Source organism: Macaca nemestrina, chromosome 6 (genome assembly GCF_043159975.1).
Source record: "Macaca nemestrina isolate mMacNem1 chromosome 6, mMacNem.hap1, whole genome shotgun sequence".
NCBI lineage: Eukaryota > Metazoa > Chordata > Mammalia > Primates > Cercopithecidae > Macaca > Macaca nemestrina.
The window spans coordinates 78,234,729-78,378,907 of NC_092130.1; the positions used below are offsets into that span (position 1 = coordinate 78,234,729).

Sequence of the window (144,179 nt, forward strand, 5' to 3'; positions counted from 1 at the left end):
AGATCCTTAAATGGCAGTTCACTTATTAGCTATGTGACTTTGGGACAGTTACTAATCTTTGTGGGATGTGGTTTCCTCAACGTGCAAACTATACATAACAGTGCAGCTGCTTTTGTAAAGATTTTAATAATGGGGCATATAGCAGACATTTAAAATGTTAGCTCCTACTTCTACTCTTTCCCCATGTTTTAGGCCAATATAGAATTTATTTTTATTTTTATTTTTTATTCTTATTTTTTTGAGAAAAGGTCTGGCTCTATGGCGCAGCTAGAGTGCTCATTGCAACCTCAGTCTCCCCAGTTGTAAGTGACCCTCCCACCTCAGCCTCCCTCCCATCTGGGACTACAGGCATGCACCACCAGGCCAGGCTAATCTTTGTATTTTTGGTAGAGACAGGGTTTTGTGTTGCCCAGGCTGGTCTCAAACTTCTGGACTCAAGGCACCTGCCCTGGCCTCCCAAAGTGCTGGGATTACAGGCCTGCACCTCCGTGCCCGGCTGGCCAGTCTAGAGTTTTTTTGATTGTGAGGGAACAGGCAACAGAATGTACCTCTGTCCAAAGTAAGATACATATTTTATATCTGTCTCTCGACCCAGTAAACACAGCATATATAATTGAAACTAAAGTTTCACAAAATAGTATTTATCATATTATGTGCCATGTACTATGTATTATTACTGTCTGTTTCCTATTAAAACATAAGCACCATAAGGGTAGGGCTATTTGCCAGTTTTTGTTCACTTGTGTACCCCTAGAACCTAGAACAATGTTTGGCACCCAGGACACAAGAATTTTTTGTGTCTGTGTTAAGTGAAAGAATGAATGACTAAATTGTAACTACCATGACACAATGGTGTTAAGCTCTTCAAAGTGTTTTTCTTATTCCACGAGTGGAAATGTATTATTTTATTATTATTATTATTATTATTATGAGACAGAGTTTCACTCTTTCGCCCAGACTGGAGTGCAGTGGCACGATCTCGGCTCACTGTAACCTCTGCCTCCCAGGTTCAAGTGATTCTCCTGCCTCATCCTCCTAAGTAGATGGTATTACAGGCACGCACCACCACACCTCGCTAATTTCTGTATTTTTAGTAGAGACAGCGTTTCACCATGTTGGCCAGGCTGATCCTGAACTCCTGACCTCAGGTGATCCACCCGCCTCAGCCTCCCAAAGTGCTAGGATTACAGGCGTGAGTCACCGCGCCTGGCCCGGTAGAAATTATTTACATAATTGTCATCACTGTGTATCTTAGATATGCAATATACAGCAGAGAGACAATTTCTGGTCCTTCAGTTTCGGAGAAGTAAAAGCAAAGCGGTGGTTATACTGTGATGTTCATCCTGGTGGTGATGGGGGTGGGGTGGATTTCTTTTTCTAAGGAGGACTGAGGCAGGAAAATAGGATCTGGAGGCAGGAAACACAAGGCCTATTCACACTTCAGCTATAACAGGAAATATCCTCTCCATAGGGCGTAGGCCATAAATGACTTTGTAACTTTACTTCATCTCCATTTACATAGGGCATACCCAAAGTAACCAATGGAATCCTCTAGGGGGTATTTAAACTCCCCAAAATTCTGTAACCGGGCCCTTGAGTCCCTATGCTCGCCTGCTCCCACACTGTGGAGTGTACTTTCATTTTCAATAAATCCCTTCATTCCTTCCTTGCTTTGTTTGTGTATTTTCTTCAATTCTTTGTTCAAGATGCCAAGAACCTGGACACCTTCTACAAGTAACAGGATGACAGGCAAAAGTCTTATCAAGATGCTCATGAACCAAAGTATACCTCTGAAGTCTTGATTCTTGGAGTCTAAGCCTAGCCTGGTTTGGTAAGCAGCGAAGGAAGAAAAACGCAAGATATTTTCTTGAACGATCTCCTGATGCAACTGTGTTCACAGGTGTCATGTCAGCACCCAGGGGGGGCTTTTGGCCAGTGACTCCCACAATCTCTGTGTGTTCCCAGTGCTTGGGCTCAAGGGAGGCGCGCTGCGGGCTGGAGACTCAGGTCAGAACCGCAGGTACTCGGGTGGAGGCGGACTCCGGTCGAAGGCTGTGGGGTGAGAACTCTGGCTCCCTCCACTCGGCTGCCGCCGGGTGGCACGCCCACGCCGCGCCTTCCGGTTGGCCCCTGCGGCGCGGGTGAGGCACAGCTGAGCGCCAAAGCCACAGGCTGGGGTACTAACGCCCCCACTCCGCGCTCTGCTCTCTGCGCTCCAGGCAGCCGCGAGCTGGAGTAGGAAGGTCCGGGCGGTAGCAGAGAGCGCGCTGGAGGCTGGAGGGCCAGGAGGCGGGAAGCTTCCCGCACGGGGGCGCTGTCACCTGCCCGTGGGAGGAGCCAGAGAGGGACCTGGCTCTGCAGCTCTGAAGCACAGGAGTCGGGAGAACCCATCCAGACATGAAGAGCGCCAAAGGTATCGATAACTTGGCTTTCGTACCCTCCAGCCCAGACATCCTGCGCCGCTTGTCTGCGTCGCCCTCCGAGATCGAGATCTCTGCCTTTTCCTCTGATCCCCAGAAAGAGAATTCGCAGCCACAGGAGCTTCACAAGCCCCAGGAGCCCCAGAAGTCACCGGAGCCATCTCTGCCTTCAGCCCCTCCCAATGTCTCCGAAGAGGAGCTCCGGTCACTGTCGCTGTCCGAGTTTGAGGAGGGGCCTTGCGGGTGGAGGAACTTCCATCCTCAATGTCTCCAGCGCTTCAACACACCTCGAGGCTTTCTGCTTCACTACTGCCTCTTGGCCGTCACACAAGGTAAAGTCCAGTGCCCGCTCGAGGATCGGGCCAGTGGAGAGCGAGGTGGGCACGGCGAGTCAGCCGAGGAAGAGGGCAGGTGCGCGGGGTCCGCGGGGAGATGGACGTGCCCTGCAAGGTGTCCCCGGGTTTGGAACTTGCGTGCGCTCTCACCAATGTTAACCTACTGGCTCCAGCCAGCCTTCCAAAGTTCAGCTTCTCCTTTATCGCTACAGTTCAAAGTTGCCATACAAGCCTTTTTCTCTTTTGTGTTTTACCTCAGTTTAGCGGATTCAAGACTTCCAGGGAAGATTACAAGAACCTTCTTTTGGGAAAGGTATACCCTGGGGGAGTTTATTTTACATTATAAAGACAAAAATTTACCGAGTCCCTCCTTAAAGATATTTTACGTTTGTTTCATTGCCTCAAGGGAAGGAGTAATACATTTGCAGGTCAAAGTGGGATGCCTTGCAAAGAAGAAAGCTGTGTAAAATCTATCGTATAAATTAGATACAGACATTCATGTTTTGTGAGTGTATTTAGTTTGAGAGTATGTGGGCACCAGAGGAGCCCAGTGAGTAAATTAGCAAAGCCTCCCGACGTTGCTGAAGGGTGAGGCTTAATCTTCATTGTGTTACATTAGTTATCCAGTATCTGTTTTGTTCTAGGATCTCTTTTAGGTTCTCCTGGGAGTTACAGATTCAGTTCAGATTTATACCCTCAGGGGTTTGCAATCTAAGCTCAGTTCGGAGGAGTGATATTCTGAAGGGAGAACAACTCCCTTGAAAGAAAGCATGGAGAAGGTTAAGCTGCTATGGTGTGTTTAATATAGAGGTTGAAAGAAAATAGGAAGTTACTCTGAGGTGACTTTGAGGAAGGGTGGAGATGAGGTGGAGAGTCACGAAGGACATGCCGAAGCTTAGTTGAATTGGCACCTAGATATATTTTGGTCACTTGAGTCATAGTCTGATAATATTTTCTGTATAACCAGTCAAGGATTAATTGGAAGAAATACAACCTTAGAAATATATTTTTTAGAGGGTTGGAAACAACTCATTTTTTTTTTAAGTTAATAAAAAACTAAGTCAAAGCATACTTTTTGTTCTTATTCTCCCTCTTCAAGTAACCCAGGGCCCCTTGCTTTGCGCATTAGATGCTAAGTACTATTTATTGATTGCAAGTCAGCTGCAGCTTTTCTACTGAAGGTAGATTTGTGTTGAAGAATTATTTCCCTGTCCACTTTTCTTGTCCCTACCAAAGTTCCCCTCCATTAATGTCTTGATAATAGTTTTACAAAACTGGTAATTGTGAAGCATCTCAGTGTCAAAGGAATGTGAAGGTAAAAAAGTTGGACACAAGTAAAAAAATGTCTTGTGTGTTATATTAAAAGTCCTCTGAAATTTCTATATTATTCCAGAATATGTCATTTTACATTTAACATAAAATATTGCCTAAAATTGTTATCAAATATAATTGTCACTCCTAGAAAATTGTGTCAGGTTTAGTCTGGAGCAGCATCTACCCATAAATCCCCAATTTAAGAAGCTTAATCTGAGATTAAAATGACCCAGTAGGCCGGGCGTGGTGGTTCACGCCTGTAATCCCAGCACTTTGGGAGGCTGAGGTAGGCAAATCACCTGAGGTAAGGAGTTTGAGACCAACCTGGCCAACATGGTGAAACCCTGTCTCTACCAAACATACAAAAACTAGTTGGGCATGGTGACGCATGCCTCCAATCCCAGCTACTTGGAGGGCTGAGGTAGGAAAATCACTTGAACCTGGGAAGCGAAGTTTGAAGTATGCCGAGATCCTATCATTGCACTCTAGCCTGGGCAACAGAGTAAAACTCTGTCTCAAAACAAAACAAAACAAAACACCACAAAAATTAGCCGGGTGCGGTGGCACACGCCTGTAGTCCCAGCTACTCAGGTGGCTGAGAGGCAGGAGAATCGCTTGAACCCAGGAGGTGGAGGTTGCAGTGAGCCGAGATGGCGCCACTGCACGCCAGCCTGGTGACAGAGCGAGGCAAGAACATAAATAAAAAAGAAAAAAAAAATTATGATAATAAAAAGTGTGACCCAATAAATTATTAGTTTACTTTTCAGTTTAAGTTTGAATGCCTGAAAACTTTATTGCCATGTTTCTCAAACATGATCTTTAAGATTATTTCCATGGTATATGTAAATATACATTTAATGGGAAAGAAAAACAAAATTTGTCAAATGAGTTTATTTAACCCAGCATTTCTCAAAGACAAACAGGGGTTCTCTAAGTACTTAATTTTCTAATGTGCTTCCTACTGTCATTCATTTACAATAGAGAGATGTAGTATGGAGTGCTTCCAGATTGTTTTTGTCTTTTTAAGTAGTGTTCCTGGAACTTGTGTAGCATATAATTCACTTTAAGAGTCATTGGATTAATGTGCTATCCTTCCTGAGGAGTTTACGAATTTTTTTTTCAAAGAGAAGTTTTACCATAAAGACAACGCTTTCTATTAACTAATTTTTAGTCAGTATGGCAGGTAATAGGGAAGTTGATTTTATTTGATGGGGAAAATTTTGTATTACTAGATAATGCATAAAAATGTCATCCTAAGGTACTTTAGGTACTTTATCTTGAAATCCCAAGAATTGTAAATTGGCTTATAGTCTTATGAAACTGGTATAAAAGTAAAAAAGTTATGAGTTTTGAAACTTATTAAATTCGTTGAATTTATTTATTTATTTTTTGAAATATATTTTCAGCTACGGTCTTGATAAATCAAAATTTAAAGAGATTTGTGGAGATCATGACTTGTATGTATATACTCATTCTGTTATTGAATGAAAACAATTTATCATACCTAAATAATAAAAGTAGTTAATTCAATCACATGTTTTTTATTTTCAATTTGTAGTAATGTTTAAACTCCTATAAGTTTAATATATATCTGGACTGTTAATGAAAAAAATTTATCAAACCTAGGTAAAAAGGAATCTCTAGTTAATTCAATCAGATTTTTAAAATTTTCAATTTATAGTTATGTTTAAAACTCCTGTAAATTTAATCTATATCTGGACAGGACATTTTTAAGCAAGTCAAAATTTTCAGATTTTCAGTCTTATCTTGTTTACTTTCTGTTATTCCTTCACTATAGTTAGAATAAATGTATGTTTTTTTCTTTTACTTTGCATACAATTTAGAATGCAAGCGGTTGAAAGACTTATGTTTACTTTTGCTCTAGAATTCTTTACATGGTAACTTTAATATCTGTAAGAATGTTAGAAAAAAATAAGGGTTTGAGAGCTCAATTTCTTCTTCCTAAGACTAAATCAAGGTTATCTCTTTTTTTGGAGTTGGGGAGAGGAGGGAAGAGACAAAGTAATAGTCAAAGTTATCTTTTGTCATAGATAAGCATGTTTAAGGATTGAATAATTTGGGAAGCAATTGAGCCTAACTGTAATGGCCTAAGGGGTCTCTTGTACCTTTTGTAGTCTTCTGAGTGAGGGCCATGGGAGTATGATATATTAATACTTGGAAACTCTAGCAAACTGACTTTCTGGGTCTTTACCAGTTTGACTTTGCCATTTAAAGAAAAATGAATTAAAGCAAGTTAACTATAATTTTGTATGTAGCAAGCATCAGGTTTGCTGGACACCTAAAAATTCACAAGTGTACAATTTAAAAAGCAAACTGGGACGGGCACATTGGCTCACACCTGTAATCCCAGCACTTTGGTAGGCCAAGGCGGGTGGATCACCCGAGGTCAGGATTTCAAGACCAGCCTGGCCAACATGGTGAAAATCCATCTCTACTAACAAGATACAAAAAATTAGCCGGGTGTGGTGGCGTGTGCCTGTAATCCCAGCTACTCTGGAGCCTGAGGCAGGAGAATCACTTGAACCTGGGAGGCAGTGAGCCGAGATCGCGCCTTTGCACTCCATCCTGGGCAACCAGAGTGAAACTCTGTCTCAAAATAATAATAATAATAATAATAATAATAATAATAAATAAAATAAATAAAAATAAAAAGCAAACTGATTTTCAAGGAAATATGTTTTGGTTGCCTAACTTTGAAACTTTGAGACTTTGAAAACTGGTACATTTAAAAAAACAAAAGAAACGAATAATCAAACTCTACTGCATTGTGTTAATAATCTTAATCATATGGTAACATTTTAATGATGCACATCAATTTTTCTCTTTTTTAGGTATTGTAGTTAATGGCCTAGTAAATATTAGCATTTCCACTATTGAGAAGCGTTATGAAATGAAGAGTTCCCTGACTGGCCTGATTTCATCAAGCTACGATATTTCCTTCTGTTTGTTGTCTTTATTTGTATCATTCTTTGGTGAAAGAGGACATAAGCCGAGGTGGCTTGCATTTGCAGCCTTTATGATTGGACTGGGAGCACTTGTATTCTCATTGCCACAATTTTTCAGTGGAAAATATAAGTTGGGGTCTCTTTTTAAAGGTAAGTTTCTGTTGTGTTTATGTTTGTTTTAATTTACAGAAGTGGATAAAACTAGGTCATTAACTTTATATTGCAATTCACTTATACAGTATGTTAAGGGTTTATATCTCTTCCACGGCTCACTGGTTTGTTCATTGTGTGAACTCTATGAGGTAGGAGATTAGAGAGACTGTACATCATTCATCGTTTCAGTGGTTCTCCAAGTTTTTAAGCCTCTGATTCTTATTCCCCATATTATATACACGATCCTCCTCAAAAAGAGATGACTTGTTTTCCTTTGCAGGTTGTGACCTCATTGGAGTTCTGAGATTGTTAGCTTTTCCCTTTGTACTTTTATTTGCTGTGTTTACAGCTCTGCACCCTGGACGTGTTGATTCCTGATTTGAGACAAAGAGAGGTGACATTTAGAAAAGTGGAACTTTTCCTGAGAAATGAAACTAGCTCTACCTTTGTACCTAAATAAGAAACACAGAACTTTAGAGCAACCTACATCATAGGTTGCTCTGGTTAGATGGATAAATGTGTTATTCAAAGGCTCAGAAAGGAAATTTAATTATATACGTATTTTTTCCAAATGACATTTTTAATTAAAAAACTATGTAGTAGAGCCAGAAGGGTGGACAAATGAAAGTAGACCTTAACATTTTAATGTCCTTCCTGGGACTTCTAATAGCAGATATTGAAATAATTAGGAATAAAATCAGATGGTTATAAATTCAAAGGCTTTATTCACTTACTTAGCCCCTGAAAATAAAAGGCAAAGGATAATTGGAGCCTGTTATGCTATAGATATTATTTTTAAAAAGTTAAGATTGTTAGATTTGTGTGTTAATACTGAAAATTAATATTTGCTATAGTGTGGATGTTTGTTCCCCTAAACCTCATATTGATCCTCATGTTGGAGGGAGGTGTTTGGGTCATGGGGGTGGATCATTCATGAATACATTAGTGCCCTGGAGATGAGGGTCAGTGAGTTCTCTGTTTGTTTCCCCAAAAACCGTTTGTTAAAGAGAGTTTGAGCTAGGCATGGGGGCTGAGCCCTAAAACCACAGCACTTTGGAAGGCTGAGGCAGAAGAATCCCTCGAGCTGAGGAGTTAGAGACCAGCCTGGGCAATATAGTCAGACTTTCTACAAACAAAAAAAAGATTCTGGCCCCTCCCCTCTAGCTCTCTTGCTTCGTCTCTCCCCATGTGATCTCTGTGATCTCTGGCTAGTTGCCCTCTGCCTTCTGCCCTGAGTGGAAGCAGCTAGAGGCCCTCATATAGAAACAAGTGCTGGCACTGTGTTCTTGTACAGTAGAACTGTGAGCCAAATCAATTTCTTTTCCATATGAATGCCTCAGGTGTTCCTTTTTAGCAACACAAATGGACTAAGACAGTATTAAAGTATTAATCTTTCCCAAGATAAATTTTCCAATTCTAGAATGATAACAAACAGGAAAATATTCTCAGTAACAAACATGGTTTTAGAAGTGCACCATTTTAGAAGTAAAAATAGAATATGTAAGCGGATGAATGGAGAGTATTTTTAAAATATGGTAGAGTTTGGAATGAATAAGATAAGGAGAGTATGTTATCAGCAGAAAGAGCACGTACATAGATTCTAGCACATTATCCAAGATTGGACAAGACTGCACAAGGCAACTGACATATTTCACTGGGAGTAGTTTTAGGAACAAGCCACATATTTCAGCGTAGGCTTTAGTATAACACTATTGAAATCTAAATTGTAAGGGAATATCTAAATTTTAATCTGCCACACAAGAAAACATGATACTGATTCTATGACAGTTATTTGTTCATAGCGTTTAGATGGTAATCTTTGTGCTGTTTCTAGGCCCTTACCCTTTCAGTTGCTCAGATGCCTTTCTTGTTCTTAAGTAAACAAACCTGGCTCAAAAATCTATGACTCTCTAAACTGAAACATAAATACTTCTTCGAGTACAAAGCCTGATCTCTCTTCCACAATCTTTTCAGCTTCATCACTGGCCATTTATACCTTGAGTTATGGCCATTCTGAAGAACTTATTTTCCTAAAGGAAAATTGCCACAAATTAAGGTGTTTGTGTGTGACCAGAGATGAAGCTAAGATTACTGAAGCCAGATCATAAACTTTTAGTAGTGTACTGTGCAGGTTTTCACCAAGTTCTTGTTGATCTAATTTACATTTTTCATTATTTTGGTAGATGATTGAAATAGGTTAGATAGAGGAATTGGCTGATCTAAGATTTTTACTGTAAATTGACTCATAATTTAAATAATAGCTTAGATGTGGCAAATGAAAGCAAAAACTCAGCTTGCCCTCCTGTTATTCTGCCATTCACACAACATATATTTATTGATATGGACTACACATGGTGTTGAGATAACACCAGTAAAACAGTTCCATGCCATCTGATTTTATGTACTGGTGGGAAGAAATATGCAATTAATAAACAAATGAACAAGATAATTGAAAATTGAGGTGAGTGAGTAAAGAGACAAATAGAATGAAGTAATACTGTGTTAAAGGCTAAGTGTGTTTGCCAGGAAAGGCTACAATGATAATATCTGGATAATGAAGAGCTAACCTTGAAAGATACTTTCCAGGCTGGAGAAAAACATGGTTAAGGGCTCTGGAGCAGAGGAAGGCTCGGTAGGTTTTAGGAATTGTCAGTTTTAGCCAGCATCATCGAAGCAAGAGAGGCTGTTTTGGGGAGGCAGGTAGACACTAGGGAGGCATTTAGATTGTGCTTGAAGTGCAATGCAAAGTTGTGGAAGAGTTTTACACAGGGAATTGCATGATCTTACTGGAGTTCAAGAGACAAGAGTAAATGGGAGCCAGTCACTCTAGATATTTTTATTGTAGTCCAGGTGAGAGATAAATGCAGCTGAGACTGGGGTGGTAGCAGTAGAGATCCAGAAGATGACTGATTCTCAGTGTGTTTTAGAGGAAAAAGAAATAGGACTCTGTTGGATTTATTGTGAAGGAGGAATGAAGAGCTCCTTGGTATTTGGCTTGATCAGCTGGGGCCATTTTTACTAGAAGATGGAATATGAGGTAGAACAGAATTGAATGAAATTAAGAATTCGGGTTTGATTTTTTTTTTTTTTTTTTTTTTTTGAGACGGAGTCTCGCTCTGTTGACCGGGCTGGAGTGCAGTGGCTGGATCCCAGCTCACTGCAAGCTCCGCCTCCCGGGTTTACGCCATTCTTCTCCTGCCTCAGCCTCCCGAGTAGCTGGGACTACAGGTGCCTGCCACCTCACCCGGCTAGTTTTTTGTATGTTTTTTAGTAGAGGTGGGATTTCACCATGTTAGCCAGGATGGTCTCGATCTCCTGACCTTGTGATCCGCCCGTCTCGGCCTCCCAAAGTGCTGGGATTACAGACTTGAGCCACCGCGCCCGGCCTGAAGTTTTTTAGTATGAACTGCATATTATATGTCCAGTGTTGCAGTGTGTATCGTCAAACATATGTGTTTACATAAATGTGCAAGTCATTCATTTGGTTTGATTCCTAGAAGTGCAAATACTGGATTTGAAGGCCTTCTTCATTCTAGTTTTTGATAGATAATGTCTCACTGACTTTCAGGAAGGGGTATGTTAGTTACTCCCCCATTGTCGGTGAATGAAAATGCATCACTGTTGTGTTGAATTTTTGCATTTTTTTGCCCTGTGATTTTTCTTAACAGAAGTGTCATTGTGGATTGTGGTGTGTGTAGGTGTTTATAATATGACAGACACAAAATTCAGGATTGAAATTGCATTACACATTTAAAGGAGTACAGACATTTAGAAATGGAAGGGATGTTAGAAATAATAAATCCCGGCCGGGCGCGGTGGCTCATGCCTGTAATTCCTGCACTTTTGGAGGCCAAGGTGGGCGGATCATGAGGTCAGGAGTTCGAGATCAGCCTGGCTAACACAGTGAAACCCCATCTCTACTAAAAACAAAAAACAAAAAATTAGCCAGATGTGGTAGCATGCACCTGTAGTCCCAGCTACTCGGGAGGCTGAGGAAGGAGAATTGCTTGAACCTGGAAGGTGAAAGTTGCAGTGAGCTGAAAATTGTACCATTGCGCTCCAGCCTGAGTGACAGAGCAGAGATTCCATCTCAAAAAAAAAAAAAAAAAAAGAAATGAAAAACCTCTTCTTTTTACAGTGTAAGCCTTAGGGCAAGAGGTGAACAGATAGTTAACAACAACTAAAGCTAATCCTAATTTTTATGGTTTGTTTATTGTTTTTCAAATGTGTATGCTTATTACTCATACTAAGTTATTAATGATATTGAATGATTTTAATATTTTTTATGAATGTCAACCATTTATTCTCCAATTTCTAGTAGTCCAGTACAGTGGTGCGTATTAATCTACTTTTGCAAGTATGGGAATCTGTAATGAAAAATCTGAATTATTTGTCAAACTTTAGGGAGAGTAGAGAAGAAAACTTAGGAAAAGGAAACTGCAAAAGGAAAACAGATTAGTTGAAAGCTTCCTGTAAATTAATTACAGGCAAAGGGATGTGTAATTTTCTTAAGTAACTTAACATAGAGCATAATGTTAATAAATGATTTTATTAATTGAAATTATACATATGATTTAATTTAAAATGGACAGTGAGGAAAGTAACATACCCTTGTGTGCTTTTTCTGTTGTTCTTGTGGGAAATCAAAGTCAGGACTCACTTTGGTTGGGATAATCTCTATAAGAGGAGACTAAAGTTATAAATAATGTAGCTAGTAAGTAGTAAGAAAGAAAAGAAAATATGATAAGCGTGTATAATTTCTACAGGTGTGAGAATAACACAAAAGGATGTTAAGAACAAAAGTTAGGAAGATATATTTGGAAACAGCTTGGACTTTCTATTGTGTTGTAAACAATAAATTTAAGTAGGTTGGAGAGAAAGTTTCTCTTTAAGGGAAGCTTTTAGAAAGACATAAGCATTAGAGGTGATTAACTTTGAATGGAGATGATCAAAGGGAAGTTGTGGTTGTTATTGGATTAAAAAAAGAGGAAGTATTAAAACTAAGCAGAACAAATACATACTATTAAGGGCTAATTTTTTGTACAAGTTAACCCAAACATAGAATAGTGTCAAAACACTTTCAAATAAGTCATATTTGACATTCATTTTTGACTTACTTCAACTTAATATTAATATGACACAACATATTGCAATATGACTTTAAAATATTTAAAATGCAATAAATCTTTACTACATAATGTTTTCATGTAAGCAATTTTAATTTCTTTAAATGAGTGTTATTTTAATGTTCTTAGGCAAAATAATCTTTATATCTCCTTGAGACTTTGGGAGAGGCATTATTAAATACTGAGGAATTGTAGAAAAGTAGTTACTTAACCTAGTAAAGTTCTTTTTATTTATTGACCAATAATTGGATAATTTTTCCTATATTGCACTATATCTTTGTTTCTCTTTTCCATCCCCTTTCCCTCAAAGGAACCTTAAATGATAAAAATTCACATTAGCTGTAGCACTAAATTTCTAATTTTTTTTTTTTTTTTTTGATTGGCATTTCAGAGAGAATGCTTCATCAAAGGACTTTGGTTATACTTGGTAACTACTCACAAAAGCTGTGCTAGGAAAATGATTAGAGTAGGACTCAAAGTGGACTTTATTTCTACTTACTATTTTATCTTTTGTTCTTGTTTTTTTTCTTTAATGGAATGCTTGCCTAGATTTGAGAAGACCTAGGGCAAAGAATCTTAGTGCTTTTCAAGCACAAATTCAATACAGGAAGCTTTAATTTTGCTTGGCCTCTGAGTGTTTTTCCTTTTTTGATATTATTTTTTCCTTTACAGAAATCACTTATTTTTCTTACATTTTACTTCTTTGTAACTGAAATGAATAAAGGAATAATGAGGAGAGGGGATTTCTTTTAGATTAGAAGCTACAATGGTGTAATAAAACAAATGATTCAAATTAAATATAATACATACAATAAAAGGCCTAGAGCTACCTTTTAGCAATAGTCAATGCTCTAGATAAAACTATCACAATTTTTTTATATCAGAGGCTTTTCGGTCTTTCTCATATTTCCTAGATAATGTGAATTACCCTGAGACAGGCTCAATGGCTCACACCTGTAATCCCAACACTTTGGGAGGCTGAGGTGGGTGGATCACTTGACGCCAGGAGTTTGAGACCAGCCTGGCCAACGTGGGAAACTCCGTCCCTACTAAAAATACAAAAATTAGCTGGGGGTGGTGGCAGGCACCTGTAATGCCAGCTACTTGGGAGGCTGAGGCAGGAGAATCGCTTGAACCCCAGGAGGCGGAGGTTGCAGTGAGCTGAGATTGGGCCACCGCACTCCAGCCTAGGCGACAGAGCAAGACTCCATCTCAACAACAACAACAACAACAACAACAACAAAAATATATATATATATATATATAAATATATATATATAAAATATATATATATATATATATATATATATATATATATATAAATAAAATATTGGAGATCCTGATTCAGTAAGTTTGGAGTAGGACTCAAGAATCAATATTTTAAAAAAATTATCCAGGTTATCTTAGTCTAACTTAGGACCTACATGTCCATTTTAATGTCTGATTACTTTGTAAAGCTTTTAACTGTGGATATAGAGAGAAAGGTTTCTTTTCCTTTCTGGATTCTTGCTTTATGTCTTCCTTTAAAATAGGAGTTTCACAATCATCATGAAATGCTAGGTGCTCTAATGCAGCCAGTTTTGTTAAAATGCAAATGACCAAACTTCTGAAATAGAGGAAACTTACAGAGAAAAATAAGTAGGAAAAAAATATGTCAATGAAATTTTAGCACAAGCTCAATTCTCCTTGCAAGCTGTAGTTTGCTGATAGGTAGAGGTTTAAAAAATCCGTGGCCTTCTGAAAGAGAAAAACATGTCCAAACATTTCTGAAAGCGTGATCTACAGAGAACAGTTTCTAGAGGTATTAGGAATATGTTAAAAATGTGTTCAATGGTTGAATGAGTTTGGGAAAAAAACAAAAAAGAAGACAGCTAAGCAGGTGTCTTTATTGCAGCACTATAAAGCAAATGCATTTTGTGAATCTTTAGTTAGGGGTATGATATGTAGAGTTGATGAAGAGGCTCCATTGTTACACTTGTCCCCTTCATCCGGCTTTCACCCTTTATTTTGTCTTCCTCTAGGTAAAGGAGGCAGTGAACACACTGGTAAAATCTGCTCTATCTTGCTTTACATTTAATTATGTGTATTTGAAAGCCCTTGTTGAGTTTAGAAACTTTATTATGATCAGCACCTAGAACAGCATGTGATATAGACTAGGTGCTTAAGAACTATTTGTTGAGTTGTCACATATATTAATTAATGGAGTCCTTTGATGAGGTATATTAAGAGCCCAATGCCTTGTCCTTCTACAGAAGACAGTAAGAGTAGGTAATGGCAGATAAAGGCAATTTGGGATTCTCTGTCCACATTTTCCATAAACTTGGTCTAAAAAATAACGGAACATTTAAAGAGAATTTTCTCTTTCTCTCTCTTATTCATTTTTTTTTTTCTGGTGACCGAATTGGGACAAATTACATTGTTATAGGTAAAAATTATTTTCCATAATCTTTTTGAGTAAGATTTGGGATCTGAAAAATTTGCAGTGTGAAAAAGTAAGCTAAAATGAGAAGCATATTCAGAAATAGCAGCAGAATGCTTCGATATTCTACTTTTGGTTTTTGTCTTAATGACTTGCTAAGATGTTGATTTCACTTCAGTGCTTCTAAGAAAATTCTCTTTTAATGTTCCATTGTTTTTTAGCCCAAGTTTATGGAAAATGTGAACAGATAATCCCAAATTGCCTTTATCTGCCATTACCTACTCTTACCGTCTTTTGTGGAAGGACAAGACATTAGGCTCTTAATGTTAAAATGTTAGCAATTCTCTTTTCATGGACTTTTTTAAAAAAAATCTTCATATATAAAATGAAATGCTCTGATAGGACATTGAAGTGGCCATAGACATAGTTGTGTCTAACCAGATATATTGTGTGGAAGGTCTTTCAGCAATGTCTTTTTTTTTTTTTTTTTTTTTTTGTAGCTTCTTTAGAAAGGTTGGAAGTTTGTGGCAGGAAACAAATGAGGAAATTCTAGTTTCTTAGTCACTGTTCTTAAAAATGCACAAATTTGCCAGTGTGTGTTTTAATGTATTTTTTTGTGTGTGTGTTTCATTTTAATGCTGTTAGCTCATCCTATTTAATGAAAGTATTCAGCACTTTAGCAGAGATGTAAGAGTCAGAAATAAGTGAGTTTAAGTTTTTGCTCACACACTGTGATAGAACTATAGTGATCCTGGAGATAAGTTTCTTTGACTATAAATTATGTTAATAATAATCAATGCCACCTGGAAGAGTATACATATTTGGGGATAAGGTAGTGCCTGGTGTGTGATAAGTGCTCATTAAATAGTAGCAATGAACAATAAAGCCCTTTTCTTTTTGTGGATGTCATTTGGTGTTGACATATCCCCAAAGTCTGACCAAACACTTTTGAACTAGTACATTAGAAAGGGTTTTAATTAGCTATATTTCTAAGATCATATTGCTATGAGATAAGAAAATAATTCATTTGGTGTAGCTCAGTTTAATTGGGTCCGCTTAGAATAACACATTGAAATATTGCCTTTTAAATAGCCGAGTTGCCTTTTGAAAATGTCTTGAATTTTTTGGCTTTGAACATGATATATACTTTGTAAAATGTTCAGAAAATAGGAACATACAAACAAAAATGGAATAAAGAATTTTCATGATAATACACCTCGATTATTCACTGTTAACACTCTTCAGTCTTCTTAAAATGTATATACACATTCACACATATATTATCACACATAAACTACACTACACAGTCATTAACACATGTTCATGCACACATTCACACTCACATAATTTTATTAACATTCACACATCTTTACCTCACATTTGCACAAACACATTCAAAATCCTTGTTTGAAGGAAACAAGATTTTTAATCTATGGATGTTGACTTCTTTTTACTTGGAAGATGTATTGGACACATTTTATATTAGTAAAGATGAGACTGCAGAATCTTTTTGCTTTTCTATTATTTCATTTTATAAATAACTTCTTTAATCAACCCTCCTTTGTTATATTTTTTATTAATACATTTAATTTTTCTGGTTAGAGAGGTTCTATGGGTCATGCAGACAATTTGGGTAATACTAAGAAGTAGAAAGAGAGAAAAACCCAATTCACTGTTTTTCTTTTCTCAAGGAAAACAACTTCAGAATTGTCTTACTGTTTTTCTGTGCCTATTTTTAATACAGTTAATAAAATATGTTGCAACCTGTGAGCATTTTTATTCTTACATAGCATTCTGTTTTACATTTTAAACATTCTCATAGAGCTCAGTTTTTACATATAAAAAGTTTTTAATTATAAATTAACTCATGATGAACATTTTTATGTTTAAAGGTTTTACTATATTTCAGTAATTATACAGTATATAATATTTTGGAATTGACTTTTTTTAGTCTGAGTGATTTTCTGAATACTCATCAGGTTGTTGTATATATCAGTTGTTCTGTTATTTCTACTGCTGATTAGTAATCCATGGTATGGATGTACCATAGTTTGTTTAACCATTTGCCTGTTAAAGAACATCTGGTTTGTTCCCAGATTTTGGTTATTACAAATAAAGCTACAAACATTAGTGTGCACATTTTCATGTGAACATAGTTTTCATCTTTCTGGAATAGATGCCCAGGAGTGAAACTGCTTTACAAATAAAGCTACAAACATTAGTGTGCAGATTTTCATGTGAACATAGTTTTCCTTTTTCTGGAGTAGATGCCCAGGAGTAAAACTGCTGGGTCATATGAAAATTCTGTGTTTAGTTTTTTGAAAAACTGACAAACCTTTTTCCAGATTCACTGTAGCACCTTATATTCCCATCAGCAATGTATGAGTGACTCAGTTTATTTGAATCTTTGCCAGCATTTGCTATAGCCATTCTGATAGGTGTACAGTGAAATCTCATTGTATTTTAATTTGTATTTCTTTAACGGCTGTTAACATTGAGCATCTTTGCTTGTGCGAATTTGCTATCTGCATGTCATCCTTGGTGAAATGTCTTTTCATGTCTTTGGATATTTGTTTCTTTACCGTTGAGTTTTGAGAACTATTTATGTTAAGTACTAGGTCTTGTCACAAGCTAGTTTGCAAATATTTTCTTCCAGTCTGTAGCATGTCTTTTCATCCTCTTAACAGGGCTTTTCACAGAGTGAAAGTTTTCAATTTAAATAAAGTTGAATTTATCAATTTTTTCCTTTTATAGATTATGCTTTTATTGTCAAGACTACAAACCCTTTGCCTAGCTCTGATCTCTAAGATTTTCTATTTTTAAAAAAAGTTTTATAATTTTCTATTTTACATTTAAGTCTGTGATATATTTTGAGTTAATTTGTATAAAAGATGTGAAGTTTAGATCAAGTTTTATTTTTTGTCTATAAATGTCCAATTGCTGTAGCTCCATTTGAAAAAGCTGTCCTTTGGCCATTGAATTACTTTTGCAACTTTTCAAAAATCAGTCGGGCATATTTGTATAGCTATATTTCTGGGATCTCTGCTCTGCTCCACTAATTTATGTATCTCTCCACCAATATCACATTCTTGACTATTATACTTATATAAGTCTTGAAATCCTATAGATATTCCTCTCACTTCATTGTTATTTTTCCATATTGGTTTGCCTCATTCCTTTTTATTTCCCTATAAATTTTAGAATAATCTTTTCTATATCTACAAAACATCTTAATAGGATTTTGAGAGGAATTGTATTGAACCTTGATATGGTTTGGTTTTGTGTCCTCACTCAAATCTCATCTCAAATTGTAATCCCCATAATGCCCACATGTCAAGGGAGGGACCTGGTGGGAGGTTATTTGATCACAGGGGTGGTTTCCCCCGTGCTGTTCTCTTGATAGTGAGTGAGTTTTCATGAGAGCTGATGGTTTTGTAAGTGTTTGACAGTTCTTCCTTCACATGCTCTCTTGCTTGCCACCGTATAAGATGTACCTGCTTCCCCTTCAGCCATGATTGTAAGTTTCCTGAGGCCTTCCCAGCCATGTGGAACTGTGAGTCAATTAAATTTTTTTCTTTATTTACATTTACCCAGTTTCAGGTAGTATCTTTACAGCAGTGTGAAAATGAACTAATACAACCTGCATATTAATTGGGATTACATTGATGTAGTTACTATGTTGGGTCTTCCAATCCATGAATATATATGGATTTATACTCCATTTGTTTAGATTTTCTTTAATTTTTTATCAGTATTTTGTATTTTTAGCATGCAAGTTATGTATATGTTTTGCTAGATTAACATCCAAGTATTTCTTTTTGCTTTTTTTTGAATGATTGTAAATAGTACTGTATTTTAAATTTTGGTTTCTGTATGTTCATTGCCGGTATATGGAAATACAATAGATTTTTGTATGTTTTATTGTGTGTTCTGTAACCTTACTGAACTAATTGGTTCTTGATATTATTTTGTGGATTCCTTGGTGTTTTCTATGTAGATAGTCATGTCTTCTGCAAATAGGAACAGTTTTATTACTTCCTTTACCTTCTGTATGGCATTAATTTTCTTTTTTTTCTTTTTTTCTTTTTTTTTTTTTTTGCCTTATTGCGCTGGTTAGAACTTCCAGTACTATTATGAGTAAGAATGGTGAGAGTGATTGTTCTTACCTCTTCCCTACATTCGGGAAAAAAGCTTCAGTCTTTCACCACTGTTTCATGTTTTTAGAAATACTCTTTATCAAGTTGGGAAAGTTCTACTTTATTACTCTTTTTCTGAGAATTTTTATCAGGAATCATTGTTGAATATTGTCAAATACTTGTTCTGCATCAATTGTTCATGTGATTTCTGATCATATGATCATGATCATGTGATTTTTTCTTCTTCAATGTGTTAATACAGTCACTAACATTTTTTAATTTTTTGATTTTTTTGATGCCAGCCTTGCATCCCAGAATAAATATCACTTGGCAATGGTGTACAATTCTTTTTTTTTTTTTTCTTCTTTTTTTTTGAGACGGAGTCTCGCTTTGTCGCCCAGCCTGGAGTGCAGTGGCATGATCTGTCTTACTGCAAACTCCGCCTCCAGGGCTCACGCCATTCTCCTGCCTGAGCTTCTCGAGTAGCTGGGACTACAGGCTCCCGCCACAATGCCCGACTAATTATTTTGTATTTTTAGTAGAGACGGGATTTCACCGTATTGGCCAGGATGGTCTCAATCTCCTGACCTTGTGATCCGCCTGCTTCGGCCTCACGAAGTGCTGGGATTACAGGCGTGAGCCACCACGTCTGGCCAATGGTGTACAATTCTTTCAATATATTTGTGAATTCCGTTTGGTACTATTTTGTTAAGCATTTTTGTGTCTATATTCATAAGGGATTTTAGTTTTAATTTTCTTTTATGTAATGTCTCTATTTGGCTTTGAAGTTTTTGTGGATTTCAGGGGATTATAAACTTCATACAATAAATTGAGAAATATTCCTCCTCTACTATTTTCTGAAATTGATTTTAATTTTTCTTTATATGTTTGTTAGAATTCTGCAAGTGAAACTATTTCAGCCTATAGATTCCTTTTTGGGGAGTTTCTCAATTAAAAAGTTAATATTCTTAATAGTTATATTTAATAGTAATTCAAATCTATTAGGTTGGTGCAAAAGTAGTTGTGATTTTTGTCATTACTTTTAATGGCAAAAACTGCAGTTACTTTTGCACCAACCTTATACTTCATTTTGGGTGAGTAGATGTAATTTATGCTTTTAATGGAATTGGCCCATTTCATCTGAGTTGTCAAATTTATGTATATAGAGCTAACTGTTCCTGGTATTTATTATATTTTCTTTGTCTGCTGTATCTGTTGTGAAATCCTTTGCTTGATTTCTGGTATTGATAGTATTTGTCTACTTATTCTTTGTCAGTCTTGCTAGATGTAGCCAGTTAAATTCATCTTTTCAAAAAATGAACTTTTAGTTGCATTGATTTTTCTCTGTAGTTTTCTCTTTTCCAATTTATTGATTTCTGCTCTTTATTTTCCTCCTTCTGCTTGTTTTAAATTTATTTTATTATTATTTTTCTCTAGGTGGCTGGCATGGAAGCTTAGATTATTGATTTTATTTTTATTTTTTCTAAGATATGCATTTTAGTGCTATAAAATTTTCTTTCAGTATTGCTTGAGTTGTATTTCACAATTGTTATATATTGTGTTTTCATTTTTACTTAATTCAGTGAATGTTTTCATTTCCTTAGAGACTTCTTTTTTGACCCATAGATTATTTGAAAGTGTGAAAGCATGTTGTTTAGTTTCCAATGATTGGAGATATTCTTGTTATCATTTTGTTAATGATGTTTAGATTCCATTGTAGTCAGAAAATGTGCTATGTAGGATTTCAATTTTTAAAAATGTATTAAGGTTTGCTCTGTGAAGCAGGGTGTGGTCTGTCTTGGCATATGTTCTGTGGGCATTTGAAAAGAAAATGTATTTTGCTGTTGTTTGACAAAATGTTTAAAAAATGTTGGTTAGATCCTGTTGGTAGATGTGGTCAATAAGTTAGTTTATACCCTTGCTGATTTTTTGTTCTATCAGTTGCTCAGAGAGGGATTTTGAAATCTTTGATTGTAATTGTGGATTTGTCTGTTCCTCCTTTCATTCTATAAATTTCCGCTTTATGTTTTACAGCTCTATGATGGTGAATACATGTTACTCTTCTTGGTAAATTGACTGTTTTTTCAATACGTAATGTCTCTCTGTGTCTAGTAAGTTTTTTTGCTCTAAAGTCAGTTTCAACTGATATTAATATGGCTACTCCTACATTATTTTGATTAATGCTTGGATGATATTTTTTCCCCCAATCTTTAAATTTCAGCCTGCCCACATTACTGCATTTGAAGTGAATTTCTTGTAGATGGCACAGTTGGGTTGTTTTTTTTTTTCACTATGTCAATATCCTTTAATTGTAATATTCAGACCATTTACATGTAATGTAAATACTAGTACGTTAAGGTTTAAACCCGTACTTTTAATATTTTGTTTTGTGTTTGTTCTTTGTTTTTTGTTTCTCTATTATCTGCTTCCTGCTTTCCTGAATGTGGGTTGGTTGAACATTTTTACAATTCCATTTTGATTTATCTATAGTGTTTTGAGTGTATTTCTTTGTATAGCTTTTTGAGTGTTTTTTTTCCAGCTATTGTATTAAATGTATAGAAGTATATTCTTGGTATTATATTATTAGACTCTGGTTCTTATTTAAATCTTCTGTCTTAACTACTTGGAACTGCTCTGATGGCTTTGAAGTGGGGTGGGTGTTATTTGCCGAGTGGCATCGAAATCCAAGTTTACCTCTTGGCCTCAGTTGACAACTACTAGGAAGACAGGCTCCTTGTTATTGTTGGGTGGTGGTGGCAATCCTGGATCTCCACTAGAACTCCACTGATATCACTCTGTCTGGGAAGGGTAGGAGTGACTTGCTACTCTTCTACTGACACCACAGAGGAGAAGTATGACCTAATTCCAACTCGACTACAGTGTAAATTTGGACTCTTCACTAGGCTTCCTCTTGTACTAGCAGAGAGGGAGGAGGGGTGCTTCTGTTGCTACATAGAGCTGGAAACCCAGGCTACCAATGTAGATGTCACTGGCACCAGGGGTGGGGATCGTTACCTCTTGATGGGGGTAGAAGTGCCGGGTCCCTTCTCAGCCTTCTCTGATACCACCCTGGAAGGGGGATGGGCAACCTTATTACACTATATATTGCGGGAGTGAGTGTGGGTGAGATTGCAGTCTTTCTCCGTGGTGTTTGAGTAGAGTAGCATGGTTACTGTATAATATTTCTGCCTTGCCAAGCTGCTGCTTTCATGATCTTTTGGCTAGAATGATGATAATTTTCTTGTGGCTTTTTGTTTGTTTGTTTGTTTTGTATGCAGCCTTTGGCATTTGTGGGTTGCTGACTTATTCATCTGCAAATCTGGGATAGATAAGCAAAAATAAAACCCAGGAAAAACTCACCACTATGTTCGTTGGGTACTGTCTAGGGAACTAAGGAGCGGCAATGAATTGGTGCCTCTCACTACTGTAGCTAATAATCCACTTAGTGGAATTCTTATACCCTGCCTTGTTGAATTCTAGTACCCAAGGGATGCAAGTTTCCATCAAAGCACACAGTCATTATTCCCTTAAGTCCAAAGCTTAACTATAATGTTTGCTAATCCTTTTTGATCGCTTCATAGTAAATATTCAACAGGGAGAGAAGTTCACTAAATTGACAGAGCTAATGGATCCTAGTTACGGAGGGAAAATTGAGTTGTTCCTTTCCAGTTGCAAGGAACAGCATATTTTTGGACTGCAAGATTCACTTAGATGCCTCTTAACACTCCCATACCCAACAGTACTTGTTGAGAGAAAACTTCAGTAGCTCAATAGGGAAAGAACAGCTGGAGACTTGTAAAAGACTGTAAAATACCTGATCAGTTAAGGTATGGGCAGTGGTAAAGGGAACAAGAACTGCGTGATAGAAGGAAGCTATGCTTATTAGTCGGGCCCTCTGATCAACTATAGAAAGAGAACTATGGAGCTGGTTAATTGTCGCCTTGCTCTTGTTTTCCTCTGCCACCTTTGATGCAGACCACAGCTGGGGCTAACACTTCAGTGTTGCTTTCAGGTGGGAGAATAACTGAATGGATGTTACCTCACGATGATATTTTGCTGATAGCTTTTTGTGGGTTTTTTAATGTGGGAGACATACAGATTTTTTAATTCAGACAAATAAGTTAATATTTAAATATATATTTTAATATTTAAAAGTATAGATTTTTAAATTCAGACAGATAAAAGCGGATGCTAAAGAAGGAGGGCAGGGCCGGGCGCGGTGGCTCAAGCCTGTAATCCCAGCACTTTGGGAGGCCGAGACGGGCGGATCACGAGGTCAGGAGATCGAGACCATCCTGGCTGACACGGTGAAACCCCGTCTCTACTTTAAAAATACAAAAAACTAGCCGGGCGAGGTGGCGGGCGCCTGTAGTCCCAGCTACTCGGGAGGCTGAGGCAGGAGAATGGCATGAACCAGGGAGGCGGAGCTTGCAGTGAGCTGAGATCCGGCCACTGCACTCCAGCCTGGGCGGCAGAGCAAGACTCCGTCTCAAAAAAAAAAAAAAAAAAAAAAAAAAAAAAAAAAAAAAAGAAGGAGGGGGAGCTGTGTTGGATATTCTGTGTCCTTCCGGAGCCAATATTCACGATTTATCACTTTCGCTTTGTGTTTTAGTAGAAAAACCCAACAGACTCTGTCAATCTGGCACTTTTCTCTGCCCTGGATTGTAGTTGGGTTAGCTAACAGGAGTGTGCATGTTGGGAAGAAAGAGGTCCTAAGTGTGTATTTTCCTGGTGTCCTCCCCACTGGTGTGGTTTGGAGTGGCTGTGTGCCACTGTAACCCTCTAGGATTTAAGTCTGTTTGTATAAGGGCTAAATTTAAGTATTTTTAATGACCTAGGACTGTTTTGTTTCTTTTGACACTTTTGTCATGCTTCTAAACAGTCTTTTACCAAAGTGATTTATAGAGCACTAGTTCTGGGAGATGTTAGACATTAATGAAGAAAAAACTAGCTTGAATATATGGTAGATGATTTTTAAAGTTAACATTCTTTATCATGTTACATATAAATAAGTGATTAGTCCACTTGTTATTCTCCAAGAAGGAAAGATAGAAAGCACACAAAGCCTTTGTTTGGCTGTGCATTCTGAAATTATTCAGAAGTGCTTGTGACACGTAATATACAGTATACTGCTGGTGTTCTCTACAAAGAAGATTCTCAATAGTCCAAGTGTGTCTGCAACTTGGAGTCTCTCTTCGAAGTCTACTCTAAGCTATGTCCTGGTGATGACCATTCATGTCATAGTTTCCTGGCCTCCAATTATGCAGGTTGACCTATAGAGATTTACATACACACTTTTAAAGTATAGTGATATTTCTTTAAATTATATGTTTAAGTATTTTGTTCTATGATTTTAGTTTTCTTAGGTACATCAACTACTTCAACTATGTGTATATATGATCTTCTTTGGCCTCCTTATATTAACATTTCTTCCTTTTTTATCATTAATTTTGCTCACTTTTCTCATTTGTATTCTATATGCCCATAACTGTTTTCTCAGTCAGTTTACCCGTGTGCCCCTTTCTATTGTGTCTTCTTTTCTATGAGGTTTTAGTTTTTTCCTTTTACTCTTTTCTGCCAACATTTGATCTCCTCTTTCTTTCCTTCATCATTTCTTTTCTGTTATTTCATTTCTTTGTATAAATAATTGCCTCATCTCATGATGAACTGTGTGTTCACATTTCTAATTTGCTCCCTGAAAATATTTTTGTGGTCAGTGCCCTAATCTTAACTGTAATAAAATTATGCTGCTTTTTTTTTCTTATGACATCTTTCTGTAAATGCTGTGGTAGCTCTGTTTGAAAATCACTTTATTGACTCCGTTGGGCTCCCATAGGGTGGGAGTGACTTATTTGGCATCCCAGGCGTTGGTTGCAGGGATAAAGGCTCTTGGCTTTTCAGTTCCCACAGAGAAGGCTGAATTGTCTGTGAGATTCTTTGTGCAACCTCTTCTTACCCTACCCTCTGTTTTTATGAGTCATAGCAGCCCAGAAGGTCCCTACTGACACCTATTACAGGCAAGAGATATAAATTTGGACTTTAGAGTGTTTCTTGTCACCTTTAGGAAGAGTATTTCTCTTGCTGCCTTCTTGGATCTTCTGCCACCAGCTGACATGAGGCCTGGATAAGAAGGGTCCTGCCCTGAGCCCTGTGCTTAGCGGGACCCACATTATCACAAACATTGAAACTTGAAGATACTTTACTTTTCTTTCTCGAGTTTTATAAGGGGAGGTTTTGAAAGATTGGTAACAGGATAAGTGAACAGAGATGATAGGAGAGGAATGTAGGATTGGGCTAAATTCTCCAGGCCAGAAGATACTGTTTAGACTAGGAGGTGGTCAACTATAAACAAAAGCAGCAACTCTTTCTCCTTCCTCAGGGCAGTGGTTAGGAGGTTAGGAGATGAGGAGTGAGACTGAGGGAAGAAAAGTACAGCTACCCCCTGGGAAAGGAGAAAGAGAGACTATTTGTTTAAAGTTAGTCACCTCAAAGCACCTGATGCAGGTAATTGGGGAGACTTGGTTCCCTAAAACTATGCTTCTTTACTCCCCTCTCCAGGATGCATAGATAGGCATCTCCTGGGAATCTTATCAAATATGTGGCTGGGGAAGAGGAATCACATCACAGCGGAGTCCATTCTGCTCTACCCCTGGCAGCAGGATAGGCCCAGAAGAAAAGACGTACCTTTAGCCTCTAGGTCTTTAGGGCAAATGCCTGGAGAGCAGCAGGCCGTGGGTCTTTAAGCATTTGGCTGAGCTTGGTATTTATCTTCTAAATGTTTTGACATATGGTATGTGGATTTCCTTTTGTCCTTTTGTCACAGCCCTGCCAATGTTAATGGGTAAGACTGGACACTTCTTTGTTCATTAGGTAAAGTTCTAATTCTTAATTTTATTGGCAATGTTCCTCCAAATTTATAAAGAACATAGGACCTTCCTCTTGTGGTGTATTGTCAAATCACATACTTTTTAATTAATGTTGAAAGTACAATATCCATGGGGGATTGGTTCCAGGACCCCCATGGATAACAAAATTTGTGTATGCTCATGTTCCTTCTATAAAATGGTGTGTTATTTGTATACAACCTACCTACATTGTCCTATAAACTTTAAATCATCTCTAGATTACAAATAATAGCTACGCAGTGTAAATGCTATGTAAATAATTGTAGTATATTTTTATTTATATTTTTTAATACATTTTATTTATTTTTTTAAATAAAATTTTATTTTTTATAAAATTTATATAAATTTTATTTATATTTTATAAATATATATTTATTTATTTATATTTTATAAATATATATTTATTTATATATATTTTATATATAATATTTATTTATATTATTTATATTATATTTTATTGATGTGTTATTATTTTTCTTCCCTGAACATTTTTGATCTGTGGTTGGTTGAATCCACAGATATGGAACCTGTGGATATGAAGGGCTAACTGTATTTGGTCAGAAATTGTTTGATTTTTCATTAGAAGTTGAAATTCTGGGTTCAAATGATTTCCTCAACTAATAATCTCACAAAATTACTTGAATAGGTAAATCTAGCTATTTTATGAACTATATTATAAAATATATTTTATGTATTTTATATAAATTTGCTTCTGATTATCTTGAGGTACACATGGCATCTCTGAATGAAATATTTCTCTATAGGCTAAAATGTACCCTTTAGTAGTGTTTATCAGGGCAAGTTCATTTTATGAGATTTAATAGGTTTAAATAATATAGGTTTAAATATTTTTCTTTGTCTTTTGACATGACAGTTTGACTAAGCATAAAATATGAGGGTCGCATTATCTTGCAGTGGTTACTTTTTTGGCATTCCTTTACTCTATGGGATTAATGTTGCTTTAGAGAAGTCTGAATGTAAGCTTATGTTTTTTATTTCCTTCTGCCTAAGTGGCTTTACCTTCTTGTTTAGCTGTTCAAAAAAGTCTTTTCATCTTTAAAATTCACAAACTTTACCAGGGAATATTTTGGTGTTGAAAGTCCTGCAGCAAATTTTCCTGGGATGCTCTATATCTTTTTAAATTATAGATCAATCGTTATTTCAGAAAATTTTCCATAATTTTACCTTTAAACATATTCATTTTTCTATTTTGGTTGATTAGACATATGTTTGATTGCCTTTGTCTGAATTCTATATCCGTAATTTTCTCTGTAACCTTTTAAATCTTGGTGTCTTATTTTTCCTTTATTTAATTTTGTTCTTATTTCTCAAGTCTATTCTCTCTGTCATAATTCTTACAGTCTCTATTCTTTTTTTGACCATTCCAGGGTGACTTCCACTTCTGATAGTTTTGTTCTTTTATGTTTTATAGAACAAAATTTGATATTGAGTTATTTTAGCCCATGTTTGAGTTTTTTTCTTTTTCTCCTTCCTTCCTTCCTTCCTTCCTTCCTTCCTTCCTTCCTTCCTTCCTTCCTTCCTTCCTTCCTTCCTTCCTTCCTTCCTTCCTTCCTTCCTTCCTTCCTTCCTTCCTTCCTTCCTTCCTTCCCTGTCCTTCCTTCCTTCCTCCCTCCCTCCCTCTCTCTCTCTCTTTCTTTCTTTCTTTCTTTTTCTTTTCTTTCGATGGAGCCTTGCTTTTCTGCCCAGGCAGAAGTGCAGTGGCTCACTGAAACCTCCTCCTCCTGGGTTACAGCAATTCTCCTGCCCTTAGCCTCCCAAGTAGCTGGGACTACAGGGGTGTGCCACCAGATTTAGCTAATTTTTGTATTTTTAATAGAGACGGGGTTTCACCATGTTGGCCATGATAGTCTCAAACTCCTGACCTCAAGTGATCCGCCCACCTTGTCCTTCCAAAGTAGTGGAATTACAGGTGTAAGCCACCACTCCCTGCCTCAACATATTTCTATGAGCTTATTAAATCCCTGTTTTGAGCTCTGGATTTTAAGAGGCAATTGTTTCAATTCCTTTTTTAAGTATGGCAATATAGTACTTTTAAAATCTACGTTAATAACAGCATTTTTCTGGAGACTGTTCTCCCTTACTAGTCATTTGTTTTTCTTTTTTGGTTATTATTTAACTTTTAATGAGGTGAATTATTCCTTGTCAGCAGTATTATGAAAATGGATCAATTAAATAGAACTTTTCATGAAGCACTGTAAAATAAGTTGTAGCTGGGTTGACATATTGATGCCTTTAAACCTTAGAAAGCTGCAGTAATAACAAGAGATTTGTGCTGGAGTAGGATTGCAGAGATTAGTGACACAAGATCAAGCGGCCATAAATAAATTCACAAATAGTCAAGTTAGTAAAAGATGTGCTTTTTGGTTAATGCAATAGAATGCTAGATCTCTGTCTTCTCCCACTTAAAGATATTACATATGAATTAGCACATCACAGCCCTGCTTCCTTTCTCAATGTAGGCCTGTATTATCAACATTTTCTACTGGGGGCCTGCTTATATGCCTCTACTTTCTCAAGTTAACTAATTGACTGATTATATTCACCAGTGCTGATCTAATTGGCTTATTGCAATCACCTGGGCTGAGCTAATTGGCTTAAGGTATTTACCCTAGTTGCAGAAGATGACCTCTGACCTACTTTTCTTCTGAGGCTTTTTTTTGCAACATATACACACACATTACATAGACATAGCCATGTGATCCCTTCTGTGTGTATATGTTTATCCACCTATCTTATATCTAAATCAAATAGTAAAAATGTTAGGATAAAGCCATTGTTTGTGTAATTATGGAACAAGGAACAGTCATGTATCAAACTCTGAACCTAGGAAAATTGAACTAATTGAAAAATTAGAAGAAATGTAAGTGACAATAAATATATGGAAAAATGCTTAATGTCACTGAGGATTTTTAAAATGAAATTAAAAAATTATATATATTTTTTAACCAATGAGCTTGGTAGTCATTTAAGTCTTATTATGTAAAGTGTTAATGAATTGTTGGTGGGACTGCATATTTGTATGACTTTTTGATAAAGTGGTTTGGCAGTATCAAAATACAAATATTTATTCACTTTGACCTAGCAGTTTCACTCATTGTAACCTGTCCTATAGACAGGATTACCCAAAATGTGCCAGGGTAAACTTAAAAAAAAATGTACCTCATAACATTCTAATGGAAATAACAAAATGGTCTAAACCTATGTATAATACAATATAATATTAACAATATTTATCATTAAATACATGTACTGGACTAGGCAATAAAATTACAGGACATTTATGCTGTAGAATATTATGACAGTGCCAATAAAATAAATTTATAGCTTTAAGTGCCCATATCAGAGATGTCTAGGACATAATAAGTGAAAACTGGACATTGTTGAATATAAAGATAGTATGTTTTATTATGCCTATAATTGTGTGGAAAATTAAGTGGGTATACAACATGTAACTATATGAGTAAATGTCTGAAAAATTGAAAAGAACTGTTAACAGTGGTTACCCTCATCTAAGTGACCTAGGTGAATAGGGGTTACCTTCATAAAGTGAGGGCAGGCTGGGGTAAGAAAGTATAATTTTCTCTTGATTTATTTTTAAATAGTTTAAATCAAAGTAAAATGATTGGAAGAAATAAATAAGGTTATATCATATTAGGCAAATATAATTTATATGATATAAATTTAAATTTTTAGTTAAATTTCTGTTAATTCACAATTTTGTTGTTTTTTTTCCCCCAAGACACTTGTGTAACAGCAAGTAATAGCACCAGTTGTACCTCTTCAACTTCTTCACTTTCTAACTACTTGTATGTCTTCATCTTGGGACAACTATTGCTGGGGGCAGGAGGAACTCCTCTTTATACTCTGGGAACAGCCTTTCTTGATGATTCTGTGCCCACACACAAATCTTCTCTCTATATAGGTAAGTTTACTCTCTAAACTGTCTCAGTATCAGTTTATCTTATTATATGTTTACTTTAGAAGTAAAGTATAACATAGGCTTATTAAAAAGTTAGTTGTAATGCCATAGGTATTCCCAATAAATACATGCAGTATTACTTTTATTTTCTGCCATATAATGTCAGTGAATATAAATTGTCATCATTTTTGTTGATCCTCTGCTGTATTTCTTGGTATTGGCAGGCCAGCTTTGCAGGATAAGAAGAGCCATTTAAGCAGCATTCTCTCTAGATTGCTTGAATTGACATAGAGGCAGATCTCTGCAAGGTGTTGAGATTGAGCTCTGCCATTCTGTGTGATTTATTACATCCTATATTGACATACAGTCCACAAAACAAACCATTGTTTCTCCTTTGTGATCTAATTCCTGGTAGCATAAGTTTCTCTTAAATTCCTTCTCTTATGTTCCTGAAAGGTAAAACTAACTAGACAATGCACAGCCCTACATCTAATTATTGAGTACTTTATTTGCATATGAGTTTTCTCTTTATCAGTCTGTTAATCTAACATAGGAGATTCATTGCCATAGGGTTAGTAAGATAGTATGTTCAGTGCAGCCTAAGCTACTGAGGAACTCACAGATACCATTGGCCTTGATTACAGCCAGAGGATTCAAATGGAGACTACACTGCCGCACCCACCCAGAATCAAACCCAAAGGGTACCTACCCAACCAACACCATAGATATATCTATAGGAATATGTCTTATCCTATGAAAACTACTCATTAAAATTGCAAGAGTTACTGTTGCTCCAGCTGTGCAGACATCAATATAGTAACAAGCAAAAACAAAAACATGAAAAATCAAGGAAACATGGCACCTTGAAAGAAATACAATAATTATACAGTAACAGAACCAAAAGAAAATAAAAATCTATGAAATGCCTAAAAAGGAATTTGAGCTAATGGTCTTAAAGAAACTCAGTATGATATCAAGGGAACTCAGATAAACAATATAAGGAAATCAAGGAAACAACTTATGATCTGAATGAGAAATTCAAGAGAGATAGATATCATTAAAAATAATCAAATATAAATCATGCAACTGATGAGTTAAATGAATGAAATTACAAGTGTAGTTGAATGAAAAATTGTATTTGAGAGGTTTAACAATAGACTAGATCAAACAAAGAATTTCTGACCTAGAAGAGAGGTCTTTTGAAATAACCCAGTCAAACAAAACAGCAAACAATATGAAAAAAAATAAAGAAAGCTTATGTGCCATATGGGCACTATTAAGTAAACAAATATTTGAATTTTAGGAATTTCAGAAGGAGAAGAAATGTGAAAAGGTATAGAAAATCCATATAATGATATAATGCTGAAAACATCCCAAGTTGTGGGTGAGAAATTAGACATCCAGATACAGGAAACTCAGTGATTCCCAAATAGATTCAACCCAAAAGGGTCCTCTTCAAGGTATATTATATTCAAACCAGCAAAAATCAAAGATAATTCTAAAAATAATAAGAGAAGAGCATCAAATCACCTATGGAGTAATTCCCATCAGAAAGATTTCTCAGCAAAAACCTTACAGGTCAGGAAAGAATTGGATGATATATTTAAGAATGCTCAAAGGCAGGAGTCTGGGGGTCAGAGGGGGGACACAGCTGTCAGTCAGGAATACTACATCCAGCAAAGCTATTCTTCAGAAATAAAGGTGAAATAAAGTCTTTCCCAGGCAAGCAAAAACTGACGGAGTACATCATCACTAGACCAGCCCTATAAAAAATGCTTAAGGGAGTCCTACATCTGGAAGCAAAAGGACAATAATTACCACCCTGAACACAAGTGAAAGTATAAAACTCAGTGCAAAGCAGATACTTAAGAAAAAGAAGGGAATCAAATGTTATCACTACAGAAAACTGCCAAAATACTAAGATGAACAAGAGAGGAAGAAATGGACAAAAGATATATAAAACAATCAGAAAACAATTAACAAAGTGACGGAAGTCCTCACCTATCAATGATAACAACCTTGAATGTAAATAGTTTAAATTCCCTAATTAAAAATATAGATAGGCTGAATGGATTAAGAAAGTATATCTAACCATGTGCTGCCTAGAAGAAACTCATTTCAACTGTAAAGATACACTTAGACTGCAAGTGAAGGGATAAACAATATATTTAGTGTAATTGTAAACCAAAAGTGTGTAGAAGTAGCTATACTTAAATTAGACAAAAGAGTGTAAGTCAAAAAGTACAAGGGGCAAAGAATATCGTTTTACTCTTATGAGTACACCAAGAATACAAAAATAAATTCACCAAGAAGATACAGCAGTTATAATCGAATACACACCCAACACTAGAGCATACATGTATATAAATCAAATATTATTAGAGTTAAAGAAATGGACCCCAATATAATAACAGTTGGAAACTTTAATACTCCACTTCCAGCACTGGAAAGATTATCTAGGCAGAAAATCAGCAAATAGTACTGGACTTAAACTTCAGTATAGACCAAATTGACCTAACAGGTATTTACAGAACATTTTATTCAGCAGCTACAGGATACATGTTCTCTTCAGCACATGGAACATTCTCTAGGATAGGCCATATGAAACCACAAAATAAGTCTCAATAAACTTTAAAATATTAATAATATATTAGGTATATTCTCAGACTAGAGTGAAATAAAACTAGAAATTAATAATGAGCAACTTTTGGAACTGTACAAATACATGAAAATTAAACATCATGCTCCTGAGCAACCAATATGCCAATGAAGAAATTAAGAAGGAATTACATGAAAATAGAAATACAATAAACCAAATCTTATGAGGTACCGCAAAAGCAATGCTAACAGGGAATTTTGTACCAAGAAACACCTACATCATAAAAATAGATTTCAAATAAACCGCCTAATGATGTACCTTAAGAAAATGGAAAAGCATGAACAAACAAACCCAAAATTAGTAGAAGGGAAGAAGTAATAAAGACTATCTCAGAACTAAACAAGAGTAAAAAAAAAAAAAAAAAAAAAAGAAAAAAACTACAGAAGATCAATGAAATGAAAATTGGTTTTTGGAAAAGATAAAATAAAGCCATTTGCTAGACTAAAAAAAAGAGAGAAGACCTAAGTGAAATCAGAAACAAAATAGAAGGCATCACAGCTGATACCACAGAAAAACAAAGGATTATTAGTCTTACGAACAAATATATCCAACAAATTGAAAAACCTATAGAAAATGGATACATTCCCAGGCACATAAAACCTACCAAGATTGAACCAGGAGGAAATAGAAAACTTGGTCAGACAAATAACATGTAATGAGATTGAATCAATAATAAAAAGTCTCTCATGAAACAAAAGCCCAGGGCTGGATGGCTTCACTGCTGAATTCTATAAAACTTGTAAAGAAGAACTTAGTACCAGTTCTTTTCAAACTATTCCAAATAGTTGAAGAGGAGAGAATTCTTCCTAACTTGTTCTGAGACCAGTATTACCCTGATGCCAAAACCAGAGAAAAACAGAATGTAAAGAGGAGCTACAAGCCAATATCCCGAATGAACATAGATACAAAAATCCTCAACAAAATTATAGTTGGCTGAATTTAATAGCACATCAATAAATGATATACCATGATCAAGTGGAATTGATCTCAGTGATGCAAGAATTAGTTCGTCATATGGAAATCAATGAATGTGATACGTCACATAAACAGATAGAAGGACAAATATCACATGATCTTCTCAATAGATGTAGAAATGTATTTCATAAAACTCAACATCCCTTCATGATAAAAACTCCTAAGAAATTAGGTATAAAAGGAACATACATCAACACGATAAAGGCCATGTATGGCAAACCCACAGCTAACATTATACTGAATGAGAAAAAGCTGAAAGCCTTTCTTAGAACTGAAACACAAGAAAGCCCACTTTCTTTTTTCTTTTCTTTTCTTTTTTTTTTTTTTTTGAGATGGAGTCTCATTCTTGTCGCCCAGGCTGAAGTGCAGTGGTGTGATCTCTGCTCACTGAAACCTCTGCCTCCCGGGTTTAAGCAATTCTCCTGCTTCAGCCTCCCAAGTAGCTGGGATTACAGGTGCCCACATCATGCCCCGCTAATTTTTGTATTTTTAGTAGAGGCCGGGGTTTCACCATGTTGGCCAGACTGGTCTTGAATTCTTGACCTCAGGTAATCCACCTGCCTCGGCCTCCCAAAGTGCTGGGATTACAGGTGTGAGACACCAGGCCTGGCTGAAGGCCCATTTTCATCATTCTTATTCAACATGGTACTGGAAGTCCTATTCAGAGCACTTAGGCAAGAGAAAGAAATAAGGGACATCCAAATTGGAGAAGAGGAAGCCAAATTGTCTGTCTCCACAGATGACATAATCTTATATAAAAACATCTAAAGACTTCACCATAAAACTCTTAGAACTACTAAATAAATTCAGTGATGTTTCAGGGTAAAAAATCATATTAAAAAATCAGTAATGTTTCTTTACACCTTTGATGAACTAGCTGAAAAAGATATCGAGAAAGTAATATCATGTATAATGGTTACAAAGAAATACATAGGAATAAATTTAACCCAGGAGGTGAGAATCTTTAAAGGAAAACTACAAAACACTAATGACAGAAACTGAAGACAGAATAAAAATGGAAAGGCATCCCATGCTCATGGATTCAAAGAGTTAATATTGTTAAAATGACTGACTATACTACCCAAAGCAATTTACAGATTCAATGCAATCCCTATCAAAATTCCAATGTTACTTTTCAGACATGGAAAAGCAGTCCTCAAATTTATATGGAACTGGAAAAGATGCCAAAACAATCCTGAGCACAAAGAACAAAACTGAAAACATCACACTATCTGATTTCAAATTATACAACAAAGCTTTAGTAATCAAAAAAGAATGGTGTTGATATTAAACCAGACACATTGATCAATGGAACACAATAGAGAACTCAGAAATGACCAACTAATTTTTGCTAAAGATACCAAGGATATACACTGGGGACTCTTTAATAAATGGTGCTGTAATAACTGGATATTGATATGCAGAAGAATACAACTAGACCCCTATCTCACACCATATACAAAAATTAACTCAAAATGGATTAGACACTTAAATGTAATACTCAAAGCTATAAAATTGCTGGAGGAAAACACAGGGGAAACACTTTATTACGTTGGTCCTGGGAAAGATTATATGGCCAAGACTGCAAAAGCATAGGCAACAAAAACAAAATTAGACAAATGGGACTATATCAAGCTAAAAAGTTGCTGCACAGCACACGAAACAATCATCAGATTGTAGAGACAACCTATAAAACAGGAGGAATTATTTGCAGACTGTTCATCCAACAGAGGACTAATGTCTAGAATATATAAAGAGCTTTAACAACTCAACAGCAAAAAGTCGAAATAATCTAATTAAAAATAAGCAAAGAATCTATATAGCCATTTTTCAAAATAAGATATACAGATGACCACCAAGTATATGAAAAACTGCTCAACATCAATTATCAGGGAAATGCAAATCAAAGCCACAATGACATATTATCTCACTTCAATTAGAATGGCTATTATCACAAAGACAAAATGTCAAATGCTGGTGAAGATGCAGAGAAAAGATAACTTTTTAATAGAATGTTGGTGGGAATGTAAATTAGTACAGCCATTATGGAAAATAGTATAGACATTTCTCAAAAACGGAAAGTATAATTACCATATGATCCAGTAATGCTACTATTGGGTATTTATCCAAGGGAAAGGAAATCAGTGTATTGAAGAGATAGTTGTGTCCTCATGCTTATTGTAGCACTTCTCACAATAGCTAAGAGATGGAATCAAGCTAAACATTCGTCAACAGATGCATAGATAAAGAAAACGTGAAATGTACATACAACAGGATACTATTCAGCCATGAAAAAAAAAAAAATCCTGTCCTTCATAGTAACGTGGGTGAGCCTAGAGGACATCCTGTTAAATGAAACAAGGATACAACAGGATACTATTCAGCCATTAAAAAAAAAAAAAAAAAAAAAAAAAAAAAGAATCCTGTCGTTCATGGTAACGTGGGTGAGCCTAGAGGACATCCTGTTAAATGAAACAAGTCAGGCACAAAAAGTAAATACTACGTGTTCTCACTGATGTGTGAGAGCTAAAAAGAAAAAATACCAGCTCCTAGAATTCAGGAACAGAATTATGGTTATTAAAGACTGGGGAAGATATGGGAAGGGGAGGATATAGAGAGATTTGTTAATGGATAGAAAACTACAGTTAGGAGAAATAAATTCTGGTGTTCTATATAGCACTGTAGATTGAATATAGCTAACCATTACTCATTGTATATGTTCAAAAAGCTAGAAGAGGGGATGTTAAATGTTCCCAACACAAACAAATCTTAAATGTATGAGGTGATGTGTGTGCTAATTAATCTGATTTGATCATTACACATTGTATAGATGTATTGACCCATAACCATGTATCCTCTAAATGTGTACAATGGTTATGTGTCAACTAAAAAAAGGAAAAAAAAATGAAACTATATTCAACTAACTCCCCCAAATACTTGCGAGCTTAAATAAACAGCAACAACAACAATAAAAAGACATGAGTGGTCAAATAAGTTTTGTTTTATGAAAATTCAGAGTTATATATGGCAACATTTTAAATATCTCACAGATAGAAATAAGCTCAATTTAATTCCACTGCAAGTAAAAATAGGGAGAGTCCCTAAGAGGAAGAAGTTTAATGACTTACTTTTAAGAAGTTTAATGACTTACTTTTAAGAAGTAGACTTCTCAGCAGATCCAGATTTGAAGTCAGCTGCTGTAGTGCAAAATATAAAATTCTTTCTGAGTTGCACAGAGTAGAAAAGGCTTCTTGTTTCACGTTGCTCGCATTATTTTCTTCCGTGATATTGTAAACAGTAACTATGATCACTATCAGTAAAGGATAAATAGTAGATATACTACCTCTACTGCCAGTTAACAACACTTTCCATGGATTTATAATTTTTGGTTTTGTTCTAATTATTACTACAAATAGCTTTTACATTGAATTACATGTTTTAGACTCCTTGACTGTCTATTCAAATGTTATTGTTTTAATGAAAATATGTGTGATTTTGGTATGTTTAATTGTTTAGATTTTTCTATAGTAAGACATTTGTTTTCACTGTTAGATAGGCAAAGTGAAGTTGTACATATGACTATTCAATGTCTCTGTTCTTCTTCTAGGAACTGGTTATGCTATGTCAATCTTAGGCCCTGCTATTGGCTATGTATTGGGAGGACAACTGCTAACCATGTACATTGATGTTGCTGTGGGAGAAAGGCAAGGCAGTATCTAGTTTTTTTTATTTAAAGTCATTTTATTTTAATTATGCCAATATCATAGACAAAACATTTTCACAGTACTTCCCTCAGTATAGCATGAAGAATTATTCAGGAAAAAAAAATTGAATACAAAAGATTCTTATATAATATCTAATTTGGCTGCATTACCTTTTGGGTTAATGCTATACCATCTTTTATTATAATAACATATTTTCATAAATAATGACATTTAATAAAGTCATCTGGTGAAATTTTTAAAAATACATATGTAGGACCCCATGCATTGTTCAAAAATAAGAATTCAATAAAAATTAGCAATATTTTCCGTGGATTTAGTTGGGACTAGATAGTCTGAAGAGTCTCAAGAGTCTATGATTCTCAGAAAATGTTCCAGAGTAACTCTGATAATGTCACAGAGATCACAATTATGCCATTTTAACAATGATGACAATGAAGGATAGTAATAGATAATATTTATTTGTCCTATACTGTATACCAGACACCATATGTTTTGTGTGTTAACTTATTTTACATGCTATCTTATTTAATAATCTCAAGTATTCAACAAAGTAGTTGATACGCACAGGTTGGTAAGTGTCTAAGACATGAATTAAAATAGATCTCTTTGACCAAAATTCAACACTGAGTTAGTTACCTTCTCTATTTCCTGGTTAGAGAAATTTGTGCCTTTGCTGAGGTCATATGTTTTTTCATTTTGCCACTGGGAATTATAACTGCACAATCCTCTACATGACCATGAGCAGTGAATACAAAAATAGGGTCATAGGTATGTGATTTGTTCTCTAAACTGTTAGTCCTAGGTTACTCTTTCACAGACTGTAAAAAGGCATGCAGAAGAACTCTTGAAGTAGTGACCCCGAGATTTAAGAAAGGACACTTTAATTTCAGTGGAAAATTACGTGAGTTGTAGGAGTAGTGTATTTTTGGAAAGGGTCAAAGTGTATTAAAATACGAGATCCCTGGCTGGGCACGGTGACTTATATCTGTAATCCTAGCACTTTGGGAGGTCAAAGTATAAAGATCACTTGAGGCCAGGAGTGACTTGTGCCTGTAGTCCCAGCTACTTGGGAAGCTAAGATGGGAGAATCGTTTGAGCCCAGGAGTTCAAGGCTGCAGTGAACTATGATCATGCAATTGCACTCCAGCCTGGGTGATAGACTGAGACCCTGTTTCAAGGAAATAAATAGACAAGTAGTCACTTTAAGAATAATTTTACATTAAAGAAGTGCTCTAATTGAAGCACACTCTATGGGCTTTTAACACAGATCAGTGATTTGCTGTGATATATATATATATATATATATATATATATATATATATTTTTTTTTTTTTTTGAGGCGGAGTCTCACTCTGTCGCCCGGGCTGGAGTGTAGTGGCCGGATCTCAGCTCACTGCAAGCTCCACCTCCCGGGTTTACGCCATTCTCCTGCCTCAGCCTCCTGTGTAGCTGGGACTACAGGCGCCCGCCACCTCACCCGGCTAGTTTTTTTTTTGTATTTTTTAGTAGAGACGGGGTTTCACTGTGTTAGCCAGGATGGTCTTCATCTCCTGACCTCGTGATCCGCCCGTCTCGGCCTCCCAAAGTGCTGGGATTACAGGCTTGAGCCACCGCGCCCGGCCTGCTGTGATATATATTTAATACAGTAGAGAAGAAAATTTAGCCAAAGTTAAAAGAATGTTGAGAAATTCTATGTATCTTTTCAAATATTTGTTATATTTACTATTAGATATTTTAAACTTTCATGTCATATTTGCCATTGTTAAACATTTTGTAAACCATTATTCTCATAACTCTCAATTATGTCTGCTACCTGTTTTCTGATTCTTTGCAATGGCACCATTAAACTGTTGGATATTATAATCGTATTCTACTATATGCACTTGAAGTATAAAGTGTATAATTATCTTAACTGAGTTTTAATTAATAAGGTAGAGTTGACTTTTACCTCTTGTTTTTCTATTGTATAGCACTGATGTCACTGAGGATGATCCACGATGGTTGGGAGCTTGGTGGATTGGATTTCTTCTATCATGGATCTTTGCTTGGTCTTTAATAATACCTTTTTCTTGCTTTCCAAAACATTTACCAGGTAAGCATGCTTTCTTTAAAACCAGAGAGGTTTATTTTAATTGTAGGCCAGTTGTTCTTTTCTATATGATTAATAAGAACTGTAGATTCACCCTGTTTGTTTTATAGAATCTCAACTGTCTGCCTATGTAAATTTTGAATATTCTTCATTCTAGAAATTATTGGGTAACAATCAATATTCATGGTTTTTCTTTCAATTTCCAATTAATGATAGAACTATGAATATTTACTTCTTTAGTACTTAATAAATTTGTTTCTTATGTTTTATCTGGAATTCTGCTTTATGTGTATACAAGGTACAGTATCTTTTAATCTATTAGTTTGTATTCAGTTAGTCATTAATTTCAGTCTGTCTTAAATCATTCATATCAATTATTTGTAGTTAAAAGTGCAAGTACTTATTTTTTTTTAATTATCACTGAAGTCATCCTGTAGTGTACTTTTTTAATTTTTTTACTGTATGTGAATATTAAACATGCTTTTCTTTCTTTTTTTTTTTGAGACAGAGTCTCCCTCTGTTGCCCAGACTGGAGTGCAGTAGTGCGATCTCCGCTCACTGCACCCTCTGCCTCACGAATTCAAGCAATTCTCCTAACTTAGCCTCCCAAGTAGCTAGCACTACAGGCATGTGCCACCACACTCGGCTAATTTTTGTATTTTTATTAGAGATGGGGTTTTGCCATGTTGGTCAGGCTACTCTCGAACTCCTGACCTCAGGTGATCTGTCTGCCTCAGCCTCTCAAAGTGCTGGGATTACAGGCGTGAGCCACCACTCCCAGCTTGAATATTAAACATTCTATACCAAAAGAAAAGGTTAATTAGAAGTAATATTTATTTTTCTCTATGAGCTCTTGCTTCTGTATAATCATGTAGTTAAAAAACATATCTGTAGAAGTATTTTTCTTTAGGTTGGAGGTATTTAGTAGTTTACTTTGCTATTTTCAGCAGGATAGATGATTAACTTTTGGAAATGGGCAAGAGAAAATCTGACAGACTGGGAGTAGATAGACTCATTAATTTCTTTCTACCCTGAGCCATTCATTTATAGTTCCATATGTTAACTGTTTTCTCAAATTTGTTGGCAGTACCATTATTAAAAATCAAAAGGACATGGTAATAAGATGGTAAATATTTCATTTGTCAAGCATGTTAGGATTAATAGAGCAGAGGAAAAAAGCCGCAAAAGTACTTTAATATGTAAAGGATCAAAAAGAGAACCATTTGAAAGGAAGAAAAAATGTTAAGAGATTTTAAATGAAAAGCATAGATATGTGATTGGAGCAAAATTGTCTCATTTGAATGTTTAGACTAGTTGGAACTTCCTTAGCTAGTACTAATGAATACTGGTTCTTGGGGCATCCTGATTACAGACATAGATATTTGAACAATTTTCTTAACAGAACAACTAGCCTCTTATAGAATTTATATACTAGCGGAAGTATGTGTCAATTAGAAAGTAAGCACATTTTTATATGAAGAATAAAGTGATAGAGCAAGTTTAATTACTACTTTTTTTTTCTTTTTAGGTACAGCAGAAATTCAAGCTGGAAAAACTTCCCAGGCTCATCAGAGTAATGGTAATGCAGATGTGAAATTTGGGAAAACTATTAAAGATTTTCCAGCTGCTCTAAAGGTAAAATAAAACTCTTCTCTGTCTCTCTCTGTCTCATACACACATATGTATACACACACACAACTCACATGTACATATGTATAGATGTGTGTGTATATTATATATAGTATGTATAATATGTGTATAATATATATTATATATAACAGGTGTATAAATATATAATATATATTATATATTTTATATATAATTATATATAGTTATATATAAATATAACATATATTATATGTACTATACATAATATATAGTATATAATATTTATTATATAGTATATAATATTTATTATATACTATATATTATGGATATTAATATACATATATTATGTATATTATATACTATACATAATATATATGTATAGTATATTATATATTATGTATAGTACATTATATATATAAATACATATAAACATGCACATAAACCCACACACACCAACACATACCCACACGTACACACACGCGCGCCATCTTTTCAGAGTACAATTTTGTTTGCTTGTTTACTACAATTGGAGCTCTTATAAACAACTCTTTGGATTCAGTTTTATTGTCCTTTGACTAAATGAAAACTATTCTAGGGTAGAATGGTTGAAAGAGCATGAGTTGTCTTATTGGCAATATCACATTCAGTGGTTCCTTGTTAACGCTAGCAGCCCATTATTCCATGACATTTTCCTTATGAAATTGATTAGTCACTTGTCACTGAATTGTAAATGTATTTGAGAATTCTGAACCAATATTTTTCTTTTGTGAAAGAAGTAGTTAGTGGTAACTTGGTTTGAATTTGAGGAGAAAGAACAAAAATGTTATGGTCCATTCAGTTGTACTCAGCAGAAAAGTATTCTATTTAGTGTTATTAAAGTTTTATTCATAAAGGACTTTATAATTTTACCTTTTCAAGATGTGAAATTGTTTGCTTTTCATTGTTTTTTGTTTCTTGTCAAATAAAAGCCTTAGAATGTTTTTACTTCTCCACACCATACATGCACATTCTTGTGTTTTGCTGATATTGTTCATGCTTTAATTACAACTACTAATATTTTCTCTTACAGTAGTTCTATTTCATTATCCCTGTTTAATTTATCTTATACATTTTAATTTACATTATCATCTAGAGTCATTACTGACCATTACTTTTTTTTAATCCTTGTGTCCTCCTGCTTAGTGATCTCTATTCTGATTTCAATCTCTATGAATTCAACATTTTCTTGTTGGTTTTCCTTAGATAGGATACCACCTAGATATCCTTGAATGTTTGAATAATGTATTTTACTAGGTGAATACTTTTAGATTATTCCTTTTTAATTTCTGTAGCCTGTGAATATTGCTTGCTCTTCTCTACTTAATTGTGTTGTATTTGAGAAGTTTTATGTTAGTGTGATTCTGGCTTATTCTTTTCATCTGTATGTTGGTAAGTTTTTTCATTTATCTTTGATTACAGGAAATTTACTTAGTTATTCTGAAGTATATGTCTTTTCTCATTAATTCTTCTCAAGAATTGATTGTTTTCAATCTGAAGGCAATTTTTTAAAATACCGCTATTTATTATTATTATGAATTATTTTAAATTATTGCATGTTTTTAGGTACGTTTTCCTTCCTTTATCAGTCTATGTGGCTCTGACTTCTAAAGCTGCCATCTTGCTCCTTTGTGATTCTGTGTGTGTGTGTGTTTGTGTTTTGCTTCGTTTTATGAAAAATTTTTTGACATTTAATATTTGAGAACTATAATTTGGTTTTCATTTCGTGGTTAAATATATTAACACAATTAACCTCCATACTCCCCTCTGTCAATAAATAAGATTCTGAGAGGTCTAGCCATATAGACACCTATCTAAAGTTGCTTAACTGTGTTTCTAAAGTTTTTAATTGCTGAGTCTAATCATGGAACAATACTATGAATTTGATACTTACAGACTATTCTCATCTGTGCTCATAGTCTCAAACTCTTTCTTTACTGGACATAGGAATTCAAACACAATAAAATACCAAATAGGTGGTAGATTTGTAGTGTGTAGATTTACAGTAACACTTGGGAAGAGAACTTTTCCAAGAAGGCTTTTACTTTCTTTCCGTGGCCCTTGGAATGCAATAAAAGCATAACCACCATATTGAGGAATCATCTATCAATTTTCTAGGTATTCCACATATAAATTTTCTTATCATGTATATGTAAATCTATTAATTATCCCTAGCTACATTTTTGTTTTGGAGGAAATGCTGAAATTTTACAGACGATTGTAAAATTTTGTTATTTCATCATGCTAACCTTCTAACCCTATACTTTGCAGTATAATCATAGCTATTCATTTGAGGAACTGTATTTTTTCTTTAGAATTTGATGAAGAATGCTGTCTTTATGTGTTTAGTTCTATCAACTTCTTCAGAAGCCTTAATTACTACTGGATTTGCTACATTTTTACCTAAATTTATAGAAAATCAATTCGGATTGACATCCAGCTTTGCAGCTACTCTTGGAGGTAAAACATTTTCTTTATTTTAACTTAATCTAAAAATTTCACTTTGCCATATTAAATTTTTATTAGGATAATGTATAATTTGAGATAGCCCCTCCTTGAAATTTAAACTGAAACCAGCCTGGCCAACATGGTGAAACCCTGTCTCTACCAAAAAACATAAAAATTAGCCGAGTGTAGTGGCATGTGCCTGTAGTCCCAGCTCCTTTGGAGGCTGAGGTGGGAGAATCACTTGAATCTGGGAGGTGGAGGCTGCAGTGAGCCGAGATTGCACTGTTGTCCTCCAGCCTGGGTGACAGAATGAGACCCTGTCTAAAAAAAAAAAAAAAAAAAAAAAGACATTTAAACTTAATTTTGGTACAAAGTTCTGATTTTCTGAACATTAGGCAGTCTATTGTATAAACTAGAGAAAGACAAAAGCTAAAATGGCTAAAGAGAATATCTATTAATCTTAATTCTTAATGTTCAATACATTAATTTGACTAATTCCCTACTTAGTGGACCTGTTAAGTCATTTGTACACATATTTCTATATCAGGTGAATAAATATAAGTTAAAACCATATTGGCATTTGTTTTTGATGTTTTTCAGTTGTCAGTATGAGTGAGTATATGTATATGATTTCTCACAATCCACATTCTTCTTTCTTATTAGGGGCTGTTTTAATTCCTGGAGCTGCTCTCGGTCAAATTTTAGGTGGCTTCCTCGTCTCAAAATTCAAAATGACATGTAAAAACACAATGAAGTTTGCATTGTTTACATCTGGAGTTGCATTTATGCTGAGTTTTGTATTTATTTATGCTAATTGTGAAAATGAGCCGTTTGCTGGTGTATCCGAATCGTATAATGGGTAAATACATCTCAGTGCTTTTTGATATTAATACCAGAATAATAGACTAAGCATTTCCAAGCATATGTTTTCTTAAATAAAATGGTGAGAAATTGGCGTTTTAAAAATTTGGAAGGCCTTTTTTCCTATGTAAGAACATGTGGTTTTGTTTTTAGTTTAGATAATTGATGTCTTCTTAAAAGTTGGGGATATTTATACAAAGAACATTTAAGGAGCAACTTTCATATACTGGGCACTATGCTTCCTCAGGGATACAAAGATTAATACAGTAGGATTTTTGCCTCTAAGCGATTCATATCCTAGGGAGAATTTCACATTATATGTTTTTATTGATTCAAATTTTTAAAAATACAAATAACTCCCTATGATAAAAATTACCTTATTAGGTTGGTTGCAAATAGACAAGAAGAGAAATTAGAATAAAGCTAGTCCTAGCTAATACTAATCATTATTGTATCTACTTAAAAGTTTGTTTATTGTAGATAAATAAATAACTTGTTCTCACCTGTAGACATGCTTCTAGCTATAACTGATTTGACCATTTATATTTCTTTGTTTTCCTTTGGAATTTTAAGCCCTAAGTAAGTGGTCAGGCAAGAGGATATTGCACAGCAGTACATTTTATACCTCACAGTGCTGCTTTGTTTCATTACATGTGTTTGAGGCTGTCAAGGGAGGTGGTACGTTAGGTCAAGGACTCCATAATTTTGTGTAATATGACCTACAGATGATATAAATATAATCTACTTGGGAAAAGTTTGCCAATGACAATTACCATGATTTGTAGTTGCTGCTAATATATCTGTGATTCTTTTACATTAATGCTGAGCATTCTAAAGCAATATTTAGTTAAGCTCCATTACATTTTTTTTTTTTTTTTTTTGAGACAGAGTCTTGCTGTGTCACCCAGGCTGGAGTGCAGTGGCACAATCTTAGTTCCCTGCAACATCCGCCTCCCGGATTCAAACAATTCTCGTCTCAGCCTCTGGAGTAGCTGGGACTACAGGCGTATGCCACCATGACCAGCTAATTTTTGTATTTTTAGTAGAGACGGGGTTTCACCCTGTTGGCCAGGTTGGTCTCAAACTTCTGACCTCAAGTGATCCGCCCGGCTCGGCCACCCAAAGTACTGGGATTACAGGTGTGAGCCACCACGCCTGGCCAAGCTCCATTACATTTATTCGATGTTTGTTGAATGCTTCCTCTGGCAGACCTTCATGGCAAAATCCCTGTTCTAAAGGAGAGATTGCGGAAGAAAACAGTGAATGAATAGTCAATTAGATAATGGGGGATAAACAAATTGCTATGGAATTGAAAAGAAGGTGAGCTTTTCAATTTTATTTGATTAGAATTTGGAAGGGCTTCATAGCATAATAGTGAAATGGGGTTTAAAAATCCTTCAAGGATACAAAGAATTTTGAGAAATAAAGATTTGAGAAGAGAGAAAGGGAGAGGGAATATGCTAAACCAAAGTTATAAATGCTATTAAGTGTGAAGGCTAGTTTCAGAGACCAAGTTGAATGGAACTTAGATTAAATGTCTAGAGATAGTATAAATATGTTTTGGAATGTTGAAAGGTAGGTAGAGGTTAAGTTGCGGAGACCTGACTTTCACCCCTGTAAACTTCACGCAAACTTATCCCACTAAACTTTTTCTGTATGTTCCTTTTAGGAAAAAAAAAAAAGGAAGTTCTGGATAGTTTAACACATAGTTTTATCACCTTGAGTAACAAGGTACATGTGAATCCATTTAATATTGTCTACATTAAATGATAGTTACTACCAGGTGTGCTGTCCTTCATGTAATCAGAAAGGAAGGCATGTGTGATGGGGTAATTCTGAGGTTCGTGTAGGAGTTGGCCATTAAGATATATTAAGATCTGGGACATAGTGTTTAATACACATACACATTTCTTAGTGATGAGAAAAACTGAAAGTAAATATACACATACACACACATAAATGTCACTAAATGTATGTGTTTTTACTCACATTTATGTATGTGTATGTATATAGATAGAAATAGGGACACAATTTAATGTCACCAAGTAGGTGTGACATTTCAGATCATATTTTTCTCATCGCCCCAAATTCTTAGTTTTAGCTTCTGTACCCTGAGTATTAAAATGTGTATATTACAAACTAGTCAGTCAAACTAGTCTCATCTAAGAAACATGTGTAGAAGAAAAGGTACAGGCATATGTTGAGGATATGTGGGTTTGGTTCCAGACCACCAAAATAAAGCATATATTGCAATAAACAACTCAAATGGATATTTTGGTTTTCCAGTGCTTATAAAGGTTATATTTACTCTATACTGTAGTCTATTACATATGCAATAACTTTATGTCTACAAAAGAAATGTCCAATGTACATACCTCAATTAAAAAATTATTTATTGCTGAAATGTACTGACAATCATCTGAGCCTTCAGCAAGTTGTAATTTTTTTTGCTGGTAGAGAGTCTTGCCTCAGTGTTGATGGCTGCTGACTGACCAGGGTGGTGGTTGCCAAAGGTTGGGGTAGTTGTGGCAACTTCTTAAAATAAGACAATAATGAGCAGTCAGAACACACACATCATTTATTGATTAAATTTTACTTCTTAAAGGGGCATGGTTCACGGTGTCCCGAAACAATTATTTTAGTAACATCAGAAATCACTGATCACCATAACAGAAATGATAATGAAAAAATTTGAAATCTTGCAAGGTTACCAAAATATGAAATAGACATAAAATGATTGTGCACTCTGGGAAAAATTGCACTTGATAGACTTACTGAATACTATCACTATCACTACATTGCCACTAACCTTCAATTTGTACAAAACACAAGATTTGCCAAGTGCAATAAAACAAAGTGAAGTAAAGCTAGGTAAGCCTATCTATGGAAAGAACAGACTAAGAAGCTCAGGAAATACCTTTTCAGGGAGTGAGAGACAGAAGAGGTTCTGAGGATGCAGGGTTTCTAGTAGAGGGATGCAAAGAATCTTTGACCTTTACCATGGTAAGCACAGATGAGTAAAAATAGGTTTTGCATCTATGAATTAATGAATTAGGTTCATTGATATATTCTTTGAAAGCTCCTGTTTAATATAACAGCATATCCAAAAAATGTAAGATCAGGGGATATATATATATATAAAATTTCAACTTTTAGATTCAGGGGGTACATGTGCAGATTTGTTACCTGCATATATTATATGATGCTGAGGTTTGGGGTACAATTGATTCTGTTACCCAGGTACCAAGCATAGTACCCAATAGTTAATTTTTTTTTCTTTCCTTTTTTTTTTTTTTTTTTTTTTTTTGTGAGATAGAGTCTCCTTTGGTCAGCCAGGCTAGAGTGTAGTGGCATGATCTCAGCTCGCTGCAACCTCTGCCTCCTGGGTTCAAGCGATTCTCCTGCCTCAGCCTCCCGAGTAGCTGGGATTACAGGTGTGCCATCACACCCACCTAAATTTTGTATTTTTAGTAGAGAAAGGGTTTCACCATGTTGACCAGGCTGATCTTGAACTCCTGACCTCAGGTGATCCACCTGTCTCGGCCTCCCAAAGTGCTGGGATTACAGGTGTGAGCCACTGCGCCTGGCTAATAGTTTTTCCACCCTTGCCCCACTTCTTCTCTTCTCCCTCTTGTAGTCTGCAGTGTCTATTGTTGCCATCTTTATTCCGTAAGTACTCAGTGATTAGCTCCCACTTTTAAGTGAAAGCATGTGGTATTTGGTTTTTTGTGCCTGTGTTAATTTGCTTGAGATAATGGTCAGGATATTTTTCAATAATATTTTAAAGTAATTTATTATTAAATCTTCAATTGGGCACAATACTAAATTCGATTGCATGAATACTGTTTATTTTCCCACTGTTTCCCACTGCTGTTTTGTTGCCTTGACAATCTATAGGAACTTTGAGTCTTATTTTGGTGATCAGGGGTGGTAATGATGATTTGTGTTTTACTTAATACTTAAAAACCTCATAGAATATAGAAATACCATAGTGTATACACACAGTATTTTTTTCTGTATCTGGCCTTTAGCTAGAATTTTACTGATTATATGAAATAGCATCTTAAAGAGGCATATTAATATTTTGCAATGGTTTTAGGGAAATTTTAGCCTGTTATGGAGACGTAATTATAGAATAATACTTTGTATTTAAGAAACTAATGTTTGAATTCTACTTGTGACAAATGTATATATGCACGTTTATTTTATTATATCTTAAAAACTAGTAAACATTTCAAAATAGGATATTTTTATATTTTTAAAATAATATGTATACACTAAGAAAATTTAATAAACTTCACAAGCATCCGCTGTTTTTCTAATAGTTTTCTAGTTACCTCAAGAAGTAAACCTTTGTAAAATATGTAGACAAGTGTGACCAACCCTTGATATTAAGGAATATAAGCTAACTTCTTTGTTTCTACTATAATTTGCATCATGCTGTCTTATACTTTGTATGATCTCAGTAATTATTTATCAATAATATGAGAATTATTTATTGGGAACTTTAAAAGTTGCTGTGTAAAGGCTATTTCTAAAGTTGCAGCAATGGTTTTTCTCTGATTATCTTATTTCTGCTTCTGTGTTTTGAGCTCTGTGAGCAGACACTCGTGATTGTTTTTGTGAACGTGACCAACCCTTGATATCATCATACTTGATAAAGATAAATCTGGCAGCATCCTGTGGAATAGATTTGAGTAAGATGAGACTGCAGGCAGAGTGGAGATTACTATCTTGATCACTCTTTCCTTCAGACTCTCTACTGATTTAGTCATTTTTTTTTCTCTTTAATCTGTTTTCTTCATGACTTTCTTGTTCTCCACCTACTTTGTATGTCATCATTTTCCAACATAGTGTCGATTATCTTCTAATATTTCCAGAAATCACTCATTTACTGTGTTTGACCCCTGATGCAAAAAAGTTAGCTTCATGGGGGCAGGGGTTTCCTTCTTTTCCTCCCTCCCTTCTTCCCTTCCCCTTTCCTTCTTTCCCTTTCCTTTTCTCTTTCCCTTCCCTTCCTCCCTTCTTCCCTTCCTTCTTTCCCCCTCTCTCCCTTCCTTCTCTGTTTTCTCCCTTCCTTCTTCCCTCTCCCTCCCTCTGTCTCCTTTTCTTCTTCACTCCCTCATTCCCTTCCTTCCATCCATTTCTCTCTCTCCCTCTGTCTGTCATTTTTAGTTCTAGCTCTAGCTCCTTCTTCTTTTAAATATAATTCTACCACTTTGAGTAGTCTAGCACATAATTGGTGTTCATTGTGTGTTTATTAAATAAGTGGACTCCCAAGACCTCAGTACTCTCCTCATTCCACACACTATATGACTGATCTTATAAATGCTCGTGGTTTCAGCTACATCTATGTCCAAATGGTTATTAAGAAATTTAGCTCCATTCAAGAATTCTTCACTAAATTTGAGATACTCTTAATCTCAATAGGTACAATACCATACTCATCATCTTTTCTCCAAAACTTGTTCTCCTATACCTAAACATCAACATCAAGTTAGATATTATGAGTCATCTTTGACTCTTGCATTCTTTTTTTATTTAGAGATGGGATCTCACTGTGTTGCCCAGGCTAGAGTGCAGCACAGTCCTAACGCATTGCAGTCTCAAACTCCTGGGCTCAAGTGATCTTTCTGCCTAACCCTCTTGAGTAGCCTCTTCCATTTTTAACAGGAAGAGTCATCTTCAACCAATCCATCACCTAATCTTACTGATTCTACATCCAAAAGTTTTCTTTAGTCTGCTTCCTATCATCGTATGTTCTATCTTAGTTCTCCTTTATATTGTCATCACCTACTGCCTAGGGTATTGTAACTGGTCCCCTTTCTTCAAATTCATACTCTGTACAACTCCTAGAATTATTTCTTTAAAATGAACTTTTGACAGTGTCACTTTCCAGTCTAAAACTACCTTAATGATTACCTTTTGTCAGGCCCATGTGGTTCTCAATTAAACTGGTCCTTTACTCCTCTCCAGCTACATTTCCTATCACTCTGTGCCTCAGCCAACATTCATATTTCTCCACAGAGGATGCTGTTTCTCTACTCTATGCCTTTGTACCATCTTTTTCTGAAATACGTTTCACCTTCCCCATTTGACTGGCTTACTTGTACTCTTTCTTTATATATTTTTTATTTTATTTGGAGTCTCACTCTGTTGCCCAGGCTGGAGTGCAGTGGCATGATCTTGGCTTACTGAAACCTCTGCCTCGTGGGTTCAAGAGATTCCCCTGCCTCAGCCTTCTGAGAACTGGGACTACAAGTGCCTGCCACCATGCCCAGCTAATTTTTGTATTTTTAGTAGAGACAAGGTTTCACCATGTTGGCCAGGCTGGTCTGGAATTCCTGACCTCAAGTGATCCACCCGCTTTGGCATCCCAAAGTGCTGGGATTACAGGTGTGAGCCACTGCACCAACCTCTTACTCATTCTTTAAATTGCATCTCAGGCAGTAGCTCCTCCAGCCCCTTTTCTCCAAACTGTGGCTTGTGATAGATGTCCTTCCTTGGTGCTTCTAAAATGCACTTTGCAGATATCTGTAACCACACTTAGCATATTAGTAAATAATTATCTATGTCCCTTTCTACCTCTAAACTGTGAAATCCTTGAGGACAGAGACTGTCTTATTCTACTTTGTATTCCTGTTACCTAGCATAGGGCCTAGCAGTTGCTCAATATATGTTGTTTGAAAGAATAAATAAACAAATGAGGTATGAGGGATGCATTTTTGATTAGTGTAACCCTTTATATTAGGGAAGATATTTTCTGTAAGAGGCAGCTTGAAATGACACTGATCCTGGAGACTGGGAAAATTATATTTGGTAAGGGAAGAAAAGTAACTTAATCTCCCTGGACCTCAGTTTTCCCACTGATGAGATGATTATGTTCAACAGCATGATTTTGTTCATCCTTCCAAGTTTGAAATATTGTCTGCATCCTGGAGATATTTGGCACTGTATGGAGATATTTTGGTTGCTGTAATGAAGGAGAGTGCTACTGGTATCTGGTGGAGGTCACGGATGCTGCTAAACATTCTACAGTCCACAGAACCAACCCCACAAGAGAATTATCTGGTGCCAGATGAGAAATTCTTGTTTTCTTCACTTATTCTGCCTTATATTTTTAATTACTGACAGATACTATACTATATGACTATTGTTTTTATTGCCTCTCTCTGACAAGAAGTTAAACTTTATGTGCAAAGGAAGACTTCTTATTTGTTTAGTAATTATGTGTTGAGTGAGTGAATAAATGTTCTAATGGTAAGATATAACAGTGCTTCGAAACTGTTAGTTAAAAGTTATGACATAGATCATTTACCCTTCTTTCATTTCTTATTTACAGGACTGGAGAATTGGGAAGCTTGATAGCCCCTTGTAATGCCAATTGTAACTGTTTGCGATCATATTATTATCCTGTCTGTGGAGATGGAGTCCAATATTTTTCTCCCTGCTTTGCAGGCTGTTCAAACACAGTCTCACACAGGAAACCAAAGGTAGCTTATGTCTCCTACTTTTCCCTTAGTGAGGCAATGTGTTTGTGGGTTTCTATCTTGACTTCGCTAATGGGGTTATGCAATGCCTATTCTTGCCTCCCTGCTCCACTGCCTCCATTAAGCAGCCCATGATGTCTCCAACTGAAATGGATTCTTGTTCCTTCATGCCTCTTGCAGTTATTGTTGAAAAATCAATTTGGAAGTTACAAACATTTTAGCAATATCACTTTGTTGCAGTTGTGAAATATCTTTTACCTTTTCAAATTGTTTTATGGTCATCCCTCAGAATACATGAGGAATGGGTTCCAGGACCCCTGCATATACCCAAATATGCCATACTTAAGTCCCGCCGATGGCCTTAAAGAACTTGCTTTAAGTCAGTGCCTCAGTATATATGGGTTTTGCATCCTGCGAATACATATTTTTGATCCATGTTTGACTGAAAAAAAAATCCGCATATAAGTGGACCAGTGCAGTTCAAACCTGTGTTGTTCAAGGGTCAATTTTATTTTTCCTTAAATATACTTTAAGATCTTTGACGGCAAGAGAGTTTTCCTATTTTCACTAGGTACAGTTTATATAATAGAAACTTAGTATTTATTTGATGTACCATGAATACATTTAAAATATTCAAATCAATTTATTTTTAAATACAAATTCATATTTAATTCTGGATCTGAATACTAATCAATGTGCCTGGATGTTATTTCTTTTTTGTATGGTTAAATAGTTTAAAAGAACTCAATGCAATTTTATTGTACTATATCTTAGAAACTAAATATTTCTAAACTTAGCTAAACTTAAGAGCCTTGGAAATAAATAATATTCAGATTATGAGTAGTACACAGTATATTATGCATTAGTAGATAATGTGATAACTTTAAAAGGATCTGAGGGAAATATATACTGTGGTATAAACAAAAACAATGAATAAGATGTGTAAGAGTTATATGACAATTTTGAATATTTGAATTTTTTTCTGTATATATAACCAATAAACGCTATTGGCTAACTTTGATTAGAAGCGGATTATGACAAGGAGTTATTAGGAAGGGTTTTAGTTACGTAACTAAATATATATAGACACAAATACCATCCTGCACAGGGAAACAACACAGAAAATCTAATACCCAGAGCATACTTAAAATAGTTTTGGTTATTTTGATATGGTTAATTTAATATTTATATTTTTCACCAAATGCTAAGATAATTACTGTCTTACACAGCAAGTTGTCTTCTAGAATTTTTTGGGAAGAGAAAATGATTTTGACTTGCAAATTTTCTATTTGTCCTGACTTTTTTATGTCCAATCAGTCTGTGAAATAATCAATTGATTCACAATATTTTTTTCTTATGAAATATTTCAGATAGGCAATATACATTTATAATACTTTTAATAAACACCCATATACATTTGTTCACAGCAATACAGTTTTAATCTTATATTTCACACCAGTGACCCAAACTACAAAATCTGACCTTGACTAACTGCTATATTGCAGGTGAATGAGAGTTGTAAAGTTTCATTAGGATAGAAAATACTGTTCTCAGTTTCTCTCCTTAAAATTTTAAAGGCTGAATTACCTCATTATTTGATATATCTGATTGCTGAATATGTAATAGTCAATTTTGGAGGTGTCATCTGCATATTTGGTTTTCCTGAATCGGTACCAGAGGTCTTAGAATGGCTTTAGCACCAAAAAAAAAAAAAAAAAGTTTCTGGCCTTTCGAACAATGAAAGCACTGCTTCTCTTTGATATCTCTGGCTGTGCTCTGATTTCGTTAAGGCCTTCATGTCTAAAAAAGATTTACAGTAAGGATAAAGGATATGGAATGATGGAGTTGAGATGTAAAATGCCTTTAAGAAATAATTACTGTTGTAAGAAGCCTAGAATGTGCAAGATCACGTAACTTATATTCCCATTAAATTGTTCTGTAAGTCAGTAATTACTATAGCAGGGTACAAGCTGAAGTAATGGCCACAAAAGTCAAATACAAGTAATTCCACATCATACATATGGTTTGTTTCCACTTGTTTAATTTCTTAAGGGTTAAATATTCTCTCAGCATAATTTGTTGTATATGGATTAAGACAGTATGAGAGTGTTTGCCATGTCTAGAGAATACCTAATTTACAATAATTTATTTTCTAAATAATCACTTTCATTGTTTTTGTGTCTAATATTTTTAGGTATATTACAACTGTTCTTGTATTGAAAGGAAAACAGAAATAACATCCACTGCAGAAACTTTGGGTTTTGAAGCTAAAGCTGGAAAATGTGAAACTCATTGTGCGAACCTGCCCATATTCCTTTGCATTTTCTTTATTATAATTATTTTTACCTTTATGGCCAGTACTCCTATAACTGTGTCTATCCTAAGGTATGTAGTATGTTGAGAAAGTTTCATTCCCAAGGCAACATGATGATGGAAAGCAAATGGACTTGGGGTTCATTTGGGGTTCATATTGACCATTGATTCAATAACAATCAACCCTTACAAGATCATTAGTTCTGTGGCATTGGATAAGCGCCTCCATAGAACCCCAGATGTAGAAGATTTAAGTGATATGCACGTGAAAGTGTCTTCACATTGCCTGCCTGGCTTGTGCTTGGTGTTTTCTCTGCTTCTTTCATGAAACTTCAGCTGTGAGCTGGAGAAATGTTCAATTTTGAGTATCACAGAAATAAAATGCATTCCAATATGCCAGAATCAGAATGGCAGGCATTCTACCTTATGCATTAGGCACTGTGTCATTAAATCTTCCTTAAGCAGTGCTAATCAATAAGAAACTGGCTGTTACCTGTGTTGTTCACCTATTTTATGTTTCCAGTTGCTCTTCTTCCTTCTATCCCACTGTACAAACACATTTCATACCTGTACATTTCATACCTGTCCTTCCATAGAGTCATCAGTCTTTGTATATCTTTCCTAATGAATTCTAGCTTTTTTTCTTTTTTTGTTCCTCAATATTTACTCATTACCTTTCTTTTTTTTTTACTGTTTGATTTTTATTTTAAGCTCATGGGCACATGTGCAGTTTTGTTCTCTTTGCTTAGGATAGCTTTGGCTTTTCTGCACTGAAGCCATTGGGTCCTGGACTTTTCTTTACTGGCAGACGTTTCATTACAGCTTCAATCTTGCTGCTTGTTATTGGTCTGTTCAGGCTTTGGATTTTTCTTGATTCTGTCTTGATAGGTTGTATGTATCTTGGAATTTGTCCATTTCTTCTAGATTTTCCAGTTATTGGCATGTTGTTGCTGATAGTGGCCACTCATGATCCTTTGAATTTCCACAGTATCACTTGTAATGTGTCCTTTTTTATTTCTGATTTTATTACTTTGAATCTTCTCCTTTTATTCTTAGTCAGGCTAAGGTTTGTCAATTTTGTTTAATTTTTCATTGATCTTTTGTATTGTTTTCTTCATTTCAATTTCATTTATTTCTCCTCAGATCATTATTTCCTTTCTTCTACTAATTTTAGGTTTGGTTTCCTCTTGTTTTTCTAATTCTTTAAGATGTATCATTAGATTATTTGTTTGAAATTTTTCCTCTTTTTTTGATGTATAGCTATAAACTTCCCTATTAGTACTTCTTTTGCTATATCCCATAGATTTTGGCATGTTGTTTTCATTATCATTTGTTTCAATAAATTGTTCTATTTTCTTCTTAATTTCTTTATTGACCCACTGGTCATTCAGGAGTATATTGTTTAATTTCTATGTGTTTGCATAGTTTACAAAATTCCTCTTGTTATTAATTTCTTGTTTTATTCCATTGTGGTCAGGGAAGATGACTGATATTATTTCGGTTTGTTTGAATGTTTTAAGACTTGTTTTGTAACCTAACATATGGTCAATCTTTGAGAATGATCCATGTGCTGACAAAAAGAGTATGTATTCTGCAGCCATTGGATGCAATGTTTTATAAATCTCTATTAGATCCATTTCATCTATAGTACAGATTAAGTCTGATGTTTCTTTCTTGATATTCTATCTGGAAGATCCGTCCAGTGCAAAACATGGGGTGTTGAAGTCTCCAGCTATTATTGTATCAGGGTCTGTCTCTCTCTTTAGCTCTAGTAATACTTGCTTTGTATATCTGGGTGCTCCAGTGTTGGCTACATATATATTTAAAATTGTTATATCCTCTTGCTGAATTCACCCCTTTATCATTATATAGTGACCTTCTTTGTCTCTTCTTATAGCTTTTGTTTTGAAATCTATTTTTTTCTAGGTATAGTGACTCCTATTCTCTTTCAATTTCCATTGGCATGGAATATGTTTTTCCATTTCTTTATTTTCAGTCTGTGTGTGTCTTTATAGGTGAAGTGTCTTGCTTGTCGGTAACAGGTCAATGGGTCTTGTTTTATCATCCATTCAGCCAGGCTGTGTTTTTTCACTGGAGAGTTTAGTCCTTTTAGATTCAGTGTTATTGATAAAACAAACAAGTAAAAAGAAAACTAATAAAAACTCTACACCTTAACTTTGTCCCCTGGCTTTTTATCCTTTTGTTGTTTCTATGTATATCTTATTGTACTATGTCTTAAAAATTTGTTGGAATTATTATTTTTTATTGGTTCATCATTTAGCCTTTCTACTTAGGATAAGGGTGGTTTACACACCACAGTTACAGTGTTATAATAGTCTGTGTTTTTCTTTGTACTTATCATTACCAGTGAGTTTTGTACCTTCAGGTGATTACTTACTGCTCATTAATGTTCATTTTCTGATGGAAGTACACCCTTTAGCATTGCTTATAGGACAGGCCTGGCATTGATGAAATCCCTTGACTTTTGTCTGGGAAAGTTTTTACTTCTCCTTCATGTTTGAAGGATATTTTAACCAGATATACTATTCTAAGGTAAGAGTTTGGTTCCTTCAGCACTTTAAATATGTCTTGCCACTCTCTTCTGGCCTGTAAGGTTTCCACTGAAAAGTCTGCTGCCAGATGTACTGAGGCTCCACTGCATGTTATTTGTTTCTTTTCTCTTGCTGCTTTTATGATCCTTTGTTTATCCTTGATGTTTGAGAGTTTGATTATTAAGTGCCTTGAGGTAGTCTTCTTTGGTTTAAATCTGCTTAGTGTTCTACAACCTTCTCGTACTTGGATATTGACATCTTTCTCTAGATTTGGAAAGTTCTCTGTTATTATCCTTTCGAATAGACTTTCTTACCCATCTTTTTCTCTACCTCTTCTTTATGACCAATAACTCTTAGATTTTCCCTTTCGAGGCTATTTTCTAGATGCTGTAGGCATGCTTCATTGTTTTTTATTCTTTTTTTTTTTATCTTCTATGACTATATATTTTCAAAAAGCTTGTTTTCAGTCTCACTAATTCTTTATTCTGTTTTATCGGTTCTGCTACTAAAGGACTCTGATGCATTATTCAATATGCCAATTGCATTTTTCAGCTCCAGAATTTCCACTTGATTCTTTTTTTTTTTTTTTGAGATGGGGTCTTGCTCTGTTGCCCAGGCTGGAGAGCAGTGGCCATGATCTTGGTTCACTGCAACCTCTGCCTCCCAAATTCAAGTGATTCTCCTTCCTCAGCCTCCCGAGTAGCTGGGATGACAGGCGTGCACCACCATGCCCAACTAATTTTTGTATTTTTAGTAGAGACAGGGTTTCACCGTGTTGGCCAGGCTGGGTCTCAAACTCCTGACCTCAAGTGATACATCTGCCTCAGCCTCTCAGAGTGCTGGGATTGCAGTGTGAACCACCATGCCCGGCCAATATCATTTCGTCTTTTTGTAAAATATATCTGACAGAATTCTGAATTCCTCCTCTGTGTTTTTTGAATTTATTTGAGTTTCCTCAGCACAGCTATTTTAAATTCTCTGTGTGAAAGGTCATATATTTCTGTTTTTCAGATTGGTCTTTGATGGCATGAGCTCATTTGGTGAGTTCATGTTTTCCTAGATGGTGTTGATTCTAGTAGATGTTCTTCAGCATCTGGGTATTTAAGAGTTAAGTATTTACTGTAGTCTTCATTGTCTGGGTTTATTTGTAGCCGTCCTTCTTGGGATGGCTTTCCATATATTTGAAAGGACTTGGGTGTTGTGATTTTACTTGGATCTGCTTTAAGGGGCACCCTAAGGTCAGTAATGCTGTGGTTTTTGCAGAGTCTCTCTCTCTGTGTTCTGAGCCACCTAAAGCTGAAAGTGGAGTGATGCAAACACCTCTGTGGCCACCACCACTATGATTGCACTGGGTCAAACCTGAAACCAGCACAGTGTTGGCTCTTTCCCAAGACCTTCTGTAACCACTCCCTGGTTACTGGCTCTGCTTGCTTAAGGGCCTGGGGCTCTACAATCAGCAAGTGGGAGAGCCAGCCACGCCTGTGTCCTTCCCTTCAGGGTGGGGAGGTCCTACAGGCACTGGTGGGTCTAGAAGTGCCACCCAGAAGTCAGGGACTAGAGTCAAAAACCTTAGAAGTGTACCTGGTCTATTGTATTACGGCTAAGCTAGCATGAAAACCACACAATGTAGTCCTTTCCACTCTTCTTTCCCCTTTGCAAAGACAGACAAGCATCACCCTATAGGCACCTCCAACCCAGGCCACGAGGAGCACTGCCAGACTACCACCAGTGTTCCCTTATGGCCCACTGCCTCTTTAAGTCAGCTTGTTGTGAATGCTGCCTGGCCTGGGACTCACCCTTCAGGGCAGAGGGCTCCCCACTGGCCCAGGACAGGTCCAGAAGTCAAGTTCTGGAGTCAAAGAGTCAAGTTCTGGAATTGGGAACTCCAATAACCTGTTTGGTGCTCTACCCGCCTGTGGCAGTGATGGTACCTAAAGTGTAAGACAAAGTCCCCTTTACTTTTCCCTCTGCTTTTCTGAAGCAGAGCGAGTTTTTCACCATAGCCACCAAGCTGGTAATGTGCTGAGTCTTATCGGAAGCCAGCAAGTCTCAAGAGTTCTCACCCAAGGCCCTCAATGTAGTACCTGGGTACTGGTGCTGGCTGTTCAGGCCCAAGGGCTCTTCACTTAAAAGGAGATGAATGTGGTCAGAACTGGTGTCTTTCCTTCAAGGCAGTGAGCTCCATTCTGGCCCAAAGTGTGTCTAGAAATGTTGTCTGGGACCTAAGGCCTCAAATGGGAGGGACTCACGACTCTGACTGGTGCTCTGTCTTCTTGTAGCTGAGTTGGCATCCTAGATGCAAGACAAAAATCCTCCCCACTCTTCCCTCTCTTCTCCTCAAAGTGGCAGGAAAGGGTTTCTTTTGGAACCTGCAGCTGTGCAGCCTGGGATTAGTGGAGGATTAACACCAGGACTCCATTGTCTGTCCCAGCTGGCGTCTCAGTATGTCACGTGTGCCTCCAGTCCACTGTCTATGAGCCTAATTCAGCACTAAGACTTGCCCAAGAGTTGCAGTCCCTATGGTCTAGACTGCCTTTCAAGTTAACTTGGAGACACAGTGCTGTAGCCCTTGGTGGTGAGTTGTTTTGTAAGCACTCAAGTTTGGACTGCTGCCTAGGAGATTACCCTCTGTCTAGGGCTGGTTTAAATGCTCCCTCTGTGGGCAGGTGTCAGGTGAGTTGGTCCTTTCCTTTCTGCTCTAACAGGACAGCACTGATTTTATTGCCTCACAGTTGCTATATTCTCCCTCCCCACCCCTGAGAGTCTCTCTCTACTAAACTGCCACTGCCTGAGTTGGGGAGGGGTGGTGTCTGAGATTCAGGACTGTTTTGTTCAATCTCTTCAGTGCCTCTTTCAGAAATATAAAGGTCAAACCACATTTTATAAGTGCTCACCTGACTTTTGATTCTTGTTAAAGTGTTTTTCTTTTTTCTTTCTATGTAGATAATTATTAACTTGGAGCTTTTCAGTCCTCATCTTGTGCTACCCTCTGGCTGTTTTAGCTATTCTGAATTTTTTTTTGTTGTTGCATATGAATTTTAGCATTGCTTTTTCAATTTCTGTGAAAGATGCTATTGGAATTTATTGGAAATTACACTGCATTCTGTAGACCACTTGATGCAGGATAAATATTTTAAAATATTTATTCCTCCAATTCATAAACAAGGGATATCTTTCCATTTATTTGTGGCTTCTTCAATTTCTTTCATCATTGTTTTATAGCTTTCAGTGTACAAGTATTTTACCTCTTTGGTTAACTTTATTCCTAAGTATTTTATTTTTCAATGCTATTGTAAATTTTGTTGTTTACTTGATTTCTTTTGTTCATTGTTGGTGTATAGAAGTGCAACTGATTTTTGTATTATGATTTTGTATACTGAAACTTTACTAAATACATCTGCTAGTTGTAGTGCTTTTTTGGCAGGATCTTTAGTGTTTTCTACATACATGACCATGTCATCTTCACAGAGATATCTTACTTTTACTTTCCAATTTGGATACCTTTTATTTTTCTTGCCTACTTGCTCTGGATAGGACTTGTAGTACAATGCTGAATAGAATTCGTGAGAGTGGGCATCCTTGTCCTGTTCATCTTAGAGGAAAAGCTTTCAGGTATTCACCATTGAGTATGATGTTAGCTGTGGATTTGTTATATCTGGGCTCTGTTATATTGAGGCACACTCCTATACATAATGTATTGATGACTTTCATGGAAAATATGTCTTGTGAATGAATACCCTTTCTCCTTTACATTTATTAAAATTAATAAAGACTAGTGACTCTTTGGTGTTATTTGCAATATTTTAGGTCAGATAACATTTTTCTTCTTTTATAATTCTGGGAAGATTAAACCATTTATAAGCTCTTACAAATACATTGTTTATATTGTGTTTACAACATTTACTTTTAATATAGGAATGCTAACCTCTTATAAATGTGAACTTGCTCAAAGAGTGAATATACTATTCCACGTTTTTTGGTCTCATATGTATTTAATATTTCCAGGTGTGTTAATCACAGACAACGGTCCCTAGCCTTGGGAATACAATTTATGTTCCTTCGATTATTAGGTATGCCATTTCTCTTTATTCATTGCTAAGTGTCGGCTATTGTGGTTCAATAGTGTTATTGATTTTTTAATTTATGGCCTGTGACAAAAAAAATTATAGTGGAAGACTAGGCTACATCATACTTGTTGAAGGAAGCCATTTTCCAATGTTTCAGATATAGGATTATTTACATATTGCATACTTTTAACCTACCTGCCTGGTTACCTGTTCTAACTCTATTGCAAATAAAACCTTAAAAGGTGTATCATGTCTGTTTCAAATATAAAATATGATCATCAACATGTAATTCGTTTTCTCTCTGCTTTTGTCTCTATTTGTGACACTATTGTGTTACATTAGCAATTAAAAATAATGTTAAAATGTTTCAATAGCAACTGTGGTATGGATATTGTGACTAGTTAAGAATTATTGGAAGAAAGAATTTATACCAGAGAATTTTATAAAGTTCCAGATACAGGACAAATTACAAGAAAGGCAGACATAGTAAACATAATATTAAGATTATTTATTAAAACAAAAACAAAAAGTGAGCACGTTAGAGATCACCTAGTGCAACTTGCCGATTTTTTCAGATGAGTAAATTAAGGTCCTGAAAAGTGCAGGGTTTTGCCCATAGTTACACAACTAGTAATATAAATGAAACTAGGAAAACGATTCCTAACTGTGAGTCTAGTATTCTGACTGTATCATGCTATAGGTCATGAAATAACTGACTGGATGTAACTGAAATCTTTGCCTAAAAATTACTACCTCAAATAATTGGAAATTCCTTAGCTATATGGAAGTTGAGTACCTCATGGCTTCTTGGAGATGGTGGCGGGTATATAAGATAGTGATATTCCTAGATATGGTATTATAAGACTATATATCTGTGTATACATACACTAATACATACAGAGGTCCATGTTAATTATGCACACCCACATAGATATAACATATACTGTAGTTCAACAGATTTATTTGTGCATCATGAATAATTTATTTTGATTTTTAAAAAGTATAATAGCTAATTTCAAAGGCACATTTATTCATTATATTAGAAAAGTGGTGAAATGAAATATTAACTGTTAGCCCAATATAGATTGGATATTTCTATTAAAATAAATACTTTTTTGAATTGATTAGAAATACATAGTAATTACATATAATTATTTTAGAATATTATATCTGTGCTTTATATTCCTTTGACTCATACATGAATTAATTTGCATGTGGACAGATGAATATCTATTTTTATTTCTATAAAATATATGTATGATCATGTATAAAAAGATCTGTAATTCTAAACTGTAATCTTTACCCTTGTGTATTTCACCCATAATTCTTTTAGGAACAATACCTGGACCAATTATATTTGGTTTCACAATAGACAGCACATGTATTCTTTGGGATATAAATGATTGTGGAATTAAAGGAGCTTGCTGGATTTACGATAACATCAAGATGGCCCATATGCTAGTAGCCATAAGTAAGTGGTGACTTCTTGATAATTTTAGAGTAAACTAAGAACTTAAAATAAAAAATCTCATTGTTGGTTACTTAGGTCACAGTTATTTTCAATTGTTCCATCCACATTGTTGAACCATCCAGTAGTTTTCCTGAAGCAGAGAACTCTTATCACAGCATGTTATGAGAGGCTTTGAATGGATGGAGTCTGCAACGCTCAGTATTAAATACAAGAAAATAAAATTCTTGCTGTCATTATATCATACAGTATATACTTTTAATAACTTATCTCAAACATTTTTGAAAAGTATACTTGAAAGGTAAAAGAGAATTCTGAGAAACTCCCTGGAATGATTGTCATCTAGGTATCTAGGTGTTGCAAACACGGACAGCTCAGGCAGGGAAGTACCTTTTGTCTCTAAGGCACATTGTGAGGAAGGTTTTTATAGCTTAGAAGGTTAGCTGTGATGTTTAATTCTTTTTTGCCTTTTGCAGTTTGTAATGTCTTGGTTAAACAATGAATGAAATTTAAGGCAAGATTAAGGAAGTAGAACAATGTATCTAGTTTATACTAGTAAAATAAAAGTTGAAATTTAAAATTTGAAAAATAACCTAAGAAACTAAAATATCTTAGAGAAATCCTGAACGTATGTATACATATGTATCTAATATAATGTGTGATTTTCATTGTGATTATTTTGACACAAGTATCAAGATAGGCTTATGATTACTCTTTACATGCATGTAAATCCAGAGTATACTTTCTGAGTTGATAGAGATAGAGTAATAGAATATTTCCTGAAGAAATATGTATAAATTCATATAGCACTTGGGGAGTAAGTATTGACAAGTATAAGCAAAATGAATCATCCCATTACTTTACTTGTTTTTAAAAACCATTTTTTATTCAATTTTTTAAACTATATATTTTTACCACAATCATGACTATATACGATGTTTTTATGTTTAAAATTTATTTAATTCATTTTGTTTATACTTTTTGGTCAAAGATATAGATAGATAACAAATTGTTCATTTTCCTACTCAGTGATGAATGTGGGAATTCCCCCACAAAATACATAAAAATCTTAAAATTTTCAGAATGAAACAAATAAAAAAATATTGTAAGTTGTACCTATGTAACTAATCATTCTATAAATCTAGTAATGTCTAGATGAATGAGCATTCCTGTTTTTAAACAAAATATTAATAATCAACACAAAGAAACCAGCTACTGCAAGAACTATGCTGTGAGACCACATTGAATTTATCAGGCTGGCAATTATTAAATGCTTATACTGTGGTTGGAACTAGTTTAAGTTCATATAACTTCATATTAAAATCAGATTTACTTGAAAATAAATCAAAGTTTGTGAAGTGAATCTTAATGTTTCATATTTTTAGCTGATAAGAAGAGTAGATTGGTTAAGTATTGAGTGTGATATTCTCCCACAGAGGCTTTCTCTTAAGAACTCCAAAACCTTTTTAATTTTTAGAATTATTTTCTATCCTGGACCAGAATGTTCTGTAATTTATTCAGGTTCAAGAATGTTACATACTACTTTCCCTCATTATTGACTTTTGGTTGCTTGCAATTTTTTATAGATATGATATTGTGTTAACAAATTTATTTATTTATTTTTGAGACAAGATTTCTGTCTGTCACCCAGGCTGGAGAGCAGTGGTGTGATCTCAGCTCACTGCAACCTCCACCTCTAGGGGTCAAGTTATCCTCTCACATCAGCCTCCCAAGTAGCTGGGACTACAGGCTCATACCATCATACCTGGATATATTTTGTACTTTTTTTGGTAGAGACAGGGTTTCCTATGGTGCCCAGCCTGTTCTCAAATTCTTGGACTCAAGACATCCACCTCTCTCAGCTTCCCAAATTACTGGGATTATGGGCTTGTGTTAACAAATCTAGATTGTGGCCCAATTCCTATTTAGTTCTATACAACACTTATTTTACCAGAATGCACAAGCATAACCAAGAATAAGTTAATTATTGTACTCTATTACTGCTTAGAAAGAAAATAAATACTACTGCCTTGAATTGTATACAAATATTTTTTCTTTCCCCTTAAAGTTTCAAAAATTTTAAACATAGAACTCTAATGGTTATGTAATTATTCTCTTTGAAAATGTTCTATTCATGAAGATTTTTCTCAGTGATAATTTTTATCATAATTAAAAACAAAAACCATGACTAATTTTTTTTTTACTTAGGTGTTACTTGTAAAGTTATCACCATGTTCTTCAATGGATTTGCAATCCTTTTGTATAGACCACCTCCACCAGCCACAGATGTGTCATTTCATAATGAGAATTCAGTTGTGACTAATGTTTTAGCAGAACAGGATCTCAACAAAGTAGTAAAAGAAGGGTGAAATGAGAAAAGAGAAGACTGTTTTACACCTGGAAAATTTACCTCGATTTTTAAGAACAGACGTTGCCGTGACATTATCTATCCAATATGGACAATCATATTTACAAAATTGATGTTTTCATAATCAAATGTATTTTTTTTACATATGTAGTTTTTGTTTTATGCAAGAAACAGACCTGTGCCTTCAAAGCCCTCCAAAAGCCTCAAAACACAGCACACACACACACACACACACACACACACACACACACGAACACACACACACACACTTATTTCCCATTCCCATTGTCTAGATATGAAATCCTCAAGCAATAACAAGAAAAAAGGCCCACAATTAGAAAAGTTTACATTTAAAAAACAATGATGTTTCTATCCCCATTACAACTTGTTTAATTTTAAGTTTCATTGCCAATATTTTGAGCTTAGAACATTTATGGTATAAAAATTTAAACTAATCAAAGTTGTGTGATGATTTCCAGGAATTATTATTGAAAGCCTATGAACTTAAAACCAGGTTTGTCACATAATTTGTTTTTAAATTTATGTATACTAGTCTGGCCTTTCTCAAATTATTGAACTATTAGAATATGTTAGTTATCATCCTTGTGTCTTGGTATATAGTGAATACAGAAACATCAGCATTGTATACACATAGTTTCACTTTAACTCAAGAATTCCAAGAGGTAATTTGTTGATATTACAATGTTTAACACATCTATGATTCTGTGATAGTATTATTCAATTACATATATTTCAGAGGAAAGTACCAGTCAGTAAAGAAAAATGCCAAATAAACATGAAACTATTGATCAATACTTATAATTTTTCTTACTTGAAAAGCCAATCACTTAACACATTACTTATAGTGCCTAAAACAGTGCCTTGCATAGTGTAGTCATCTATTATTGTTGTTTAATTAAAACATTAAACCCTACCCTTTAACTCAGCAGTCCCCAACCTTTTTTGCATCAGGGACCAATTTTGTGGAAGACAATTTTCCCATGGGGGAAGAGGGTATGGTTTTGAGATGAAAGTGCTCCACCTCAGACCATCAGGCATTAGTTAGATTCTCGTAAGGAGAGTGCAACCTAGATCCCTTGCATGTGCAGTTCCCAGTGGGGTTTGCACTCCTATGAGAATCTAATGCTACTACTGATCTGACAGGAGGCTGAGCTCAGGCAGTAATGCTCACTCACCTGCCTCTCAGCTCACCTACTGTGTGGCCTGATTCCTAACAGGCCACACACAGCTCAGAGTTGGGGACCCCTGCTTTAACTGATGCATTGATTTAATAAAGTATTTTACAAGCCTGATAATATTATAACCCTATTTATACAGGTGCTATTTATGCCAACTTTGCTGAGAATATGGAGGGTATAGATGAGTGAACATCAACAAACATAACTTCTACCATGGTTAAGAATTTTACTTAAGAAAAGTATTGAAGTTTAAATCCAGATATTATTACATTTGAAATTTTTATAAGGGTTATTAATTTAATAAAATTCATTATCAGGTTTCCCCTACAAGCTTTCTCCTAGGTTAGTTTTCCACAAGCATTGTTTTATATACACTGTAATAAGGATAACACAAGCCTAGTGTTAGATCTTGTAGGAAACCAATATTAGAAACATTAGAAATTTGCAGAATTTAAGAAATTTGCAGAATTTAAGAAATTATGTTTTGTGGTAATCCGTGGCCAAGGATGATAGAATGTAGTGCAATTGTAAAGTGAAATTCAAGGAGAAGGAATGAGAAGTTAGTCAAGCAAGCACACTTGAATATTAGAGAAGGAGAGGAGCTGTGGATCAGGAATCAGAGAGACCTGCTAAAACCAGACAGATACAAACACCAAAGACGGAAGCCAAATAGGTAGCCAAAAATCCAGATATTTGAGAAGCAGGAAATTTATAGCAGCCAAAGAAACAGGGCAAGATGGGCAGGTGAACACACGTGATACCTCAGTTGACAATCTCCCGCCCACCAAGCTAGACACAGTGTAAATGCTGCTTCCTGTTGGAGCCCAGAAAAAAGGAAAGTTTAGGCTTTCTGTGTCCCATGTGTGGAAGCAGGAAATTGGATTGAAGACTTTCATAGTTGTAAAATAAAGGCAAATCCTGAGGAACTCACTGATAGAGATGTGAAATGACAGTAAGGAAGAAAACAGAATAACTATACAAATATGTTAGTCTAGGGCCACTTAATTTAGAGGAAGAAAAAAAATCACCTCATCCATAGAAATAGTTTGATAAACAGGTGACTAAATAATTGGCATTTATAAAGATTCTTAGTTATCAAGGGCTGCATCGTATTTTATATATTCAGTTTTATAAGGTGATACTTTTTAAATAAGCTTTTTATGAAAATGGTTAAACTGAACATAATTTTGGTTCTTAAAAGGAGTCCAGAGCTTTTATATATAATGTACATATTTTAAAAGAATACCTCCTTTACAACAGGGTTTTATAGACACTACCATAATTTATGATCATTGTTTTTTACTTTTGGGTTCACCTAGATCATATGAGTTGTTATGATACTTCTAGAACAAAATTATTCAAAATGTGTTTTTTGTAATTTATGATTTTTAAGTAAGATTGACTTATAAATTGACATTGTAATTTTGTACATAATTGGATGTATGTGTTAAAATTTAACATTTAGATTTATTTAATTGTAGAAAATATATGTGGAAAGAACTGTATGCATTTGACTTTACTATGTAAATTGGAGGGAAACAAAGTTTTAGATCCATTTTCTTTCAAAATTGTCTTTATTGTAAAGTATGCAAAATATATATTCATACCATTTATTAAATCAGAGTGTTTATTACAAAATTGTCATGTTTGAGCTTATTAAATGACACAGGTTTGAAAATTGGCTTATCTCTGTGAATATAAGCATATTTTATGGATGGGAAAGGGAAATTAGTATTACTTTTGAACTTGGTGAATGTATTAATAATTTGATCCAGAGATTTCTTGTATCTCAACAGATGTTTTTAATTCAATACAAACCACATTTATTATGAAATATATATTAGGAAAATTCTCTTACACAAGTTTCTATATATGACAGATTAATATATATGATTTATATGAGTAGGATACATTTTACAGATGGTTTATTTTTAAAATATCTGATAAAAAAGTGTGGGATGTATTTATCTCAATTTATTATAATAGTAAAATATTTTAAGGAAATACTATTAGATATTAATTTGAAATATAATGTTCTTTTCTCCCTAGGCTCCTTCAGCTTTTTTTTCAGTAAAGTCCAATAAACACTAACTTTTACAGCACATATGAGTAATCAAAAATAGGTGAAAGACAATCCACTTTGAAAAACTCAGTAGGTAAATTGTACTATAACATTTTAGTGCTTCAGCTAAAATTAATTTAGCTTTTAAAAATTACCAAGAATTTATCATTTTTTTCTTTTCAAATTTAGTGTGTCTGACTTTCCATTTAAAAATTTATTTTGTGACTTTGTAAAATAGTACACATAAAATTCCTCTATAAGCTTTCCCTAGTGTTAACATTTTAAAAATCCATAGAACAATTACCTAAAACTAGAAACAATTACAAATAAACTAGCATTGACATGATGCTATTAACTAATCTACAGATTTTATTATAATTTTGCCAATCATAACACTAGTGGTGACAAGGACAGGAGACTGAGAAATTCTAGGCAGAAGAGAGAGGGTCCTGGTAAAGGCCCCACCCTCAAGTCTGGAACCACAGCCCAAAGTGAGAACATGCATTCCTGTTTTCCTACTCAAATGTTACCTTTTCCAGAACTACCCATGGCCCACTCCACCCCGCATCCTGTGCCATCCCAGGCTCTGCCAGTAGAGTAGGAGAGGAGAAGATGAAAAGCAGCTGGACATTGGAAACTATGGTTTGGGGTTGGAGAGAAGAAGTCCAGGCTGCTGGACTTCGGGAAAAGATCACCTTCCTGCTCCATCCGTTTTCTAGCTCCCCTTCCGGCTGAGAGCCACTTTCATAGGCAATGAAGTCCTTCACATTCACCACCCTTCAATTTTTTCATGCAACCTGATTTTTCCTGGATGTTGAACAACAGCTCAGGTGCCACAGGTGTGAATGCTAAAGGCTATCACTCTGACCCTCTGCCCTCACTGGTGGAGAGCAACTGCCTCAAGCCAAAAGACAGAGGACCTACTGAGCTGTTTCACACTTAAGCCGTCAGCAGATAGCAAAGCTAAAAGAACACTGTAAAGCATGCAACTGGGGCTTCGGGGGTCGCGGGTACTCCCCATTAGATGCTTCCATGGGGCCTGCATGGAGTTTCCCTTTGGTGCCCAGAAGCACTCACCCTAGCTCCTGCATCCACTCACTTATGTGCTCTCTTCCACAAGGGGTTGAGCACAACAGGTTCTACTGAGTGGAGTTTACACCTGCTGGCACCAAAGCAACCAGCTAGCTCCAGTGCCCACACTCTAGTTCCTGCCTGCAAAGGGATCAGGGAAATTTCCTGCTTCAGTGGTCTTTATCTGATCTGAACCCAGTCAAGGATCCCACGTTAAATTTATTTATTACTGCTTCTTAATCTCTTCCAATATGGAATGGTTCCCCAGTCTTTTTTCTTCATGATATATTTCCTCTCTATTTCTATGTGTCCAATAACTCTAAACTTCAGTGGCTTAAAACAGGAAACATTTCTTATCCTACCATTTCTGTGTGTCAGGATTTCAGGAACAGCTGTGCTGAGTGGCTCTGGTTTGAAGTTTCTCAAGAGGTCTCAATAAAGATATTGGCTGGGGCCGTAATCATCTGAAGGGTTCTCTGGGATTGAATAATCTGCTTGTAAGAAAGTGTGCTCACATGTTTGTTTGAAAAAGAACTTCATTCCTCAACATGTGAGCCTCTTCACAGGACTGGTGACATGGCAGCTGACTGCCCCCAGGGTGAGTGAGAGCAACCAAAACTGAAATCACAGTGTCTTATATGATTTAATTTTAGAAGTGACATATCTTTTCTACCACAGTCTACTGGTCATACAGGTGACCTTAGTAATCTTAATTCCAGCTGCAAAGTCCTTAAAAGGATTTAAAAGAACTTTGCAGTAAACTACAACGCCTTGATTCATATACTTGGTTGAATACTCCAGGGAGGAGAAGATGTCTTTACAATTCTGCCTACCATGCCTGGTATAGTGTGGGAAGAAAAGACAAAAGGTGAGTACCAAGAGGCATGAATATTGTGATTATCATTGGGATGATATTGGGGGCTGGCTACCATATATTACTTTGACAATTTTGAAAAGGATTGGCCAATTATTTTGTAGAGTATCAGTTTGGATTAGTCTGATGTTTTCTCATGATCATATTAACATTATATATTTTTTTTCAAAAATGATATATTCTTCTCAGAGCACATATTAGAGAGTACGTGTTGTCTAAATATGATAGAACTTTGATCACTTGGTTAAGGTATGTATCTGCCAGCAATAACCACTCTAATTTTATTTTCTCCTGCGTTATTAATAACTAGCTCTTGAAGGGATACTTTGAGAGCATGCAAATATCCTGTTTCTCAGCAAACTTTCCACTAATTTTAGCATCCATTTTTTATTCTTGCATGCTTAATGTGGTTTTTGCTAATAGTGATTTTCTGTATTCATCACTTCTTTAACATGTATTAATTGGTATTGTAATCTAAGAAAGAACCGTCCCTTTTTGTTTATTTAAAGTTACTTCATTATTTGAATAAATATAAATTAATTGACTAGGTTATTATCCACTAGTTTTTTTTTTTTTTTTTTTTTTTTTTTTGTCAATTTGTTTTATATGTAGACATTGGAGCCCCATTATGTTGGCTCCTGTGTCTTTTGGACATATTTACATCATTATTTGAGGACATCCTTACTGTTTAGCACCACAAGATACTCCAGGCTCCTCTTATACTTTCCATTATTTAAGGATCAAATAATTGAAAACCAAAATGTGCATGCATAACATCTATTTCTATATTAATTTATGTGTGTATGAATATGGATACCTCCAATTGCAATCCAACACCATAGAGTTCATGTTAATCTTCCTTTTCCTCATTTGTAAATACTTTCTTAAAGAGTGAGAAAACTGACTTTTGTTATTCACAACACATCATTTGTCCAACACTAGATGGAGTATTAGTTTCTATTGCTGACATGACAGATTACTACAAATTTTATGTCATAAAATAATACCCATTTACATCTCACAGTTTTGTAGGTGAGAAGCCCATGAATAGTGTGGTTCAGGTAGTTCTCTGTTCCAGGATTCACAAGTTGAAATCAAGTTGTTGTCCAAGGCTGTATTCATTTCTGGAGGCTCTGGGGATGAATTAAATCCCAAGCTCATTCAGGTTGTTGGGCAAATTGATTTGCATGATGATATGGTTTGGCTGTGTCCCCACTGAAATCTCATGTCAAATTGTAATCCCCACATGTTGAAGGAGGGGTTTGGTGGCAAGTGATTGGCTCATGGAGGCAGTTTCTAATTGCTTACCATCATCCCCCTAGTGCTGTCTTATAAGTGAGTTCTCACGAGATCTGGTAGTTTAAAAGTATTTAGCACTTACTTCCACCCTTCTGTTCCACCACGGTAAAACATGCTTGCTTGCTCTTCACCTTCTGCCATGATTGTAAGTATTCTGAGACCTCCCAGTCTTGGTTTCTGTGAAGCCTGTCAAACTGTGTGTCAATTAAAGCTCTTTTCTTCATAAATTACTCAGTCTCAGGTAGTGCTTTATAGCAGTGTGAAAACAGACTAATACACATAGCAATGTAGGACTTAGGTCCCTGTTTTTTGTGTGTTTTTTTTGTTTTTGCAATAGTGTTTGGAGATTGTTCTTGGGCCCTAGAGAACATCCACATTTCCTGGTTTATGCACCTCCCCCGACTTCCTCCATCTTCAAAACCAGCAATGACGTGTGGACTCCTTCTCAAGATTTGAATCTCTCTGACTTCCCCTGTGTCTCATCTTTTCTGCTCTCTTTTGCTGCTGCTTTTATGACTCTAGTTGGATAAAATGATCTGCTTTTAAGAGCTCAAGTAATTAGATTGGGCCAACCTGGACAACTCGTGATAAACTCTCTGCTTTAAGATTCACCATCTTAATTACATTTACAAAGTCTCTTGACCACAGTATCCAGTTAAGAGCTTCTTTGAATAGCCCAAGGTATAGAATGTTGGGGAAGAAGCAGCTTTAGAATTCTGTCTAATACACCTTATAAGTGTACAAATTAGTTTCAGTATTTCTGCACATACACTGTAAAAACATGATCTACTGGAATGATGGAATGAGAGGTTCATCAAATCCTCTCCTAAAATGCAGCAATACAACAAAACTGTACAAAATTGTCAAAAACAACCACTTAAGGTCCTGGAAATCAAGCACAGGCATATGACAGACTGGGAAATATTTATTTACCGAAAAAACCTACTAAATCTTGTATAAGAAAAGCGGACCATGCATGGTGGCTCGTGTCTGTAATCCCACCAGCCTGGGTGGCCGAGACGGGAAGATCACTTGAGCCCAAGAGTCTGAGACCAGCCTGGGCAACATAGGGAGACCTTGTCTCTACAAATACTATGAAAAATTAGTCGAGGATATTGCCCATGTCTGTGGTCCCAGCTACTTGGGAGGCTGAGGTAGAAGGATCACTTGAGTCTAGGTAGTCCAGGCTGCAGAGAGCTGTGGTTACCACTGCACTCTAGACTGGATGACAGAGTGAGACCCTGTCTTGAGGGGGAAATAAAAGATAGGAGTTTCTGATGTATTTTAGCCTGGGGATGCTCTTGTTCCTTCACCAGCTTCATCATCGTGGTGGTACTATAAGGGTGCCAGACTGTGAAAACCAGCAGTTTTGCAGGTAGAGGAGCCTGTCTTGGCTTGGAGTGGAATACAGTGAAATTCAAGGTCCATGGGCATTTTCTCAGTCACTGACAATCTAAGTGGCCAGTGTTGCAGCTAGTCTGAGGTTGAGATGCTGGTTAAAACATGCAGTGCTATCAGAGTATCAAGAAATTTAACAGGGATCTCTGGACTCACCCAGAGGGGAAAACAAATTCAAAGTTTGCTACAGTATATTTTCTTCAGTGTCTGGATTCAAAGAAAAAATTGTGAAACATCGAAAGCAGAAGATCATCACCCATACTCATCACACTACCCGTCTCGGCCACCCAAGCTGGTGGGATTACAGACATGAGCCACCATGCATGGTCCGCTTTTCTTATACAAGATTTAGCAGGTTTTTTTGGTGAGTAAATATTTCCCAGTCTGTCATATGCCTGTGCTTGATTTCCAGAACCTTAAGTGGTAGTTTTTGACAATTTTGTATAGTATTGTTGTATTGCTGCATTTTAGGAGAGGATTTGATGAACCTCTCATTCCATCATTCAGGTTCTTACAGTGTATGTGCAGAAATACTGAAAATAATTTGTACTCAGGGAAAATAATGAAACCTGTCTTGAAAGGGAGCAGATACTAGCCTTAGCATGCCAAGACTTCAATACAATTATTACAAAATGCCCAAATAACTGAAGAAACCATGTTTAAAGAGTTATATGAAATTATGATAAAAATACCTCAAAGAGAATGTTAATAAGGAATAATTTTAGAAAAGAAAAGGGAATTTTGGAATTGAAAAGTATAATAACTGTAATGAATGAGAAATTCACTGGGGAAACAACATCAGATTAGAAATGTCAGATGAAATAATCAGCAAGCTTGAAGATCTCCCAATTATTCTATCTGAGGACTAGAAAATAAGACGAATAAGTAAAAATAAGAGCCTCAGCAACTATGGGAAACCATCACACATACCAATATACAAGGTAATAGGAATCATAGAGGGAAATAAAGCTACAGAAAATATTTTAAGAAGTAATGGCTAAAAGCTTCCCAATTTGCTGAAAATTTTAAATTACATAGCCAAGAAGATCATCAAAGTCCAATGTAGGGTGAACACAGAGAGATTCATAGCTACACACACCTTATTCAAACTATTGAAAGAGAACATTTTGAAAACAGCAAATGGAAACCCAGTCAACATGCACGGGAGGAAAACAATGCAACTAATGGCTGACTTCTCTCCAAAAATAATCAAGGCTAGAAGGTAGGGGGGAATGACAGAATCAAAGTATTGAAAGAAAAAAAATCATTATAAAATATATATTTAGCAACTATATGCTTCAAAAGTGAGGGTGAAATGACATTCCTAGATAAACTAAGAATGAAAGAATTTCCTCCTATCAAACCTGCCTTACAAGAAACACTCAAGTAAGTTCTGAAAGAAATAGAATGACGTGCTGAAAAGGCTAAAAAGAAATGACGCTAGATTGTAACTAATTCACATTAACAAATAAAAAGCACTAGAAAAGGTAAGTACATGGGTGAATATGAAAGATTATATATATATTTTCTCATATTTATTTTAACTGATTTAAATGATAATTTATCCATATGCAAAAATGCAGTTAGACCCCTACTTCACATCTATATGAAACTAAATTCAAAATAGAACATAAGTTTAAATGTAAGAGCTAAAGTTTGTAAATATTTCTTCTAAAATATTTAGAAGGAAAAAAAGGTAAATCTTGGTGATCTTGGGTTAGACAATGGTTTCTTAGATATGACACCAAAAGCACAGTGACAAAATTAAAAATGGAAACATTTGACTTAACATTAAACACTTTATAAAAACTGTAAAAAATATCATAAAAAGTAAAAAGGTAACCCAAAAATAGGAGAAAATATTTTCAAATAATATATCTGATAAGGGACTCATTTGCATCCAGAATATATAAAGAACTGTTACAACTCAACAATAAAAAGATAAATGGGCCAATGAATACACGGGCAAAGCATCTGAATAGACATTTATCCAAAGAAGAGACACACATGGCAAATAAGCACATGAAGAGATGGAATAGATTCTGTTTGTCAAAAAGTTTGGAGATACTGGTAATCCAGCAGTAATGAGCACATGTAAGCAGACAGATATTGCTTTCCAAAAACTATTTTTTATAAAAACAAACAAACAAACAAACAAAAAAGCTAGAGCTCTCTGGCGATATGGCTAACGCTTGATTGGAGAAGGGCACAGCAGTGATGGCAATGTTAGTGTCTTTTTTTAAATCATTGAACTGTGTACTTAAAAATGGTGCATTTTGTGATATGTATTTTTTCCCTAATAACACTGATTTGAAAATTTTAGAACATAATATTAGAAACAATGATTTTAAAAAACTAAGCTATTTAAAAAACAAACAGCTGTTGATCGGTTCCACCAAGTTGAATGAGAAAGTCCTAGTGATGAAAGTGTAAGAGAGGAGACTGATAAAATATTTGTAGTTGGATGCTTGTTGAACTGCAGTCCAACCAGAATGGAGTATGAACCTCAATATGTTGAGGTGTAAAGGAACTTGGAAATGGGTTACTGTTTTAAGCCTAGGGCCCCCAATGCAAAGAGAGGGAGTCTTACAGGAATAGCTGCATTCCTAACATCTGAGGATGAGAATTTCCCATGCAATAAGATGCCATGAGGCATTACTATACTTGATGGAACTCTGCCTCAGGGGCTCCTTGCTGTGAGGTCCTTCCTACTAAAGTAAGGAACAAGGGAGGATAGTTCTGTAAGAAGTCAACTCAAGGGAGCGTCAATCTGTCTGGGAATTGATCAGTTCAGAGGTAAACATGGACCTAATATTGCACCTTATAAATGAAGCAGTCTTTGAAGCCATGCTGTAATGGAGGGCATGGAAGTCAGCCAGTGTCAGCCAAGAGAAGATGGTGTAGGCCCTGGTCATGTAAGGATTTTGCCCCTCTTCCTGTATTTCTTTCATCCCTTCCCTGGTGCAAAGAGCACAGAGAACAAAGTGGACTAATGAAGAACTACCCTCTCTTCCCTTTTTGGTACCTTTTACATGAGTGAGTTCTAATTTGGGGGTATAAGAGAAATGAGTCTTTTCTATTGCCTAAAATTGCCATATGGCGATGAAATTTTAGACTGTTGTCAAGAAAGTGGGGAAGGCAGATCCTACAAAATATATTTGAAGATAGCAATGGGATAAAAATAAGGCCCTTTATAGATTGAATCCTATCAGTTCCACCTCTTTCAGTTACTTTACTATCTTTGTATTCTTGCTTTACTTATACAGAGAAAACAAACATAATTTTAGTACAATTTTCCCTTCCAAACCTATGAAAAAACCTATTCCTTACCTCGTGAAATTTATTAACTAGGGTTTAGGTCGAGGGTTGGCAACAATGGCTACAATTGAAGTCACTCGTGGAATTTTTAAAATTAACAATGTTCAAGCTCCATCCAGAACAAATTAAATTAACTTGTTAAAAATTTACCAGATGATTCTAAAGTTAAGTTAGGGTTGGAAACCGCTGAATATAAGCTATCTCATTGAAGAAGATGCAGTGAGGGAGGGAGACATGACTCACTCTTTGTTGTCAGTGATTTAATCAAGATTTCTTATTTCTGACTTTAGTCTCAGAGAATAAACATTTAGTTTTGAAAGTAAAAGAGACATGAAAAATAATGGGGTAATTTGAGGTTGAGACATTACTCAGCCTTCATCTGAAAATATGGAAGCATGTGTTCTTTGGGTTGGATGAGGTTAATTGGGGAAGAAAGGGTGTCAGAAAATTGGGAAGCAGGGAAGAGAAATTTTTGTTTTTAAATTTTGCCCAGAGTTCTTCCTTTCAGAAATAACCACAACAACAAATTAGAGAATATCGCTTGGTAAATTCCCTCTTTCTCTGCATTCGTGAGCTACTTCAGTAATAGTATGAACACAACACTACTGGATATTTCATGAATAGATCCAGAAGTGATTTGGCAGAGTACAGGCAACATATGGTGATAGTAATATGAGAAATTCTGATAAGGAAAATGGGGCAGATTTGGCATAACTAAGGTACAGGTGCATGCTCTGCAGCTATATTCTTGAAATCTTTCTAATAATATGGAAACAACTGATCCTTCTGGCTGCACAATGACACAATATTTTGATTGGTCTCTTGACTGTTGTCAGCAAAGCTTACCCAAGGAAGTGGAACATAAATCACAATATCAGATATTTTCAAATTTTTTCCTTCTTCCCTCTCTTTTCCTTGTCCTATATACATCCTGTTTGGGGCCTGGTAAGATTAAATAAATCTGTTATTGGCTTTCCTTTTATGTAAGTAAATAACATATTGATAATTACCATGTGTCTTTATTTATGGAGACATGGTCTCACTTTAAAACCCAATCTGGAGTGCAGTGGCACCCTCGTAGTTCACTGCAGACTAGAACTCCTGGGCTCAAGCAATCCACCTACCTATGCCTCACCAATAGCTAGGACTACAGGTATGCTCCACCACACCCAGCTACCAGGTATCTTTGACAGATGATTTGAAGGTCTGAAAATTAATTAATTATAAGCAGCAAAACCATGTTGAATAACATTATCCATGAAAACACTTTCAAAAAAAGCATAGCAGAAATCAGGTAATTCTAATGAAAATGAGGTAGTTATCAGTTATTGCTTATCTACTCGGTATGACAAAATGTACTAGATGTATCACACATTTTATGCTCACGACACCACTATTGTTTTGCATGTGAAACAACTGAAACCCGGGGGAATTAATTTGTCAAGGCCACAAAGGTAGAATCAGAGGTAAAACTTGAATCCAGGTATCTGCGGTTCCAAAGTTCAGGCTTTCTCTTTTCACTAGTATATGCTGAAGTTCACTTTGTAGGTTAAAAGGAACATAACCCGCAACTTTTAGTCATGGGTATCATACAGTATCTCTTTTAATCCTAAAAATCACATTTAATTAAGCAATTGAACAAATTTGAGGCCCTAGACATAAAAATGTGATATTTTCAAGAAAAGAAAATCTTCACTAAGTTTTGGACCTTCAACAAATAAAAAAAAAGAAGCAAGAAAAAAGAAAAAAAAATGTGTTATAATGTCCTTTCAGTCTTTCTGGGATTGCAATTTCTATTTTTACCAGAAGGTGGCGGTGTTGCTTTTTATAATACTAAGAAAATGAAGTGCTTTGTTTGCTGAACTTTTTTCTTGTTCCTGGAGTAAAAACTGCATTTGCATTTGCATTTGTTCATTTTCTTTGTTCCCATACTCCTACTAATTTTGCAAGAATTCTTTTCTCATTGCAGCTTATTAGAAAGATTTGCAGCTAAAAGAAAAACTAGTAACGAATGAGAATTATTTTGTGGATGCCGCTTTCACTATTTTCAGTTCCTTTCTAGGTTGGAAATAGAATAGCACATTTCTCATTTCACAAGTTTCACTGCAGATATCGACCAAAAGCAAATTTTTGTACTATTCTGTAGTTTATTTTAAGATACCGAATAGCTATTTATATTGTCATCCGTAGTACATTTGGAAAAATGTACTAACAAATAAAAAACTTCAAAATTTTTACAAGATTGTCTTCTCACTGATGAGCATGAATTCTGTATATACTAAAAATATTAACATGTTCTACTATTAATACTAGCATTTTCTCCCATGAATATCAGTAAGACTGCTTCAACATAAAATTTAAAAATCAAATCTGAACAAATTGATATGTTCTTATACTTATATAATTTCTGTTAAAATATTTCAATTGTGCTTATAAGTCTCAAACCATTTTTGGCTAGCCATGGGATGAATTATGTAATGTGACTTTCTTACAAAATGCCTCTCCCAAAGTTTTCTTTTTAAGTCAATTCAGGCTTTATTTAATATGGGATGTTGTAACTAGAGTTACTCTCCTCAAAAACTTAAAATCTAATTGGGAAAATAAAGCATAAATATGTGAAAAGTTTAAAAGTAAAGCAATACAAGATATAAACAAAAAGTCAAAGACAATATAGTCATCTTCCAAAAACATTTACTGACCCTTTACTTAATGCAAAGAACTATTGTGAGCTCCAAAAATGAGCAAAGGGAGATAGATAAAGAGAGGTACTCTGTCAATATTTATTCTCAGAGGCCCATGGATTTCTGTAAATACAGGCATACCTCAGAGATACTGTGGGTCTGGTTCCAGATCACTGCAACAAAGCAAATACTGTGATAAAGCAAGGCACACAAGTGTTTTTGGTTTCCCAGTGCCTATAAAAGTTAATGTTTACACTACACCGTAGTCTACTAAAAGTGCAGTATTATTTCTAAAAGTTGGTAAACTTAATTAAAAATAGTTTATTGTTAAAATAATAGTAAGAACCATCTGAGCCCTCAGCGACTTGCAGTCTTTTTGATAGGTTCTTGCCTTAGTGTTGATGGCTGCTGAATAATTAAGGTGGTGGTTAGTTGCTGAAGGCGGGGGTTGCTGTGACACTTTCATAAAACAAGACAACAATCAAGTTTGCTACATTGACTGACTGTTTCAGGAAATATTTCTCTGCAGCATGTGATGCTGTTTGATAAGCGTTTCACACATGGTAGGACTACTTTCAAAATTAAAGTCAATCCTCTGACTCCCTGCTGCTGCTATTTTACCAACCACATTTATGAAATATTCTAAATCCTTTGTTATCATCTCAACAAGTGTTGAAAGCATCTTCACCAGGAGTAGATCCATCTCAAGAAACCGCTTTCTTTGCTTGTCTGTAAGAAGCAACTCCTATTCCTTCAAGTTTAATCATGAGATTATAGAAATTCAGTCACATCTTCAGGCTCCATTCCTAATTCTAATTCTTTTGCTCTTTCTACCACATCTGTAGTTGCTTCCTTCACTGAAATCTTGAACCTCTCAAAATCATTCATGGGGGTGACTCCATTAGAGCCCTTGGGTAACTTGGTGCATTGTCAATGAGTAGTAACATTTTGAAAGGAAATTTTTTTTTCTGAACAGTAGGTTTCAACAATGGACTTAAAATATTCAGTAAACCAAGAACTTTTTCTGTTTATGTGTTGTCATCCAGGCTTTGTTGTGCCATTTGTAGAGCACAAGCAGAGTAGATTTAGCATAATTCTTTAGGACCCTAAGATGTTCAGAAAGGTAAATGAGCATTGGCTTCAATTTAAAGATGCCGGCTACCTCTAAGAAGAGGGTCAGCCTTCCCTTTGAAATTTTGAAGCTAGGCATTGACTTCTTTATAGCTAGCACAGTCTTAGATGACATCTTTTTCAATAGAAGGCTGTTTTGTCTACACTGAAAATCTGTTGTTTATCTTAATGTGATAAAAGCCAGCTATGACAAACCTACAGCCAACATTACATTGAATAGGGAAAAGTTGAAAGCATTCCTCCTGAGAACTGGAACAAGATGAGGATGCCCACTCTCACCACTTCTATTCAATATGGTACTGGAAATCCTAGCCAGAGCAATCAGACAAGAGAAAGAAATAAAGGGTACAAAAATCGGTAAAGAGGAAGTCAAACTGTTACTGTTTGCTGATGATAGAATTGTAAACATAGAAAATCCTAAAGACTCCTCCATAAAGCTCCTGGAACTGATAAATTAATTCAGCAAAGTTTCAGGATACAAAATAAATGTTCACAAATCCGTAGCTCAGCTATGTATCAACAGCAATCAAGCTAAGAATCAAATCAAGAACTCAACCCCTTCTGCAATAGCTGCAAAAAAAAAAAAAAAACTCCAAAATACTTAGGAGTGTAACTAACAAAGGAGGTGAAAGACCTCTCCAAGGAAAGCTACAAAACATTGCTGAAAGAAGTCACAGATGACACTAACAAATGGAGACACATCCTATGCTCATGGATGAGTAGAATAAATATTGTGAAAATGACCACACTGCCAAAAGCAATCTACAAATCCAAAGCAATTTCCATTAAAATACCACCATTATTCTTCACATAACTAGAAAACACAATCTTAAAATTCATATGGAACCAAAAAAGATCCTGCATAGACAAAGCAAGACTAAGCAAAAATAACAAATCTGGAGGCATCCCATTACCTGACTTCAAATTATACTATAAGGCCATAGTCACCAAAACTACATGGTATTGTAATAAAAATAGACACATAGACCAATGAAACAGAATAGAGAACCCATAAAGCCAAATAACAGTCAACTGATCTTCAACGAAGCCAACAGGAACATAAAGTGGGGAAAGGACAACCTATTCAACAAATGGTGTTGAGATAATTGGCAAGCCAGATGTAGAAGACTGAACTGGATCCTCATCTCTCTAAAAAAAATCAACTCAAATGGATCAAGAACTTACATCGAAGACCTGAAACTGTAAAAATTCTAGAAGATAACATTGGGAAAACCCTTCCAGACATTGACTTAGGCAAAGACCTTATGACCAAGAACCCAAAATCAAAATGCAACAATAACAAAGATAAATAAATAGGATTTAAGTAAACTAAAAATCTTCTGCACACCAAAAGAAACAATCAGCAGAGTAAACAGACAACCCACAGAGTGGGAAAAATTTCTGCGATCTATACCTTTGACAAATGAATAATATCCAGAATCTGCAAAGAACTCAAACAAATCAGCAAGATAAAACAAACAATTCCATTAAAAAGTGGGCCAAAGACATGAACAGACAATTCTTAAAAGAAGATATAGAAATGGCCAATAAGCATATGAAAAAATGCTCGACATCATTCATTATCAGGGAAATGCAAATAACATTCACCTTACTCTGGCGAGAGTGGCCATAATCAAAAAATAAAAAATAATAGATGTTGGCATAGATACGGTGAAAAGGGATCATTTTTACACTGCTGGTGGGAAGGTAAACTAGTACAACCACTATGGAAAACAGTGTAGATATTTCTTAAAGAACTAAAATTAGAACTACTGTTTGATCCAGCAATCCCATTTCTGGATATCTACCCAGAAGAAAAGAAGTCATTATACAAAAAAGATAATTGTAGATACATGTTTATAGCAGCACAGTTCTCAGTTGCAAAATCATGAAACCAGCCCAAATGCCCATAAATCAATGAGTGGTTAAGGAAATTGTGGTATATACATACCATGGAATATACTTAGCCATAACGAGGAATAAAATAATGGCATTTGCAGCAACCTGAATGGAATTGGAGACCATTGTTCTAAGTGAAGTAACTCAGGAATGGAAAAACCAAACATTATATGTTCTTACTCATAAGTGGGAGCTAAGCTATAAGGACGCAAAGGCATAAGAATGATACAATGGACTTTGCAGACCTGGGGGAAAGAGTAGGAGAGGGGTGAGGGATAAAAGACTACACATTGGGTACAGTGTAGTTTGTTCGGGTGATGGATGTACAAAATCTCCAAAACCACCACTAAGGAACTTATTCATGTAACCAAACACCATCTGATTCCAAAAAACCTATTGGAATAAAAAATGAATTATTAGATGTTAAACAAAGAAAAAGAAAATCTGTTGTTTAGTTTAGCCACCTTCATCAATGATCTTAGCTAGATGTGAGTAGCTTGCTGCAGCTTCTACACACTTGCTGCTTCATATTGCATTATTATGTAGGAAGATGGCTTATTTCTTTAAACCTCATTAAACAATATCTGTTACCTTCAAACATTTCTTCTGTAGTTTCCTCACCTCTCTTAACCTTCACAGAATTAAAGAGGGTTTGAGCCTTGCCCTGGATTAGGGTTTGGCTTAAGGGACTGTTGTGGCTGGTTTGATCTTCTATCTAGAACACTCAAACTTTCTCCATATCATTAATAAGTCTGTTTTGCTTTCTTATCATTTGTGTGTTCACTGGAGTAGCACTTTTAATTTCTTTCAAAAGTTATTTCTTTTTGCACTGACTACTTGGCTGTTTGGTGCAGGAGGCTTAGCTTTCAGCTTATCTCACTTGTTGACATGCATTTTTCATTAAGCTCAAACATTTCTAGCTCTTGACTTAAAGTGAGAGATGTGTGACTTCTTTTCACCTGAACACATAGAGGCCATTGTAGGGTTATTAATTGGCCTATTTTCAATATTGTTGTGTCTCAGAGAATAGAGAGACCTAAGGAGAGGGAGAGAGATGGGGGAACGCCCTGTCATGGAGCAGTCAGAACACACACAGTATTTGTTTATTGTTAGCCATCTTAAAGTTGTATGGTTCTTGGCACATCAAAACAATTTTAATAGTCATGTCAAAGAGCACTGACTACAGATCACCAGAACAGATAATAATTAAGAATTTTGAAATATGGTGAGAATTACCAAAATGTGACACAGAGACACAAAGGGAACCTATGCTGTTGGAAAAATGGCACTGACAGAGGTGTGCAACACAGATTTGTCACAAACCTTCAATCTGTAAAAACTGCAAAACTTGCAAAGCATGATAAAGTGAAGCACAGTAAAGAAGATATGTCTGTAGACATGGAATTAATCAATTTTATTAAAACAATTCGATTTTTCACAAGGTACTTTATTGAGGAGGTGTTTAGAGAGTCAAGTTTAACACCAGTTTTATAGAGATATACTCCACCCCTGCCACCAGTGCTTACATACAGTCAATAAAGCAGTGAAGACATACAATATAGAGTGTTCAAATTGTCACCACAACACACAATGAAAGTGACTCACCAACTCTGAGATTGTTATGCAGGACAGTGACAGCTGTGTTAGTGATTTAGAAAGTGATGAATTGACATAATGTTACAAAGCAATGCCTGATCACAAATGACTTGCACAGCTCTACACTGAAAATGGTTTAGTTAGAGCTATCTCCATAATGGAGGAGACATCCAGAAACTTCTATCGTGCTTTGCATCCTAATATTATTTGCCATGGATGGTATTACTTCTTACTTCAGAGAGAAAAGACAGACTGTTAAATAGGATCATTCTCATCTTTCATTTACATCACTTTACCTCCCATTTACAAATTAACATATATCTATTATTTCATCTCATCTCAATGGCAAAGAGGTCCCTTCTTTTTCGGGGTCACCTACTAACCTAGTCCTTTCATTCTATTATGAATCTTCCCGATCATCTTATTTGGGGCCTTGATCAATTAATTTTTCTCTGCTCTCTAGAGTATATTAATTGCTTCTCTCTTTCATCTTTTTCCCATCTGAAGACCAAGTTCTCTCTTCTGTAGAATATTCTCTCCCTCCCCTCATGCTTACCAAATGCCCAATTCCAAGCCTAATCTGTCTTCTCATATCTTTGCTCATAGCAGACATCTCTTTTGGGGTAAATCATAAGCATCATAAACTCAATTTGTCAGCAACTGAACTCAACATCTAACTTCCCTTCCCAGGAGTCTACCTTTCTTGCTTTCTTCTTTTTGAGTAATGGCAGTACCTTACCTGTTGCCTTTGCATTCTAAACCCATCAGCAGTCCCTATGTCAACAGTGAACTATAAACTAGCATCAAATATTGCATGTAGTGACTATAATTTCACAGAAAGGATAATGTACAAACGTCATTTAAAATTTCTTCATTGAATAGATATTGGATTACACCATGTAAAAGCAGAATAATTGAATGCCATATGTAGATATAGACTAAACATTTTCCTATATTACCTATATATATTCTCAAGAAATAATTAGAGAAAAATCAAGAGTGACAAAATATTTAATTTAATTTCTTGGCTTAATTTTTATTTTCAAGCATTATTTCTCTCATGAATATATATGACAATTTAATAATCTTCAATATGAATCACTTTCTGATGTAAATTGGAAATGGAAATTCTTGTTCTTTTTGAATTCTTATTTTCCAGCTTAATAATACCTGGCTGATAGCCCAGAAGCAGTCCCAGAAAAAGCTACAAAGTAAAACTGGTAGTTTTAAAAATTTTTATAATTTTGTCCAGCCTTGGGGTGTCAAAGCCAAAACTGTATCAGGCAAAGGTAAATAGACAAGAAAGCCTTTATTCAAGGTTATTAGCAATAGAAGAGGAAGACCAGAACTCAACTCTGCTCAAACAAAAGCAGGTAAGGTGTTTAGGAGGTAGGTTAAGAGAAAGATCATAAGCCATCTGTGTTTACCAGCTGGCTTTAATCCAAGAAAAAGTAAATTTTTTTTTTTTTTTTCAAGACAGGAGGTAGTTTTACAACTTAGAGTGAGGGGCCCACTGAAGTTAGGCTCCTATTCTGCAAAAACTCGGAAATAGGGGCACTACCTTCCTTGATGATTGAATTTTCATGGGATGGCCCCTAGCTATTTGAGAAAGACATTCTCATTATTTACATCTCAGAGGGGCAGGGAAGGTATGAATTACAAGTTTTTCAGAGTAAGTGCTCTACAAAAAGAGATGTCAGGTGCCTAGAATCAGGAAAAAGCAAGTCTAAAGTTTAGTCAAACTGAGGGAAATGTGAAATCTGTCAGAGTTAAGGGGGATGCAAATTCTTTGACTTGGTTTCAATTTGTTTAAAGTTTCTCTAAGTAAGTTTTATGTAGCTTATCCTGTGGTTGCTAGGTATTTGATTTGGGATTCAGGTACTCACTAACATAGAAGCCCTTCTTAAATTTCAGTCAGGCTTAGCCTATTGTTTTTTCATTAAACAGCATATCTGTCAATGGATTTGTGGTTTTAATCAAATGAGTATAACAGAGCAATTAGTTGCTAGAAACTGAAAAACTAAGCCACAGTGTCCTCGACAGACATTGATCCTATTTTTCTGCTTTGAATTCTGATATAGGAAGAGTACTCATAAAAGACTGCTGTGAACAGAGCAGGCTGAGATAACACAGGCTCAGACAGACTAAAGCTAATTACCTACAGTAAATGGTTTGAATGTGGGCCAATAAAAGACTGGGGAGTAAGCATATTGAAACCACTATAATAGAAGACATGAAATGAGACAAAAGAAATGAGGGATGGAAATGTGATGCACAAAAGGAAACTCATACAGGAGATTAAGAAAATTACTTCGCTATTGTGTTTTATTCCAGTTAAAGTGAATGACCTTCTCTGGAAATGGTTCATGAATCTAGTATTTATAAAAGAGCACAGAGTCATTCAATAGTTGATGGCATACAGGTTAATTCCTTTTTGCTTTTCCTTGTTTCTTTCCTTACCATTTTCCCTTTATGGGTTGGATAATTAGCTGCATTGCAGATACACAATGTATACACATAAAATCACCAAGAATGGAGATGCAATGGGCTATACTTAGAAGATTGGACTGAAGATTGGACTTTTCCAATGTCACACCCTCTTCACCAGTCACAAAACTGCTGTACTTAGACATTAATAACTATTTGGTTTATGAAGGGATGTGTTTTGAGAGCATTTTCCCAATTTTCAGTGAGTTACTAGGCCCAGGTAGTCTGGTGCTCTGTTGGATGGATGTTTCTATTTTGGTGGAAAGTTATTTTTTTCATAAAATCACTCTCAGGCACATATAAATGTGAATAACAAGCCTTGTTATTGCCATGACAATAGAGCAGCGGACCCCTGCTGGGAGCGGGCGGGGTAAACAAAGCATTAGTTAGGCGCCGTCTTGGATTTGTGTTTTTTTCCTGCTAGGTAAAAAGATCGTCTTCGAATTATTCCCATTCTAATGAATATAACCTTAGCTCTCAGAGGATGGGAGGGAGCAAATATCGTTCTGCCATTAATATGAAGAAAAGGGCCAGGCGCGGCAGCTCACGCCTGTAATCCCAGCACTTTGGGAGGCCGAAGTCAGGAGTTCAAGACCAACCTGGCCAACATGGTGAAACCCGGTCTCTACAAAAATACAAAAATTAGCCGGGCATGATGGCGGGTGCCTGTAATCCCAGCTGCTCAAGAGGCTGAGGCAGGAGACTTGCTTGAACCTGGAAGCGGAGGTTGCAGTGAGCCGACATCACGCCATTGCATAACAGCGTGGGTGACAGAGGAGATTCCGTCTGAAAGAAAAAAAAAAGAAAAATGAAGAAAAGGCGTACACACTGAGGTGAGTTTACTGTAACCCTATAAATTAGTACAGCAGTTTTTCAGACATTAGATACTAGTCCAGGGGTTCCGACATTTTCTCTGTTCACAGCAAACTTAATGTTTCCGTAATTCTTTTTTTGTTTTTTACCTAGAATACCTAGACCCTAAGAAATGGCTAACATTTTTTTAAATTAACTAAATAGGTCCAAAAATTAGTAAATATTTATTTCCTAATTAATTAATTTGATCATTATAGGAAAACAATACTCATAAAGTATATGTATTAATATATTTTTATTTCATTATTAAATAGTCACAATTACTAATGTGTGTACCTTGCCGGAGACTGCATAACTTAAACCTCGTAACTGGTTTGGATATTGACTTCCTTTTTTTTTTTTTTTTTTTTTTTTTTTTGAGACGGACTCTTGCTCTGTCGCCCAGGCTGGAGTGCAGTGGCGCGATCTCGGCTCACTGCAAGCTCCGCCTCCCGGGTTCCCGCCATTCTCCTGCCTCAGCCTCCCCTAGTAGCTGGGACTACAGGCGCCTGCCACCACACCTGGCTAATTTTTTTGTATTTTTGGTAGAGACGGGGTTTCACAGTGTTAACCAGGATGGTCTCGATCTCCTGACCTCGTGATCCGCCGGTCTCGGTCTCCCAAAGTGCTGGGATTACAGGCGACTTCCTCATTTTATATCTCACATTGATTTTCACCAGTAATTTCTTTTTATCATAGCGATTGTTGAAGACCCAGCTTTGCAAAGATACGACGTCGCCTAAGAAATACAGTACAATTAAATGTTAAGACTCTGAATTCCTCAATCTAGCAGTTTGTACCAAGTTCAACAGATATGAAGTATTCCTTTACTTTTCTAAAAATTTTAAAAATATTCCGCAGGGCTTTTGTGAGTTTGCTACCACACGATGGGGTGTGTAAGTAAATGCAAATTAAAAATGAAAGGTTTAATTCTCCCTGTTGAAAATAAGGAAAGAGACTTCTCTCCCCTCCCTTTGCTTAGAGCATTTATTTTACAAAACCTGTAATTGTAACTTATTTCTGTATCTTTGAAATGTATGTAAATCTTTTCAAAAGCTAAAAGAGCCTCTTGCCCACTTAATGACCCAGGAATGTTTTTTTCTTCAAAACCTGGGGACCATCTCTTTGAAATGTAATCATCAAGGAAGATAGAACCCCTATCTCCCAGGTTGTGTGGGAGGGAAGGAACTTAAGGTAGTCAGGTCTTTGGTCTCAAGCTACCTCCTGTTACCAAGATAGGAGAAGTTTATTTTTCCTTTGAATAAACCAATTCAGTTACTAAGTAAATTTACAAATCTTAATTCTACGTATGGCAGATGGTGCTGATAGGTCCGTTTACTGAGGAACTAGTTATTGTTTACTCTGAGAATGTGCATGTGAGTTATATCTATTTGGCTGTGCAACAGTGCCATAACCCTTTCTGCTCTTGGAATCTCTTTAGTGGATCATGCTATGATGTACATCACATTCTGGTTTTATTGCTTGTTAGATAATAAAATTGCTTTATTTCTCTTTTACCTTTGTGAAGAAGTTTTCAGGACGAGGACGAGATTTTATTTTAATTACATTTTTCCAAGAAGTGCTTTTAGCTTATTATGGAAAAAATGGTCCTGTTTCAGGAAAAACTGCCCATTGTTCAAAAATAAGTACCATGAAAAAAAAAAAAATTGCCAGGCAAACACTACCACAAGGGTTGACAGGAAAAGACACATAATTGTAATATGCTTACTTGGTGAAGAAATATGTGGTAATACACACAATACATGAATAAATAGAGTTTAGGCAAAAATTATAGTATGGTGGATAGATGAGTGGAGGGCAAGACAGATTGTAATGGACCTGATATTTTCACTTACTATAATGGGAAGCAAAAGGATAATTGCTAGATTTGATGAACAAAGATCTGACTACAAATATATTATTTAGTAATAGAAAAGTAAATAAATAACAAGAAATGGGCGATAAACATGAAAATGGTTGCCTATGGTCAGTAGGATGATGTTTGTGTATGGGAGAGGTGAAGAGGTAGGGATATGTGAAAACTTGTTTTTGTTAAGCTTTCAGAACTATTTGACATTTCAAACGCTTTGAATATTTTTTGATAAAGACTAAATTAAAGTTAAATAACCTCTTGATTCTTAGAGCAGAAGTGATTATTTTAAAGGGAAAAATGACTTAGGAGAGTTTAGTGAATTTTTTAGTGCAATATCTAGAATGTTCCTTCAGTTATGATTGCTGAAACTTTGAGACACCTTTCATAGGATATCCTCTTTCACTCTACTTTTCCCGTGTACTTAAGAAGAGATTGCCCCAAAATTGATGGATCTCAAAGTGAAACATGGAGTTTGAAGACATTGTCCAAGTGCCAATTTGTGAGATCTGTGATTTGTCAGGAAATTTAGAATAGACAGAATACTAATATTCTGTCTACAGTATACATGATGCCAGGATAATCAGCTCCAAAGTGAAGAATTTAGGCAATCAAGGGAATGCAAAAAGTCTTTTGTCTCATTGCCATTTTTTTTTTCAGTCTTTTACAGACATGCATTTAGTCATTTCTAGCATCTAGGGAAGTTTTTGAAAGTAAATCTGCTTTGTAATTGACTAAATTTTGTAATTTCTAGCTTTTGTACATACACACAAAACCCTATAGGAGTAAACATTTTTAAACAAAGTAATAAAAATATGTGGAGACAGAATACTTATGTTTATGGTCAGAAGCATGACCTTAAATTTATTTGATTGAAAACTAAATATTGTCAGCTTGTGGCATGAAAATAATCAGGAATTGGTCAGAAAGGCAAGTTCTGTGATTTTTTTAATGTGAGATAAATTTTGGCTCAATATGGCCTTTAAGAACTATGTGCTTCACATGGCTTTGTTAATCTAATATCTGTGGATAAGTTACCATAAAACACTCTGAAGAAAGTAATCATTATTTTTCCATTACTGATAAGCAGGCTTAAACTAAAAGGCTGAAAAAATGAGAACTAATCTACTAAAATTATCACTGAGTTCATTTAATATCTGGATATTAGAAGCTTTAACATTAAACAGAAAAAGAAAACCAGTTATTTATGCTGCTGAGATACTACAATGAGAGATAGTGAGCCTGAAGAATCTCTCAAAAAGGACTTCATTGTCTTTTCCCTCTTTCTTCCTGCTAGCACATTTCTGGCATGCTTTTATTACCTTATATTTTTTCTAGTCACAAAACTGCTAGGCACCTGGACCTGAAGTATGATATTGATTAGGAGAACAACATTTGCAATCCCAACAATAGCTAACTTTGCAGTGGCAGTGCCATTTTAATTTCTTTCTGAATTAGGAAAAAATGGAAACAAAAATGGAAAAGAAACAAAATAATTGTTTCTTATTAGACAAAGGCAAAAGTTGTTTGGACCAAATGACTATGTTAGGGGTATGTAATAATGAATACAATAGCTAGGATTATAAACTAGCTTTTCACAAAATATGTTGTCTTTAATTTAAATAATTTCCTAATCATTGATTTGTGTGTGTGTGTGTGCGCATGTGTGTGTAATGAGAACATTTAAGGTCTACTCTCTTAGCAAATTTTAAGTGTACAATACAGTGCTGTTAACAATATTCACATTGCTATATGGAAGGTCTCCAGAACCTGCATAACTGAGACCTACATAACTGAAATTTCAGACCTATCACTCACATTTCCTCATTTTCCCCTTCCACTACCAGTCCCTGGAAATCACCATTCTACTTTGTATTTCTGTGAGTTTGATTGTTTCAGAATCCATATATAAGTGAGATCATGCAGTATTTGTCTTTTTCTGTCTGGTTTATTTCAGTTAGCACGGTGACTTCTGGATTCATCCATATTGTCACAAATGTCAGGATTTTTTCCTTTTTAAAGACTGTATAAGATTCCATTGTGTATATATACCACACTTTCTTTATCCATTCATTCACAGATGGACACTTAGGTTGATTCCATATCTTGGTTATTTTGAATAATGCTGCAATGAACATGGAGTAGAGATCTCTCTTAAAGATGCTGATTTCATTTTCCTTATATTTATACCCAGAAGTAGGATTCCTGGGTCATAAGGTAGTTGTACTTTTTAATTTTGTGTGGAACCTTTGTGCTGTTCTTTTAATAATGGCTGTACCAATTTACATTTCCACCAACAGTGTACAAGGGTTCCCTATTCTCTACATCCTTGGAACACATCTTTTCTTTTCTTTTTGATAATAATCACTTTAACAGGTGTAAGATGATATCTCACTTCCATTTGACGTGCATTTCCCTGATGATTGGTGATGATGAGCCCCTTCTCATTATCTGTTGGCCATTGGTATATCTTTGGAGAAATGTCTGTTCTAGTTCTTTGCCCATTTTAAGATTAGATATTTGTTTTCTTGCTACTGAGCTGTGTGAACTCCTTTTATTTATGTATATACACACACACACACATATATATACACACATATGTATATATTTCAATAAAATATGTATATATTTTAATAAAAATATGTATATATTTAATAAAAATATGTGCATATATGTATATTTTAATAAAAAACACACATATATGTATTTTTGAGACAGAGTCTTGCTCTGTTACCCAGGCTGGAGTACAGTGGTGCAATCTTGTCTCATTGCAACCTCGGATTCCCGAGTTCAAGCAATTCTCGTGCCTCACTCTCCTGAGTAGTTGGGATTACAGGTGTGTACCAGCACACTCAGCTAATCTTTGTATTTTTAGTAGACTTGGAATTTCACCATGTTGGCCAGGCTGGTCTTGGTCTCCTGGCCTCAAGTGATCCACCACCTTGGCCTCTTAAAGTACTAGGTTTATAAGCATGAGCCACTGTGCATAGCCCTCTTTATATATTTTGGATATTAAACTCTTATCAGAGGTATGGCTTGCAAATATATTCTCCCATTCATAGGCTACCTTTAATTTTGTTAATTGTTTCCTTTGCTCTACAGAAGCTTTTTAGTTTGATGCAATCCCATTTGTCTATTTTTGCTTTAGATGCTCATACTTTTGGTGTTATAATTTAAAAATCATTGCCCAAACCAATGTCAAGAATTTTTTCTCCTCTCATTTCTTCTAATAGTTTTATGGCTTCCTGTCTTCCTTTTAAGCCTTTAATACATTTTGAATAAATTTTTGTATATTTTCTGGGATAAGGGTCTAATTTCATTATTTTGCATGTGGCTGTCTAATTTTCCAAACAGCATTTATTAAAGAGACTATTCTTTTCCCCTTGTGTGTTCTTGGCATCCTTGTCAAAGATCAGTTGATTGTAACTAAGTGGATTTATTTCTAAGCTTTCTATTCTGTTCTCTTATTCTATATGTCTGTTTTTATGCCATCACCATAGTGTTTTGATTACTTTACTGTAGCTTTGTAACATATTTTGAAGTCAAAAAGTTTGATGCCTCCAGGTTTGTTTTCTTTACTCAGGACTGCTTTGATTATTCAGGTCTCTATAGTATAATTTCCTCTGAATTTTATATGTATTTTTTCTATTTCTATAGAAAATGGTATTGCGATATTGATGGGGAGTGCATTGAATCTGTAGAACACTTTGGGTGGTGTGGAAATTTTGACAATACTAATTCTAATCCATGAACATTGGATGCCTTTCTATTCATCTATGTCTTCTTTAATTTCCTTCATTAATGAAATTTATAATTTTCATTGTACGAGTATTTCACTTCTTTTGTTAAGTTTATTCCTAAGTATTTTATTATTTGTGTTGCTATAGTGAATTATTTTCTTAATATCTGTAGTTTGTTATTATTGTATAGAAATGCTATTGATTGGCTGGGCATGGCAGCTCACACCTATAATCCCAGCTCTTTGGGAGGCCAAGGTGGGTGGATCACTTGAACCCAGGAGTTCGAGACCAGCCTGGCCAACATGGTGAAACTCCATCGCTACCAAAATTACAAAAATTACCTGGGCATGTTGGCACATGCTTGGAATCCTAGCTACTTGGGAGGCTGAGGGAAGAGAATTGTTTGAATCCGGGAGGCAGAGGTTGCATTGAGCTGTGATCGTTCCACTGAACTACTGTACTCCAGCTTGAGTGACAGAGTGAGACTGTTTCAAAAAGAAAAAGAAAGAAATGCTACTGATTTTTGTATCCTGATTTTGTACCCTGGAACTTTACTGAATTTCTCTTAGTTCTAATAAAATTTCTGTTGAGTTTTTAAGGTTTTCTGCATATATTATTATGTCAACTGCAAACAAAGATAATTTTACTTGTTCTTTTCTGATTTAGATAACTTTTGTTTCTTTTGTTTTCTGTCTAATTGCTCTGCTTGGGACTTCCAGTACCATGTTGAACAGAAGTGGTGAGAGTGGGCATACTTGTCTTGTATCGAATCTTAGATAGAAGCTTTCAGTTTTTCTCCACTGATTATACTAGCAGGCCTTGGTTGTGTTAAGCTTAAGTTCTTCCTACGTCAATTTTGTTAAAGGTTTTAATCATGAATGAGTATTGAACTTTTCACATGCTTTTTCTTCATTTACTGAGGTGATTTTTCCCCCTTTTGTTTTGTTAGTGTAATGTATCACTTGATGGATTTGTGTAGTTGAACCATACTTGTATCCCAGGAATAGGTACCACTTGGTCATGATGTATGATCCTTTTAATGTGCTGTTGAATTTGATTTGTTAGTATTTTATTGAGAATTTTTGCATCTATGTTTATCAGGGATATTGGCCTTTAGCTTTATTTACTTGTGCTGTCTTTTTCTAGTTTTGGTATAAAGGTGATGCTAGCTTCATAAAAAAGTTTTTTTAAAAAATTTATTTTATTTTAAGTTCCAGGATACATGTGCAGGATGGGCAGGTTTGTTACATAGGTAAATATGTGCCATGGTGGTTTGCTGCACCTATCAACTTATCACCTAGCTATTAAGCCCCACATGCATTAGCTATTTATCCTGATGGTCTCCCTTCTCCCACCCCTCTGTTCAGGCCCCAGTGTGTGTTGTTCCCTTCCCTGTGTCCACGTGTTCTCATTGTACAGCTCCCACTTATGAGTGAGAATGTGCAGTGTTTGGTTTTCTTTTCCTGTGTTAGTTTGCTGAGGATTATGACTTCCAGCTGTATATACCATGTCCCTCTAAAAGGCATAATTTTTTTTTCCTTTTTATGGCTGCATAGTATTCCATGGTGTATATGTACCACATTTTCTTATCCAGTCTATCATTGATGGGCATTTGGGCTGATTCCATGTCTTTGCTATTGTGAATAGTGCTTTAATGAACATACTCGTCCATTCATCCTTATAATAGAATGATGTATATTCCTTTGGGTATATACCCAGTAATGGGATTGCTGGCTTGAATGGTATTTCTGGTTCTAGGTCCTTGAGGAATTACCACACTGTCTTCCACAAAGGATGAACTAATTTACATTCCTACCAACAGTCTAAAAGTGTTCCTATTTCTCCACAACCTTGCCAGCATCTGTTGTTTCTTGACTTTTTAATAATCGCCATTCTGACTGGTGTGAGATGGTATCTAACTGTGGTTTTGATTTGCATTTTTCTAATGATCAGTGATGTTGAGCTTTTTTTTCGTATATTCATTGGCCACATAAATGTCTTCTTTTGAGAAGTGTCTGTTCATGCCCTTTTGCCCACTTTTTGATGTTTTTTTTTTCTTGTAAATTTCTTTACGTTTTCTACAGATTCTAGATGTTAGATCTTTGTCAGATGGATAGATTATAAAAATGTTCTCCCATTCATAGGTTTTCTGTTCACTCTAATAATAGTTTCTTTTGCTGTGCAGAAGCTTTTTAGTTAAGTCCTATTTGTCAATTTTTGCTTTTGTCGCAATTGCTTTTGATTTTTTCATCATGAAATCTTTGCCCATGCCTATATCCTAAATGGTATTGCCTAGATTTTCTTCTAGGGCTTTTATAGCTTGGGGTTTTACATTTAAGTCTTTAATCCATCCTGAGTTAATTTTTGTATAAGGTGTAACGAAGGGGTCCAGTTTCAATTTTCTGCATATGGCTAGCCAATTTTTCCAGCATAATTTATTAAATAGGGAATCCTTTCCTCATTCCTTGTTTTGGTCAGGTTTGTTGAAGATCAGATAGTTGTAGATGTGTGGTCTTATTTCTGAGATCTCTATTCTGTTCCATTGGTCTATGTGTCTGTTTTGGTACCAGTATCATGCTATTTTGGTTACTGCAGCCATGTAGTATAGTTTGAAGTTGAGTAGCATGATGTCTCCAGCTTTGTTCTTTTTGCTTAGGATTGTCTTGGCTATTCAGGCTCCTTTTGGGTTCCATATTTTAAAGTAGCTACTTCTAATTCTATGAATAACATCAATGGTGGTTTAATGGGAATAGGATTGAATCTGTAAATTACTTTGGGCAGTATGGCCATTTTCACAATATTGACTCCTCCTATCCATAAGCATGGAGCATATTTCCATGTTTATATCCTGTCTTATTCCCTTGAGCAGTGGTTTGTAGTTCTCCTTGAAGAGGTCCTTTACATCCCTTGCTAGCTGTATTCCTAGGTATTTTATTCTCTTTGTAGCAATTGTGAATGGGAGTTCATTCATGATTTGGCTCTCTGCTTTTCTGTTGTTGGTGTATAGGAATGTTTTTGATTTTTACACATTGATTTTGTATCCTGAAACTTTGCTGAAGTTGCTTATCAGTTTAAGGAGATTTGGGGCTCAGATGATGTGATTTTCTGAATATAGGATCATGTTGTCTGCAAACAGAGACAATTTGACTTCCTCTCTTCCTATTCGAATACCTTTATTTCTTTCTGCCCTGGCCAGAACTTCCAATATTATGTTGAATAAGAGTGGTGAGAGAGGGCATCCTTGTCTTATGCCAGTTTCCAAAGGGAATGCTTCCAGCTTTTGCCCATTCAGTATGATATTGACTGTGGGTTGGTCATAAATGGCTCTTATTATTTTGAGATATGCTCCATCAATACCTAGTTGATTGAGAGTTTTTAACATGAAGTGATGTTTAATTTTATCAAAGGCCTTTTCTTCATTTATTGAGACAATCGTGTGGTTTTTGTCATTAGTTCTGCTTATGTGATGAATTACATTTATTGATTTGTATATGCTGAATCAGCTTTGTATCCCAGGGATGAAGCTGACTTAGTTGTGGTGGATACGCTCATAAATAAGTTTTGAAGTGTTCCTTTTTTTATTTTTTGAAAGAATTTAAGAAGGGTTAGTACTAATTTTTCAATGTTTGATAGAATTCAGCTGTGAAGCCATCTGGTGCTATGCTTTTCTTTTTTGGAAAATTTTTAATTACTAATTCAATCTCCTTCTTTGTTATTGGTCTGTTCAACTTTATTTTTCTTCTTGATTCAGTTTTGGTAGGTTGTGTGTTTCTACGAATTTACCTGTTTCTTCCAGTTTATCTAATTTGTTGGTATGTGTTAATAATGGTCTCTTATGATTCTTCGTATTTCTCAGGCATCTGTTGTAATGTTGCCTCTTTTATATCTGATTCTATGAATTTGAGTCCTCTTTCTTAGTCTAACTAAAGTTATGGCGATTTTATTTATCTTTTAAAAAAGTATTCAGTTTTATTGAGTTTTCTTTTTTTAAATTCTCTATTTGATTAATTTGTGCTCTAACACTTATTATTTCTTTCCCTCTGCTAACTTTGGGCTTAGTTTGTTCTTCTGGTGCCTTAAGCTATACATTTAGATTATTTGAGGCTTTCTTTTTTTATGTAGGCATTTATACAAACTTCTCTCTTTTTAGTTAATTTCAAGTGATCTAAAATAATGCATTTAAGGTGGTATTTAAAATTAGGTTTGATTTTAGTTAATTCTAAGTGGTTAAAACCTTGTTTAAGTAAAATAAAATCAAGTTAAAATCTAGTTGTAAGTTTTTGACATTTGTTCTATGGCTCTCCTGAGGATAATGTTTCTGAAAGTGGAAGAATATTGAGCAGTACTAGAAAACTGAATCTCCGGAAACAATGTCTACTTTTGTAAATATTAATCTGTATATTTTATCTTATTGCCATTCTTAAATCAGCAATAGATGCAACTTAATATCCTAACACTTAATATTCCATAAACTTTGGTACATCTCTGAATTATTATTGGTCCAAATGTAATTATGGCTTTTGCTATTACTTTCAATGGCAAAAGTCACAAGTACTTTGCCCCAATCTAATAATATTCACGGAAAATTAATTTGAATAAAAATTCTATGCTATAAAATTAGCATAATGCTATTAGTTCAATGCCACTAAAGTCTGGCTCTCTTTCAATCTTTATGCTTACTTTTTAGGGGGTCCCTTTTCTTCTTGCTTCCTAGATGTCAATTTTTCTACTGTTACGAATCTCAGTCTTGTTCATGCTGTGTAAGTATTACTCGCATCAGTTCTCAGGTTTCAGACACATGTTTCTGATTGTTCCAGTAGCCTCACTTGCCTAGTGCTACCAAGACTAGATTTAGAGTCCAAACAGTGCTGTTCTTTTTGACTGTACTTATTCCATTACTTGCGTCTCAGTCACACAGATTCAAACAATCTTAAATGTTTTTGACTCGTTAGCATTGACAGAGCAGGAACATTGCCATGAATGTTGCTTCTATGTCATCCAGTTGGGCCAATTAAGAAACGCTGCTGAAAAACTTAAAGAAAGGGCTAAAATGCCAAAAGCATACCAAAACAACCAAATAGATTCTTGGTTTTGGAACAAAATCATACCATGGGTCATCCCATTCCTGGGCCATCTCCTAATAATATGCCTAACACTAATGTTTTCACCCTGCCTAATTAACCTTTTTCAAAGATTTTTAACCAACCATGAGATCATGACCATCTCACAGACAACTACCCCAAAACATCTACAGACAACGTTACTCCTACAGTCAATCTGAGATCAAAGAATTCTCTGTCCCCACCTCAGCAGGAAGTTGCCAGAAAGAACATACTGCCCCTTGTCCTTTTATAACTATAGGATCTGGATTGATAGAGCAGGAGCATCACCATTGTGGAGAAACACCACCATTTTAAGTTCCCCCTTGATTAAAAACCACCTAAATCTAGTCCCAAAACAGCCTAATGGCTAATGTCAGTATGACCAGAAACATTCCAGCCCTGAGATAAACCCCCTTCTGACCAGAAACATGCCAATCCTGAGATAACCTGCCCTCTGACCAGAGACATTCCAACCCCTCAATCAAACTCTCCTTCACACAGAAACATTCCAAGCCTGCAATAAGTCCCCACCCTCTAAACCCTTAAATACCTTTAGTTTGTAAGAGAGACTGCTCCTGATCAAAATCAACCAGAAGCCCCTCCCAAATTTATTCTCCAAAATAAACCTGTCTTTGACTGTTAAGCCGCTTTTCATGTTTCTTTTCTCTTTCTTTGACTCTTACAAGCATTCCTTACTCTACCAAGATACTGTCAATGCCCAATCATATCCCTTCAGTTCATTCCATGAGGAAAGTCTCTGTGGGAGTATTCTTGTGTCATGTATAGGGCAAGCTGGAAGTGTCAGGAGGTTGATGGCTTAACATTTAAGCTAACATTTAAGATATATGAACTTGGAAAATATTGAAGTTAATCACCTAAAGAAAGGTTTCTGTGATTTTTTCCAGAGATATAGAATCATGATTTTATATACTTAGCTACTGATTTATGAAAACATTAGAGAGAAACTTGTAAAACACTTGTCATAAAATGAAAAGAAATGTCAAGATGTCCTTATGATGTTAGCATAACACATACATTTATTTTATTGTGTTGCCTAATCTTTTAAAGAAGATATGGACATTCTTGCCTTAAATACATCACAGAAATTACACTCTTTGTCACACAAATCTAGCAAATGGGTTACCTATTCCCCTAGTTCCTATAGCAGGATATTATCTGTCAGTTATTTTGTTCTATGGCATATTAATTATGAGACTTCTATTTCCTATGCGGCTTACCTATGACCTGTTAGAAATTTTGCCCTAAGCAGTAAAGCAAGGTGATAACTGGAATGATAATGAAGCACCATGGGTCCGGGAAGAGAAACATGGTGGAACTAGAGCCAGGGTGCCTTATGCAGACCTCTAGCCCAGTGAGAATCTTCATGTGCTGCAGATGATGCTGGTATCACTGACTAGTTAGTGCTGTAATAGTTCTGAGTTTCTGGTAGAAAGGCTCCTGATAGCCTAGGTAGGAAGTACATAAAGGACTTCTCACAAACCATCATTAGGGACAGAATACTAGTATGTAACAAGGTTACTGGGTCATGCTTCAGGTTCTGCTACTGACCTAGTCATGAATGTGCCTCAGAAATTTAGAGTATGATATATTCCTATGTATCCTTGCCTACTTCATAGTGGGCACTTAATGAATCAGTAAAGATTAGGTATATTAGGAACCTGTTTTGTGCCTGAAACCGGTTCAAGTGTCTTCACGTATACTAACTTCTTTAGTCTGCATAACCATTCCGGGTGGTTTTAACAGATGAAGAAATAGAAATTTGAGAAGGTTAAATTGCTATTTGTTATCTAAACTTACTACTATAAAATGAATGAAAGAATATACTTTAAGGCTGAATAGGTACAATAACATCAAGATTTCAGTCCCTTTTCCTTCCACAAAACACACAGAAAAGATGTCTTTGAGCGATTTTGGGTCTAGTAAATAATTGTTCTTAACAATTATAACTAAAGATAGTCCAGTAAGTGAGCTTCAATACTTATAATTAATAGCGTATGTCACAAAATTTACTGTATACTAATGGAAACTCTGAATAAGTAGAAAACAATAGAAATAATCTGGATTTTTTAAAAAATATTTTTGATTTTCTTTTTCTAGTAACTAAATAATAAAGAAACAACAAAATGAAATACATCAATTGCAGTCACTATATTTTATATTTTGTAACTTTTACAAAATATATTTTACAAAAAATATTTAACTTTCACTGAGCCATCTCCTAATAATATGCCTAGCACTAATGTTTTCACCCTGCCTAATTAACCTTTTTCAAAGATTTTTAACCAACAGGATCGTGACCATCTCACAGACAACTACCCAAAAACATCTACAGACAACATTACTCCTGCAGTCAATCTGAGACCAAAGAATAAAGATAGTCCAAGAAGTGAGTTTCAATACTTATCATTAATAGCATACATCATAAAATTTACTGTATACTAATGGAAACCCTGAATAAGTAGAAAACAATAGAAATAATCTAGATTTTTAAAAAAATATTTTTGATTTTCTTTTTCTGGTAACTAAATAAAAAGAAACACCAAAATGAAATACACCAATTGACACTTGAACTGGTTTCAGGCACAAAACAGTTTCCTAGTATACCTAATCTTTATTGATTCACACAGTATGAAGTAGGCAAGGATATATAGGAATATTTCATACTTTAATATATTTTGTAACTTTTACTTTTCTTCATAAAATGACTTAGAATTTAGGTTATATTGGTATCAAACACATCTAGGCCAGCATTGCCCCTGCGGAAATCATAGTAGAAATGTGAATGCTACTTTCTCTACTAGACATCTCTTCACCTTCCTCTAATCTATGATTGACTCCTTCCTCACCTTCTCAATCCATTCTTTTGGCTTTTATTGCCACTGACAAATATGAAGAGGTGAGAAATTGGGAAACGTCCCTAGAGAAACTCTGCAAGATTGCTGTCTCAGAAAAAAAAAAAAAAATGATTGCATTAGTTTTTTCTCCTTTTCTTCTGATTTACTTCCCAATAACCTATTTCCCAGTATCAAGGGTCATAATCCTCTAAAAAATTTGGTTCTTTCTCTCCCCACTAATCACACTTAAAATAATCTCTTCATTATACTAATATTTCTCAAAAATCAGAAAAAAAGTCTTAACTTCAAGAAGATTTTGTTTTCCTTCCTTGAAAAACTCTCTTAGGAGGGAAATATTACAGATCTACTTATCTCCTTGATAGTAGAAAAGGATAAACTATAACAAGTATAAGTACATTGACTTGTTTTTATTTATCTCACAAAAAATGTTGCTTGCAAATTCCAAATTCAAACCTTAAAAAGAAAGGTTTGATGATTGATCTTTTTTCCTCATGATTAGATACATTCTTCTCTGTGGAATTAAATAGTTAAAAGGAATAAATATTAGGAAATAGAGGTCTTAAGAGTGCTCTTTTATTTTTAATTAACTATATACTTAATTAAAAGGAAATCTTACATACAGTCATTATTCTTCATTCAGTGGTAAGATTTAATGAATATGTTGAAAGTATCCATAGATCAGAATCCGGATGCTTGTATACCTCTTACTTACCCTTCAATTAGAGAGAAATTATCAGGAAAAATATAGCTTTTTATAATTAAATACGGTATTACTTCTTAATATCTGATTTACTACTTTATTTTGAACATTCAACCCTGCTTTTTCACATACTGTTAGTTACATGTAACTTTAAGGACCTGTTCTTTCCATTTTTCACAATATTCTAACAGCATAGAGAAACTGGACGAGAATTTCTGTTTTCAAGAATGAGGCTTCTATTAATGTAAAAAAAAAATTGCAGAGACCTTTGCAAAAGCTTTATTGTAGTAACAAAATAATAGGCATGGGGTTTCTGGAAAGGCTTGTCACCTCATTGACTGAGACTTTAAAGAAGTATCCTAATAGAAATGCTTTAGAACTAATTAAAAAAAAAAACAAACTCTAAACTCCTGCTATAATGCCAAACTCTTGTACTTATCTGTCACTGATATTTTGGAAGAGTAATCTGGCAAAATAGAACTTAATTTCTGTCTTTGGTTATAATATTTTAGAAACTGGCATGTGACTTCAATAAACAGCTAGAGGAAAGTTGCCTTTAGAATAATATGGATCAACTCTGTGTTTTGTTCCCAGCTACCACCACTGTGATACAAAGATGACATGGGATAGTCTTCAGGGGTTCTTAATTTAAAGGAAGAATAAATCTACCTAGGATGGAAAAGCTACTGTTACCAAGTCAATATATCTCTCTGTTTATCACTCAGTTTGGATTAAAGTCATATACTTAAAAACTGTTTAGTCATTTGTAGTATTCACAAGTTGGCATTTCATCATTTGAAATTTGGAAGTAGACAAACTAATATTAAGGCAAGGTAAAGGAAATTTCTAACCTTACAAGTAAAACTAGCTATTTGAATTTTTAGAACATTTTTCTAGTCACTTCCAAGATGGCTGAATAGGAACAGCTCTGGTCTGAAGCTCCCAGCTTGATCAATGCAGAAGATGGGTGATTTCTACATTTCCAAGTGAGGTACCTGGTTCATCTCATTGGTACTGATTGAACAGTGGGTGCAGCCCACAGAGGGTGAGCTGAAGCAGGATGGGGTGTCACCTCACTCAGGAAGTGCAAGGGGTAGGGGGATTTCCCTTTCCTAGCCAAGGGGGCGATGACAGACTGTATCTGGAGAAACGGTACACTCCTGACCAAATACTGCACTATTTCCACAGTATTAGCAACCAGCAGACCAGGAGATCCCCTCTCATGCCTGGCTTGGTGGGTCCCACACTCACAGAGACTTGCTCACTGCTAGTGCAGCAGTCTGAGATCCACCTGTGACACTGCAGCTGGATAGGGGGATTGGTATCTGCCACTGCTGAGGCTTGAGTAGCTCACAGTGTAAACAAAAAGGCCTGGAAGCACCAACTGAGTGGAGTCCACCGCAGCTCAGCAAGGCCTACTGCCTCTATAGATTCCACCTCTGGGGGCAGGGCATAGTAGAACAAAAGGCAGCAATAGCTTCTGCAGACTTAAACGTCCCTGTCTGACAGTGCTGAAGAGAGCAGTGGTTCTCTCAGCATGGCATTTGAGCTCCGAAAATGGGTAGACTGCCTTCTCAAGTGGAAGCCTGACCCCTGTGTAGCCTGACTGGGAAATGTCTCCTAGTAGGGGCTGACAGACATCTCAAACAGGTGGGTGCCCCTCTGGGATGAAGCTTCCAGAGGAAGGATCAGGAAGCAATATTTGCTGTACTGCAGACTCCTCTGGTGATATACACAGGCAAACAGGGTCTGGAGTGGACCTACAACAAACTCCAACAGACCTGCAGCTGAGGGGTCTGACTGTTAGAAGGAAAACTAACAAACAGAAAGGAATCACATCAACATCAACAAAAAGGATATCCACACCTAAACCCCATCTGAAGGTCACCAACATCAAAGACCACAGGTAGATAAAACCACAAAGATGGGGAGAAACCAGAGCAGAAAAGCTGAAAATTCCAAAAAACAGAGCACCTCTTCTCCAAAGGATTGCAGTTCCTCACCAGCAAGAGAACAAAACTGGATGGAGAATGAGATTGACAAGTTGACAGAAGTAGGCTTCAGAAGGTCAGTAATAACAAACTTCTCTGAGCTAAATGAGTATGTTCTAACCCATCACAAGGAAGCCAAAAACCTTGAAAAAAGGTTAGATGAATGGCTAACTAGAATAAACAGTGTAGAGAAGACCTTAAATCACCTGATGGAGCTGAAAACCATGGCACAAGAACTTTGAGACGCATGCACAAGCTTCAATAGCCGATTTGATCAAGTGGAAGAAAAGGTATCAATGATTGAAGATCAAATTAATAAAATAAAGACAGAAGACAAGATTAGAGAAAAAAGAGTGAAAAGAAATGAACAAAGGCTCCGAGAAATATGGAATTGTGTGAAAATACCAAATCTACATTTGATGGGTGTACCGCAAAGTGACACAGATAATTGAACCAAGTTGGAAAACACCCTTCAGGATATTATCCAGGAGAACTTCCCTAACCTAGCAAGGCAGGCCAACATTCAAATTCAGGAAATACAGAGAACACCACAAAGATACTCCTCGAGAAGAGCAACCCCAAGACACATAATGGTCAGATACACAAAGGTTAAAATAAAGGAAAAAATGTTAAGGGCAGCCAGAGAGAAAGGTTGGGTTATCCACAAAGGGAAGTCCATCAGACTAACAGCAGCTCTCTCAGCAGAAACCCTACAACCCAGAAGAGAGTGGGGGCCAATATTCAACATTCTTAAAGAAAAGAATTTTCAACCCAGAATCTCATATCCAGCCAAACTAAGCTTCATAAGTGAAGGAGAAATAAAATCCTTTACAGACAAGCAAATACTGAGAGATTTTGTCACCAGCAGGCCTTCCTTACAAGAGCTCCTGAAGGAAGCACTAAACATGGAAAGGAACAACTGGTATCAGCAACTGCAAAAACTTACCAAAACATAAAGATCATTGACATTATGAAGAAACTGCATCAACAAATGGGCAAAATAATCAGCTAGCATCATAATGTCAGCATCAAATTCACATATAACAACATTAACCTTAAATGTAAATGGGCTAAATGCCCCAATTAAAAGACATAGACTGGCAAATTGTATAAAGAGTCAAGACCCATCAGTGTGCTGTATTCAGGAGACCCATGTTACGTGCAAAGTCACACATAGGCTTAAAATAATGGGATGGAGGAAGATCTACTGAGCAAATGGAAGGCAAAAAAAAAAAAAATAAATAAATAAATAAAAAAAAATAGGCTGGGCGCGGTGGCTCAAGCCTGTAATCCCAGCACTTTGGGAGGCCGAGACGGGCGGATCACGAGGTCAGGAGATCGAGACCATCCTGGCTAACACGGTGAAACCCCGTCTCTACTAAAAAATACAAAAAATTAGCCGGGCGAGGTGGCGGGCGCCTGTAGTCCCAACTACTTGGGAGGCTGAGGCAGGAGAATGGCATGAACCCGGGAGGCGGAGCTTGCAGTGAGCTGAGATCCGGCCATTGCACTCCAGCCTGGGCGGCAGAGCGAGACTCCGTCTCAAAAAAATAAATAAAAAAATAAAAAAATAAAAAAATAAAAGCAGAGGTTGCAATCCTAGTCTGACATAACAGACTTTAAACCAACAAAGATTAAAAGAGACAAAAAGGGCCACTACGTAATGGTAAAGGGATCCAGGACTTGAATTCAGCTCTGGACCAAGTGGACATAATAGATATCTAGAGAACTCTCCACCTGAAATCAACAGAATATACATTTTTATCAGCACCACATCACACTTATTCTAAAATTGACCACATAATTGGAAGTAAAACACTCCTCTGCAAATGTAAAAGAACAGAAATCACAACAAATTGTCTCTAAGACAACAGTGCAATCAAATTAGAACTCAGGATTAATAAATTCTCTCAAAACCACACAGCTACATGAAAACTGAATAACCTGCTCCTGAATGACTACAAGGTAAATAATGAAATGAAATAAGAAACAAAGATGTTATTTGAAACCAATGAGAACAAAGACACAATGTACTGGAATATCTGGGACACATTTAAAGCAGTGTGTAGAGGGAAATTTATAGCACTAAATGCCCACAAGAGAATACAGGAAAGATCTAAAATTGACACCCTAACATCACACAATTAAAAGGACTAGGGAAGCAAGACCAAACAAATTCAAAAGGTAGCAGAAGGGAAGAAATAACTGAGATCAGAGCAGAACCAAAATAGAGACACAAAAAAACCCTTCAAAAAATCAGTGATTCCAGGAGCTGGTTTTTTGAAAAGATCAACAAAATAGACTGTTAATAGACTAATAAAGCAGAAAAAGAAGAAAAGAGAGAAGAATCAAATAGACACAATAAAAAATGATAAAGAGAATAATACCTATGTAGCAAATCTGCATGTTGTGCACATGTACCCATAAAATGAGTTAGGGAGGATTCCCTCTTTTTCTGTTGATTGAAATAGTTTCAGAAGGAACGGTACCAGCTCCTCTTTGTGCCTCTAGTAGAATTTGACCATCTGGTCCTGGACTTTTTTTGGTTGGTAGGCTATTAATTACTGCCTCAATGTAAGAACCTGTTATTGATCTACTCAGAGATTCAACTTATTCCTTGTTTAGTCTTTGGATGGTGTTTGTGTCCAGGAATTTATCCATTTCTTCTGAATTTTCAGATTGATTTGCATAGAGGTGTTTATAGTATTCTCTGATGGTAGTTTGTATTTCTGTGGGATCAATGGTGGTATCCCCTTTATCATGTACCCTAGAATTTAAAGTACAATATAAAAAAAAAATTTCGGTGGGACCATACTATTTGTTTGATTTTTCTCTTCCCATTAGAATTCAAGCCATGTAACCATCTTTGACTTAAAGGTGAAAATTGCATTGGGATTTTTTTTCTCTCTTGATATATAGGAAGGGTACACAATTGTCAGTATAGCCATTGAACTAACATCTTTTGTTCACAAAATTAGTTTTCTAGGAACAAGAAATATTCTATGTGAAATCATGTGTAGTAGGGTTAAATATTTATTTTTGATACTTATCTATTCAAATAAAAGGATGCCTTTACATCCTGTAATTTATATGATCTTTTCAATGCCTTGACACTGTAGGGTGAAACAGAGTCCCCATGTCCTCCCATCCACACCTCACTATGTTCATTTGCAATACAGTAAACTCTTCACATCCAGCAATCTAAGTCCTTTTATTCCAATTAACTTGGAAACTTATTCTTTTTGGGATGACGTAATTTCTCAAATGTTTTTTCTGTCATCCTCAGCTGTTTGCCAACATGCCTTCTGATAATATGATATGGGGTTTATGTGCCCCCATAGTGGTGTCAGGATACAAGGTCTGTGAAATCCAGTTATTTTCTTTGACCTCTGCTGTTGGTGTGACTAGTTATTTAGATTCTTTGAACTAGTGATTGCTGTGCTGGGGCAATGGATGCTTGGGCATTGTGCTGACATGTACTATTGAAATACATGGATAGCACCTTTTGCCATCGATAATACAATAGGTACTCAGAGCATTCTCTTTATGCCAATCCTATATTCTTCTGAAGGTCCACTGTATCTCTTTAGGAGGGTTTAAGAAAACTATTTAAACCTCTTTAGGGTCCCCCACAATTGGAGGGGAGCCAGAGGAGAGGGCAACTTTAGGCTATCTCTCTAACCATTTCCGGCTGCCAACCCTGTATGATTTCTGACATGCCATGTTGAACATGGCCACATACAAGTCTTCTGTTAGAACAAGGGTGTGCAAGCTACAGCCTATAGGCCAAATCCGCCTGCCACCTGATGTGAAAAAGTATTGTATTTGAACGCAGCCACACATTCATTTATATGTTATCTATGGCTGCTTTTGTGATAGGAGGACGAAGTTTGAGTAGTTGTGGCAGAGACCACCTGGGCCAGAAAGCCTGAAATTACTATCTGACCCTTCATAGACATTGGCTGACTCCTGCTCTAGAGACTTAGAGCCTTCTCAGGGTATCCTGGATAAAATGTGTCACTATCCTCTCTCCCTCTCTCCTGTTCTTAAGATTTACCATGCCCATTAGGATTTTTCCAGAAAGGAAAAATGAGGTGGTGGGTCGACCTCTTTCGTCATCATCTTTTCTTCTTGGGACCTCAAGGGGTACCTCTCTATTCTCTTCTTGTGTGTCAGCAATTCCCTTAAGTCAATATATCCTTTCTTAATTGTATTCTCTCTTTTTCTTGATATCCAAATCACAGGCAGGGAGTATGGAGGAGGGAAACAACTTCAAAAAGAGGATACTATAAATTGGGAGATATTTCAACATATGTTTTTCTTTGATTTTCCTACTTGTGTAAGTTTATACCAATAAATAGACACTTGAAAGACTGAATTGCTACTTCGTTTTTCTTAGTAATGCTAAAATATTCATATCACATCTCTCTTTTTTCTCAAATAAATTAAGTAAAACAATGATCATGAATGATTTAAGTGAAAAACTAATCAGAAAGACAGTTTAGGAATAATATTGTAGCATTAGCAACTATGTGCAGTGCTCAAATTTTGTTTACACCACACATGGTGTATCAGCTTCTAAAATTTATAGTTTATGTTCTTCCATCAAAACATACTTATTTATATATTTCTTAACCTCACATCAAATTGGATTGACTAATGCTTCGATTCTTAATAGTAGTAGGGTTTTGTTACAATTTTTGCATCACAAATTATTCATAAAGCATGATGTTTGGATGCTTGAATTCGTATCTGTTACCTGGTGTCTAAGGTTTCCTTGAGCTGATCAAAAGCTATTCTGATTTTTCAGCATATGCTGTATCGTCTCCTTTGTGAGAGTTCATCTTAACATGGTTAAAAAACTTCAAGACACTTGTACATAGTATGCTTGAATATGCAGCAAACTTAGGAATATTCATATGACATGTAAGTGCTATGTTTATTTGATATGTATGGATGTGTGTATGTGTGTGTGTGTGTGTGTGTATCTGTGCATGCATACAAGCAGTGGGTTGCCAGGGAAGCATTGGTGATGATTAGCTAAGAGAATCTGAAGTACAAGACCATCTAACTCCCTTGCTTTTCTCTCCATCAATTGTACTCATTCCACAAAAGACTGACTTCTTTAAATCCAAATTTCTATCCACTAGCTACTTGCCCCCAACTAGCTGAATGTGGTTAGAGAAAAACACCCAATTATTGTCCTCATTTTAAATTTATGATCATAAATCTTAAGTGGTCCTCAGGATTGTCTAGCAAAACCATTAACCAGTAGAGAAGAAGACATTGAACATGCTGAGGAGCAATGGTTTAGCTGCAGGAAATTCTTGATGTTAGAGTGGATGGTATCACTGGTCACAGGATGGGCAAGACTTGAGTAAGAGCATGAACTATGTAACCATAGTGATAGAAGTAAAGGCAGAGTGTCCACTCATTCTTCTACTTCCAAGAAAACTATTTGCCCATTTCATCTCACCTCAAATGTCTAGACTAACTCTCACTCATCTTAACCCTTTGCTGATTTTATCTCTACTTTTACCAAGAAAATCTGAGGAATCCTAAGAAACTATGTTATCTTTGCACCTCCAACTCTGCACACTGACTTGCATCATCATGTTTTTACTCTGTCTTCTCTTCTATAACTGTGGTTGAATAGTCTGTGCTTCCACCCAAGTATTGTTCATTATGTGACCAGTCGATAACATTCACTTGAACATCATAAACCTCCTGCAGTTAGCCCACTGCTTCTCAGCATCTATATTAGTCCATTTTCACACTGCTGATAAAGACACACCTGAGACTGGGAAGAAAAAGAAGTTTAATGGATTTACAGTTTCACATGGCTGGAGAGGCCTCACTATCACGGTAAAAGGCAAGAAGGAGTAAGTCACATCTTACATGGATGGCGGCAGGCAAAGAGAGAGCTTGTGTGGGCAACTCCCCCTTTTAAAACCATAGTGAATCTTGTGAGACTCATTCACTATCATAAGAATAGCATGAGAAAGACCCACTTCTATGATTTAATCACCTCCCACCAGGTCCTTCCCACAGCACATGGGAATTCAAGATGAGATTTGGGTGAGGACACAGCCAAACCATATCAGCATTTATTTCCTCCTATAATCTTAAATGATACATCTTATTTAAAACTATTTTTTTCTCATATTTTTCTCCATGACCTAAAATTAGGAAGAAAAGAAACAGCTATGAAAGAAACAAAACTAAAAACAAAGTATGTGATAAAAATTGATGGTATCAGTATGTGGAGATATTGCGAGTGATTAGATCATGAGGGTGGGGCCTTGATGAATTACATTAATGCCCTTATAAAAAGAGAATTCAGAGACCTAGCTTCCACTGTGTAAGAACACAATGAAAAGGTGCCAACCATGAACCAGAAAATGTGCACTCATAATACACTGAATCTTCTGGTGTCTCACTCTTGAAGTTTTCAGCCTCAGAATTATAACAAATACATTTCTCTTGTTTATAAGTCACACAATTTATGGCATTTTGTTATAGCAGCTAGAATGAACTAAGACACTCTGCTATGCTATCCTTAGCATACAGCTTTCATTCATCAAAATCCACTCCCGGGAAAGTATCTGTTAGTTTCATTATTAAAGGTTTCATTTGTAAGGGTGCAGGTGTTAGGCCAAGGTTTTTCAAAATTCAATCATTTTAGCACCATTTCCAACTTTTTGCCACTTACCATTTGTAATATTACTTAACACCTTTATTTTATCTTAAATAGATTTGGAATTATTATTTGCAGTAATCTGCTTGATATCTTAGATTTAATACTTTAGTTATGTTTTTTCAAGTACATGTAGAAAGAAGTATCATATATAACTGTTTCAAAAAGTCTATTAATATCTCATTTCCAATCAGTGGTACACAATTAGTTGTCCATATACTATCTGTGATAATATAGTGTGTCAACATGGCTTAGCTACGGTGCCAACATGTGTGGTCAAACAGTAGTCTGGATGTTGCTGTGGAGGTATTTTTCAGATGCAGTTAACATTTATGATCAGTAGACTTTGAGCTGATTACCCTCCATAGCCTGCTTCATCCAGTCAGCTGAATGCTATAAGAACAAAGAGTGAAGTTGCCTGCAGAAGAAGAAATTTAGCTTCAAGACTGCCACAAAGAAACCCTGCTGGAATTTCTTGCCTGCTGGCATGGACTACAGATTTCGGATTTGCCAGCCCATCACAAGCACATGAGCCAATTCCTTAAAATAAATCTTTCTTGATATATATACTATTGGTTGTATTTCTTTGAAGAACTCTAATACAGCATCCCTTAAAAAACATTGCCTTAACACAAGAGAATAAATCAATAGTAGAATTTTAATTAATATTTAAAAATTGTGTTTGAAAATAAAATACTTGTTCACAGAATAAAATTCAATTGATATACAGGATATAAGGTAAAAAAAATAATACTCCCTTCCACGTTTCTCTCTCCAAAACATCTGGTTCCTTCCTTAGGGAAAACCCTTATTACCACTCTCTCCCATATCTCCAGGAATATTCTGTATATATAATCAAACATGTGTGTACTTAGTTACACAAACATACATACTTCCAGACATTTAACATTTCTGAAATCAGGGAGATTTTTCCTGGCTATAATGATTATGATTATCATTTCTGCTTGGTTTTGTTTTTATGTGGCATAACTGGACAACTTAACTGAAATATATTTTCACAAACAATTCAGTCTTAAGGGTTATTTACAGACTGGGTGCAGTGGCTTACACATGTAATCCCAGCACTTTGGACGGCTGAAGTGGGTGGATCACTCGAGGCCAGGAGTTCAAGACCAGCCTGGCCAACATGGTGAAATCCCCATCTTTACTAAAGTACAAAAATTAGATAGGCATGGTGACACATGCCTGCAATCCCAGCTACTCCAGAGGCTGAGGCAGGATAATTGTTTGAACCTGAGAGGCAGAGGTTGCAGTGAGTCCAGATTACACCACAAAAACAAACAACAACAGCAACAACAACAATAAAAATTACTTACAGGAATATGAATGATTTTGATTATTTGGAAAATAAATTTGTTGATACATTCTGGGAGACCAAGAGAACATTACTATTAAAATCTGCAGAATGAGTGTTAGCCCCTTGAAGGAAAATCCCAGAGATAATATCCATTCTAATAGGCATGAGGTAATCACCTCATTGAAGATTTGATGTACATTTCCACAATGATTAGTGTTGTTGAGAAAAGCCTTTTCATATTTCTGTTGGCCATTCTTTTGTCTGTCTTCTTTGGAGAAATGTCTGTGTTTTCATAACTCCTTTGTATATGTTAAAATCAGGCTATTGTTATTTTTTGCTGTTGAGTTGTATGTGTTCCTTGTATGTTTTGGATGTTAACCCTTTATCAGATGTATGGCTTGCAAATATTTTCTTCCATTCTTTAGGTTGCCTTTTTATTTTTTTTTGACTCTTTCCTTTGCTGAAGAGAAACTTTTTAGTTTGATGCAATCTCATTTGTCTACTTTTTCCTTGCTTTTGGTGTCATACCCAAACAACTATTTCCAATGTTAAATATAAGTTCTACATTTCTCTTCAATGAATCAATATGTTAGTATGTTCAATTCTTTGCCTTCTGCTTTTAATCCTAATTCCTTGTAAAGCAACCTTTTTTGATTACCTGCTCCACCCTGACTCATTCCAATTACCTGCTTCACCATGACTCATTTTGATTATCTGCTCCACCCTGACTCATTCCAATTACCTGCTCTGCCATAAGCATTTTTCCTGCCAAACCACTCATCCCATTACTCTCTTTAAATTTACCAGTCGGGATTAGTTTAGCCTTTGCAGTCTAACCCTAGCCACTAGAGGAATGACACAGCAGCAAGGGCCACGTTCATCAGGAATAAGAACCCCTTCCCCTCCCTTGTCCAGGTGTGTGCTCACCATTGCTCCATCTGTAAGGGCACACCTTTCTGTAGAAGTACATTGCCTTGCTGAGATTAAACACAAAATTTTACATTCGAGTGCTATTTCTTTCACAGCACCAAAACTTTATTTATACCAATTTGGGGCCTGGTCTGGGATTACATTCCCCTCTGGGGGTGGTCTTGGTTCTCTCTTGTGAAGAGGCACACCCCACCCCCTGTGGTGGCCTCAGGGGTGAGAAATCAGGACCCTCCCAGTGTGAGGAATAACCGGAGTTCTCAGCAACACAAAAATAAACTGCCCAACAACCTAGCTTAAAGGATCCTCACATACTGCAGTGACGACTCTGTGCACAGACCAAGGAAGGAGAAGCCGTGGGAGCCAGTAAAGTACTTCCTTGGTGGTCAAATTCTGGAAGGTTAAGTGTGTGTGTGCACGTGAATGATCACAAATAACCCTGCTTGCGGTGTTGTTCGTGTTGATGTGGACAAGCCCTACTGCTGGACGGAGTGAGTGGGTCCTCTCCATGGTTCCGTAGCTACTTCATTATGGCTTCGGGTTGATCCTGCCTTGGGATTTAAACTGGCACACCAACACTAAGAGGGGCCTAATTTTTCCTTGGTGGAGCAGCCAGAGAGGACAACACGAGTGGGAAATGTGCAAGGGACCTTCAGAGGGGGAAAGGGAGGAAACAGGTCAACCTTCCAGAGCAGCAAGACAAGATACCCCCTGGTTTGAGGGGTTGAGCCCTCCAGGACAGGCAAGGCAAGACCTCCCTGGTTTGAGGGGTTGAGACTTCTGGGACAGGCAAGGCGAGACGTCCCTGGTTTGAGGGTTTGAACCTTCTGCAAATTTCAGGGGGTTGAACCTCACACAAACCTCCAGTAGTAAGAAAAATATTCAGAACTCCCCTTTCCTTTCTTCTCGGGGGAAGAAAGAGCAGCTCCACTCCTGCTGTTCCCTCCCCTAGAGGAAGGGGAAGGACAGGGGAGAACAGCAGCATAAGCAGGTGGCAGAGGCAGGGAAAGCAGCAGAGAGGAAAGAGAAACTGGGAGAGGAAGTCAGAGAGAAAAAGAGTGAAAGAGAGTCAAAGACAGAGAGAGAGAGAGAGAGAGAGAGAGAAGTAGTAGAGAAAACAGTGTACCCTATTCCTTTAAAAGTCAGGGTAAATTTAAAACCTATAATTAATAATTGAAGGTCTTCTCTCTGACCCTGTAACACTCCAATACCACCTTGTTGTCAGTGTAAACAAGGGAGTAGCCTGAAAGCACTGAGGTCACTGACAATCCATAGCCTTCCTAATAAAAAGTCCTTAACCCAGTAACCCGGAGATGGCCTAAATGCATCGAATATGTAACGGCAACTGCTTTGCTAACAGAAGAAAGTAGAAAAATGCCTTTTAGAGGAAATCTCATTGAGCATACCTCATCAGGTCAGAACTATCCTAATTTAAAAAAAAAAAAAAAAAAAAAGGTGAAAAGGTAGCTTACTGACTCAAGAACCTTAAAGTATGCGACTATTCTGTTAGAAAAAGACGATTTAATATTAACCACTGAAAATTCCCTTAACCCAACAGGTTTCCTAACAGGGGATCTAAATCTTAATTACCATACAAAAGTCCGACCAGACCTAGGAGGAACTCCCTTCAGACAGGATGATAGATGTTTCCTCGCAGGTGATTGAGGGAAAAAGACACAATGGGTATTCAGTAAGTGATAAGGACACTCTTACAGAAGCAGAGATTGGAAAATTGCATAACAACTGGTCTGCTCAAATGTGGGAGCTGTTTGCACTCAGTCAAGCCTTAAAGTACTTACAGAATCAGGAAGGAGCCATCTATATCAATTATAAGTTAATATGGACTCAATGAGGTCTTATTAATAGCAAAGAATAATTGAAATCCCAAACTTACAAGGTTTTCAACAAAAGTAAAGTTTGCTAAAAGTTGACAGTGTAACATGTATTATCCTAACTTCTAATCTTGTGGCCTTAGACAGTCTAGTCTGCAGACATGAAGGAAGTTCACTTCTGAGAAGACTGGTTATCATATTTGAGGAAAAAAAAAAAGTGGGGCGGGGGGAGAATATATGTAAATAGGAATGTTATATGGTAAATTCTTGTCCTAAAATAAATTTGGTTGTTTAAAGTTGGTTGTTTACTCGGTGCTTATATCCATTACTAGTCCTACCACTAGTCCTACCACTAGCAACTCTAACCCCACTTTGGAGCACTTCTATGGTTTAGGAGCAGAGGTCACTGGAAAGGATCCTACAGACTTCTTTAAGGTGCCCTTTATTCTCCCTCCTCCACCTCCTATGGCTGCCCTTTTCCCAAACCTACAAAATCAAACTATGACGCGCCTCATGCCAAATGACAAAAGCAAGGTCTCAATAGCAGAAATAGGAGACCTAAGGCAAACCATAGCCATTGAAACAGGGTATAAAGATGTAAATGCCTGGTTAAAATGAATTAAACATTCTGTCCACACGTTAAACAAAGGTAAGTGTTATGCTTATGCACACGGCAGGACAGAGACCCAAATTATCCCTTTTCCACTAGGGTCGTCTTCCAGTCGACTATGCCTGGGCTCTATGGTGGCTCTTTTCCAGGATTCTACAGCCTGGGGTAACAAGTCATGCCAAGCTCTCTCTCTCTGCTATATCCCGAAGATTGATACCCTGTGGGTCAGCCCTCAAGGACCATCCAACTTCCATCTCCCAACACTTAAGTTCACTTCATGTCTCTCATGACAGGGAGGGAAACTTAGCATTCCTTGGAGACCTGAAGGGATGCAGTGAGCTTAAAATTTTCAAAAGCTTACCAATCAGTCAGCCCTTTTTCATCCCTGAGCAGATGCATAGTGGTATTATGGTAGACCTTTACTGGACACTCTGCTGAGTAACTGAAGTAACTGAAGTGGAAATCCCTTTCACCCTTGCATTTCAGAAACCAGAGAAAGGAAAAATAAGACATTGTACAAAAAGAAGCCCCTTATGGGTCTTTCAACTCTCAAGTCTATTTTGACACAATTACCATCCCATGGGGAATACCAGATCAATTTAAAGTCGGAAATCAAATAGCTGCAGGATTTGAGTCAATATTTTGGTGGGTGACAATTAACAAAATGTAAATCGGTTAAACTACATCTATTACAATCAGCAGTGATCTATTAACTATACTAGAGATGCTGTTAAAGGAATAGCTGAGCAATTAGGGGCTACTAGCCAGATGGCTTGGGAAAAATAAGATAGCCTTAGACATGATATTAGCAGGAAAAGGAGGAGTATGCATCATAATTAAAACTCAATGTTGTACCTTCATCCCAAACAACATTGCCCCTGATGGAAGTATAACAAAGGCATTGTAAGGTCTGACTTCTTTGTCCAATGAGTTAGCCAACAACTCAGGGGTAAATGACCCCTTTACAGGATGGCTTGAAAAGTGGTTTGGTAAATGGAAAAGAAGAATAGCCTCAATTCTTACTTCCCTCACAGCTGTAATGGGTGTACTTATTCTTGTCAGGTGCTGTGTCACACCATGCATCTGTGGGTTGGTGCAGAAGCTTATAAAAATAGCACTTGCTAAAAGTTCCCGTAACTATCCTCCACCTTATCCAGAAAAGCTGCTTCTTTTGGAAAATCAAGCAGAACAACTAAGCCAAGACATGTTAAAGAAGTTTGAAGAGAAACAACTGTAAGGAAATGCAAGAGAAGGGGTTGTTAGATATGAGTTATAAATTTCTCTTCAAAGAATCAATATGTCAGTATGTTCAATGCTTTGCCTTCTACCTTTAAACTTAACTTCCTAGTAAAGCAACCTTTTTCGATTACCTGCTCCACCCTGACTCATTCCAATTACCTGCTCTGCCCTGACTCATTCTCCACTCTGACTCATTCTAATTTCCTGCTCTGCCATAACAATTTTTCCTGCCAAACCACTCACCCCATCACTCTCTAAATTAGTCCATTGGAATTAGTTTAGCCTGTGTGGTCTAATCCTAGCCAGCAGGGGCCACGTGCATCAGGAATAAGAACCACTTCGCCTCTCTTGTCCAGGTATGTGCTCACCATGACTCCATCTGTAAGGGCATACCCTTCTGTAGAAGTGCATTGCCTTGCTGAGAATTAAAAATAAAATTTTATATTCAAGTGCTATTTCTTTTGTGGCACCGAAACTTTATTTATAATACCAAGAACAATGTCAAAGGAGCATTTTCCTTTGTTTTCTTCTTGGGTTTCAGGTAAAACATTTAAGTCTTTAATCCACATTGAGTTGATTTTTGTGTATGGTGTGATATAAAAGTTCAATTTCATTCTTTCACATGTGGATATCTAATTTTCCAAACATCATTTATTGAAGACAGCATCCTTTCTTCTTTTGTATTCTTGGCATTATTTTAAAGATCATTGGGCCATATATGTGTAAGTTTATTTCTGGGCTTTCTACTGTAGTTCATTTTTCAATATGCTTATTCTTAAGTAAGTACTATACTGTTTTTATTACTGTAGTTTTGTAATACATTTTCCAATCAGGTAGTGTAATACCTCTTGCTCTTTCCTTCTTATTTAAGATTGATTTAACTATTCAGGGTCTTCTATAGTTTCATATGAATTTAAAATTTTTATTTTATTTCTATTAAAATTGCCATCGAATTTTGATAGGTGTTGCATTAAATCTATAGGTCACTTTTGAGTAATATAGACATTTTCACAATACTAATTCTTCCAATCAATTAGCCTCTCCATTTATTTGTGTCTTTTTAAATTTCTTTCATTAATGTTTTATGGTTTTTAATAAACAGATCATTTGCCACCTCACTTAGATTTATTCCTATTATATTGGATATTATTCCACATAACTTCACATGTGTTTGTTTCATGTTTTAAATATTGTGTTTTGTTTTCACTAATGACATACTATAGTTTACCAATTTACTCTTTACCACTATTTCAGTTTGATTAAGCTATTTTTAATATTTTGCTATTTAAGAAATACTGGGGACTTGCTGGCAAGATGGCTGAATAGGAACAGCTCTGGTCTGCAGCTCCAAGTGAGACTGATGCAGAAGGTGGGTGATTTCTGCATTTCCAACTGAGGTACCTGCTTCATCTCATTGGGACTGGTTGGACAGTGGCTGCAGCCCACGGAGGGCGAGTTGAAGCAGGGTGAGCCATTGCCTCACCCAGGAAGCACAAGGGGTTAGAGAATTTCCTCTCCTACCCAAGGGAAGCCATGAGGGACTGAGCCAAAGGAGCTCCAGCACAGATACTGCTCTGGTCCATGGTCTTTGCAACCTGCAAACCAGGAGATTCCCTCTGGTGCCTACCCCACCAGGGCCCTGGGTTTCAAGCACAAAACTGGGTAGCCATTTGGGCAGACACTGAACTGGCTGCAGGAGTTCTTTTTTTTTTTTTTTTTTTTTTTTCCCATACCCCAGTGGCACCTGGAAGGCCAGCAACACAGACCGTTCACTCCCCTGGAAAGAGATGCTGAAGCCAGAGAGCCAAGTCATCTGGCTTGGCAGGTCCCACTCCCATGGAGCCAAGGAAACTAAAATCCACTGGCTTGAAATTCTCACTGAAAGCACAGAAGCAATCTGAGATCAACCTGGGACAACAGTTTGATGGGGGTAGGAGTGTCCACAATATCCAAAGCTAGAGTAGGTGGTTTTATGCTCACAGTGGAAACAAAGCCTCTGGGAAGTTCGAACTGGGTGGAGCCCACTGAAGCTCAGCAAGGCTGTTGTGGCCAGACTGCCAGATTTTTCCTCTCTGGCCAGGGCATCTCTGAAAAAAAGGCAGCAGCACCAGTCTGGGACTTGTAACTGACTTAAACATCCCTGCCTGATAGCTCTAGAGAGAAGTGGACCTCCCAGCACAGCGTTCGAGCTCTGCTAAGGGTCAGACTGCCTCCTCAAGTGGTTCCCTGCCCCCCGTGTATCCTGCCTGACTGGGAGACATCTCCCAGTGGGGGCTGACAGATACCTCACACAGGAGAGCTCTGGCTGGCATCTGGAAGGTGCCCCTCTGGGACAAAGCTTCCAGAGGAAAGAACAGGCAGCAATCTTTGCTGTTCTGCAGCCTCTGCTGGTGATACCCAGGCAAACAGGGTAAGGAGTGGACCTACAGCAAACTCCAGCAGACCAACAGCAGAGGGGCCTGACTGTTAGAAGGAAAACTAATGACCAGAAAGGAATAGCATGTCCACTCAAAGACCCCATCCAAAGGTCACCAACATCAAAGACAAAAGGTAGATACATCACAAAGATGGGGAGAAACCAGAGTAAAAAGGCTGAAAATTCCAAAAATCACAAAGCCTCTTCTCCTCCAAAGGATCACATCTCCTCACCAGCAAGGGAACAAAACTGGATGGAGAATGAGTTTGATGAATTGACAGAAGTAGGCCTCAGAAGGTGGGTAAGAGCAAACTCCTCTGAGCTAAAGGACCATGTTCTAACCCATCACAAGGAAGCTAAGAACCTTGAAAAAAGTTAGATGAATGGCTAATTAGAATAAGTTAGAGAGAAGAACATAAATGTGTAGGGAACAACATAAATGACTGGATGGAGCAGAGAAGAACATAAATGTGTAGAACATAAACGTGTAGAACATAAATGTGTATGTTCTTCTGTGTAGAGAAGAATATAAATGACTGGATGGAGCAGAAAAACAGCACGAGAACTTCGTGAAGTATACACAAGTATCAATAGCCAAATCAATCAAGTGGGAGAAAGGATATCAGTGATTGAATATCAACTTAATGAAATAAAGAGAGAAGACAAGATTAGAGAAAAAAGAATAAAAAGGAACGAACAAAGCCTCCATGAAATGCGGGCCTTTGTGAAACAATGAAATCTACGTTTGTTTGGTGTACCTGAAAGTGATGAGGAGTGTGAAATCAAGTAGGAAAACACTCTTCAGGATATTATCCAAGAGAACTTCCCCAACCTAGCAAGACAGGTCAACATTCAAATTCAGGAAATACAGAGAACCCCACAAAGATACTCCTCAAGAAGAGCAACCCCAAGACACATAATTGTCAGATTCACCAAGGTTGAAATGAAGGAAAAAATGTTAAGGGCAGCCAGAGAGAAAGGTCGAGTTACCCACAAAGGGAAACCCATCAGACTAGCAGCAGATCTCTCAGCAGAAACCCTACAAGCCAGAAGAGAGTGGGGGCCAATATTCAACATTCTTAAAGAAAAGAATTTTCAACCCAGAATCTCATATCCAGCCAAACTAAGCTTCATAAGAGAAGGAGAAATAAAATCCTTTACAGACAAGTAAATGCTGAGAGATTTTGTCACCACCAGGCCTGCCTTACAAGACCTCCTCAAGGAAGCACTAAATATGAAAAGGAACAACCGGTATCAGCCACTGCAAAAACATACCAAATTGTAAAAAGCATTGACACTTTGAAGAAACTGCATCAACTAACAGGCAAAACAACCAGCTAGCATCATAATGACAGGATCAAATTCACACATAACAATATTAACTTTAAATGTAAATGGACCAAATGCCCTAATTAAAGGCCACAGACTGGCAAATTGGATAAAGAGTCAAGACCAATCAGTGTGCTGTATTCAGGAGACCCCATCTCACATGCAAAGACACACGTAGGCCAAAATAAAGAGATAGAGGAAGATCTACCAAGCAAATGGAAAGCAAAAGAAAAAAAAGCAGGAGTTGCAATCCCAATCTCTGATAAAACAGACTTTAAACCAACAAAGATCAAAAGAGACAAAGAAGGGCATTACATAATGGTAAAGTGATCAATGCAGCAAGAAGAGCTAACTATCCAAATATATATGCACCAAATACAGGAGCACCCAGATTCATAAAGCAAGTCCTTAGAGACCTAAAAAGAGACTTAGATTCACACACAATAATAGTGGGAGACTTTACTACCCCACTATCAGTATTAGACAGATCAATGAGACAGAAAATTAACACAAATATTCAGGACTTGAACTCAACTCTGGACCAAGCAGATCTAACAGACATCGACAAAACTCTTCACCCAAAATCAACAGAATATACATTCTTCTCAGCGCCACATCACACTTATTCTAAAATTGACCACATAATTGGAAGTAAAACACTCCTCAGCAAATGCAGAAGAAGGAAAATCATAACAAACAATCTCTGAGACCACAGTGCAATCAAATTAAAACTCAGGATTAAGAAACTAATTCAAAACCACATAACTACTTGGAAACTGAACAACCTGCTCCTGAATGACTACTAGGTAAGTAATGAAATGAAGGCAGAAATAAAGCTGTTCTTTCAAACCAATGAGAATGAAGACACAACATACCAGAATCCCTGGGACACATTTAAAGCAGTGTGTAGATGGAAATTTATAGCAGTAAATGCCCACTAGAGAAAGCAGGAAATATCTAAAATGGACACCCTAACATCAAAATTAGAAGAACTAGAGAAGCAACAGGAAACAAATTCAAAAGCTAGCAGAAGACACGAAATAACTAAGATCAGAGCAGAACTGAAGGAGGTAAAGACACAAAAAACCCTTCAAAAACTCAAGGAATCCAGGAGCTGGATTTTGAAAAGACCAACAAAATTGATATACTGCTTGACAGATTAATAAAGAAGAAAAGAGAGAAGAAACAAATAGATGCAAGAAAAAATGATATAGGGGATATCACCACTGATCCTACAGAAATACAAACTACCATCAGAGGATACTATAAACAGTTCTATGCAAATCAACTAGAAAATCTAGAAGAAATGGATAAATTCCTGGACACATACACCATCCCAAGTCTAAACCAGCAAGAACTTGAATCCCTGAATAAACCAACAAGTTCTTACCTTGAGGCAATAATTAATAGCCTACCAACCAAAAAAAGTCCAGGACCAGATGGATTCACAGCCGAATTCTACCAGAGGTACAAAGAGGAGCTGGTATCATCGAGAGGTGACAATGTGCTAGCAGCCCTTGCTCACTCTCGGCGCCTCCTCAGCCTTGGCACCTGCTCTGGCCATGCTCGCTTGAGGAGTCCTTCAGCCCACCACTGCACTGTGGGAGCCCCACTCTGGGGCTGACCGAGGCCAGAGCCGGCTCCCTCTGCTCCCGGGGAAGTGTGGAGGGAGCGGCGCGGGTGGGAGCTGGGGCTGCCTGCAGTGCTCGGGTTCCGGGTGGGTGTGGGCTTGGTGGCCCCACACTTGGTGCAGCAGGCCGGCACCTGGTGGGCTGGATCTGGGGATGAGCTCTCTCTGGGCTGCCAGAGTGACCGGGCTAGGTGTCACAAAGTCCCATGGTGAGTGCCATTGAGAGGTGAAGCCAGTTGGGCTTCTGGGTCCGATGGGGACCTGGAGAAATTTTCTGTCTAGCTGAATGATTATAAACACACCAATCAGCCTCTGTGTCTAGCTAAAGGTTTGTAAATGCACCAATCAGCACCCTGTGTCTAGCTAAAGGTTTGTAAACACAACAATCAGCACTCTGTGTCTAGCTAATCTGGTGGGGACTTGGAGAACTTTTGTGTCTAGCTCAAGGATTGTAAATGTGCCAATCAGCACTCTGTGTCTAGCTAAAGGTTTGTAAATGCACCAGTCAGCACTCTGTCAAAGCGAACCAATCAGCTCTCTGTAAAATGGACCAGTCAGCTCTCTGTAAAATGGACCAATCAGCAGGATGTGGGTGGGGCCAGATAAAGGAATAAAAGCAGGCCACCCAAGCCAGCAGCCCAACCTGCTTGGGTCCCCTTCCACGCTGTGGAAGATTTGTTCTTTTGCTCTTTGCAGTAAATCTTGCTGCTGCTCATTCTTTGGGTCAATGCCACCGTTATGAGCTGTAACACTCACCGCAAAGGTCTGCAGCTTCAGTCCTGAGGCCAGAAAGACTAGAAACCCACCAGAAGGAACGAACCCAGATGTGCCACCTTTAAGAGCTGTAACACCGCGAAGGTCTGCAGCTTCACTCCTGAAGCCAGAGAGACCACGAACCCACCAGTAGGAAGAAACTCTGGACACGTCCAAACACAGAAAGAACAAACTCCGAACACACCATCTTTGAAAACTGCAACACTCACCGCGAGGGTCTGCGGCTTCATTCTTGAAGTCAACAAGACCAAGAACCCACCAGTTCCAGACACACCATTCCTTCTGAAACTATTCCAAACAATAGAAAAAGAGGGAATCCTCCCTAACTCATTTTATGAGGCCAGCATCATCCTGATACCAAAACCTGGCAGAGACACAACAAAAACCAAAAAATTTCAGGCCAATATCCCTGATGAACATCAATCAAAAATCCTCAGCAAAGTACTGGCAAACTGAATCCAGCAGCACATCAAAAAGTTTATCCATCACGATCAAGTTGGCTTCATCCCTGGGATGCAAGGCTGGTTCAACATATGCAAATCAATAAATGTAATCCATCACATAAACAGAACCAATGACAAAAACCACATGATTATCTCAATAGATGCAGAAAAAGGCCTTTGACAAAATTCAATAGCCTTTCATGCTAAAAATTCTCAATAAACTAGGTATCTATGGAAAGTATCTCAAAATAATAAGCACTATTTATGACAAACCCACAGCCAATATTATACTGAATGGCAAACACTGGAATCATTCCCTTTGAAAACTAGCACAAGACAAGGATGCCCTCTCACCACTCCTACTCAACATAGTATTGGAAGTTCTGGCTAGGGCAATCAGGCAAGAGAAAGAAATAAATGTATTCAAATAGGAAGAGAAGAAGTCAAATTTTCTTTGTTTGCAGATGACATGATTGTATATTTAGAAAACCCTGTCATCTAAGCCCCAAATTTCCTTAAGCTCATAAACAACTTCAGCAAAGTCTCAGGATAAAAAAATCAATGTGCAAAAATCACAAGCATTCCTATACACTAATAACAGACAAACAGAGAGCCAAATCATGAGGAATTCCCATTCACAATTACTACTAAGAGAATAAAATACCTAGGATACAACTTACAAGGGATGTGAAGGACCTCTTCAAGGAGAACTACAAACCACTGTTCAAGGAAATAAGTGAGGACACAAACAAATGGAAAAATATTCCATGCTCATAGATAGGAAGAATCAATTGTGAAAATGGCCATACTGCCCAAAGTAATTTATAGATTCAGTGCTATCCCCATCAAGCTACCACCGACTTTCTTCACAGAATTGGAAAAACTACTTTAAACTTCATATGGAACCAGAAACAAGCCTGCATAGCCAAGACAATCCCAGGCAAGAAGAACAAATCTGGATGCATCATGCTACCTGACTTCAAACTACACTACAAGGCTACAGTAACAAAAACAGCATGGTACTGGTCCCAAACCATATATAGACCAATGGAATTGAACAAAGGACTCAGAATTAGTACCACACATCTACAACCATCTGGCCTTTGACAAACCTGACACAAACAAGCAATAGGGAAAAGATTCCCTATTTAATAAATGGTGTTGGAAAAACTGGCTAGCCATATGCAGAAATCTGAAACTGAACCGCTTCCTTACACCTTATACAAAAATAAACTCAAGATGGATTGAAGACTTAAATATAAGACCTAGGACCATAAAAATCATAGAAGAAAACCTGGGCGGTACCACTCAGGACATAGGCATGGGCAAGGAGTTCATGACTGAAACCCCAAAAGCAATGGCAACAAAAGCCAAAATTGACAAATGGGATCTAATTAAACTAAAGAGTTTCTGCACAGCAAAATAAACTATCATCAGAATGAACAGGCAACCTACAGAATGGGAGAAAATTTTTGCAATCTGTTCATCTGACAAAGGGCTAATATCCAGAATCTACAAAGAACTTAAACAAATTTACAAGAATAAAACAAACAACCCCATCAAAAAGTGGGCAAAGTATATGAACAGACACTTCTCAAAAGAAGACATTTATGCAGCCAACAGATATATGAAAAAATGCTCTTCATCCCTGGTCATTAGAGAAATGCAAATCAAAACCACAATGAGATACCATCTCACACCAGTTAGAACAGCAATCATTAAAAAGTCAGGAAACAACAGATGCTGGAGAGGGTGTGGAGAAATAGGAACACTTTTACACTGTTGGTGAGAGTGTAAATTAGTTCAACCAGTGTGGAAGACAATGTGGCAATTCCTCAAGGATCTAGAACTAGAAATATCATTTGACCCATCAATCCCATTACTGAATATATACTCAAAGGATTATAAATCATTCTACTATAAAGACACATGCACCTGTATGTTACTGCAGCACTATTTACAATAGTAAAGACTTGGAACCAACTGAAATGTCCATCAATGATAGACTGGATAAAGAAAATGTGGCACATATACACCATGGAATGCTATGCAGCCATAATAAAGAATGAGTTCATGTCCTTTGCAGGAACATGGATGAAGCTGGAAACCATCATTCTCAGCAAACTATCACAAGAACAGAAACCAAACACTGCAAGTTCTCACATTTGGAAGTTGAACAATGAGAATACATGGACACAGGGTGAGAAACATCACACACTAGGGCCTGCCAGGTGTGGGGGGCTAGGGGAGGGATAACATTAGGAGAAATACCTAATGTAGGTGACAGATTGATGGGTGCAGCAAACCACCGTAGCACATGTATACCTATGTAACAAAAGTCCCCATTCTGTACATGTACCCCAGAACTTAAAGTATAATAAAAAAAGAAAAGCAAACAAACAAAAAGAAATACTGAAGTATATATACTCACATATATAAATTCTATCACAGAGTGAGTATATTTTTAGATTGAATTATTAAAAGTGGAATTGTGAGGCCAATGATTTGGTTCATTTTATATTCTGGTCAATATCAACAAATCATTCTCCATAGATGTAGTGTCTTATTACATCTGTACCAGAATGTGTGTGAACATTTCCTTATAATTTCCTTACAACTTAAAAGTGGAATTTATAATGTCAGAAAGTCTTGGCAAGGAATAGGATTGTATAAAATAGTTATATTAATTAGAACTTATTCAATTGCAAATAACTGAAACAGTTTGAACTGTAATAAACCTAGCAAAATAATTAAAAGTAAATAAAATATTTATTCAAAAAATATGAAGAAGACTTGAACAAATGGATACAAAAAACAAAAAAACTTGTTATGTTTATAGATTAAAATTAGGAAATTATGCAACATGGATCCTCCTTTGCAACTCCTCACTTTTTCTCTCAGGGTGCCACCTTCATTCCTTCAGACTTCTTTCCTTGATAAAGAGCCTGGCCCTGAGCATCCCTGAAGTCATGTTCTTTTAGTTTCTATCCAGAGAGAAGTTCTTTTTCATCAGCATCAACAGAAAATTCACCAGGGTAAGATTCTATTTTGCCTGATTCACGTCTCTTGCCCCAAACTTAGCAAATACGAGTAGGGTGCTATTATTGCCCCAGCCTTGATCATCTATCCACAGATCATCTGGACAATAAGAACTGCTGCCACTGCAGGGGTGTCATTATTTGCTCATGAGTAACTTCCATTTGTCTCTCAGATCACACTGTATGGGGGGATCACACTTCTTAACATCTGGCTCTAGAGAGAGCAGAAGACAAAAGTTCTTGTGGCTGTGTGTGAAGAAGAGCAGGAAGAAGAGAAAAGGACAAGGGGAAGGGGAGGAGAGAGAAAAGACAGTAAAGCAACACCAGTAAATGAAGGAGAGATGGAGAAACTAGAGAAAGCAAAACAATGGTGGAGGATGGAGGATGATTGAACAAGGATCCTTATGGTAGTAAAGAAAAAAGTGGGTCAGGCATGGTGGCTCACGCCTATAATCCTAGCACTTTGGGAGACTGAAGTGGGAGGATCATCTGAGGTCAGGAGTTTGAAACCAGCCTGGCCAACATGGCGAAACCCCGTCTCCATTAAAAATACAAAAATTAACCAGGCATGGTAGCCTGTGCCTGTAATTCCAGCTACTCGGGAGGCTGAGACAGGAGAATCCCTTGAACTCGGGAGGCAGAGGTTGCAGTGAGCCGAGAAGATTGCACCATTGCACTCTAGCCTGGATGACAGGGCAACTCTGTCGTTAAAAAGAAAAAGAAAAAGAAAACAAAAAAAGAAAAGAAAAAAAGAAAAGAGAAAAAGAAAAGAGAAAAAGATGGGGAAAGAAAGAACATGAATTATCAACAAATTGAGTATACAGTCCTGCTTCAGAGCTCTGTGCTTTAAGAAAAACTTACATGTCCATGGAAAATTGCAACTACACTTTGAAAAACACGCCTCTAGATGAAAAAGCACTGCTTATTTGGAAGACTAGGAAGGATATTTTGCTAAAATCTCTTTTGAGTGTTGCTGCCTGACTGGATATAATTGAAAATTGTTATTATCTTATAAGTGTTTTATAATGTGAGTAAAATGTGCCCTGAACTCAACCCCTTCAACACACTCCATACATCTCTTAGCCATGAAGAGCAAAGCACTGAGTACATTTTATACTCTGTTTTGAAACCACGCATAAAGAGGGAGAATTGGTCTGCATATTTGAATTCTTTGACTAAGGCCATGGAGAAACATGATAAGATCTAAACCAGTTATTCCTCTCAAATCAATGATAAAATAAAATAAAAAAACCCAAGTATATCACGTAATTGACCTCATTTCTATTTGTGAATAATTTTCTTAAGCTAATAGACACACATTTATTTGGTGGTTAATGTGAACTCAGTTTCCATAAATATAAACATGTTGTCTCATAGGAGGGAGGCTGGAAATCTTGGTGGCATTTGGCTTTATTGATCTAAAGTGACATGAAATATTTGTGTACAAATATACTCTAAAACATATTGCAATGAGATTTTTGGCAAGGAATTCTTTTTTGAATATCAAACTTAAAGTTTTCATCACAACACTTTGCAGCAAAACAGTTACTGTTTCTCCATGACTAATTAGATGACTCTTAAATCTGACTATCTGTATCCACTATTGCAGTACTGTTGTCTGATGAGTGTAGTCTTCTTTCTTCAAAAATAATGGTGCATTCATTGAAAGCAGGGAGAAAACGTTATCTTGCATATGCTCTTAAAAACGTCTAGTGTAGATCTAAGCATGTGGTGTATACTTAATCCAACTTCATTGACTTGATGTGGTTTACCTTATCTTTTTTTTTTTTTTTTTTTTTTTTTTTTTGAGACGTAGTCTGACTCTGTTGCCCAGTGTGGAGTGCAATGGCGCGATCTTGACTCACTGCAAGCTCCGCCTCCCGGGTTCACGCCATTCTCCTGCCTCAGCCTCCGGAGTAGCTGGGACTACAGGCTCCCGCCACCACACCCGGCTAATTTTTTGTATTTTTGTTAGAGACGGGGTTTCACTGTGTTAGCCAGGATGGTCTCGATCTCCTGATCTCGTGATCTGCCCGCCTCGGCCTCCGAAAGTGCTGGGATTACAGGCGTGAGCCACCGCGCCCAGCCCTACCTTAACATGACTGTCGTCTGCAATATGGTGTGGGTCAGCCTACAAAGTTACTTCTTTCCAGATAATACGATTGCCTAACCCCTCTGTCCTTGACATTCCTTTCAAGCTATCCAATATACTATCCCTGATCCTAATCTTGGTGAAAGCCAAAGGAGGGCATAAGGATATGTGAGTCACCTTATGTTCTTTCTCTTTATATCTAATTTTTTTTTCCAGTCTATAGGGCCATATTATGCGACTTTTTTTTTCTGCTTTTATTACTGAAACTTCTCATTATATTTTTAGATAGATTAATGGCTTGCTATTTCCTCACTGTTGTATTTTTATAGCTGAATCAAGGCTCATGGCTCTGCATTATGTTTTCTCATATCCAATTTGGCAAAGCAAGTCACACGGCTGGTCCTAAAATCAGAATTGGTACAGCTAAGGACTGAACTATGCCCTCCATCTTCCCAAACTAAAATTCACATGTAGAAGCCCTAATCACCAATGTGACTATATTTGGTGATAGAGTCTTTTAAAAGATAATTTAGGTTAAATAATGCCATATGGATGGAGCTATAATTCAATATGACTGGTGTCCTCATCAGAAGAAAGAGAGACACCAGGGATGTAAGAGACGGAGAAAAGTGCTGATGAGAACACTGTAATGAGATGGCCATTTGCAAGCCAATGAGAGAGACCTCAAAAGAAATCAAACTTGGTGGCACCTTGGTCTTGAATTTCCAATCTGCAGAACTGTGAAAAATTAATTCCTGTTGCTTAAGCCACCCGATATGTAGTATTTCTTATGGTAGCCCTAACAGACTAATGTAGGTGGGTTGTATAAAATTTCAGAAGAAAATGAATGGTTATATTATAGACAGGACATTAGTGTCATCAATGTATAAAATAAATCTGCAAGGATATTTTCTAGAGTACCCTTCTTAGTGTATTCTAATATTTAATGCTAAAGAGTTACTACATAAATACATACTATTTACTACATAAATATGTAAAATTGTACATATTTACGTAACATAATCTGACATATAATACACATAAAGAAAAGTGCACAAATGAGTGTGAAGTATGACTTTTGCCCAAAGTTAACACACCCGTGTAATCACCATCAAGATTAAAATATACAACACTGATTCCTGTGTGTGTGTTTTGAGATAGCAATGAATTCATATTTAAATAGATAGCCAATAAATCATAAAAAAGTGATTAGAAATATAGCTGTTTCCTACTGCATGCCAACTTTGCTGTAAATCAGGTTTGATGTGTGGTTCTCACAGCATATTCTGTTCTATTGTGCTATTTATACCAGTACCATATTCTCTTAATTGCTGTAGTCCTACAAATTTACTGTTCTTATTTAAGACAGCCTGAGGCATATCTGCTTTTTTGCCTTTTCATAGACATTTTAGAATCAGCATGTACATAAAAAGACCTGCTTAGGTTTTGATTGGAATGACATTAAATCTACAAATCAATTAAGAAAAAAATGATATCTTTACAATATTGAGTTTTATGATTCATCAATGTTTTATGTTTTTATTTATTATATCTTAATTCTACTCAGAGCTTTTAGTGTAGCCATCTTCCAAACAGCATACATTGTACCCATTAAGTAATTCCTCATCTCCCACCCACCTACATTTCTGCTTCTTCACTATTTCTTCACCATTTATGTCCATGTGTGCACGTTATTTAACTCTCACTTATGAGTGAAATGTGATGTTTTGACATTCTGAGTTATTTCACTTAAGATAATGGCCTCTAGTTCTATCCATGTTGCCACAAAAGATGTGATTTTATTCTTTTTTTATGGCTGAGTGGTAACCATGGTGTGCATACAAATACAAACACACACGAACACATACTTTCTCTCTTTACACACACACACACACACACACGCACACACTCTTCTCTACACACACACAAACATACACACACACAAGCACACACCACATCTTCTTTATCCAACCATCTGTTTATTCCATATCTTTGTTATTATGAATAGGCTGCAAGAAACATGCATGCTGGTAGCTTTTTAGTATAATAATATTTTTGGGGGAGGTAGATAACACAGTAGTGGTATTGCTGGATCAAATGAGACTAGTATTCAGTATTTATTTTAGGAGAAATATTCCTTCAGTTTCTTTCTATCTAAAAACATATTTATTGTGCATTGAATTCTAACAGACACTAATGCACTATTTTAATTAATTTTTTATTTTATGGTAAATGTAGATTCATGTGGTATTGCAAAAAAATATATAAAGGTATTCGGTGATCCTTTATATCTTTTGTCTGATTTTCCAGATGCTAACATCTAGTAAAACTATACTATAACATCACAATCAGGATATTAACCTTGATACACTCTACCGATCTTACTAAGATTTCCCCAATTTTGTTAATTTCCTCATTTGAGTTTGTATTTGTGCATGTATTTAATTATATGCAAGTTTATCACATGCACAGATTTAAGTATCCACCATCACCTTTTTTATTAGTCCATTTTCACACTGCTGATAAAGACACACCTGAAACGTGGAACAAAAAGAGGTTTAATTGGATTTACAATTCCACACAGCCGGGGAGGCCTCAGAATCATGGCAGGAAGCAAAAGGCACTTCCTACATAGTGGCAGCAAAAGGAAATGAGGAGGAAGTGAAAACAAAAACCCCTGATAAACCCATCTCGTGAGACTTATGCGCTATCATGAGAATAGCACAGGGAAGACTGGCCCCCATGATTCAGTTACCTTCCCCTGGGTCCTTTCTACATCATGTAGGAATACTGGAAGATACAATTCAAGTTGAGATTTGGGTGGGGGCACAGCAAACCACATCATTCCCTCCAAGCTTCTCCCAAATTTCCTGTCCTCACATTTCAAAACCAATCATTTCTCTCAACAGTCCCCCAAAAACTTAACTCATTTCTGCATTAACTCAAAAGTCCACAGTCCAACATTTCATCTGAGACAAGTCCCTTCCACCTATGAGCCTATAAAATCAAAAGCAAGTTAGTTACTTCCTAGATACAATGGGGGTACAGGCATTGGGTAAATATAACCATTCCAAATGGGAGAAATTAGCCAAAACAAAGGGGCTACAGGCCCCACCCAAGTATGAAATCCAGCGGGGGAGTCAAATTTACACCTCCAAAATGGACTACGTTGACTCCAGGTCTCAGATTCAGGTCATGCTGATGCAAGAGTTGGGTTTCCTTGCTATTGGGCAGCTCCACCGTTGTGACTTTGCAGGGTACAACCTCCCCACTCCAGCTGCTTTCGTGGCCTGGCATTGAGTGTCTGTAGCTTTTCCAGGTGAATGGGGCAAGCTGTTGGTAGATCTACCATTCTAGGGTCTGGAGGATGGTGGCCCCCTACTCACAGTTCCACTAGGTAGTTCCCCAGTAGGGCGTCTGTGTGGGGGCTCCAACTCTACATTTCCCTTCTGCACTGCCCTAGCAGAGGTTCTCTATGAGTGCCCCCCTCCCTGAAGCAAACTTCTGTCTGGACATCCAGGCATTTCCATACATATTTTGATATCTAGGCAGAGGTTCCAAAACCTCAGTTCTTGACTTCTTGCCTCCCTCTAACAGCCTGATCCTCACCCCAGTCAATAGCAATTGCAATCACTAATCTTTTCTTCATCTCTATACTTTCTGTCATTTCAAGAATCTTATATAAATGGACTCATACGGTACGTAACTTTTTGGGATTGGCTTTTTTCACTTGGTGTAATTGCCTTGACATTTATCCAAGTTGTTGTGTATGTCAGGAATTATTCAATTTATTACTAAATACCATTTCATGGTATAAATGTACAACACTTTGTTTAACATCCCCTCATTATAGAATATCTAGGTTGTTTTTAGTTTGGGCCATAATAAAGCTACTATGAACTTCATATATACATTTTTCTGATGTTTTCATTCTCTGGGAAAAACAGCATATAGTTAGAAATGTTATTTTAAATGTAATTTTTTTATTATTAAGAATTAGCATGTATACTAGGAAGAAAGTATACAAAATAAATATACTCATGTAATCACCATCCATGTCAAGTTACTGCAAAGATAATACCTATCTCATCTTTGAACACTCTGAGTTAGTTTTGCAAGGTTTTGAATATTCAAGTATTAAAACATGACATTCTTTTGTGTCTTATTTCTTCACAATATAGTTGCCATATTTATCCAATGATTTCATATAGTTGCAGCTCATACAATATTCTGTCATATAAATATCACACAATTTTTAAATTGACATTGTACTTGTTAAGTTGGGGAAATCACAGAAAATGCTGCTATAATTATTCTTATACATATTTTTTAGGCATACAGTTATCCATTTCTGTTCAGTACACACTTTGGGTAATAATTTCTTAGAATGTAATATGAGTATGTTCATAAATATGAGAAATTGGCAGTTTTCTAAAATAATTTTATCGATTTACTCTCCTTCAGTGGTGTATGAGAGTGCAAATATGGTTGCATTTCATTTGTGCCAACATTTGAAAATGTCTTAAAAATTTTAGCAAAACTTGTGGAAGTATAATTGTATCTTTTGTTTAATTTGCATTGTCCTGATAAATAATGAATTTGAATACCTTTTAAAATGCTTACTGATCATTGGTATATCCTTTAGAATATACCAATGCGTATGCTATGTTGTAAAATACCTTTTTAAGTCTGGTTTTTATTTTTCTGTTAGATTGACATTTTGCTGAATTGTAGAGATTGTTTTTGTATTTACATTTTAAGCAATTGTATTGCAAATATTATCTAAATATATAGATTGCTCACTTATTGTTTCAATAAGTTTTTAATATACAACATAAATTCATTTTCAGTACAATCTCAATTTATAATCTTTTTCTTTTTATGCTTTTTATGCTCCACTTGAGAAATATTTTTCTTAGTCAAATTGTGACAATATTACCCTCTTATATTTCAGAAACTTTATTCCTTTTATTTTTTACATGTAAGTCAGCAATCCTCTTGGCATTAAATTTTGTGTATGATGTGAGGTATGAGTTAAGATTCATTTTTCCTCTCTTTGGGTAAATGATTAACTCAATAACATTTATTTTGAAAAACATTTAATGTTCTACATTATGGTATTTGTAATTAAATAATAAATCAACATGTCAATTCTGTTCATTCATCTATTTGTTCATTCTTGCACCAATATCACGTTTTAATTATTAATCTTAAAACTAAATATCTGTGCCTGAGAAATTAAGTTCTTCACTTATTTCCTCCATCTTCAATATTTTTTTATCTTTATGAGTTTTGAAGTCAATTTGTCAAATTTTATAAAAATCCTATTGGGATTTTGATTGGGTTTGCTGAATTAAGAAGATACTTTTGTAATATTGAGCCTTCTAATCCATGAATATGGTATATACCTCCACTTATTCTTATCTAGACCTTCCTTCATTTCTTTCAGAAATATCATATACTCTTATTATTAGCAATATACACTACATAATAGTGTATATCAATTAATATATAATAATATATATTATGTATATAATATATAGTATGTTAACATACATATAGTCATGTTTTGCTTAATGATGGGGATATATTCTGAGAAATCAATCAGATCAGATCAGATCAATCAGGTGATCTCCTGATTGAACACCACAGAGTATACCTACACAAACCACATATATTATATAGTTTAGGATATATCATATAACATAGGTGTGTAGTGGGCAATACCATTTGTGGTATTGCTCCTAGGCTGCAATCTTGTACAGCATGTTACTATGCTGAATGCTAGAGGCAATTGTAACACACTAATAAGTATTTGTGTGTCTAAACATATAACATAGAAACATAGAAAAGATACAATTAACATATGGTATACAAGATAAAAATTGATACACCTATATTGGACACTTACAAAGAATGAAGCTTTCAAGACTGGAAGTTGCTCTGGGTGAGCCAGGAAGTGAGTGATGAGTGACTGTGAAGCCCCAGGATGCTACTATAGAATTTAGAAATGCTGTACATTTAGTGTACAGTACATTTATAAATTAATTTTTCTTTCTTCAATAATAAATTAACCTTAGCTTACTGTAACATTTTTACTTTACAAACTTTTTTATTTTTTCAACTTACATATTTATTTATTTATTTATTTATTTATTTATTTATTTATTTATTTTGAGACAGCATCTGGCTCTGTTGCCCAAGTTGGAGTACAGTGGTATAATCACAGATCACTACAAACCTCGATCTCCTGGGCTCAAGGGATCATCCCAGCTCAGTCTCCGGAGTGGCTAGGACTACAGGTGTGTGCCACCATACCCAGATAATTTTTTGTAGAGATGAGAATCTCACTTTTTTGCCTAGACTGCTCTTGAACTCCTGAGCTCAAGTGATTTTTAAAATTTTTTGACTCTTTTGTAGTAAGACTTGCTTCAAACACAAACACATTATACATCTGTACAAAAATATTTTCTTTATTTAATCTTCATTATATAAGTTTATGTCTATTTAAAAGAGTTTTTTATTTTTTTACTCTGTAAACATTTTTGTTAAAACTAAGACACAAAGTCACATATTACCCTAGGCCTACACAAGGTCAGGATTATCAAGATATCTCTAGGCACTAGGAATTTTTCAGATCTGTTATAATCCTAGGGAATTACCTTTGTATATGCAGTCCATTTTGGACTAAAATGTATGCTTTGCCAACTCTATTATGCGTAATATTGTGTTCCTCTTGTTTCAATAGATTTATTTCTGTTTTTGATGTGGAGTCTTGCTCTGTAACCCAGGCTGGAGTGTAGTGTGACAATCTCGGCTCACTGCAGCCTTCGCCTCCCAGGTTCAAGAGATTCTCCTGCCTCAGCCTCCTGAGTAGTGGGGATTACAGGTTCATGCCATCATGCCCAGCTACTTTTTATATTTTTCATAGAGACGGGGTTTTACCATGTTGGCCAGGCTGGTCTTGAACTCCTGACTTCAAGTGATCCAACCACCTTGGCCTCCCAAAGTGCTGAGATTACAGGCGTGAGCCACTGCACCCTGCCTATTTTTGATAATTTTGATGGATTAAGTAGTACCTCTGGTTTTTTTTTTTTTTTTTTTTTCCAAATGCACAAATTGGATTGTTTTATTGTCACTCCTTGGTTTAGAGCTGCTGTAAAATAATCAGATTCAGGATTGTTTTTTTGAGACCAGATTCAGGATTTTAAGAAAGAAGGGTATAAGACAGGTATTTCAACTAGATTAGGATAATAATTTTATTATTTAATCTTTAAAAAACAATTTTTGAATTAGAGAAGTTTTTGATTTACAGAATTTTTGCATGCAAGTTTGTGCAAGATAAGTTTTCTTAGATACCCTGAACCCAGTTTTCCTTATTAGCATTTATGTAAACTATATTATTATATGTTTGTCAAAACTGATACACTATTATTCACTTAAATCCACCTTTTATTCAAACGTCATTAGTTTTTCTATAATGTCCTTTTTCTGTTACAGGGTCCTATCAAGTAGCTATGTTTCTGCAGGATCCTCTGGATTTTGACAGTGTCTCAGAATTTCATTTTTGATGGCCTTGACAGTTTGGAGGATTATTGGTCAGAAGTTTTGAAGAATGTCTCTCAGCTGACTTTTGTCTGTTGTTTTTCTCATGATAAGACTATGGTCGTGGATTTTGGGGAGGAATATGACAAAGGTAGTGCCATTTTTATCGTGTTATATTAAAGGTATATAATATAAAGGCATCTTACTACTGTGATATTCCCTTAATGTTATTTGTCAGTGTTCTTTTTATTTTTAAATTCAGTCTGCCAATCTCTGTCTTTTAATTAGTGTATTTAGATTATTTTAGTTAAGGTAATTATTGATATCTTAGGGTTTAAGTTTGTCATTTTATTATATGATATCTTTTTGTTCCCTCTGTTTCTCACTCTTTGTTACTCTTTTTATAACTTCTTGTTGGTTAATTGAACATTTTTAAAGATTAGATCTTAATTTATTTAATACTTTTTGGAGTATATAGTTTGTATAGTTTTTTATTTTTTTTATTTTTTGAGGGACAGAGTCTCACTCTGTCACCCAGGCTGCCAGGATGGAATGCAATGGCATGATCTTGGCTCACTTGCCTCCCAGGTTCAAGAGATTCTCCTGTCTCAGTCTTCCAAATAGCTGGGACTGCAGGCATCCACCACCACGCCTGGCTAGTTTTTGTATTTTTAGTAGAGATATGGTTTCGCCATGTTGACCAGGCTGGTCTCGAACTCCTGACTTCTGCTGATCTGCCTGTCTCAGCCTCCCAAAGTGCTGAGATTATGGGCATGAGCCACCGTGCCTGGCCTGTTTGAATAGTTTTTATAGTGATTTCTCTAAGTATTACAATATACATATGCGACTCATCAGTCCTCTGACATCAATGTTTTAACATTTCAAGTGAAGTATGGAAAACTTAGTTTCATTTAGGAACTTTACTCTCCATGCTATTGTCTTGAGTATCAGTTAGTGTTAAACATTTTTGTTTCAGTTTTTGCATATAGTTTGGAAAACTGGTGGGGAGGAGAAAAGGCTATTGTATGTACGTATATTTCTGCTTTATCTATTGCTATTTATCTCTTTGTGTTCTAAGATTCTTTTATCATTTACTTTCTGTTTGTAAAACTTCTTATAGCCATTCTTTAATGTTAGGTCTTCTAGTGACAGATTTTTTAAATTTTTCTTTGTCTGAGAATGTCTTTATATCCTCTATTCTTGAAGGATAGTTTCACTAGAACTCACTTTTTATACTTTTCTTCCTTCCAGGATTATACCAGTCAGCAAATGCTATGTAATAAACCACTTCACAAATTAGCAACTTACAATAACAAACATTTATTGAACTATGATTGTGTAGTTTTGCAATTTAGGCAGGCTCTGCTGAGAACTTTTGTTTCAACTAGATTTTCTCAATTGTCTTAAATCAGCTACCAATCAACGAGAAAGTTCCACTTCTAAAGGTTGGTTGGCTGTAAGCCTGAGCACTTTAGCTATTAGTATGTCATCTTACATGTATGTCTCATTTACAGAACACGTACACATAGCAGTAGAAGGAACCAAGAGAGAAATCAGAAAACTTAAAAACTTTCCAAGTCACAAATACAGCCTATATACAAGAGATACCGGAAGAGAGTCTATCTTTTGATCATATGATCTACAAAGTCACACTGCAAAGGCAGTGGGTTGAAAAAAAGTGTAGGGACCTGAGGCCGTTTTTGAAATTGGTTTACTACAAGGATCTGAAAACTTTAACCTGTCTTTGTAAGCCCTTAATGGTACCAAAGAGATTTAGAAAATATTTTATCAATATTTTCTGTTTTCTTCTTATTGGGAATGTATGTCTCACACAATTTAATTCTCCATAGCTGAAGGGGAAGTCCTACAATGATATTTTTTAGAACAATGATTCTGAGGGAGATGAAGATTATTTGTACTTCCGGAAAAGGTAGGCATCTAAACCATAAGACTAAAAATGGTATAAACAGCTTAAAATAGAGTTCAAAGCATTTTTGATTTCCTTCATATATGATGAATATGAGAATTAAGACAATTTAGCAACAGCTGTCTAATCAAGATAGAAATAGAACAGTAAAAGGAACATGGCAATCATTGTTGTGAAAGAGAAATAGAATATAAATGGAGAATCAACATGAAGCAGTGGATCTATGTTTAATATTATGACAAAATAAATGAACTTATGTGTCAAGAACTATGGTAAACACAATAAAAAAGGCAAGGTGGAGTTCTTTACAATAATAATACTCATGTTTTATTTTTATTGCAATGGAATTATTTTCTAAGGATAAAGATCAATAATAAGACAAATCATGCAGTCTCAAATTCAGTTCCCTGAATTCAACATAGAATTTTTAAGATGTCTCCCTGTTGTAATATGTGACTATAAAGTTTAATTTTTCATAGTAACCTTCAATAAAAGCAAATTAAAAGTCATATTTTTCTGAATCAGAAAAAGGATATTTGTTAATTATGTGTTTTAAAATAGAATTCTAGGATATTTATTAAGGCTATTTAAAAATTATATTTTAGAATGGTTAATAGTAAAAATATCCAGGATGTTTGTTTTTAAAATAATGAAAAAAAAACAAGCATAAACATGTTGTAGTGTATACATTGAGGACAAATGTTTTTAAGTGTCAAAGGAAAATGGAAGTAGAAAATATTAAATTGGAAAACTGAAATCAAACAATATAATTATTATAGCAATGACAGTATGTGGTCTAAATTTTTTAAATTAATTGTTAAGGAATCTCAGATTTTTATTTTTGTTTTTACTTCTTTACTTTTTAAGTTTTATTTCAAGTTCAGGGGCACATGTGCAGATTTATTATACAGGTAAATTTGTGACTTGGGGGTTTGTTGTACAGATTATTTCATCACCCAGGCATGAAGGCTAATACTCTTTAGTTATTTTTCCTGATCCTCCTCCTCCTTCCACCCTCCACTCTCTAAAGTCCCCAGTGTGTGTTGTTTCCCTCTGTGAGTCCATAGGTTCTCATCATTTAGCTCCCATTTATTAGTGAGAACATGTGATATTTGGTTTTCTGTTCCTGTGTTAGTTGCTAAGGATAATGGCCTCCAGTTCCATCCATGTTCCTGCACAGGATGTGATCTCATTCTTTTTTATGGCTGCATGGTATTTCATGGTGTATATCTACCACATTTTAAAAATACAGTCTATCTTTGATGGGCATTTAGGTTGATTCCATGTCTTTGCTATTGTTAATAGTGCTGCAATGAACATATGCGTACATGTGTCTTTATAATAGAATGATGCATATTCCTTTGGGTATATACTTAGTAATGGGATTGCTGGGTTGAATGGTATTTCTGTCTTTGAGTCTTTGAGGAATTGCCACACTGTCTTCCACAATGATGGAACTAATATACACTCCCACCAACAGTGTATAAGCATTCGTTTTTTTTCCACAATCTTGCCAGCATCTGTTATTTTTTGACTGTTTAAAAATCCAGTTCTGACTGGTGTGAGCTGGTATCTCATCGTGGTTTTGATTTGCATTTCTCTAATCAGTGATGTTGACTATTTTTTCATACTCTACCGATAGCTTCTTTTGCAGTGTAGAAGCTCTTTAGTTTAGATCCCATTTGTCAATTTTTGCTTTTGTTGCAATTGCTTTTGGCATCTTCGTCATGGAACTCTTTGCCCATGCCTATGTCCTGAATGGTATTACCTAGGTTTTCTTCCAAGGTTTTCATAGTTTTGGGTTTTGCATTTAAGTCTTTAATCCATCTTGAGTTAATTTTTGTATATGGTGCAAAGAAGAGGTACAGTTTTAATCTTCTGCAGATGGTTAGTTATTCCAGCACCATTTATTGAACAGGGAATCGTTTCCCCATTGCTTGTTTTGGTCAGGTTTGTTGAAGATCAGATAGTTGTAGGTGTGCAGTCTTATTTCAGGGTTCTTTATTATGTTCCATTGGTCTATGTGTCTGTTTTTGTACTAATATCATGCTGTTTTGGTTACTGTAGCTCTGTAGTATAGTTTGAAGTTGGGTAGTGTGATGTCTCCAGTTTTGTTCTTTTTGCTTAGGATTGCCTTGGCTATTTGAGGTCTTTTTTGGTTCCATACGAATTTTCAAATAGTTTTGTCTATTGTGAAGAATGCTAATGGTAGTTTAATGGGAACAGCATCAAATCTATAAATTGCTTGGGCAGTGTGGTCATTTTAATGTTATCAATTCTTCCTATCCTTGAGCATGGAAGGTTTTTCCATTTGTTTGTGTCATCTGATTGCTTGCAGTGTTTTGTAGTTCTCCCTGTAGAGATCTTTCACTTCCGTAGTTAGCTGTATTGCTAGGTATTTTATTCTTTTTGTGGTAATTGTGAATGGGAGTACATTCCTGATTTGGCTCTCAGTTTAACTGTTGTTTGTATATAGGAATGGTATTGATTTTGCACATTGATTTTGTATCCTGAAGAGTCTCAGATTTGGTATTTAAAAAGCAATTCAGTTCAACAACATACCATTTTCAAGCTTATGGATTGAAGAGTGTTGGTAACAAGGTAGCCAGCAACAAGGCCTTAAATGGAGTGAGAACACCAGCAGCATCTTGCTCAGTGTTGTCAGGGCAACTCTAGATATATACACTTCCGTTCTAAGGTTTATTGAATTTACTGTCTGTATCTTTTCTATTTTGGCAGTTAAAAATGAAAAGACTATGTGATTATAATAAAATTAACTGAAGAAAACCCATGAAAGTAATCTGCAAAATAGTATTCAAGTGTTCTATATTCATTAACCAATTATAATTTCTGTATCAATTGCACTGTCAGACTAAATGCATAATTTTTCAGAGCCTGTGCTGTGAACTCAACTGATTATCACAAAATTAAGCTGCATGCTTTCAAATTAATACATATCACCAATGCTAAAATTCCTGAAGAATGAATGACGTTTGCAATCATACTGATGCAGGAGGAGGATTCGAACACCATGGCTGGTTTTGCTCTGCAGTACTGACTCTTGGTAAAGGCTCCAGGTGAGTAACCTGCAGTCACACTGCTGCACTCATTTTTGAGGCATTGGGAGAGGAGAGTTTATGGTTCTGTAAAAAGGTAAAATATCAGGCCAGGAAAATGACCTTATTAGACTTGGGCTTGGCTAAAGGCTGATGCTGTATGTTAGAAGGCTTGCTCTTGATTATGCTGCTCACTGCCAATCCACAGGAAGATAAAGAAAGGGCAGAAAGAAGATGCAAAATGTTTTTCTCTCTTTGGTTACCTTGTGGACATCTGCCTATTCTTTCTGTGCGTCTCCGACCCTCTCAGCAGCTGTTGGCTATAAAACTTTGGGTATGTGTCTGTCAGTACTGCTAATGCCCACTGCAACAACGGCAGGATCAGTGTCCAGATTCTGACACTTGAAAAACTGAGATTCAGAGTGGTGAGTGCTACAGTCCAATGCCTAGTATTTAGTAGAACTGGAGAGAATGTTGATTATCTGCAAAGACTAGCACCAAGGCTAATATGCCATAAATTTTATTTGCCCTCAGCCACATTCACCACTTGGCTCAGATTCCAGTCTGGAATAGGCTAAGACTCTGTGCATCTACTTCTCATAAAGATCAGCTGAAGCTACCAAAGTATCTGCTTGTTCATTTTCTTCTGCAGATGTCAGACATGTGTGGTCAACTTTGGTTCTCAGCAAACAACACAAGGTGGGCTCAAGATGGGGCCTCTGACACACACTAGTAGACATATTCAGAAATCTTAAGTTGAACTCAAGATTTTGTAAATTTAGTAATATAAATATTCCAAGACCCAGTGGTCTCACTCTCCAGAGCTTGTTTCTTTGACAAACGACTGCACCTAAATAAAGATGTCAGTTAAGACTGAAGTGTTTCAACTTTCCCAAATGTTAAAAGTTTATTTTTAATTTTCTTAAGCCAGAAATTCTTGTAATATTCTTTAGCTTTATAAGAATTTCCTAAAACAAATGGTTCTTCAGAGGATTGATATTTAAGATGAGTAGAACCTCTATTTCTATTAAAATGATTTCATCGTTTTCTTCTACTTCAAGAGCAGGTCAATTTTTAAATTTTATTTCTAAATACTTCTAGTGACCTGTTGACCACTGGCAGGCAATTACCATAGTGATCAAACTGTAGGTAGATATGTGGGGTGGAGTGACAGCTCTAACTTCTAACTTCTTCTTCTTCTTTATTTATTTATTTTGAGTCAGAGTCTCGCTCTGTCATCCAGACTGGAGTACAGTGGTGCAATCTTCTTGGCTCACTGCAACCTTTGCCTCCTGGGTTCAAGTGACTGTCCTGCCTCAGCCTCCTAAGTAGCTGGGATTACAGGCATCAGCCACCATGCCCAGCTAAGTTTTGTATTTTTAGTAGATATGGGGTTTCACTGTGTTGGCCAGCCTGGTCTCGAACTCCTGACTTCAAGTAATCTGCCTGCCTGGGCCTCCCGAAATGCTGGTATTATAGGTGTGAGCCACTGCACCTGGCCAAGATCAAACTTCTAAAGTGAGCATTCACAAATATAAGCACACTGATGTTCCACTAAGTATGGTTTTGATACAAACCTCTTAAGAGTAGACAATAAATACAAAGAGTAGAAATAGTTTAATGAGTTGGAGATACATATGTGTGTTATTTACAAAAATTTACAAATCCAGAGTCAATGGGAGACCAAGTAAGACAACACAACATTTTTAAAATTAAAAGAAATTTGGGGATTCAAGGTAAACGGAAAATGGCACTTTAAACCTAATAAACCATGTAACTGTTTCCCACCATTTGATGATAGCTGAGGTCAGTTGAAGAGTGGCAATAATTAGTTTTTACTTTGAGGTTATTACTCAGTAAAAATCTTCCATGATGAATAGGGTTTTGGAAATAAATATAATGCGTGCATAGTGGTTTAGCTGTGTTTTTGGAGGGTTCACTTCCAGAGACGCTCTACCAAATAAGCTGGAGGTCTTTGAGCCTTTTCATCCTGTGGTTGCTCATTCTCTTCACAGTGGCAGCTTCTTGGGAACTTCTACTTGCTTTCTATCCCTTGCATTCTCTCCTTAGAGTGCCTAGGGAGACAGTTACGGGTCTTAGATTGCAAAGTAGTCTCAAACTGAGACACTAGGATGCAATGTTCCGGATTTTGTAATTTTTCTTTAAATTCCCTGGGCTGCCTTATTTCCTCCTTTCCTCCTTCCAGGCTTCCTGAGTAACTACCTAACCCCTGCTCCACCTCTCCAGTCAACTTAGCAGGAGCTTCTTCCTTTGTCACCCAGCTATATCATCTATTTTTTTGAAAATTGTCCTGCCTTGGAGTATTATTGAAAAACAACCCACTTCTACTTTCCAAAATTCATACTTTTCTTATTAGATCTCAATACGGAAGTTTACAAATATTGATGAATTAATGATTCCACAGGCAAATGTAATGAGATGTTTATACATAGCCACACCAGAACATGCCATTTATGTTTCAGATGAAGATTATTTGAAAATAATAACTCAAAGTAAAATGGGTTGGGAATTTAAGGCAACAGAGTGGGCACGGGAATTATATTTGTCTTGAGGCAGGTCTTAGTGGAGCTCTCAGAATCAGGCAATTTGCACTAGAGGGGCCTCTGCTTTAAACTGGACCTGGAACTGCCTGAATCAGGTGTCTGGAAATTTGTTATGCCACTGGAAGCATTCATTCTGTAAATGTCAGAGTTAAAGAAAATAGTAGAGGCTGCTGAACAAATTTTGACCTCATGGGTCCATCTCTGGAGTACAGTGTAATGCTTTGTACCAAGACCTTTTCAGATTTCAACTTAGTTTTCACTTATTTTATACTTATTAGATGCTTTTGCCTGCACAGCAATCACACTCCCTATATAATACATAAATTCTTCAATCCTGTATCAGGTCCCCGTGAGAGTAAGAGCACTTTTATCCTCACAGAACTCAGGCAGTTGTGATAGCATCATGCAGAGGGGCAAGGCCTCAGGGCCCCACAGTAATGATCAGTTTCCTCTTTTACCCATTGCAGCCACAAGATGGCAATGTGACAATTTAAATACAATCTAGAATTCTGTTTCATCTAGCTGGGAGGCTTTTAAAGACAGTGGAATCCACTTAAAGCAAATAGCTTACCTGATGATATTCCACAACGTATTAATGTTTGTGTGTGGTTCAGGAGATGGGTGACCTCTATAGTCAGAGTGATTCAGCCTGGGACAAAATGTGATTCTACAGCCACACCTCTTGCCTTCTTGGTTTCTTCTCTAAAGTGCTCCTATATAACGGTTGATGCAAAAGTCCTTGGAATCTGCTTTTACACAGTAATGAGAAGGTTTCAGATGACATTGACTGGCATTAGAGGACAATGGCAGTCACTGTGGTCTTATTTTCTTCCAGGGAGAGGCAGTCAGACTGAGTAAATTCCCAGCAAGGAATTAGCTTTTGTAGGGCAATAAATCTTATCCCTTTACAGCTAAGTCATTTAGCAATTCCTCCAAAGTTCATTGTTTTTCTCAGTGAGTGAATGTATGATGAGCTTTTCTTTATGAAAAATGTATCATTTAGGTACTTGAATCTGTGTTGTAGAATACAGAAGGATTCATTTTAGAGAAATGTTTAACTTATTTGAGGGCCACACAGTGTGAAATATGTATGTATATGTTTACTTTTTAGTAAATTTAGGGTATATTTCCTTTCTTATAACCTAGAATTTCAAAAAAATATAAAAACTAACTGCTTAATAGAAAGTTTGTGCAGATCAAGACAATAATTCACGTAAAACACTTAGCGTAGTCCTTGGCAACGTAGACATCAAACATCAAATGTGTTAATTATTGTAATATTATTATTTCTGTTGTTATGTTTGTAGTTGATGTCACATTGATGCTTTTCCATGGGAAACAGCTTGAGTCTGTCACAAAGTCACAGATAAAATTTCTTACCCAATTATCTGTTTTGGAAACGGAAAGACAGTAATATTGATAGCTAATTCATGTTGATTAAAATGGTAAAGTATATGTGTCTTATACAAATTATCTTGATTAATTTTCACAATACTATGAGGTGTGTAAGTATATATACACATATACTATATACGTATTTATATGGTAATGTCAATAATATGTATATTATATCTCTATATGAGAAAAAAATAAGAATTTTTGTTTCCTTTGTTTAATCTCTATCTCTTTATTGATCTATTTGATGGGATGTTGTCATCATACATTTCTTTACTTTTTTAAGCATGGTTTTTTATTTTTATGAACATATTTGTAGTGGCTGCTTTGAAATCTTTGTTAAATATGCCATCTGGGTCAGTTCATGGGCAGTTTATCTTGCCTGTTGTCTCTCCTATGAGTGGGTCGCACCTTCGTGTTTCTTTGCATATCTCATAATTTTTTGCTGAAACTGGATGTTTCAGGTAATCTGCGTAGCAACGATGAATACTGATCCATCCATCTTCAGGTTTTTGTTGTTGTTGTTATTGTTTGCTTGTTTATTTGTTTAATGATTTAAATGAAAGTCTAAGTGAAGAATATTTCCCCCACAGTCTAAAGTCTCTGTTGTAATAACACTCAGAGGGCAGCACTGGGAGTGTGCCGTCACCCTGGGATGATGGCAGTTTTAGCAAGATTCTCTTGGACCCTATCTTTCCCCTAGCTCTCTCTAAGTAAAGGTGTCTGCCTTGGTTGGTATCATATCCTGCTGTTGGCCTCTGCTAATTGACAGTACACTACTGTTTGTTTTTGACAATGCCTTGGACACAAATTGCTCCATGGTCATTT

General features: G+C 36.2%; 1 protein-coding gene across 1 annotated transcript; it reads left to right on the top strand.

Annotated features, from left to right (window-relative positions):
- The first annotated feature begins 2,204 nt into the window (after positions 1-2,204).
- On the top strand, positions 2,205-67,402 carry LOC105471063 (solute carrier organic anion transporter family member 4C1). Its single transcript, XM_071098669.1, has 13 exons — positions 2,205-2,752; positions 6,922-7,185; positions 29,535-29,717; positions 36,956-37,052; positions 39,044-39,165; positions 40,691-40,797; positions 43,122-43,266; positions 43,918-44,113; positions 51,458-51,608; positions 53,800-53,990; positions 60,476-60,540; positions 61,871-62,008; positions 64,214-67,402. Exons 1-13 carry the CDS (start codon positions 2,398-2,400, stop codon positions 64,372-64,374), a joined length of 2,175 nt encoding a protein of 724 aa, XP_070954770.1. The 5' UTR covers positions 2,205-2,397; the 3' UTR covers positions 64,375-67,402.
- The last annotated feature ends 76,777 nt before the right edge of the window (positions 67,403-144,179 follow it).

Coding starts and splice junctions, on each gene's coding strand:
- LOC105471063 (XM_071098669.1), top strand. CDS start 2,398: ATGAAGAGCGCCAAAGGTATCGATAACTTGGCTTTCGTACCCTCCAGC. Junction 37,053..39,043: donor GATGTTGCTGTGGGAGAAAG/GCAAGGCAGTAT, acceptor TCTATTGTATAG/CACTGATGTCACTGAGGATG. Junction 62,009..64,213: donor CCATATGCTAGTAGCCATAA/GTAAGTGGTGAC, acceptor TTTTTTACTTAG/GTGTTACTTGTAAAGTTATC.